Source organism: Protobothrops mucrosquamatus, unplaced genomic scaffold (genome assembly GCF_001527695.2).
Source record: "Protobothrops mucrosquamatus isolate PMUCROS unplaced genomic scaffold, P.Mucros_1.0 scaffold439, whole genome shotgun sequence".
In the NCBI taxonomy this organism is placed as follows: domain Eukaryota; kingdom Metazoa; phylum Chordata; class Lepidosauria; order Squamata; family Viperidae; genus Protobothrops; species Protobothrops mucrosquamatus.
The window spans coordinates 127,225-240,182 of record NW_015386763.1 but is presented as its reverse complement, the minus strand read 5'-3'; the positions used below and the strand labels follow the sequence as shown (position 1 = coordinate 240,182).

The 112,958-nt window shown below is 36.7% G+C and overlaps 3 protein-coding genes across 3 annotated transcripts in view; 2 read left to right on the top strand and 1 right to left on the bottom strand.

The window, feature by feature from the left end:
- Nucleotides 1-1,647: 1,647 nt before the first annotated feature.
- Nucleotides 1,648-5,780, bottom strand: ODF1 (outer dense fiber of sperm tails 1). Its single transcript, XM_015816370.1, has 2 exons — nt 5,485-5,780; nt 1,648-1,966 (listed from the first exon to the last, which is right to left on the bottom strand). The coding sequence occupies exons 1-2, from the start codon at nt 5,778-5,780 to the stop codon at nt 1,648-1,650; spliced, it is 615 nt and encodes a 204-aa protein (XP_015671856.1).
- Nucleotides 5,781-14,876: 9,096 nt separating this feature from the next.
- Nucleotides 14,877-94,877, top strand: UBR5 (ubiquitin protein ligase E3 component n-recognin 5). Its single transcript, XM_015816367.1, has 59 exons — nt 14,877-14,938; nt 26,054-26,098; nt 27,042-27,123; nt 27,275-27,351; nt 28,102-28,221; nt 30,080-30,269; nt 32,374-32,533; nt 40,631-40,780; nt 43,043-43,236; nt 45,118-45,234; nt 45,963-46,073; nt 46,572-46,726; nt 48,401-48,518; nt 48,905-49,089; nt 49,694-49,803; nt 50,836-50,948; nt 52,202-52,345; nt 52,969-53,080; nt 53,395-53,549; nt 54,312-54,509; nt 55,252-55,462; nt 57,636-57,762; nt 58,429-58,580; nt 58,965-59,060; nt 59,399-59,522; nt 59,803-59,900; nt 60,636-60,784; nt 61,969-62,060; nt 63,009-63,155; nt 63,241-63,359; nt 65,056-65,182; nt 65,290-65,419; nt 65,528-65,688; nt 66,784-67,023; nt 69,311-69,434; nt 69,817-69,928; nt 70,484-70,615; nt 71,593-71,850; nt 72,106-72,374; nt 73,879-74,090; nt 74,304-74,534; nt 74,983-75,056; nt 76,339-76,511; nt 77,625-77,738; nt 78,970-79,187; nt 80,111-80,231; nt 80,316-80,414; nt 82,630-82,873; nt 84,021-84,135; nt 84,471-84,615; nt 85,801-85,931; nt 87,705-87,765; nt 89,190-89,365; nt 89,558-89,642; nt 90,262-90,417; nt 90,608-90,721; nt 91,431-91,575; nt 92,106-92,191; nt 92,416-94,877. The coding sequence occupies exons 1-59, from the start codon at nt 14,877-14,879 to the stop codon at nt 92,626-92,628; spliced, it is 8,379 nt and encodes a 2,792-aa protein (XP_015671853.1). The 3' UTR covers nt 92,629-94,877.
- A 7,355-nt stretch (nt 94,878-102,232) lies between these two features.
- RRM2B (ribonucleotide reductase regulatory TP53 inducible subunit M2B) overlaps nt 102,233-112,958 on the top strand; it is an 11,192-nt gene continuing 466 nt past the window's right edge. Inside the window, exons 1-8 of the mRNA XM_029284212.1 lie at nt 102,233-102,373; nt 103,679-103,795; nt 104,146-104,279; nt 105,238-105,332; nt 106,211-106,344; nt 107,172-107,276; nt 108,032-108,145; nt 111,253-112,958. The exon at nt 111,253-112,958 is cut by the window's right edge and continues 466 nt beyond it. Of these exons, the coding sequence (XP_029140045.1) occupies nt 102,332-102,373; nt 103,679-103,795; nt 104,146-104,279; nt 105,238-105,332; nt 106,211-106,344; nt 107,172-107,276; nt 108,032-108,145; nt 111,253-111,405 (894 nt within the window). The 5' untranslated portion in view covers nt 102,233-102,331 and the 3' untranslated portion in view covers nt 111,406-112,958. The remainder of the gene's footprint in view (nt 102,374-103,678; nt 103,796-104,145; nt 104,280-105,237; nt 105,333-106,210; nt 106,345-107,171; nt 107,277-108,031; nt 108,146-111,252) is intronic.

Below are 112,958 nucleotides of genomic sequence, written 5' to 3'. Positions count from 1 at the left end.
GTAATGGTGGATGGGGAATTTTGGAATTAAACTCTAATTTATATGGACCATGACAGCTGCTGGAGTAAGATTCCCTCCAACTTATGCTGTTCATTTCTTTGTTGTCGTTCAACAATGTGCTAATTTTGAATTCAAAAGGTTTTTTTTTCTTTTGCTGTCCTGCCATTTCCCCTGGATATAAGGCAAAACAGCCTGGAATCTGAACTACTTACCTGAAATCTTCCATTGATCTCAATGGGATTGACTTCTGCATGGATATATGTAGAACTGTGCTACATGTGATATTGTACCAGAAGGCCACCTACCCTGGAATGAGGCAAAGGACTCTAGGAAGATTGAGACCAAATCAAATGCAGAAGGGCAAAGTCAGCCCAGGCATTTTGTGACTTGAGGCAAAAGACATGATGCTGGGGGAAGTTATGGGTGGGAAGCCCATAGAGCAGTGGTTCTCAACCTTTTTAATGCCGCGACCCCAACCGATCATAAGTCGAGGACTAAACCGGTCGTAAGTCGAGGACTAAACCGGTCGTAAGTCGAGGACTACCCAACCGGTCGTAAGTCGAAGACTTTCCCTGCCCGGGAGCACCGCACATGCGTGGTTCCGCCCCCTGCGCCGGCCAAGGCGTAGCTGGCAAGCGGCAGAGACAGAGCAGGCCGACCACCAGCTGGCCCAGCCCAAGGGAGGTAAGGCACCCACCGGAAAAGGGGAAAAAAATGGCGGACAAAAAAAATGGCGGACAGCCTTGCTTGGCGACCCCCATGAAATGGTCGATCGACCCGAAATGGGGTCCCGCCCCACAGGTTGAGAACCACTGCCATAGAGGAACTGGGCAGATCATCAGCTAAATTTTACTTTCCCACTTGAGATAGATTATCCCTTCTACCACTTTTAAAACAGCAGGATACCTTGTGGAGGGTACAAAGCAAGTCAGGGGATGTACAGAGCTTCCTCCCTCACCATCATGTCAACCGTCAGTGTGCACTTTCTGAGGTTGTTTCACGCTGTTTGGCCCTGCATGGGATGTAGCCAGAGAACTAGAACCCCAAATTTCTTTTCAAACCTAATAAATGTCGAAAGGCATATCATCATGAAAGGGTGTAGGGTTCTAATACTAGGTTGGAATACCTAGTGTCCATATTTCATTGAAAGCTGCTTTGGCACCAGTTTCTTTGTATTATACTACAAGTTTAAAAATGAAGAAGTTAAGTTGCCTTCAGTCAGACTATTTGCCATTAAGTCCAGTTTCTTCTGTTCTAACTAGCAGCAACTGTCCAGCAGCTTTGGCATACAGTCTTACCTGCCCCGTTATTTAATCCCTTTCTAAATGGAAGTGCCAAAGCATGTGTCCGGTTATTGAGTTGCTTCCCTTCTCTAAAGCTTTCTTAAGAAAAATAAAAATACTATTTTCTATCCCTGTTTCAACTGCCAACTAAGCAGACATTCTTCAAGGAACAAATAACATCCTCTTCCCCCCAAAAAAATGTACAGTCAAACCAATTGATGTGCAACACTGTCATTGTTGGAAGAAGTTTACACATTTCCTAACACATGATCAAAGGGCAATGCTGAAAAAAATGCCGTTTTCATGAGGTCCCAGTGTGTCCCATCCTTGCACTGTACAGCTACCAGAGCTGATTGCCCAGTGTTTAAAGAAGACCAAGGAGACAACAAGGAGGCACACAGCAAGGTGATTCGATCCTCACAAGACTGGTCGGTCCTATGGTGTATGTTACTTCATTCTCACAAATTCCTGGTGGTAAACAGATCTCCTTGGTGACAGTTGAATAGTTGTATTCCTTCCCTCTACAAGTCTTAAATTCTTCTTCATGTTCAGCACAAACTTTAACCTTCCCATCTTGCACTTTCACTGTAATGTCTTCTGGGTCAAAACCTTTAACATCCATTAAAGCTAAAAGCTTTGGGCGACTACATGCTGCCATCATTTTACAAACCCTTCTTCGAATCCTGCAATTATAACAAAGAAGAGGATAAGAGTGCAACATACCACTTTAAATATTAGAATATCCTATACAAATCTGATGATATACAAAGTTCAGTACTTAGCAGTAGAAGTTAATACATCTCAAATGTTGCTGGAAACTAAGCTGTAGAGATTAAAAGAAATGTTTCAGAGTTGAACTCATCTGTATTCTACTGAGGTTAGTAATGACAGATTAATGAAATTCCTATCAGTGTTGGCATTACTGACATGATTATACACAAGAAACATCCACACAAATTTTGTTAGGGGGAAAATTGAGATGCACTAGCTTAGGAAATGCTGAAAGATTGTCAAAGAATGCTAAAAAAAGAATTGGGAAAATGTATGATGCAAATCGTATTTCAGAATACTCTTTTTTGCTAGGCTTTTATTTGCACAATGCTAAGTGTGATGTGAACCTATCTACTGGAGTTTGTTAATTCTAAAGAAATAGCATTATAAGGTAAAAAACAAACAGAAGAGAATATATGTAGCTCAGGTTGATCTCCTTAGTATTCCCTAGCTTGGTTGTTTGTCAGTTAATGAAACATCTGCAAACAAACAATCAAGTTTAGAAAGCACCAAGGACTCCACAGACTTAGTATGATTTGTGGATTGGGTACTTTAAACAGGATAAACTGGCCCTTAGTTCAGGTAAGGTGAGACGTTATTCAGAAGTATCAGGACAATTTAGGCTAAGAGGGAAAAAGTTTTTTTAAAAGCACTCTATCAAAAACTACATACATATCTTGGAAAAGGCACTAATAAACTATTTTGGAATTTTGTCAAGACAATTGCATGGAACTGTCCATGAAGTTTCCAGGAGATGAAGAAAACTTGAAGACTTTTAAAATATTTATTCAGTCCCAAGTTTCTCATTTTTCAAATGAATATTACACATGTCACAATGAAACTTTTATATCTGTATCTATTTTCCATTGGGCTATCCAATTATATAGTCATGTATAACCTCAAACTAACAATTTCCATCTGGCAGGTATGTGGATGTCAAGTGCCTAATCAGAATGGCTTCTTAAATATACAATTGTCCAGGCTCACTGGGCCATATTCACTACAACACTCTTGCCATACCAGTTGGCTTAATGCAATATGTAAATTTGGACAAAATGGTGGTATCAGAATAGAAGGATCTACCTTTAAAATGTACCAGTAAATTCTGCCTTTTTTCATGGACTCAGAATGTAAATCTATTTTGAATCAAACAGCAAGCAAATCTTTGTAATAAATAAAATATAGTCCTAAATATAAGAAAAGAACTTTGGCTATTGAAGACTTAGCTATATTCAGACTGCCCAGCCAAAATGTATTCAGTATGAGTCTGCCTTTAAATAAATCAGATTTCAGCTGCTAGAAGGCAGCCACTGGAATCCTTGTTGTAGACAAATGGTTGCATCGTGTTACACTGTTTATCCAGGAGCCATATTTGCCACGGTTTTCCCAGGCTGAATCAACTTTCTGCAACCTGATGCTCTTCACAATGGTTGGAAAATCACTCTTGACCTCCACATTCAACATGGCCAGGTGAGGTGAACCTTCCATATAAGAGTCTCCTTGTGAGACAAATGTAACTTCTGATGTGTTGCTAATTTGAATGCATTTTAAAAAATAAACTTGCTTTTGCTGATTTTTAATTAAAAGGGCTCAATCTTGTTGCTGTTTGATAGGGAGAAAAATAACACATCCCTTTGTTCTAGACTTCATTATTGCTAGCTTTCGGTTTGAGACTGTGATTACTAAGCAACAACATAATAGTCTTGAAAAAAAGTGAGGGCTTTTCTGCAGAAGACTGATTAGGAAGAAGACAGAGACCAAGCTGTAATTTGATTTTTCATTAGGCATAATATCCCAGATCATATTTAACTTTTCTTTTTCTATCAGGCTTTCACCAGTGTACCACAATAGCTACCTGCTCTCTTCCCCTCCAAAAATGTTTTCATGTGAAGCCAAGGGTAAGGCATGGATAGAATAATGAAGTCTATTATAGATACCATTTATCTTAATAGTGAGAAATATAATCTTCTAGAAAGTCCAGGGAAGATATTCTTATTCTATATTATGTCCAATGTTTTAAACTTTACATTTATTTCTCCCAACTTTGCAAGCAGCTACGGTAGCTACGGTTTTCTCAAGCTTTTTTGTTATGGAAGCTCGCAGACTATTTTCAAAACAGCCTCTTCTTTTCCCAAACTCCCCACTTCTTGCCTCGTCCTTCTCCCGAAGATTTAGTGCAAAAAAAAAAAAAAAAAAAAAGAACTAGCCATGTCTTGTATTTAATGTATAAAGCTGTTTCACTTTCTTCAGTAGATGTTCTTGAGGAATTTTTCTTCATACTAGCTCAAAATCCCATAAAATACATAAAATACTCACCATGAATTCAGAGATTAGGAAAAGTGTGCACTGAACCTCAATTATCCACAATATTATTTAAAGGAGATCATATTAGGACAAGTTATTTTTATTATGATGTTTTGCAGAAGCATTTATAGGATTCTATTAGGCCAGGGGTAGGCAACCTTGGCTCTTTTATGACTCGTGGACTTCAACTCCCTGAATTCCTGAGCCAGCCATGCTGGCTCAGGAATTCTGGGAGTTGAAGTCCACGAGTCATAAAAGAGCCAAGGTTGCCTACCCCTGTATTAGGCCTTAGTATGGATCAGAACTACATAATCTGATACTTCCACACTGTGGTTCTGATCAACATTTCTCTCCCTCTGAAGGCACCATTTCCCTCCCCACTGGTGACAAATTTCCCATTGATAAGCCCTGTAGGGCATCTTTCAAGTAGAATCATCTTATCCTGAACCGTAGCTAACTATATTTTAGTTAGTTGTACAAACCCAGTCATAGGGTTAATTTATAGTTCAGTGTCTCCTGCATAATATGGGTTAAAAGGCACCTAGCAGTGCACTAAAGATAGAAACGTGAATATCAAGGAATACATCAATTGAGAATGCAAAGATCCTGAGAAGGAAAACAAAGAAATATATTCCTCATCGTTAAATCTCTAGTAACATCTCTATTTGTGAAATTGGGAGAGCTAACAGTTATACATGGTTGGGTAGTTTACATTAGCTTGCAACGTGACATACAATATTTCTGTGCTACCTTGGTCAAATAGTTGTGAGAAACTTTGAAAACCCAATGACCAATTACGTCTGCAGATGAAGCCAACTGACCCTTTGGGGCTCAATGTGATGTCATGACACATACAAAGAGAGGGCAGGGCTTGTGTTGTGATGCCACGATGCTATGCCATTCTGACCCTCCTTGCCCCCACCAACAGCCACTGCCACTTTCACTGAACTGGCAGCCTTTTTCTTGAGAACAGGCTATACCTCATCCCACATGAAAATATGAGGCATGTAAGACAAATTATGTCCAGCCTCTGTTTCAATGACCAATGGAACTAGTACCATTAATTCTCATTTCATTCCCCACTGGTTCTTGATCTAGTAAAGAAAGAAAGAGGGAACAAACTTACCTGGCCAGTTCTTGCTCAGCTTCTATTTTAGCTCTAATAGCTTTCCGCTCCAAGGTTGAGAGGCAGAGCGGCCGACAGGGACGGCAACATAGTATGTCACACAGGCAATGGGGGTAAGGATGGAGAAGGCAGCAACACTGGGGATGGAGATTTATATCACAGAGGCAGTGGGTCTGCACATCGCAGATTTTAGGGCAGCAACTCATGTCTATAAGCTTTACACGCCTTTTCATTTCTCTGTCAGTTCGCCTTAAATTTCGCCTCACAGTTTCCAAAGCGTGACAGAATGTTGCCATTAAGAAAGCATTAAACCATATTCACTTACGAGTACAGCCTTTGAAAAAGGGCACCCGTCAGAAAAAAAAATTGGTCTTGCAAGCCCTGGCCAGAAGATTGCATTAAGGAGCTAGCCCCTGATGCTTTAGTTGTACTTCAGCATGCTGTTTATGACATCATTACTGTGTAAGGATGTCACAATCTCACCATTTCCATGGAAACGGCAAACAGTATATCCCAGAGTACCAAATACAAACTCATTAACAGAAAGTGTCAAGTGTGCGGTTTTTATTGAATGCTATGGTTTAGTAGCCTACATTACACACAATTTTTATGCCGAGTCTCTCTTAATAAGGAGTGCACTTTGTGTTTGTGTTAATAGTTGGGATATGATAATTCAAAGCTTTATAAGTCACAACAAGGCATCATCTAGCCTCAGAAAAAAAAATATTTATAGAAAGGAAGCAAGTGTATCCCGAAAACTGAAATGGATTGACAATATATGGTCATAAAGTTATAGTCTGGGGCTAAAAATAATGCATTATTGATAACCTTCAGTTCCAAATTAGCCCTTATACCTTTTGATCAAAATCGCATAACAAACAAAAAGCTTTTTCAAAAGAAGAATCATTTATTTGAAAGCATTTGGGGTTCAATATGATTGCTGTTTAGGAGGAGTCCCTGTGGGTTTTACTCCACTTGTCCTTGCTGACTATAGGTGCTTATCTCTGTTTCAAGGCCATTAAGCCAGTGCTGTCCGAAAGATATTTCTGTGATTGCTATTTAACCCAGTGGTTTTTACTGTCTATAACTTTCTCGCTATGGTCAGATAGACCTTAGTTATCATAAGCCTGGATGAGAAGTAACAAGTAACAACAAGTAACAAGTCAAACGCGCAACGTCACGTGATGTGTTGCAATGTATTGTGACTTTTTTTCCATTGCCGGCAACGGGGTGGGCGCGGTTTCGGCATGACGCATCCGGCCCACAGGCCAGTAGTTTGACACCCCTGGTGTAGAGGGTATAAGGAATGGCCTTGAGGGACAGGACAAAGAGCCACTATCAAAACAAGAGTCAGATAAAGGGGAACAGAGTCCCGGGCAGGGATGTTGCTTGAGTAAACATCTTAGACAAGACCTTCCTGAGCTCTCATGAAAGATAAAAGGAAACATAAAAAATAAAATCTTCCATTTAGACTTGGAAGATTCTTTTACTATAGCTTTACAATAAAAGTAGTATTGGCCTTTATGACATTGGATTCATAGTCTGATTTACCTTGCAGGACTAACAAAAGATTGAGTTTTCACTCTTTCGCAGTGGTCCGGAGGCTAAGAGCTACTGAAGTATCAAATTCTGATGAGGTGAGGGTTTTGGTGACTGAAGCTATGATAGAATTGTAGGCATAATATTGCATGATAAAATAGTTATAAAGTATTAGCCAAGATTGCCCAGTTATCTCTTCATTACCAATATAATACTGAGCTATTATTAGTAAATGGTTAGAACACTAATATCATTAACTGAAGTACATATTCAAAAAACTAGAGTTCCTAATTTGGTGGCTACATACAGCATATCCAACAACTGATAGAATTTTACATGTCACCACAATCTATATAAATAGAAATGTAAATGTTCGTTTGTTCAAAATCTTAAATCTCCGAAACTTCTTCACCGATTCCTTTGAAATTTTGACACAACGTTGCATTCGAATACGCGCGTGTTTTTATATACCTATATTATAAAGATGTCACACCTGTGACAGGTAAAAACATGATTTTTTTGAAAAACAGCGCCATCTGTTGGCTGAGTGAACAAGAGCCACAGCAACGCGTGGCCGGGTACAGCTATTACTAATGAAATGTTAATTTAATTTCTGTTACGGCCAGTTTGGTTTGGTAAAGACATAAAGCTAAAAACAGGGAGGGTATGAGTTCTAGTCCCGTCTTGGACATGAAGCCAAGTGAGTGATCTTATATCAGTCACCCTCTCTCAGCCCCTGGCAAGGAGGCAATGACAATCCACTTCTGAAAAACCTTGCCAAAAACCCTGTCTAGGCCAGTGGTTCTCAACCTTTTTAATGCCGCGACCCCAACCGGTTGTAAGTTGAGGACTAAACTGGTCGTAAGTCAAGGACTAAATCGGTCGTAAGTTGAGGACTAAACCGGTCGTAAGTCAAGAACTACCCAACCGGTCGTAAGTCGAGGACTTTCCCTGCCCGGGAGCGCCGCGCATGCGTGGTTCCGCCCTCTGCGCCGGCCGAGGCGTAGCTGGCAAGCGGCAGAGATGGAGCAGGCCGACCACCAGCTGGCCCAGCCCAAGGGAGGTAAGGCACCCGCCGGAAAAGGGGAAAAAAAATGGCGGACAAAAAAAATGGCGGACAAAAAAAATGGCGGACAGCCTTGCTTGGCGACCCCCATGAAATGGTTGATCGACCCCAAATGGGGTCCCGACCCACAGGTTGAGAACCACTGGTCTAGGCAGTCTCTGAAAACTGGACATGACTGAATGGAATAAACAAAATATTCTGTTAAATGCATGTCTGTAAGCAGCATCTACTTACAGATGGAACTGATTTTATTGGAGAATAAATATAACTAATACTTTTAAATGTGCAAATAGAGTCTACTTTGCATTACGTTAACATCATCCTATTTCCCAAAGGGAAAGCAATCCACTATGGACAGTTCCAAAATGTCTTATAATTTACTCTGCGAAACTCTTAAAATCAGTAATATTAATTATTTACTGACAACTTATAAAATGTGTATTATCAGTGAATAAGTATGTCGATGCAATGGACTGATCTTGTTGATTTGGTTACTTTTGGTAGAAGCAATTTATCAATACCTGTTTAGTGTTTTCCAACGAATACAAGGCTGAGTGTTTTTCAATGAATTTAGAAAAATCTCAAGGAAAAAAAATGGTTGTTGAAATGATTTTCAATAAGCCAGGATTCCTGATTTGCAGGTAATAAATAACAAAGCTTTACAGCAGTGGTTCTCAACCTCTGGGTCGGGACCCCATTTGGGGTCGATCGACCATTTCACGGGGGTCGCCAAGCAAGGCTGTCTGCCATTTTTTTTGTCTGCCATTTTTTTTGTCCGCCATTTTTTTCCCCTTTTCCGGCGGGTGCCTTACCTCCCTTGGGCTGGGCCAGCTGGTGGTCGGCCTGCTCCGTCTCTGCCGCTTGCCAGCTACGCCTCGGCCGACGCAGGGGGCGGAACCACGCATGCGCGGTGCTCCCGGGCAGGGAAAGTCCTTGACTTACGACCGGTTGGGTAGTCCTCGACTTACGACCAGTTTAGTCCTCGACTTACGACCGGTTGGGGTCGCGGCATTAAAAAGGTTGAGAACCACTGCTTTACAGTCTGCATCTGATATGAAACTGGCTCCCGATGACTTTTTACAGTAGTGGCTGATTTCTGTGTGAATCCCGCCATTAACTATATTATTCCCTCTATTTTTCAATTTGAGACACGGCAATAGGTTGTGTTCTTTCGTTGCATCCTGATGCATGATACTCAAATAAACCAAGTTATTTTATAGCAAAACTAATAGCAAGACAATCGTCACCCTAATCACTATTGTCAACAGAATTTTTTTCTACTTAGACATACATAGGGTTGTATTGTTAAATACAGGTAGTCCTCTACTTATGACCACAACTGAGCTCAAAATTTCCACTGCTAAGCAAGCCATTTTGTTAAGTGAGTTGCACTCCATTTTATGATCTTTCGTGCCATAGTTGTTAAGTGAATCTGATTTCACCCATTGACTTTGCTTGTTGGAAGCCGGGTATGATCACATGACCCTGGAACAGACCAACTGTCAGAACAAGCCATTTGCCAAGCCCCTAAATTTTAATTATATGACCATGGGAATGCTGCTTGTGGTTTTAAGTGTGAAAACCAGCCATAAGTCACTTTTTTTTAGTGCCGTTTGAACTTTGAACGGTCACTAAAATAAATGGTTATAAGTCGAGGATTACCTGTGTGGATAAGAACCACACTGAAAAGGAAAGCTAAAAATTAATGCTGGGAATTGTTGCCAAAACCCAAAATATTACCAGTACTGTTGTGCAGGAAGAAATGCATAAAATCTAAAAATTAGTGAAAAGAACTAGTTCTTCCTAATACATGAAATTAAATTAAATGATACATCCTGAATATGCTTGGAGATTTTATAGGACTGTAATAACTGACAAATCTTATATGCATGCTCTTATTCTTTTTTTGGTTGCAGACAAGTATCAATCAACAGCATGCAGTGTCTTTCCAATGTAGGAATGTCGTTTTTCACAAGTGGCTGCTCAGAATCCCTCTTCATGGATTTTTAAAAAAATCCTCTATATTTTCTTGTTCGGAAACTATGATGGTAAACTGAAGAATTATATTTTGCCATTGTTTAATATCTAAGGGAGTAAGCATGTGTCCAGGAAGCAAAAACAATACTGTGGGCCATATTGTTTTTATTGGAAAATTGTATTAATTTGCTCCCTACCATAATGCCAGGCTCAGCTATAAAACATTTAGACACAAGAATGTAGATTAGCACACTAAAAGTTGGCAATAACATTGGGAAGCAAAACTGCTCAATGACAACTAAAGAAAATAGCTTTCAGACAGTATCTCCTCCTCAAAAAAGGAAGTCTTTAATCAGCTACTGTTTTGTAATATATCTATCACTAAACTTACCTCATCTCCGATGTACTGTCTGTCTGTCTGTCTGTCTGTCTGTCTGTCTGTCTATCTATCTATCTATCTATCTATACACACACACATATTGTTATTAGCATAAACTTATTGAATAGGGTTGCAGACTTGGCCTAGGGTAAATCAGACTAGGAAATCCACAGGAAGACCAAGACTACCATTATTGAAATTGGCAGTAAGAATAGAATCTTTCAAGTCTGATTGGTCAAACTGGTAGGAAGACCTGGCAGCCCTCACCCAAGTTTTGGCAACTTGACATTGGAATGTTTACTAATTGACCAAAAGATGGCAGCAGAGACACAATTTGAATTATGCACATTTTGCCTAAGATTCCAAGTTAATAACTGAAGTGTGCATTTTTAAAAATGGAGGGATCTGCCATTATGTTTATTCTAAAAGGTTTAGTTGCCACTTGAAAACAACATGGCACCCAACCTAGTTTATTCATGTTTCTGCTACCTCTTTTATTTAATCATTTCTTGATTTGATCCATGAATAAGTCCATGTTCTTTAAAATCCTTTCTGCCCCATTTTTTTGCTTTAAATACGGTAATATGTTTGTCTGATGAAAATTCCAGTGACTTGGAAAGTGTGCCCCAGGTTTTTTTCCTGTTTCGGCTGATCCTTTATATAGGATCATTATATAGAACTGCAATACTTTTTAACATATGTATTTATAATAAGACTATAGTTTGAGTATTTTTAAAATAGTTTTGAGGATCACTTTGAGTTTCCTGTTAGAAATATAGAGATGGGATATCAACTGAAATGAGGATGCCACCTCAAAGGCCTTTTATAGTACAAGTTTTCCAGGTGGATGAGCTGCTTCGTTTCTCCTTGGAAAGGGATTCTTACTCTTCTACATGCCTGTCTTGCTGATAAGAGCTGTTTCTGTTCCAATGTTAGTTGAGACTATGTTTTTTTAGCTTTACCAAAAAGAGTTTGGTTCAGAGCTAACTGGGGTACTATGTCAATACTACCGTTAGGAACTCTAGCACAGCAGCACAGTTCATAGCACCAAAACCAAGTACTGTAGTTGGATTCTCAAATGCAGAATGACAATCGGGAATTTTAGGCTTTTATAGCACTGCCTTTCCTAGCCTGATGCATTCCAGATACATTGGATTTCAGTTCTCATAATCTGGACCACCATAACTACTTGAGGATTATCGTGGGTGTTATGTTGTATTGTACTACATGTGTTGTATTATATTTAACTTGAAGGAGACTATAGAAATAATTAGGGGAACTATTATAAAGGAACTAATTTAACTGAGGGAATGCCATAATTAGGAACTACATTTAAAAAAAATTACACAATGACTGAAGGAGTCCCAGCTGAATTTTAGGATGATTTGACATCATATGAAGAACCAGACTGGGAACACATCTTCCTGGATTAAATCTATCAATGAGATCATTAAGAGTCAATACCAATTTATGGCATATAGTCAGTCAATTTTAACATATGAAAAGGAATTGAATTGCTGTTTAAGACAAGCATAGATGGCTCATTTAAAAGCTGCTTTACAGGAAGAAAACATTCTTATAGAAGCAGAAAGGATTTGAGGTAAGTTGACCCTCTCAGAACATCAGGCAATAAATTTCATTCTATTCCATTAAGGAACTTCTAAACCTGACAGATGAAGTATACAATATCATTCATCCATTTGTGGTAAAAAATAATTACTGCTTCGTATATGTTCTTTCAAATCACAAAATCTTGTTTTCCAAATATAAACCAGAGCCTGTATTTGGTATTCTTTTCAACAGAAAAATAAATCGGCTATTTTAAATTTTCAAATACTTTTTGCAGAATTCTTAAGACTTTTAAACTTAAGGCTCCTTCTTGTGATCTAACCATAGCATAAAACATGCTACATATTTTTAAAGAGTTTCTATTTAAAGTTAGTATTCCATCTTTTGTCTTGATACAAATTTTGCAGAATGGATTAAGATGCCAAAAATGCCATAGGAGACATCCCTTTAATTCCTGGCAGTTTTCCACGGATATTCTGCTTTGGCAGTGAGGTAGCTTTTTTTTCAAAATGGATCTCCCCCTCCCCCAGCATCTCAATGTATTTAAATTCCATAGGCAGTCTAATTGTTTGCCACATCTCCAATTGTATAAATTTGATCCATGGGATTAGAGACCAAGTGAGAAACTCCCCTCTGCCCAAGCAGATGAAATGATAGCTGACAGGGCTAGGCAAGGTAGTAGGAGAGACAGTGGCGAGCCTCTTTAACTGCAAGGTTTCCAATCTCATGGATCAGCTTTGTACAATTAGATTTAGCAGTTATCTGCTAAATCTGCACCCCTCCCACTTTTCCTCTCACCTCATCCAACCCTGGTAACTGAGCCTTAGGCTGTTAAGGTTGCGAAAGAACTGGGAGCAGGATTTTTAATTCAAGTTCACCCTCAAGCACAGTCCCCAGAATAACATCTGGGGTGGCACATTGCTGAGCCAGACCCCACTTTACCAATATAATCTCCCAGCACTTGCCATTTTTATTGATCCTAATTAACATGCGTTCAATGTAATTTAATGCACATTAATATTTAAGGGATTTTCTTCAGCAAAATACCAGATTTTGCTGCCATGAACTCAATCAACCTCTCAATAAATCTGGTCAGAATTCTGTCCATCAAAAACAAAAATTTCACGTTTTTGTGTTTTTTTCCATCGTTTCAGGTTAGGCCTCTCAGCTTGGGAAGGACTGGACTACAACCAGATCCCTTTACAGCATCCATTACCTTCAAGTAGCACAGCTATTAATACTTGGGAGGACGGGAGCTGCTGTTGAGCTTATCTACATACCACCAATATGAAGAAAGATAACTCAGCAGCAATTTTTTTTTATCCAGCCTTTATTATTTTTTTAAATAACTCGAGGCAGCAAGTATACGTAATGCTCATTCCTATTTTCCCCACAACAGCAACAACCCTGTGAGGTGGGTTGGGCAGAAAAATGGATTGCCCAAAGTCACCCAGCTGGTTTCAATGTCTATGGCAGTGATGGCAAACCTTTTAGAGACCGAGCACCCAAACTGCAACCCCAAACCCACTTATGCATTGTCGGGTGCCAGGTGGGTGTGGCCCATTGGGTGGGCGTGGCTACGGTGTAACGGCACACTGGGTGGAACTAAAAAGTTCAATCAATCAATTCCAACTTTGCAAGATCTTTTTTTTTCCCCGCGAGTTGAAATTGACTCATTGATTGAACCTTTTTTTTTTGCACACGGTGGCGGAGGCCTAAAGCGAAAAGGTTTTATAAAACCCAGCTGAAGGCCTAGGACTGAGGCGACAGCGCGCGTGCCCACAGAGAGGGCTCCGAGTGCCGCCTCTGGCACCCGTGCCATAGGTTCGCCACCACTGGTCTATGGGGAGCCCTGGAACTCAAGTGTCCGGATTTCTAGACCAGCACGTTGGCCACTCACAAACTGGCTCTCTTATATGGTCACATATCTGGATGCTCCCCACTCCTGAAATACACCGCAAACTCCACAGAGAAAGCAACTAAGACAGGGGTAGGCAACCTTGGCTCTTTTATGACTCGTGGACTTCAACTCCCAGAATTCCTGAGCCAGCCATGCTGGCTCAGGAATTCTGGGAATTGAAGTCCACGAGTCATAAAAGAGCCAAGGTTGCCTACCCCTGAACTAAGAGAAGCACTTTTTTCAGACGAAAGTGTTTCCTGCATGCAGTCTTCTCCCCCCCTCCGTCCCATCATGGAACTGCCCAGATAAGCCCTTCCTCTGGATTTCACACAACAGCAGAACAGACTCCAACAACCATCGCCTCGGCGCGAAGATAGCAAGCAAGCAAACTGCCTCTGGTCCCCCCCTCCCCCACGCGGACATCGAGCAATCAAAGCTCCGCCCATCTCCGGAGGCTGCACGTACCCTCCCTAACGCCTCCTCTCTAGAAAGAAAGCAGCGCTCACCCCGCCTAGCCCTTCCTCCCCTTAAAACCCTTACGTCTGACGTAAGCACGCCGATCCCAGTCCCATCAGCCAATCTTCGCTAACGTTACAAGGATACTGCCGGTTCGCTAGTCAATCAGGACTTTCTATTTGCTGTTGCTCAAGTGACGTCCCACCTTCCTCTCTGTTCCCGGCGCAGCGGAGGGAGGGAGGGAAGCGAGGGGCAGCTTGGAAGTTAAGATGGCGGCTCGTGTGAGAGCGGGGTGCTGACCGAACCCTTTCCTGCCGTTCCTGCGCCCCGCGCTGCCCGGCCTTTCTCACTTCCCTCGTGCGGAGCGAAGGCTCCCGAGTTGTGACCGCGACACCCTGAAGGAGACGCCAAGTTCCCCCTCGCCCGTCCTTCCTCCCGCCCCCCCTCCATTTCCTCCTTGTGCGCCTGGCCCCTGCCCGCCTCCCTCCAGGGAGGGGGAGCAAAACATGACATCGATCCACTTCGTGGTGCACCCGCTGCCGGGCACCGAGGACCAGCTCAATGACAGGTGAGGCGGGAGGGGACCCCGGACAGTGCCCCCCGGGGGAGGAGGAGGAGGAGAAGAAGAGGGAGGAGCCCCCCGTGCGTGAGGGGAGGAGCCCCGGTATTTGGGTAGCGAGCGCGACGGGATGGAGATGAAACGCCGGGAGGGGGCCTGGGAGAAGGGAGCCCTTTTCCCCGCGGATTTTAACCCCGTCTCGTTTCGTCTCGCCCTCGGGAAGCGATGAAAGTGAGGGCCGCGTGGATGGAGCTGCCGGAGCCGCCCTGCCCGGGGGAACATCGCTTCTCACGGCGACTGTTGAACTAAAAGTTGCCGTGCCGGGCTTGCTTATTTGGGGGTGAATTCGGCACTTCCAGTGGGTCGCGGTTGGGATCCAGCGGGAAACGGCGGCCGACTAGTTTTGGTTTGGGGGATCTGGAAAAGATGGGCTGGATTTAGGTCCTTCCAGATCCTCTCGGCCGTGCTAAAGGGGGCTCGGGCAACTTCGTATTTTGTATAGGTGTGATTGTGAGTACTCTCCTGTTGCCTTGGTTGTCATGAACATAATGCATTTGCAGTCGGATCCCGTAGGGCTTTAGGACCGTAATGGATCTTTTATTTCTTGCGGTGTTGCAGATAGGATCAAAAATCTGTCGCGTCAGGATTTTCTTGACCTTGTTTAGAATGTTCCGGGATGTTTTTTTTGTCTTTTCGGTTTAATTTTTAATTTTCCATAATACAGTTTGCAAAGGGTTATATTTTGTATCATAATTTATAGTTAATCTCTGAATGTAATTCAAGTCTACGTTGGTATCATACAAATACATTTCTACACCTACTGACTTAGGATAGTATAAAAAAAAAAGGATACCTGCTATGAGTAACCTGAGATTATTTCAGGTTGAATTTGCCTCCCACTCCCAAATGAGTGAAACAAAAAGGAATGCTGAATGCTGAAGGAGAAGCATAGATCAATGGGGGAATTGCATCTCATCCATACAGTATGATTGACCATAAACTAGAAAGAGGGCCTATAGTTTAATATGTCTTGGTTGGGTGTGGTTTCTTTTTGAACGACCTACTGACACATTTTGTACTGCAGTGCCATTTATTGAGAAGAAGGATGCTTCAGGGATTGGCTACAGCTTCTATTATTTTGATTGGCATGTTGTTTCTAATATAGACTTGCTGAGTAGTGGAGATAAGAATTTGATAGTGTGAGAGACCTTTATGAAGCTACTTGATTCTAAAACTCTTCATACTTAAAAAGGACCCTTTTTTGGGTTCTGTGAGAATTTCTGCATAGTTTTTCTTGATTGCCTTTCTAGGATCCTTTTTGTTTTCTAACAGGCTTTTTAATAAAATACAGAAAAATGTAAAGGGTTTTCCTCATTATATTGTACATTATGTCTTTGTAGCACACTCTCCATTTGAGATAAAGCCGGTCTTACAATAACTAGTACAGTAGACAGAGAGGTAGAGAGAACCCATTCAAATACTAGTATTTCAAACATGGTGTCATTATTGGTTTTTTTTTTTTTCCATTTCTCTCTTCACATCTACAAATGTTTAAAAATATTTTAATTCTTAAGCAGATAGTCTTTGCTTTTAAACCAAAGCAATTTTTGTATTTTGTCGGTAGGTAACTAAATTACCTGTGGTTTACATTGATGTAACTGACTAGATTGTATAAATGTAAAGAATATGTAATAAAAGTTACTTGCTATTGTAATATTAAAACTTTGTAAGATTGTTCTGTTTTTTCAGAGGTAATTGATAATGACATACAGCAGATGTAGTAAAATACATTGTCATGATGTCACAAGAAATGACAAGTGATACAACACTTCATGTATGGAGAGTATTCATTAGTATGGGATGCTTTGCAGCAACATCCTTGAGTTTCCTCCGATTTCTAATTCTAGCTATGCTCTTAATAACTATTGACACTGCCTTAGTTTGATGATACATGGAGCCCCAAATTAGTGGACTGCATTTTACCCTAAAATGTCATGTGAACTTGGTCTGGGTGATTTAGTTTATAGATCAGGGAATTGTGAACCCAATAAATTGTAGAAACTATGATATGTGAACAAAACGTTTTGTGCTTGTTTGCAATATTCCATTGATATTTAGACACAATGGATTAAACCCAGATTAATTAAATTTAATTTCCACTGACATTAGTGAAAATAGAAGTCATATTTAGTGTTATATTGACTTTAATGAAATCTAATCTTGATGTGTTACTTTTACACATAAAATGTGTAATATAAAAATGTGAATGTCATGTTAGACTTTGTTTTAAAGATACAACATATTAAATGAAAAAAATATTTCCTGTCAATGGGTTTTAAGAATGGGAATTATAGGATTGTAGAAAGGATTTTTTTAGGTTTATGGAAAATGTATATTCTGAACATTAAAATACGTGTAACAAACAATCTAGAACATCACCAACTTTTTCTCTTTTGGTTTTCTGATTTTTTAAAATTTATTTTTATGGTTGCATACATATACACATACATACATACATACATACACTGCAATCTTTGCAGGGTTGCTGCTGTAATTCCCCTGAAATACATGGAGAATATATTATATTGTTATATGTTGTTTCCACTCTCTTCAAAAAATAGATACATTGGTCCAAATTTAAATATAATTACCCCATTTACCTCAAGAAACTGTGAATTCAATATATAGACATAAATCACACTTTTAATAATAGTCATCTAACAAATATTATAACTTTGAAATTATCCAGTTTGACTGGTGTGGCTCAGTTTATTACATCAGAATCTCCATTGTTTTTAAAATGTAATGAAAGTGCTGAAGATATAGTGAAAATCTTTTGTATAAATTTTCTTCTGTATCTATACTCTTAACTGATATTCATGTTTTTTAAGCAGTGTGGATTGAGAATGTGCATTTAACTTGGCATAATGAGTAGATAAGTAAGTAAAAGGAACCATATTGACCTGGAAAATTTCTAGTCTTGTTTACTATATGATTAATCTTCAATCTTCATGTAGTTATCTTCTGAACTTTTATATTTTGCCAACATTTTTATTTCATTGTGACATCCAAAATTAAAAAGAAACACACAGACACATGGTTGAGTTAACACATAATGCTAAGTGATGATGTGGTTGGTTTATTTTATACCTTAATGTGTTATGTGACCCTGCTTAGTATTTTAAAATAGGTCCTGTAGTAATGTATTATTGTTTTCAAAGCTTTAGATATGACTGATCCATTAATTTTCAATGGCCTTGTAGGCATTAAAATATACAATTTCCTTACCCCAACTCAAAAATCAGGGAATCAGGATTTATTACTGCCCTCTGTATTACAGGCATCATTCTGTAATGCAATTCTCTATTTGGTAGGTAATAAAGGCTATACTTGTTGTTATTTTGATGTATTTTGGAAAAACATGGAATATTTCAGAAATGCAGTGAAAAAAGAATCTTTGAATTTCTATCCATGTGTGGGATAGTTGGGAATTTTCTCCACAGACTAAATGTCATGAATATCCCTTCTGAATGGGAAGGAAATTAGAGCAAAATATTTAATGTAGCATGACAAATTGTACACTTGTAGATAAGATATTTTGGTTAAAGCTGCATATAATAATAATAACAATAATAATAATAGAGTTGGAATGAACCTTGGAGGTCTTCTAGTCCAACCCCCTGCTCAGGCAGGCAACCTTATACCATTTCAGACAAATGGTTGTCCAGTCTCTTCTTAAAAACTTCCAATGTTGGAGCATTCACAACTTCTGAAGGCAGGTTGTTCCACTGATTACTTGTTCTGTCAGGAAATTTCTCCTTAGTTAAAATAAAATAATAAAATAATTAGTTTTTGTAAGGAGTTTAATATGCATTATTGCTTAAAAATAGTGAATTCCTTAAAAAAATTATGAAGTGAGGAATCTTGGTTTCTTCCACTTGTCTTCTTAGGCTCTTAGGTGTGGCTAATGTGAGTAAATGAAATTGTAATATTTTCCCCTAAATAGTGCTAATCCCAGGATAACAGAAGGCAGGATTGCTGTAGTTTCCTGACCCTCACCTTAGCTATAGCCAGGATAACCATTGGTGGGGGTTATGAGGGACATAATTGCTTACATTGCCCTAAAGGTTACTCTAAATAAAAACATAATTCCCATTAAAGTAAAGAAAATGTAGCTGTTAAAGACAAGGATTTTTAAAAAAAGATGTAACTCAAATCTGACTTAGTAGTAAAACTGCTCAAAAACAAACAGCAAAAGTGGGTAATTAAAAGGTGTAAGAGAATAAAACTGGTTCTTGCACAGTGCTGAAAATAATCAGGTAAGCACCAAGTGGACTTTCTTAAAGGTGTTTCCAACTGGAGCTACCATAGAACAGTCTGTCCCTGAATGGGTAACTTGCTGAACTTTGGAACAGATCTTTGGAATTGCTCAAGTTACCAGATTTATCAGGTTATTCATCAGCATGGCCCAAATGCTTCTGGATTTGTGTTTCTTAGCCTAGTCTTCTTCATACAGTTGGTTTCTAGAAGCTAGACAAATTCTGAATCATTTTTGAAGCTCACTACTGTTTCTCTTCTTTTTGCCCCCTACATCCGTTTAAGTAGCTATGTGGTGATATTTGAATATTAAAAATAGGAGTCTGTCTTGGTAATGTATTTATCATGTCAGAGTATACTGGAAGTGAATAATAAAAGGAGCATTTCTTTTTGAATCCTCAATATAGCAATAGACACACACATTTTGTTTCATCAAAGTCATATTCTTGTGAATTGGTTTTATTTAAAAGAAGTTCAAGGAATTAAAATATCTTAAAATAGGCATATTCAAAACATATCCTTTTATGTGACAAGTCTGAGTGGTTAAGTAATACTGGAAAAATTACTTAACAGGAATCCTGAAATATTATTTTGTTCTATGTAAAATAAAATTCTTTTAATTTGGTTAAAAAAAATTGCATTTTTCATGTGGTTATGTTAAATGCTTCTCTGTTGCGTATTACTTACTTGCTTTTGCCCACTTTTATTTTAAATTTAGTTTGTGAGGCTAAAATTTGAGCAGTTAATACTCAATTGTCCCTGCAATTATTTTCAAGCAACAAATATTGATTTGGGCTACGGTGTTAGATTTTCTCATTAATGAAACACCAAATAAATTTGATCTAGTCTACTGCAGCTCAGCAGCTCTCATTTTCCTGTTTTCTAACTTATTTTCATTTACAGTAATATACCAATATATACAGTATATATACCAAGCTATTGTGAGGTAAACAGAAATGTTTGTATTTATTTTGTATTCTCATTTAGCTTATCATCAGCTGAGTCAGAAAATGTAAGTTGGAAGTTGCATACTTTGACTGAGTGACTTTGACAGTGACCTGGAAGAAATTTGAGAAAATCTCAGAAACCTTGGTTAATTTTTGGTATTAATGGCTCTTTTATAGCAGCTTTTTTAAATTTTGTGATACAACTTAGCCCAGGGAAAGCCTAAATGTGGTCTCTATTGTATTAATGCTTTTGTGTTTATTTATTATATATTTGAACTGCTGCAAAATAAAAACATCCCAAATGCAACAATATAAAGTAAAAGAGTGAAATCATAAAGGCATTATTATTAATTTAATTTAAAAAGGTACCGTAATTACATTTCACTGTCCCTGCATTCATTAAAAAAAACCTTCAGAAGAGCTCTACTTTAACCAGCTTCTGGAAGGTCCTCAGGATTGTGGCAATACTCACTTTCTCTGGAAAACTTTTCCATAAAATGGGAGCCCCCCCCCCCAATATTTTGTGGGTGGCTATACGAAACTGTCAGCAGTTCTTCCTATGCAGTTTATTGGTCAATTCTGTTTGCCAAGTTATATAAGGCTTTATAGTTTAAAGCCAGCACTTAAAATTGTGCCTAAAAATTTACTGTCTCAGGAGGCTCTGCGAATCTGGATGGAAGGAACAGATTTAAACTAGTAAGATTGAATAGCTGTTAGTTTTGGGTTTTTTTTTCTCTTTTTGATTAGGGTAGCATTTTCCCAGATGGGATCCTCTACACCAGGGGTGTCAAACTTGCAACGTCATGTGACGTGTCGTGACATACCGCAACTTTTTTTCCCATTGCCGGCAATGGGGTGGGCACGGTTTTGACATGACGCATCCGGCCCGTGGGCCGGCAGTTTGACACCCTGGTCTACACCCTGGGCTCCTGCTCAAAGAGCAGGTAGCAATCTTGGCTAGGAAAACCATTGTGCATATCCATCTTGTGTGCCAATGGCACCCATAGATCAGGAACCGTTAATGTTCTCCACTTATGACCAGTCATTTAACAACCACTCAAAGTTATGATGGTTTCAGAATGGTAGTTTATGCCCATAAAGCACTTCCAGCTGTCATAAAATGTCATCCTCCAGTGGTCACATGACTGAATTTTGGGTGTTTGGCAGCTGGCTTGCATTTATGACTGGTTGTAGCAGATGGCAGTAACTGGACTTTTTGTGACTTTGTGACAGCAAAAAACGGATTCGCTTAGCAACTGCCATAAAAACGTTTAAAAAATTCAGGTCTGGTCACATGGCCTCCTCAACTTATGACCACAATAACTTATGAAATTTCAGATCCAAATTGTTGTGACCTGTACTGTTTTTTTCTTGTCTTCCATCTGAATTATTGCAGTGCAGTATATGGCTGCCCTTGAAGCTACAGCTGATCCAGAATGAAGTGGTATCACAGTAGTGACTGGCATGCCTTGATAGATCTTAATATCTCTATTTTGCAAGATAATAGTGTTTCCTATTGAATTTTTGGGTGCAGTTCAAGATGCTGGTTGTCTCTACAAAGCCCTTTATGGACCAGTGCCAAGTTGCAAGATAACATGTCTCCAGTTATTTCTGCCTGTTTTATGAGATTTGACAGGGTGGGTAGGCCCTGTGTCCCTTCTATCAAAGAACATTACCTGATGAAGCCCAGGAAACAGACTTTCTCTATCACTGCATCTACTCTATGCATTAGAACTAGAGGTGACATGATAGCAGTGTTCCAGTATCTAAGGGACTGGTACAAAGAAGAGGGGCTCAGCCTATTTTCCAAAGCACCTGAAGGCAGGACAAGAAGCAATAGATGAAAACTAATCAAGGAGATATCCAACCTATAAATAAGGAGAAATTTCCTGACAATGAGAACAATCAGTAGAATGGCTTGCCTTCAGAAGTTGTAAATGCTCTATTACTGGAGGCTTTTAAGAAGAGATTGGACAACCACTTGTCTGAAATGGAATAGGGTCTCCTGCTTGAGCTAGGGGTTGGACTAAAATACTTCCAAGGTCTCTTCTGTTATTCTCTTATTCTATAGTAGGAATCGCTAATCCCCATTCGGAACTGAGCTGTGGAAGTGGTGGGCAAGCATGTGTGAAACTGCATTTGTGAAAGTGGCACGCGCATGCACACACAAAACCATCCCCCCCCCGCTGCCTCTGCTGGTCCGCCAAGCCGGAAAGGTCAGGGAACGCTGTACTATGGAACTGCATCTCTTCTGAGAGGCAGATTATGGTGACCTTGCTGGTTTTTTGTAAGGTGCTAAGACCTGGTTCTTCCCCTGGCCTGTGCACTAGGATACATAGGTAAGGCTGTCTTCAACAACTAGCTTGTGTAGCCTGTGAAATACCCAAGCATGGTATGTTGTTTTAATTGTTTTTGATTATTTATGATTGTTTGAAATTCATCGTTAGCTCCACAGGGCAGGTGAACAGTCATATAAGTGACATAAATAGTAAATAACTCTACTATAAATGTAGTTAAATTCCAATATCTTGTAACTTTATTTTTTTCCTCAGTTGAGATTGATTAGATTAATTCAGAGGTCATAAAAATGTGTAAGCTTTTACGAACTCAAAAGCTCTTTATTCAGTAAGATGAGATAAAAGTAAATTGAAGGGGGATGAGGGGAGGGGAGAGAATGACTTGTATTGTGAATTCTGCAATAGTAAATCTTAGGATAGAAAGTTAGTAAAAACAAAAATTAACTTAAAATCTGTGGTTGTAAAAAGAGCTATTGGAAGGAAGAAATAAACTGAAATTGAAAACATCAGATCCAGTTCCTTAGAGGAGACACAGGTGCTTTACTAGGTAGAAAATAGAGGTCTTCAGATAGCATACATAGTACTAGAGTTTCCCATCCTAAGGGAGTCCCCTTTGATAGCACCTCTGTTGCTTCAGAGTAGTAAATCTTGTAGCCCGGGGAGCAGGATGTTGACATCTTTGGGCAGATGTTCAACAACCTACTCCAATAGAGACAGCTAGAAGTTGGTACTACTTTCAGCAGCCTCTCTCCTAATGAGTGCTTACATTTACCTGTAGAACATTCTCACAAAATCTGTTCATTTCAGTTCTGAGTAAATTTGCCCTAATATTTATATTTCTAATTTCTTTAGTCCTTTTTCTTTTAAAAACTATAGATGTTTATACAGATAGCTCTCCGTTTATGACGTCACTTATGACCGGAATTGCTATACATTGGTGATAGTTATATGTTATGCTCCAGAAGATGGCGTTAATTGATATCTTAGAGACAAATTTGGAAAAACGTGGTCAATGCTCAGAATGAATGGAATATAGAGAAAAAGATTCTTGTAGTAAATGACATGATTGGTTGGATGGTAAGAAGATAAGAGTGTCTGGAAAAAGTGATAGATCATTCACAAGGATTGGGAATTGTGGCTTGGAAAGTGTTTAGCAAAAGGTCTGTTTCTACTACATAGTTTTAAGAATAAGTCAATTTACTTGTACTTAAGGCAAAAGAATCAGCATAACATCTAACAGCATGCTCCATATAATGTTAATGGTGAAATAATGAGACACTTGGTGAAGGATGCAAGAGGGATGATAGCTCAGGAATTCTGGGAGTTGAAGTCCACGAGTCATAAAAGAGCCAAGGTTTCCTACCCCTGGAATAGACTAAAGAAATGTTATCGAGTGCCACATAAGCATGTGGAGAAACACAAATGGGCAGTTTGGAAAATGATGCTTGGGGGAAGTGTGGAAGAGGAAAAAAATGCATATAAAAATGATGCAAAAAATCAGAACTACAAAGAAATAATGCATAACTATTGCAGAGAATGTCAGCAAAGAGAACGAATATTTATGAATGAAGGCATATCCCAGGACCGACCCAGATTGGATCCTGCAGAACAAATATTGATATTAAAATAGGCGTAGAAAAATGCAGAGCAGTTTGATGGAAATAAAAATTATTTTGGAAATGAAGAAGGCTAAAGAAAGGCTTCAATTAGATAGAATGGAATTTTAAAAAACAGGAAATGATTTGGGGTGAAAATTAAGGAAATCTTGGAAGCATATGTGAAATTCTGGAAAACAAATACAGATAGTCCTCAAGTTATGACCACTTGTTCATCAATCATTCAAAATTATAACAGAGCTGAAAGAAAGATTTATGACTGGTCCATGAAGTTGCAACTGTTACAGCTTCTCCAGGATTGTTTGATTGCATTGTGGTTGTTCGAATACCAAGAAAAGGCAATAAAGGAGCAGGTATTACAAGTTGTTCCTGTAAGTCACTCCAAGCACTTTTTCTTTTGAACTCCACTGTGGAATACAAGATCATGAGAGCAGCCAGAATTGCCCTCTCTAAGTGATGCAGTCACATAATGTTGTGTTATGTAACTGCATCACTTGGCGATGGCAATCTCTGTCCCAGTTGCCATTGTAACCCGAGGACTATTTATAAATGACAGTGAAGTGACCAAGTGAAAAATCTATGAATAGATTGTATAGTGTAAAACAGCACATGCCTAGAAAATAATTTATTGAAGACCGAGGTAATTGTGTTTGATGATGAAAATGGAATATATAATTCTAGGTTTTTTTTGCAAAAATACGTACTAGAATACAGCATAGGGTTTATATAAAGATAAAAATATATATGGAAAATTTAGGATGTATAAATGCTCTCAGAAGGGTAGTAGATAGTATGTGATCTGTAGTGGGTAATGAATTAATGTCAAAAGAAGAATTCAAGCAGTATATGAAGCAGTGCATGGACATGATAGAAGCAAGGATGTTTGCTAGACTAAACTGGTATAAGAGGTACAGGAAAAGTTATTTGGGTAACCTGATTTTAGCTATTTTTTTTTCTTATGCCTTAATTTATTTGGCTGGTTACCTCTTAATCCTTTTTTGTTGTTTACAGAAAGTTCCTTGCTCTGAAAGGGAATGGTTGATGTGTGTGTATTTATGTACACTATATAAACATATAAACAACTTAGTACACATGATTTGTTCTAATTTTGTTACCAGGATACCTGTTAAGCTACAGTTCTGCCTTATACAAATAGATCTCGACTTTCATTCAGTGAACATTCGATAAACAGACTTAAAAATCATGCTCGAAGTTATGGCTGTTGTAGTGCTCCTGCAGTCATGTGATTACAGTTCAGGTGCTTGGCAGCCCCACTGCAACTCCCCTTGCCCAACTATCTCCCCCTATTTATACCCTTTTGGCTGCCTGCCCCTGCCTTGAGGGTAGCAAGCAGCCCCAGAACCGTGTGGCTCTGGGACTGCTTTCTATGCCCTGGGAAGCTCAGTCTGTCCCAGCAAGCACCAGGATTCGTTTGCTCCTCAGAAAGCACCAGATTGGTTCACTCCCCACTTGCCTTCTCTTCCAGTTCACTGCACCAACCTTCTCCTTCATGCCCAGCCACCGTGGCTGAAGCAGAAGTGCCTGGCTCCCTTTGGTGTCTTCCTTTTCAGACCCAGCTTCACTGGGGAATATTCTACATGTGGTCCCTGAGCCTTTCGTTAAGCAATGCTGTTTTCATAAAGTTGTGCTAACTTCCGCACATCTTCGAAAGGATGCTACAGCTTGCTTTGGACAGCTTTGGAAAACTCTGATGATGACCTGTGATTTTCGGTTAACGACTGCAATAGAGAGTGATGGAATTGTGGCTGCTAAGTAAAGCAGTCACATGACGTCTTGCTGTATAACCACATCGCTTAGAGATTGAAATTCCGATCTCAATTGTGGTCATCAGTTGAGGACTGCTTGTCAGGTTTCAGAAAGCACATAAAATGTGTTTGATTAATATATGCTTATATTTGCTAAAATATGTATTGTTTCCTCTTACAGGTTAAGAGAAGTTTCAGAAAAGCTCAACAAGTACAACTTAAATAGGTGAGAAATCTTCACTGTTGCAATTCTGAATTTGTAAATTTGGTATCTTAAAGATCTTCCAACTTATTTTTCTACTCAGCTACCTAATTGGGTGGGCACTGGGGGATGGAGGAGAAGCAGGTGTGCGTACCCAAGTGGCTGTATGTTTGTGTTAAGCTCTTCATTGATTACAACTTGGAAAGCAAAGGTTTGCTTTGATTGGTTTCAGAAGATCTAAAAATGGACTGTCATAATATGATCTGTAGCCACTGTATCTCGCAACCTTTTTCGTTCTGTATATAGATATATAGATATCTGTGATACATTGAATTCCTCTGTAACAAATGAAGACAGATGTTTGTAAAAAAATAAGTATGACTAAATACAAGATGATATAGTGTTATCCCTTTATTTAAAAATAGGTATTTTATTCATCAAGTTGTTCAGCTAAAAGTATTTATTTGAAGTACTATTTCAAATAAACTATATCTACTTTATAGTTTTCTTTGTTTTTTAAAAATATTTTTATTAACATTTTTACAAAAACTTAAAAAATTACAGAAACAAAAAAGTAGAAAAAGATTCTAAAAGAGTAAAAAAAGTGAATAATAAAAAAGCAAGAAAAAGAAAGATATCTAAAGAAACAATCTTCTTTGTGGCAGTTACAATCATAGCAATTAGCAACTCCTCCATCCTATATTGTCTATCATAGTTCCCTTCTTCCAATAAACAAACCTTCTAATCAATAAATCCCAAAATCAGTAGTTTACTTTTATGCATTTTCAGCAAAAAACAAACAAACTTTACAGAGAGTTTCCAGAAGTGTCTGTTTTTTAAATGTAACAATTGAAAATAAATTTTGAGATAGCCATTCATGTCATATCACAAGCTACTTATCTTCTTTCATTTTTTAAAGCAAGAAAAGTGTCTTACTCATGGGATTTTTCTTTTTTTTCTTTTTCAGTCATCCTCCTTTGAATGTATTGGAACAGGCAACAATTAAACAGTGTGTAGTGGGACCAAATCATGCTGCATTTCTTCTTGAGGTAAATTATACACATTAGGCTGCAATTAAAATATTCTGGTTGTGTAGTTAAATTTAGATGTCCTAGGTTAGACCAACTTAATAATTGCTAAAAAATGTTAATAATGCAATTTAAGTATAATGTTTAATGGACACTTTTTTTTCAATTTTAGGATGGTAGAGTCTGCAGAATTGGCTTTTTAGTTCAGCCAGACAGATTAGAATTGGGTAAACCTGATAATAATGATGGGTAAGAGCTACTTTTGTTCTGATTTGTAACAAGTATCAAATATTTTAATCCACTTTGTTTTTAAATGTTACTAATTTGGATTGTTAACAGAATTGAAAATAAACCTAGGAAATGAGAGAATTTTTTAAAAAATATTTTTAAATGTACTTTTTTGATGATGTTTATAGATGCTAAAATTAGTTCTAACTTATTTGCATATAAATAATAAGAAATGAATCATAAATACTAAAAACAATTTAGATATCCTAACCAACATTGACTGCTGAATTGAATAGTCTTAATAGAACTGAATTGACATTATATTTTCATTTACGATGTTACCACTTGCCAGGATATGTTTTCTGGATCCACATTTTTATCTGACTTAATAAAGTTTTTAAAAGGATATAGGAGTATTATATTAATTCAAGTTTGGGTTTAAAAGCAAGGATTTGAAATTTGATTGTATTAATTAACGCATAGTAATTCATTTGAACATATACACAATAGTTTCACCATGAGAGTTAATATTACTTTTGCAATAAAACATTTTCTAATAAAAGAGCTGTATTGGCATGCTTTGCATGCTTTTCCTTTTTCCCTGTTAGATTGCCATATCCTTTAGCTAAGTTTGGAAGATTCCCCAAGGGTGTTGCTTAAGCTGGTGTGTTACCAGACTGAATCCCTGAGAATTTAAACCTGGGATTCCAGGGCTTGTTTTTAACCCATTTGGGATTGTATTGTGACTGATCTACCATCTTTTACTTTCAGTTCAAAGTTGAGCAGTGGCTCAGGGGCAGGAAGGACATCCAGGCCAGGCAGGACTAGTGATTCCCCATGGTTTCTGTCTGGTTCTGAAACTCTGGGCAGACTGGCAGGCAACACCCTTGGGTAAGTTTTGATAGGATTGAGGCTGCAACCTGTTTGTATACTATACTTGGTTATGTGTGAATACGCATAACATCATCTCTATATGTATGAAGATCATTCCAATGCAGAGGTGGTTTAGAATTATTATTTTTAAATGCTATTAAGCAAGATTTTGAAGAAATTTTAAATTTTGAAGAAATATTTAATCTACAGGTAGTCCTTGACTTACATCCATTCCTTTAACCACCGTTCAAAGTTATAACGGCACTGAAAGCAGTGACTTACAATGGGTCCTTAAACTTATGAATGCTGCAGGATCCCCACGGTCACATGATCAAAATTCCGGTGCTTGGCAACCAGCATGTATTTATGGGGATTGCAGAGTCCCAGGGTCATGTGATCACCGTTTGCACCCTCCCCACCAGCTTCTGACAGGCAAAGACAGTGGGAGAAAATGGATTTGTTTAACATCTGTGTTATTTGCTGCAGTAATTCACTTAACAACCGTGCTTTAAAAGTTTATAAAATTGAGCATGATTTATGTAACAACAGAAATTCTGCTCCCAATTATAGTCATAATTCGAGGACCATCTGTGCTTTAATCTTCAGACTAGATAATGCTATTACAGGTAGTTTAGATTTTCTTCTTCAACAGTAATAAGTATTTTAGGTGAATTTATATCCTGCATATTTTTCCATGCAAAACTACTATTAAAAATACACTTAGAAAGCTTTTTAGGAGAAATATTTGAAGATATGTGTTGTTTTGTGTTCTATTTCATTGTTGCTCTTTCTTGTTGAATAAAGCTTGCATGATTTATAAATGATCCATGATAGCATATCTAGTTAGAATTGTAACTAGAATAATTTGAAACACTTATTTTTAACTTCAGTTGTTGTGTTGCTCTAGAGAAGTTCACTCAGTTTTAAAGATAGTGGTTATGAACAGCTGCTAGAATAGATTTATCGTGCATGTGTTCTGCTAGTAAAAACAATTTAAAATGAGTCCTGGCTAACATCAATGTTTTTTTACATTTTACTCATAAACATTTTAAAACAATCACTGTTTTTCTAGAAGGAAAAGAATATTCCTGAGATAATGTGAGATTTCTTAATATCTATGCCTAGAAAGATACTTAATGTGGTAACAGCATAAGCATATGTTATATATAAAGTAATTGTTTTTAAATTATTTCTAGATTGATATTCGGATTGTAAAAATCAGTGTCACCTCTGCATGCGAAAGCTTAAGCATATTGTCCGATAGATAGATGATGATTGTTGTATAGTGTTGCTTTGAACAAATTATAGAACTGGTTGAAACAGAGGATATTCCCCACTAAAGGGAACCCTTGGTGCTCAGAGAAGATATAGGAGATAGAAAAGGAAAAAGAATCTATTCCAGTATTAGATATAGTTCTGCAATCAGAATCATATGCAAAATCTACCTTTCTATTAACTACATTGGGGTGGTTAATAGTTTTGAAAAGTTAATATTTCTAAGTGCATAGCTTCCAATTTAGTAGGCTAGCTTTTAGAATATTGTCACACTATGCTTGGAATAGAAAATGGAACATTCCCGGAATCCCTTGAAAAATATGTATTTATTTTTTTAGATTTCAAGGTCACCCAGCTCTAAAAAGATCTGAGGGGCTTAAAATTTAAAAGGACTACCGGTATTAATACATTTTGTTTCTGGGATGGTATGTTTTGTATAAGCACAGACTGAAGTTTCAGAAGTGTTTCTAATCTTTTGCAAAACTTGCAGAATTAACACTAATTAACCGACAGTATCTTGTGGAACAGTTCAGTTCAGATATATGATAACTTTAAAAATAATTCAGAAACATTGATCCTTTGTTTTTGATTTTTTTTCCAGAAGTCGATGGAGCTCAGGTGTGGGAGGAAGTGGGGGAGGATCATCAGGTAGATCATCAGCTGGAGCTAGAGATTCACGAAGGCAAACACGAGTCATTCGAACTGGACGTGACAGAGGATCTGGTCTACTGGGTAGTCAACCACAACCGGTGATTCCAGCATCTGTTATCCCAGAAGAACTCATTTCACAGGTAAGAATCTCGCTTAGGGTGAATTTTTTAAAATTTCTATAACAAAGAAATTGGTTGTGTCAGTGAATAGTTTTTAAACTTCTTCCATTATTTCTCTCTGTCTCTCTCTGTCTCTCTCTCTGTGTCTTTCTCTAGCTCTTCTCTCTCTCTCTCTCTCTCACACACATACACAAATACTTCAATCTCTTTTGCCTGCCTGCCATTTTCCTTGATATGCAGCATATGCTTATCAGCTGTTCTCCCTCAGTCTGACATCTAATATTACTGGGGTTGTAAGTTCAAGAACTGATATCTAGTATGGATTGAAATCAGTTTAGTTACTTGATGACAGACAACAAAACAGTACATTACATGGAAGTCATTCTGTCTAAATAACTGTGTGTGTGAGGTAAATTAAAACTGTAATAGATAATAATCTAAACTTAGATATCTGAACTTTAACCGTTTTCAAAAGAACATAAAATGCACACATTTGAAAAAAAGATTTTTTTTTTTCAGAACTGGAAAAGGATTGAAAAATAGGTTAGTTGCTGAATATTTTTCAGGGTATGTCTACTAGTTTTACTTGACAATAACAGAATTTATCACTCAGGGTTTTGAAAATATCTTCTTACTGCAGGATTCCCCAAAATCATTGCTATTGTAATCATACACTATTGTCATAGAGAATATATGGCAAATCTTCTAAGACTAAGAGATTTATCTCCAGGATTCAGAATGGGGCAAGCATTCACGTGTTTCCCAACTACTTTTACCTCTGAGTCGGATGAGTATTTTTTAAATTTATGTTATTAATCATTATATATCCAGTATCTCACTATATAAGTGACCCTGGGCTATTTACAGTAAAAGAGACCATAAAAACCATATATAAATATACCAAGTTTAAAAGATGGAGAGAGCATCCTTAAGGTCACAGCAATCCTATGTGTGCATACCACTTTTGGATCCACATTTCAGTTGGCAGAATCTGGACTTAACCTTCTTCTGGAAAGTCAATAGAGTGGGGGGGGCAGCCTCACTTCTGATGATAAGATGTTTCATAGGGCAGGGACATGGCAGAGAAGGCTCCCCTCCAGTCAGGAAAGGCATGCTGCAGATCCTGCCAGTCGAAATTCTGATCCAATGGGGTCAGTAACATGTCCTTCTTGATGAACCAGATAGGATTAGATGATTACTCAGGTATGAAAAAGAGACATGGTTTATGGTAGGTAACACAACAGTTTTGAGCTAACTTTCAACATTTGATAAAGTTAATTGGTGCAAAAGAATAAATATTTTCTTAAAATGTTGGTGTATTCCTGCTGTTGGAGGTGATGTAGAAGTAATCTAACAATGTTGCCTTATATTTTATTTCTTTTTAATGCTACTTTATGTAGAGTGTGTAGTTCTATATCTGCTCCCATTCTCTGACCACTTTGTCTCTTTGTTTGCTGTATGCTTACAAGTTAATGATTTCTAGTTTTGATATGTAGATTTCATCCTATTGTCTTTTAGTGTCTAAACTATTTTCTCATACTGTTACTCTGATGCCTTTACTAAAATAAAAATTATTTATTTGTTCCTCTAATATTGGGTTTATACTAGCACCATGCATTCCAAACTTGCTTGTTGGTAACTCAAATAAAACTGAAATTTAAGTATGAGATTAAAAAAAAATACTGCAGCATTCCCTAGAACTAGACTAAGGAAGAGTGATTTTTTTGTTCTGATGACTTGTCTAGATTCTATATGAAAAGAAGTAGGGGAATCTTCTCATCTGAATATTCTCCATCTCCATTCTGCTAGCAGCATAACTACATGGCTGGGTAGAACTCATTCATTTGGAGAATAACCACAACCAGACATGTTGGAATTTTAAATAGAGGGGTCGGGGACGGGTGGAACTCTCAGGAAGGGATCTGGCAGATTTAAGTTCCTCTTTGTCACAGTTCACTTGTATTTACTGTTGCACAATTTTAATTGCACTAAGAACTTCTATTTACTTTTTAACCTATTTGTAGTAATCAGTTTAATTTCTCAGGAATGTTTTATTTTTGTAAGTCAGAATTGTCTTGAGAATCATTATTCAGCTTAATGTGTGCATGCCTTCTGTTTTGCATAGGCACAAGTTGTTTTACAAGGAAAATCTAGAAGTGTAATTATCAGAGAACTTCAACGGACAAATCTTGATGTTAATCTTGCGGTGAACAACTTGTTGAGTCGTGATGATGAGGATGGTGATGATGGTGATGATACAGCAAGTGAATCCTATCTTCCTGGAGGTTTGTGTGGGAAATGTTTTCTTATTCCTTTTAAAAAAATCATTTTAAGCTCTTATAAAGTTCAGTAGGTATTCATTCTGCAATATTTATAAATAATTAACATTCTCTTCTAAAAAAGTATTGGTGTTTTGGAAGAAAGAAAAAAAGAATAGGTAAGGCAAAATCAGGTCAGGTTTTTACTATTGGAGTGAATATGTAAAATATGAGGGTTGAAACCTTAGGAATCCTGTAGTCCAACATACTGCCTAGTGCAGGAAGAAGCCACACTGAATCATGAAACGTAAGGGACTCTGGAAGTCATCTGTATTATTGTTCAATTTTCTGATTTGAAGTTCTGTATTATAAGAATGTACATATTTTGGGCATCTTAATTGATCCACTTATAGTATCCGTTGAAAGGTTTCTGTTAAACAATTCATACTTCAAACAAGTTTCTGATTTTTAAAAATAAAAGTCAAGAGAGAGCCTGAGTAACTTGGTTCAAAAACATGTAACTATTGCATAGAATAATGTTTGGGAGTCAGGCAGCATTGAGATGTAGTAATTAAACCCACAATTAGTGTTTTTTTGTGCCACAGATTATGTATGACTTAGAAATGAATACTTTAACAAGGCACACTGCATGCAAAAATAGATCTTTATGTCCTGTTTATTTCTTCACAATTACTTTCTAAAGCAGACCTCTATTAAAATAGAAATTGTTGAAGAAAAAAGATTATACTAAAAGAAGAAGCTAGAAGGCACTTTTATATTATTTTTGATAACCATAGAATTAGCTTAATGTTAATATTTTTAGAATAAATCTATTGCAGTTTAAATATTGTGTTTTTGGAAATGAATGGAATAATAATGGGGAAGAAGTTAATGTGATTATGATTAGACAAAGGCTTATTTTCTGTGGTGAAATATTTAGTCATATGAGACTTGCTTCCAGATTCCCATTGATTAAATAAAATAAAAAATGCACATCTAAATATATGAATTGCCATGTGAGGTTTAGAATGTTACTATTCTACTACTGATTCTATTAAGTAGTGGTTTTCCAGTTGATTAATATATTACCTTTGATCAATCATTATGCAGGTAGTCCTTAACTTACAACTATTTACTTAGTGACCATTCAAAGTTACAACAGTACTGAAAAAAAGTAACTTATGACTGTTTTTCACACTTACAACTCTTGCACCATACCCATGATCACGTGATCAAAATTCAGATGCTTGGCAACTGACTCATATTTATGATGGTTGCTGTGTCCTGGGGTCATGATCATGTTTTGCATCCGTCTGACAAGCAAAGTCAGTGGGGAAGCCAGATTCACTTAACAACCGTGTTACTAATTTAAGAACTGCAGTGATTGACTTAACAACTGTGTCAAGAAATGTTGTAAAATGGAATAAAATTCACTTAACAACTGTCTTGCTTAGCAACAGAAATTTTGGGCTCAATTTGTGGTCATAAGTCAAGGACTACCTGTCATTCATTTCTTATGTTTCCAACTTTATGTTTGTTGAAATTCCTCTTTTCTTAGTTTATTAACATCATAATAAGGAATTTAGCTTCCAGATTTATTTATTTATCACTCCAGGTAGCATATAGGATTAAAAAAATCAACAATATAAGACCCCGAGAACCCTCCTCTTATTGGTGCTGCTAATAATCTGTATTTAAGACTAGTTAATTTGATTTTGTGGTGTCTTGCAGTTCAGCAAGTTGAATGGTAGAACAGATCTTAATAAGTCAATTTATTGTTTCCCATGCTAGAGATACATAATTTAATGCCTTGGTTGCACAATGTTGTATAGTGCTGGTTTTAAAAAGGAAGTATTAAAAAGCACTTCATAGTTTAATATGCTCACATTGGCAGTGGTGTTTTTCTTTTTCAGTCTATTGTTCATTTTAATAAAAAAAAATCAAAATGATTTTTACAATGTCACCTCACATATTCTTCTAAGCTGTGGACTTCAAATCCCATAATTTCTGAGCCACTCATGCTTGCTCGGGAATTGTGGGAGTTGAAGTCCACAGGTAAAAGGGCTGTAGTTGTTCACTCCTGTTCTAAACTATAAGTGTGTAAAATTAGAAGATTGGAATAAAAATCTTTATACAAATAAATATAGCTGCCATAATGATAAACACATCCTTGAGTACATGCAGATAACATCTGGAAAGATGTGGGGAAAGAAATATCTGTGTCTCGTTATTCAGTGATAGCATGACATGTCAACACTGCATTCTGATTTGGGAGAAGCCAGAGAATGAAGCTATTAACAAACTAATGTCAGCCCATATTTTCTTTCTATAATTTCTTCTTTGTAGATGAAAACGTATATATTTACATATCTCACTAAACCTGGCTAAGCAAGTCACAGACAATTTGTTGGAGATGCTCATAGATGTATCTGCGGCTAAGTCAGCCTAAATGACAAGATGCTGTCAGTGAAAATAATGATGATTAAATTTATACCCTACCTTTCTGCTTAATATATGATACCTTATAGTAGTAAAACAAAATATGAAATTTAAAATGGAGCATTACAATCAGTATAATGAGAATGAGAAATTAAAATAACTTTTGTAGTTTAAAAACTTTCCTGCTATAAGAATTGCCAAAGCTGTGTCAATCTCGGAAAATATTTGTGTGAAAAAAAATCTATAAAGCTATATGAAATAAATTGCTCTTGTAAAAGCAAATGTTAAAAGCCCTGCTGGTTGACTGCTAAGGTTTTCCTGGTTCTTAAAGCATTTCCACAATTCTGCTTTATGGTTATGCCAAGTTGTAATTTTGTTTGGCTTATACAAAACGTTTGAATTCTGATTGCAGTATTCAGTAGCAAATGTGTATAGCATTTGTATAGGCAGAGTAGTAATTTAAGAAAAAACTTTGGAGTAGCTATTTTATTATCATTTAAAAATGCTTTTAAATTGTAAAGCAGTAGTTATTTCACTGTTGAATGCTTGTGTTTGACCCCCTCTCATGGGTCAAATTTATAATCTATCATTTGTCTTATATAGTATTATAATTCTGTTCCTGCTGAATTGACCAATTTTCCAGAACATTTTATATTTACAGCCAATATTACAGTATAGCTCTATTTGGTTCCAATATGGCTTTCAAAATCATATCACTTTAACAACAATGGAGAGGTATTAATATGATTTTCATTTGAATAGTATATGTTAAATGATGCATAAGGCAGGGGTAATAGACTTATTTTACAGTACTTTTTTCTTTAGTTTTCACTAAGTAGAATTCAGAAGAGATACCTCTCAGATAGGTCACTAGGAAAGATTCATTTTCAGTTTGTTTTATTAGATTTAGAATAGCTCCTAGTTACAGATCTGGAAGAGAAAATTACTTGTCTCAGTTCCTTTGTCAGTGACTCTCTCCTTCAATCTAAATGTAATAAAAACAACCCTTTCTGAAATTCTAAAAACACAGGGGTAGCTGAGCAGCTATGCTATCATACAGTTCTGTACATTTTAATTTTTTTTGAATGGTAATGCCATATATAAAGGTATAATGAATTCATTTTGGAAGAAGAAAAATGGAGGGCAACAGTTATCCAGAGAATTCCAAGTAAAAGTATGAACTCATTCTAAGTTAGTTTATTGTATATTTCCTTCTTAACAGTGTCTTGAATTTCTGAGCATGGACAGAATTTGTTGTAAAAAGAGAAATCTTGGTCTCATTTTGATGTTGAAAGGAAGACTAATAATGTCTTACATTTTCATAGTGGTTGAGATCAGGGAAAACTAACCTTTTAGAGATTATTGTTGTTTTGTCCAATAGGACAATATTTTCATTTTTTGAGTTGTGAGAAAATGAGAAAATTTAACAAAATTAATTAAGAATTTTTTAAAAATAAATAAAGAAATCAGAACACATCATCTCCTTCAGCAAGAACCTAGATAAGCAGGGATTAACATCAGACGAACAAGCAGAAAGCAATACCCTGGTCAAGGAATTGCCAAAGAGAAAACCATACCTCTACCAACATTGCTAGGAGAAATAACAACAACAATAATAATACAGCTGAAAAGGACCTTGGAGGTCTTCTAGTCCAGAGGTCCCCAACCTTTTGGGCATCAGGGACCGATTATGTGGAGAGAGGTTTTTCCATGGACCAGAGGGGATGTGGTTTTGTGTGCTGCCTGCATCCCGCAGATGGGATTTTGCTTGTTTGTGCAGCCCGGTTGCTAACATGCTGCGGCCTGGTACCGGTTCACGGACCGGGGATTGAGGACCCCTGTTCTAGTCTAATCCCATGCTCAGGCAGAAAACCCTATACCATTTCAGACAAATGGTTGTCTAGTCTCTTCTTAAAAACATTCCAGTGTTGGAGCATTCACAACTTCTGGAGGCAGCTTGTTCCACTGATTAATTGTTCTAACTGTCAAGAAATTTCTCCTTAGTTCTAGGTTGTTTCTCTCCTTGATTGATTTCCATCCATTGCTTCTTGTCCTGCCTTCAGGTGCTTTGGAGAATAGCTTGACTCCCGCTTCTTTGTGGCAACCTCTGAGATATCAGAACACTGCTATCATGTCACCCCTAGTCCTTCTCTTCATTAAATTAGACATACCCAATTCCAGCAACCGTTCCTTATATGTTTTAGCCTCCAGTCCTCTGATCATCTTTGTTGCTCTTCTCTATACTCTTTCTAGAGAGTCTCAACATCTTATATACTGTATATAAATAGTAGGGAGCAATCCCCATACTCACTAGCACTGATGATGTTGCCTAGTCAGGTAATGAAATTTCTACAAATAACCAAGCTCAGAGAACACCAAGGATTCCACAGCTACATATTTCTCTTCTATTGAAATGAGAAAGTGATCCGGCAGCTGAAACTCCATTCTTAACAATCTTATATTTGAATGGTAGATCTATATTTATTATGTGAAAAAGCTTAAACTTTGGATGAATGTAAAGAAAGAATACAGTATATGTCTTATTCAGGTTCTTGGCGAGGATCTAGTTTGCCAGCTGTTCAAGGGAACTGTATAAGAATACATACTTTTTAAAATTGTATAAGACTATAGGATTATAATTAGTTCTCAACATAAATTTGTACAACATTTTTATAGAGTGGAATGTCTTGCCCAGATATGTAAGATTACAAAGGAAAGCAGTAAAAGGTTGAGTTTATTTGTTAAATTTTAATAAACATATTTAGATTACAGCGAATTAATATACATTATATGAATGATATGGTTTTTGATTAAAGTGAATAATATGAATTCCATTTGCTTATTTAAAAAACTTATATGCTACCAATTTCTTAACAGCTCTGGGCACGAACACACAGTAAATACACACATTGCAACAATATTAAAAACATTGATATAGAGAGATGTCTAATTACATTTTAAAAATCGCCCTAAAATGTAATAATGTGACGGAATACCTAACAAATAAAGGAGGCAGCAAGACGGTTAAGGGAGGAAACAAGGCCATTAGAGAAAAGTTTATTGAATTTAGGGGAATGGGGAAGTATGAGAAAGAGACTGTTAGTAACTGTGCCTTAATTACACTATGTATAAATTGTGTGAGAGAATCACTTGGTTTAGTTTTCAAATTTCTTTTATATTAGCCTACTAGCATTACATTTCTTCCAGAAATCCACATGGAACTTGTTTCCCGAACTTATCAGTCTTATGGAGCATGACATGACCAAAGAATGCACACATGGCCCTGGGGAAATAGGGATTCTAAACTATGTACCCCAAAGCAATTAGTAAATAGTAAAGCAGTTTCAGTGTAATGTGGAATCATAAATAGGTAACCTTTAGCATGTTTGGTTCTATATTCCAAGCTAGCTAAAATTTTTGCAGCACCCCAAGAATTCTAGAGTGTACTATTATCTTGCTTTAAGCTTATCATCCCGCAAATAACCAAATCTAGGTTTGCTTCTTCAAGATTTATCAGCTGAAATTAATGAAAAACCTAATTGCCACAATTGTTACATGGCTGTCCAGCATCAGTGCTGGATTTAAAAGCACCCTACAGAATCAATGTTACACTGTCTTGTTTCCCACCTTATTCTGTAGTACTATATCCAGCCTGGAGACCCACGACAGCTCTGAAGATATTTAGTACTGAGTTCATAAGAAAGGAGAATTATACATTATAATTATAACTTATAAATATTATTAACAATATTGAGAGCAGGCAACTTGTTGTCATTTTGTGGGTTGCCTTTCGGTATGCATGTAAAAGTAAAAGCTCCAACTCACATTTGATTCCTGGTGACTGCGTGGAAATGACCATATAAATTGTCTTGGCAACAATGCAGAGTGGTTTGTTATTGCTGCCTGCTAGGATTTTTCTGCCCCAACTTCTTAGTCTAGCTTATACTTCGGATATTTCCTGAATGCTCACTCATTCAGCAAATTAAATGTGATCCTGCTTAGCAGTTAAGATGATAGTTACTGTAATATTTTGCTTTGTAGTTTCAAAATGGATAAATCAGACTCTGAGCATGAATGTATATGAAAACTAATAGCTGTGAAATACAATGCTCTTAAGTTGATTCACTGAGCATTTTAAATAGTTACTTGAAAGCAAGAACCAATGCTTCTTTAGAGGGTCAGTCTGAAGGGGGATTGATTATTATTCAGTACTCAGGTTTTCTCAGACCAGAAGCTTAAATTAGGAAGAAAGGAACTAAGGTGCTGGAAATTATCCCATTTTTTTTTCATTTAGTTTATATGTGGGAAAAAATTTGAATCAAATGCTAATGGTTGGAGCTTCTTTTGTGAAACTTCACACACCTCTAACCTGTTTTTAAAAAGTAATTGATTCTTTCATTAATAAGATGTGGAAAAGTAGCTAAGATGCATTTAAAAGCAAATCTTCCCACTTTTAGTTGTTAATTGTAGTTTGTAATTCAGAAACGTAATACATTTCTTATAGGATACCATAGGTGGAGAAGTGGAAAGTTATTGAGGTACTGCTCCATTGTGGTGTAATTCTTGGATGGACGCTGAAAGGATTGCATAAACCAGGGTTTTCTTAAAATAGAGCAATAGGACATGGATTCTGGGAAGAAATAACAGTAATGATGGACATGGGAAAATAGGGGATATAAATATTTATATTGTATATTGATCTGTAAAAATCAAGGTCAGGTTATTTGAATTGAATTATGATCTCACTGGGATTATTTGTAGCAGGAGTCAGTACTTGATAGCTAAGGATTCAGTTATGTTAGAAAAGAAATGGGAAATAAAAGAATTGTACATGACATCATAGTGAGGTCATGGAATTAAAGCGACAGGTGAGTAAGGATTAAATAGTGTCTGTTGTAGCTGGATTACATGCGGCACGTTGTTGGTTAGGAGTCTATTAAAATGCAAGGTGTTGAATTTATAAAGCTTGAGATTTACTGGATAAACTTAACTGCGTCTGCTGACAGTTTAGGCAGCATTTCTTATTCTGCTGGAAATTAAATTTAATAGAAAGTGATAGAAAAAAAGCCATTACTAGGAGAGCATTTGTTTGTTCTATCAACAGCTGAGATTTTATGCCAAGATTGTGATTCAAAAGTGAGGCACTCTCCTGCCCTATCAACAGTTCAGTTAATTTGATACCATAAATGTAGTCTCATAAAATATTTTCTTCAGGAGATATGTGTATGTTTTTTTTGCATAGTTATCTATAGACCCCATTAAAATGACATTTTTCAGTTTAGGTAACAATTGTTTTAGTTTCAGATAAAATTAGAGGTTCTTTCTTTCTTTTTTCTTTTCTTTTGAAGGAAGCATTTTCACATGCTGTTTTGTGGAACAATTTAGTTTCTTTTTATATTGCTTAACTGTTCATAGCTTTGTCTAACATTTGAGTTCTTAGGATGAGATTAGACTTAATGGCTTGAAGCAGCAAGCAGGCAGTTGATATACAGTAGATAACATTGGATTAGCATTCTAGGATATTTTGCTTGATTGAAATGTGAGCAGTAGGCAAAATATTTATATGTTAGGGAATTGGAAGAAAAGTTCAGTTTTGTTAGTGGATTTGTGTTGTTTGGTGATGGTCTTTCTAGATTATTTTCAAGTAGCTGATAATTTACCTCAGATCCTTGTCTCCTCTTATAGAGGATCTTATGTCTCTTCTGGATGCTGACATACATTCTGCTCACCCAAGTGTCATTATTGATGCTGATGCTATGTTTTCAGAAGATATTAGTTACTTTGGTTATCCATCCTTTCGGCGCTCATCACTTTCCAGGCTAAGCTCGTCCCGAGGTAATTTTGCACCTTTTTTTCTTTGTAAATAAGTAGTATTGCTGTGCAGTACTAGATATAGCACATGCTGCTGATTTCTGTCTTAGATTTGTGTGTGCAATTTCTATTCTAAATATAGACAATTAAAAACTTTCTGCTAAGTTGTAACATTTCAAAAAATATTCTAGTAAGTTACAAAATAATTACTAGTAGTATGTTTGAAATGTCTTGACAGCTGAAATGTGCATGAGGCTTTTAAAATTGTCTGCCCGAAGCCAGTATTTTTTAAAAAAGATTTATGGAAGATTGACCTAAAAACTTATTCTCTTCTGAAAGATCCCAGAAGATAGCTTGTTTACTTTAGAATAAGTTAAAATTGGTTGGTACATAGGGAATTTTCTGCCTTCTCTGAAATGGAGGCATAATTTTATAGCAAGTGTAGAAATCCTACCTGTGTTCAGATAGGTAGCAGTGAAAGTTCCTTCACAGCTCATTATGTATCACTCAGATAGTTAATAATTCCTTTGCAAAATATGTCAGTGACATTTTAAAATATATTTAATCAGCTTTAAGCCTAGTCATTATTTATTTTTTTGCATTTAGATTTAGAAATAGCAGCTAAAGAATATTTTGTATAAAAACAAATTATAAGTAAGATTTGAAAATGTATGAAATGCAACACTGGATCTGGAATTTTCTTCAAAAAACAAACAAAAAACAAACTAGTACTTTGTCCAGAGCATTTTATCAGTTGTTAATCCAACTACTGCTACAAATTCTTCTTGAATTTCACTCTACTGATTTAATATTTCTCTTAGTATTCAGATGCAGAATTCACTATTCTTAGTGCAGTATGTAAGTTAGTTAAAAGATTTTATTATACTTGCTGTACATTGTGAATATAAAGTGATTTTCCAAATTATCAAATATGGCTTCATTGTGCTATTTATGAAGCTTCTAGACATCTTGAAGTCTGTTTACTTTGTTTTGGATTAATTCCCATGAAATCTAGCCGGTAGGGCTAATAGTAAAAAATTATGAAAATCACAATTGAAGGGGAATGGGTTGCTTACTCATGCTAGTGAAGATTAAAACCAAAGGCCTTATCTATCTATATGAAACTATGCATAGGTCTTGAGGACAAGCTTAGAATTATATACATGCCACTACCTCTTTTTAATGTACATACTCCTAACCCTCCTCATTATAGTCTCATTAGAAGTCAACTAAACTATGAGGTCTGAATAAGAGGAAAAATAAAAAGTTGACAAAACATTGGTTTTAGAGGAGTTATCAGAAAGCTAGATGGATATTCATTTTTAAACTAATTGTTGAAGGAAGTGGAGAGTAAGATGACAGTGACAGAAGACTAAGTAAAGAAAGCAAAAGAAAGCATGCTTGTTTTGATTAAGAATGTTATTAAATAAAGAATAATAATAATAATAAATGCATTATTCATCCTCTGATTTTTCTTAAATCCCTTCCCTTTTCCTTTCTAAGGTTATTTCTATGTTAAGATGAAAAATCCTATTTTTCCATATATATATATTGTCTTGGATATTTAGTTTGATTACCTGACTTAACATTTTAATTGTATGAGAGAACTGGCGTACTGGCTTTAGACAATTTGTAGGCCAATTGAAGGGAAAGCATTTTGGTAAGGAACATTTTCCTTAAAAAAATCTTTCTAGAACTTTTCTGACTTAAAATTTTTCTTTTAATCAACTTTACTCTTAAAAATAAATTACATCAAGTGCTAGATACTTTGTTTGAGGGGTTGGAGTAGCAAATTTACAACACTGTAAGATTGTGTGTTAACCTTTTCAAGGGGTGGTGGGGGAACTGCTGAGACTCTCTAATAAACACTCCTTTTTTTGCTAGATAAAAAGTCTCTTCAAATCCTTGTTAATTGAAACTAGGTTTTGTTTTGTTTATACCGTTTGATACATCACCCATAATATACTCTTTGCATATGGTACTACAAATTTTTAAATCTTGTTCTATATATCCAATGATACAATTTTAAAAAATGAATTCATTTTAAGTAGCTTGAAGCTTCCTGGGTCTGAGTATAATTCTTATATTTTAAATGATTTTGGCAATAATAGTACATATGCTTGAAAGGGTTAATATTTTGAGTGCTGCATGCCATTTTGATGTTTATATTTTATAATAGTTTGTAATTGCTGTTAGTTGCATCCTGAAGGGTCTTTACTAGAGAGTGGCTTACTTTTATCCCACTGGTGTGACCCAATTGCATACCAGTTCTCCTTCTTCCCTTAGAGAGAGACTCTGAGCTGTTGCGTGAACGTGAGTCCGTTTTACGTTTGCGTGAACGAAGGTGGCTTGATGGAGCCTCATTTGATAATGAAAGAGGCTCTACAAGCAAAGAAGGAGAGCCAAACATTGACAAGAAGAATACACCTGTCCAAAGCCCTGTCTCATTAGGAGAAGATTTGCAGTGGTGGCCAGATAAGGTACTGATTTAAAAAAAAAAAATGTATAAGATGTGTTAACTATATATTTACATTTCTTCTCTTTCCAACAGTCTGAAAATACACTGTGTTATATGTATGTGGTTGGTATTGCTTAATCTTAAATTTATGGTCTAGACATACAGTACATACAGTACATACATACATAGTTTAAATAATCCTTGACCTTAATAATAGGACAATTTACATACAGGTAGTCCTCAACTTATGATTAATTGTTTAACAGCTGTTTAAAGTTCCAGCTGCCATGCACAGGTGCTTTATAGCCTATAAAGTACTTCCAACCATCGTAAAACATCCCCCTAGTAAGGTGATCCAGATCTACTGCTTTGCAACCTGTTTGTGCTCATAGCCAGTTGCCAAGCACCCATGATCACGTATGTAAACACATTTACAATCTTCTCTGTCACTTTCCCTAAAAAATCAGTGGAGAAACTGGCAGGCAATGGGGAAAAAGTCCCGATATGTCACACAACGTCACTTGATGTTGCGAGTTTGACATGCCTGCTTTAGATTATAAAGCTGTGGTGGTGCAGTGGTTAGAATGCAGTATTGCAGGCTAATTCTGCTGACTGCCAATTGCCAGCATTGTGGCAGTTCAAATCACACTGACTCAAGGTTGACTCAACCTTCCATCCTTCCCAGTTAAAATGAGGACCCAGATTGTTGGGGGTAATATGCTGACTCTGTAAATTGCTTAGGGCTTTAAGGCACTGTGAAGTGGTATATAAGTCTAAGTGCTACTGCTATAAGTGCTACTACATTTTTTTTGATGGTGCAGATGTTAGTGTAATTAATGTTCATGATAAGAAATGCTGGCTTCTTTAGCCATTAAAATGAAAATAAGATAGGTTGATCTGAAGTATCAAAGGAAGGTAGTGATTCAGTTGTAGGTATTTTGAATTAATAAGTTAAAATACAAATAAGCCAGGGCTTCTGCATCAGTCCCTTTTTTCCTTTTCAATTTGCTAAAAGTTACATTAATTTTTTTTAATTAAACACATTTGTTCAAAACCCAGAACCTATAGTTTGGAAGAAGCCAGGACCAGAAATCACAACTTGAAATGTCTATAATATCTGGGTTGCTTTGAATCCAGAAATAATAGATTCCTGGTTTGAATGAAATGTAAAGCTGGAATTAATTAAAAACTTCCTGGGTTAATTATAAAAACTAAAAGATGGAAGTATTTTGTCATAGCAAATTGCCTATCTACTTTGTCATAAAGTTTCAACTGATGATTTTGTTTTAAATGTATTAATTTTGAATGGAAATTCAGTTATGTTAAGAAGTAAAAATGTGAATGTAGTTCAGCTGCAGAGCATAGTGACTCAACAACTGTCTGAAGTCAGGTGATGTAAAATGTATAGCAATAAGTAATTGATTTTGCATAAATTTAGTGCATATAAGCGGGATCATTGAAATGAGAACAGTTTTTTCTTGTTAAAGCCAGGAGTCTTCTTGTCTATCGATTAAGTCATTTTGAAGAATCACAAACAATTTTGGAGAATCAATTTCGTTTTAAAATGAACAGATTAGGGAAATCAAGTGAGAGCACAGTTAAAAGCCCATGTTTTATTTTGCCCAGGCCATAGATAATCCTTGTAGTACCCCAAAGTATGAGAATCTCTATGATAATGATTAAAACATAATAATTAAAAATAAATAGTGTATTTCTTTCTGCACAAATAATCCCAGTGAAATTATTAGTTGTATTTATTGTGGCAAGGGTATGGCACAATTTCAGTTATCATTTTAGATGGTTGCAGTTGTGCAGTTTGAGAACCCATACTGTAAAAAAATAATAGTACATTAAATATATAATTATCACAATGTTGAACATTTAAACTTTACTGATTTTGTAGGATGGAATGAAATTTATTTCTATTGGTGCTCTGTATTCTGAATTGGTGGCAGTGAGCAGTAAAGGGGAGCTCTATCAATGGAAGTGGAGTGAATCTGAACCATACAGAAATACACAGGTACATACAATTATATTTATTTGTTTGATTGATTATTTGCCATCAAGTTAATATCGACTTTTAGCGATCACATAGATTTTCTCTATGAAGATCTGTGTCAGCTTGGTATTTCAGATGCTTCAGTGGTGTACCCATTGCCACTGTAATTCATTCCATCCATCTTGCTGTTGGTTGATCTCTTTTTTTCTTTCCTTCCTCTTACCTTTTCCAGCTTTATAGTCTCCAGAAAGTTAGATCCTTGTATAATGTATCCCTAGCATAATAATATTAGTCTGGCCATTTGTGCCTTGAGTAATTTGTTCAGTGATCCATTTGTCTATTTTCTTGGCTAACAATTCTATTTAATGCTATCAAATATATATTTAATAAAAACTAATGTGCTATAATTACATCAGAGTGTGACCAAAATCTGGCTAGTGCTGTGCAATAAGTGGAGTGATTTGGCATCCAGCATAGATAGAAGGAGCAGTAATAGCAATGAGTTTTTAACAAGAGTTATGCTGCTTGGCTTTTTCTGGCTTGTAATTCTCTGTCTTACTTGAATAAAAGAAAATCACTTTCATGGCAAAAAATGTGCTGCTATTCTTGAATATAAAATTGGGATGGGACAAAATCTGCTTTTTAGTTGATCCTTGACAGGAAAGTACTGGCAGGAAACACCCACCATTATGGTGGATGTTTCATTGATGATTTTATAACATACTATCTGATGGGTTTTGTTTCCAAAGAATCCATCAATACATCATCCACGTGCAGGATCATTGGGATTGACAAATGAGAAGATAATTCTTCTTTCTGCAAATAGCATTAGAGCAACTGTTGCTACTGAAAACAATAAGGTATGAAACATTTGAGAAAACATTTTCTTTTTCTAGTTTGTATTAGTATTTTATCATTCTAATAGTATTTTTTATAAAATTTTAAAAAAATCAATTATATTAATTGTATCACTTTATTGCAAGATAAGTTTAATTGTTTTAATTGTTGTCAGCTACCCAAAGCTGTATAATTGGTATAGAAATAATTAAGTAAAAGAGAAATTTTCTTAACAACAACAACAACAACAACAAAAAAGATGGAGGAAAAGCAGCTATAGAAAGTTAATAAAAAACACATTGGGCTTTTTCTGACTTGAATATGGCCCCCAAAACTCTGTTTTGATCTTGGTTCTTAAAATTATTCAGAAAAACTCTTTAAAAATGAATTTGTTAAAATTTCATCTCAAACTTGATGATAACTGGTTGTTCATGTTGTGTATAAATAGTTGTCAGTAATGATTGACTAAAATAAGATTCTGAAATGAAAATATCTGATCACTAAATATTTTTTCCTTTTAGGTGGCTACCTGGGTAGATGAAACTTTGAGTTCTGTAGCTTCTAAATTAGAACATACTGCACAGACCTACTCAGAACTTCAAGGAGAACGGATAGTTTCACTGCATTGTTGTGCCCTTTATACCTGTGCTCAGTTGGAGAATAATTTATATTGGTGGTAAGTATATATTTCTGTTCAAAGCTTTAAATATATATTTGCAAAGAACAAAAACCTCTGCTGACCAGCTTATGTATTTACGTTTGAAGAGGTTTTTTGTTCGAAAATCAGCAGGTGAAAACATGATAAAAAAAAGATGCCAAAATCTTGTTCAGGTTTAATTTAATTTATAACATTTGAAAAACTGCCCAGTTCAAAATAACCTACTTCCCATTTATTTTAACCGAATAGAAGAAAATTATCTTCTATTCATATGGGCCATACAGCTTGAGAGTAAGGCTGTCTTGAGAAAGAGAGAGAAAGGGTGCTTTTGTGATTAATATACATTAATTTGAATACCTGATTGTTTTTCAAGTATTTCTGCCTGAATGTTTAAAACGGTATATGATACTACAACCTGTGTTTGCTTGATTGAGTTTATATTATTCTGCCTTTTAGTCCTTGAATCTAAAAATGAAAAGTTTGTATTTATTAATGAAATAAAAATGTTTGTAACAAAGATAAAGAAAAGATCAGTGCTGCCTTCAGTTTAGGAGCCAAAATCTTTCCCCTACAGCAAATTTCCAATTCTTATTGGTCAGGAAGATGGAATGTTAGGAGTTATAGTCTCAACGTATCTAAAAGACAGTAGATTGTGAGAGAGAAAGAGAGAGAGAATTGCTTGATTAATTTTGTTAAAGATTACAACAGATAATAAGATCAAATACCAAAGATATTTTAAAATTATTGGGATTTTTATGCAAAAGTTGGAAATGGACATGTATTGAAAATTGTTGAAAATTCAAGACTAGAAACCCTCAGTATACTCAACAATGGCATTCTGTATCCAAAATGTTCAAATAGACAGCATCATAATCAAACATAATTGCATCTTAACATAGCCACAGATGGAACAATTGTCTGCTGAATTGCAAAATGCTGTCAGGTGCTCACTGAGGATCAGACCATCTTCTGCTAATCATAGAAATTTCACATCAATCTAAAAAAAAACACAAAAACACTAGAAAGGATCCAGTGCCAATGAGATAAAACCTCAAAAACATTCCTAAAGACTATGAGGTCATAAACAGATTCAAAGACATTAACTTTGTGGAGAGAGAGCCGGAGAAAGGTAGAAATAAATAAAAATGATTACAAAAGAGAAAGGCAGAAAGAAACGAAGGGCAGACTGGCTATTAAACCAAGCCATAGAAATAGTTAAGGAAATGAAAGCCAGAGAGGATCTTGGGAAAACTAAAGACCTTAATGGAAGCTTTCAGTGGTTAGGCAAGAAGATATATATATGAACTTGGCGTATAGTCAGATAGAAGAAGACTGGAGGAAATAGAAATCTATTTAAGCAACACAATTATGAGTACACACTATGGAGTGGTGGATAAAACTTGCTGGAAAAACATTCTGTCTGCCTTCTTTTTATATATGAAATGTCTAATTTTCTATTCTTGGCCTCCACTGGCATATTTTCCATAGATTTCAAAATACATATTCTTAACTCAGTGTGAACAGTTAACTATTAAAACCACAATTTTAGAAATTGCCTAATATAATCTTACCTTCTCAAATCTTAAAATTCTTTCATTGGCTAGATGCATTGTCATTTATTGTCTCTTGTTTTAAATTTCTTACTAGTTTATTACATCGATTTCATATTAACATTAGTATTTTTCTTCCTAGGGGTGTCGTTCCTTTTAGTCAAAGGAAGAAAATGCTGGAAAAGGCTAGAGCCAAAAATAAAAAGCCCAAGTCTAGTGCTGGTATATCTTCAATGCCAAATATCACTGTTGGTACTCAGGTATCTACAAGCTTGTTTTTTTTTTAAATGTTGAACAAATTGAACTACAAATGAGTTGTAGAATGGCACAGTATCTGTATATGGAATTCTTAGGTTGAAGAACCTTGTTTTCTGAACTGACAGAATTTCAGATATGCTAAATATGTGCTATGCCTGGTAAATATTATATTTGTCTCCCTACCTTTGTTTTCTACTTTATCACTGATTGAGCTGTAGTTTTAAGTATGCTGATGGTCTTACTGTTAGGAAACTGTGTCATGAGTATTTTGCATTTAAACATTTACGTGTATTTCAGTATCACATTTTTATCTATATAATATTGTTTTTCCTTCTGATTTTTTGATGTTTAATTTACTATAATTAATTCATTTATCTCTTTATTTCAGGTGTGTTTGAGGAATAATCCTCTGTATCATGCTGGTGCAGTGGCCTTTTCAATTAGTGCTGGAATTCCTAAAGTTGGTGTTTTAATGGAATCAGTTTGGAATATGAATGATAGCTGTAGATTTCAGCTTCGGTCACCAGAAAGTTTAAAGAACATGGAGAAAGCTAATAAAACTACAGAGGCAAAGTAAGTGCTCTAAAATATTGTGAGGAACTTCTTTAATATACTTAGCCATGAGTGAAAATCTTTGAGAAGCATGGAATTATGGATCTCAGTCTTCTAACATTTTTGACTTAAATGGAATTCTATTTGATTATAATATAGAACTGTAATTTTAAACTTAAATATTTCTCCGAGGGCTGCAGCAAATAATGGAGAGAAGCAATTAGGTAGGCAGCCTTGAGTAATGCATAATTTTCAGGGTTTTTGAGTTTTTATTTTAATTCCAATTTTCACTAAGAACAATGCTTTAATTTGTACATTTTAAACAGTTTTTTAAATGTTATATTAACAATGCTTGTTTACCTAAAGATACCAGAAAAATGAATAGGTATATCTGAAGCATTCACCAATCTTGAATTTGTGAGAAAGCAGACTTACTTATAACTTTTGTGTGCTGTCCCAAAAGAGAGAGATTTCTTACAATAAATTAACTTGAAAGCAATTTAGATATAAATTAACAAAATTAGAAATGGGATAAATGGGATGAGAAACATTCCAGAATAAAAATATGAATTCTAAGCTTGACTGACTCAAAGTGTATGAATTACTTCTTTCTTTGAAATCTTAGGCCTGAAAGTAAGCAGGAGCCAGTGAAAACTGAAATGGGCCCACCACCTTCTCCAGCCTCTACCTGTAGTGATGCGTCTTCAATAGCAAGCAGTGCATCAATGCCATACAGTAAGTTATATGAAAAGAAATAGTTCATAATTGCATTGTCACTAATTTTGCAGTTGTAGTAATTTATCCATAATTAACCTCTAAATATCTAATACGGTTATTTGGAAAATACCAATTTTTTTATCAATTTATATATTTTTATTCCATTTAATCAGTGATGTTTTCATATTTTCTTCATTATATTTACTATATTTGAATATAGTATCAAGATGCAATTGCTCTGAATTCTGCCTGTTGCTTAGGTAGCACATGGCCCAATTGCTCCTGTTGCATTCTCCAGCCGGTGGTAGTCACCAGTTAATTCATCCCAGCAGTGTGAATTCTACATCAGACATGTAGAATACATTATTAGGATAGTGTCAGATTGATTTAGTTCTACAGGAACTTCCTTCTTCAGCTGTTTCTGATTACTTTAATTGTTGCCACTGGTGGGAAAATTTGAATAGCGGCAGTTGAGTAACACATATACAAATGCCCTAGTTACTTGTTCTTCCATTACTAATGGCTTTGCAGATCTGTGGTTGGTTAAATATAGACAGGACTTCTTTATCTGCAATAAATGGTGTTGCCACACTGTTTGATTTAGAAGACATTATGTAGGGGGAAGTATTTCACACATTGCAGAATGGTATGTGGAGTTTTACACATGTATAAAACATTTTTTTCATCTGTGGTTTCTTTATCTGTGATTGTTAACCTGAAGTGGAACTCCTGTAAATATTAAGATCCAGTTTATGCCACGTGTAAAAAATAAGCTAGAATTCTCAGCAGTTCCGCTTTATTATTATGTTCAAATGCAGCCAACCTTTTAAGATTAGATTCAAAGATCAATAAAATACTAATTTAATAGATAAAAGTGTTTTAATGAGAAAGTTTATTTATATTTCATATTTCTTAATCACCCATCTCATTTGGTTATAATATAATTATATTGTATATAAATAACATATACTATAAGTTATATTGCAGCCATATGCAGATTTTCTATAATCAAAAACTTATTTTTTTTTTCATTCTTTGTGCTTATCTTAGAACGCCGAAGATCTACCCCAGCTCCTAAAGAAGAAGAGAAGGTGAATGAGGAACAGTGGTCTCTTAGAGAAGTGGTATTTGTGGAAGATGTTAAAAACGTTCCTGTTGGGAAGGTTTGTATAAAACAAATCCCATTTTTGTTTACCTTTGGGTACTGATTTTCTGCTTTTTTTAATTACCTCACAGTAATTATTTTACTCTGAAATAGAGATTTGTACAGATGATTTTGAACTTGATGCTGCTTATTTTGTGTTAGCTTAATCAAAACAAGATACATTACAAGCTGCTTCTCTGCGGCAGGATATTATCTTAAATAAATGATTTCCCCCTCTCTAGTTACTCTGCTAAACTAGAATTGTTTGTTAGTTTTGAATAGATATAACCTCAGTCTGCATATAATGATTTAGCTATCATAAGCCACTTAATTAGAATATATCACTTCAAAATTGTTAACGCATTTCGAGCGTATAATATTTTCAACATGACAGTTTTAGTTAGGTAACTGCAGTTTTAATGTGCTGGGATTGGGGAATGCCTTTCGGTTTTTACTTCTTTAAAGGCAGCATAAAAATAAAATACATTTAAAATAAAGCTTCTAGGCAATTATTTGTCAACTTTCAAAGCTCTTTAGTATTCTCTAAGTGACATATTGGATAACATGCTATGTTATAAATTAAGAAAGCTGCTTTGTGTGAAGTCAGATATCAGATTTTTCATTCTGTTCTGATAAAACACTAAAATGGGGGCCCAGAGCAACCCTGGGAGCATAGAAGCTTTTAGTGAGGCTGGAAGATTTATTTAAATTGAACATAGCCCGCTTCAGGAAAAATACCGTATTTTCCCATGTATAAGATGCTATTTTTTTCCCCCTGCAAACACCTTGTTCAAAAATCAGGTGCATCTTATACAAGTGCAGCGTCTTATACATGGAAAAATAATGGTAACCTCCGCAGCCCAGGGCATGCCTGTGTGCCATGCTGCCTAGTGCAGGTGTCAAGCCCCTGTGGGCTTACCATTAATGGGAGGGGGGGAGGGGGCAAGATCGTTGGCCGGCTGCACTTCCAGATTTGCTGACTCAGCTGTTCGGCGCTCTACCAAACAGCTGATGGGCGCGGAGAAACTTGCCTGCTAGAGCGTCTTATACAAGGGTGCATCTTATAGATGGAAAAATACAGTAGATTATGATACCACTGTGCTGTGTTGCTGTCTTGAGTGGATGCTCTTTAGTAAAGAAAATTGTTGAAGATATTGAATCAGGTTTTATTTATATTTCTTAAAATGTTAATATCTTTAGTATATTTTAAAACTTAGGTCTTCAACTTCATTATGTCTTTCATTTAATTCTATATACGTATTTTTGTTTTAGGTATTAAAAGTGGACGGTGCTTATGTTGCTGTAAAATTTCCAGGAACATCTACTACTGCAAATTGTGCAAACAGCACTGGGTTAGACCCTGATCCCTCTTCTCTTCTTCAAGATTGCCGATTGCTCCGAATAGATGAACTACAAGTATGTGTAGTAAAGAGAAAATATGACAGTTTAAATGGTTAGGAGTTTGCTACAAGTTACCATTTATATATGAATCTGTTAATCATCTTTAAAAAGATGTCAGCTATAGAAGATACAGAAATGAACAGATAATAGAACTGTGAAACCTTATATTTCATGAACCCTGATTATTTTGTTAAAAATCAGCTGAATATGATGTAAATGAGATTTTAAAATTACTCAAAATCTGGTAAATGAAAACCTGGGCCCATTTATAAAATTGCTGTAAATTCAGAATAAGTAAAAACGTGTAACTTATTTTTAGTTACTATATATAGGATACAATTATGGACATTTTGTAAGATTAGATTATTAAAAGGAATATAACTAATGATGAATGATAAAAATTATTATTTTTAGCCACAACAACTTTGTTGAGTAAATGTCAGGGACAATGAATAGAGGGAAGAAATTGATTTTCAGCATCATGATGCCTTACTTGTCACCATGCAAGAAAAATTAACTTGGCTGGGACTGCAGAAGAATCTCTAGTTCTTTCTAGTAAATTTTATGCTCTTAATGAGAGGAGTGATTAGATACAGCAAGTTAATTGTATTGAAGTTACAAAATTTTATTTGTTACAGGTGGTAAAAACTGGTGGGACACCAAAAGTTCCAGATTGTTTTCAGAGAACCCCTAAAAAACTATGTATTCCAGAAAAAACAGAAATTCTGGCGGTTAATGTAGATTCAAAAGGTAGGTGTGAACTTTTTTCTTCTTCACTGTATAGCACAGTCAAACATCAACACAGGAAATGGTTTATGATATTTTATATTATGTCATAAACTGTTTTATGATAGTTTTATAAAACTATTAATTTTATAAAATTTGCCAAGTTTCAATTCCATAGGAGTTATAGGTCCTGGATTTTGAATGCATTCTGTAAATTAGGCCATTTGAAGTACCTTGGTTAAAAAATTGTTGCCTATGATGGATTGTTTTGCCCAGGAACAAGACTTTCAGAAGTATATAGATATGTTAAACTAGCAATGGTCTTTTTCACTTTCTAGGAGTCCATGCTGTCCTCAAGACTGGAAATTGGGTTAGATATTGCATTTTTGATCTAGCAACTGGAAAAGCAGAACAGGAAAATAATTTTCCCACTAGCAGCCTTGCTTTCCTTGGACAGAATGAGAGAAGTGTTGCTATTTTCACTGCTGGACAGGTTTGTTGTTATTCTAAATATTTAGAAAGGGGCTTTAATGCAAACTTGAATGATTTTGAACCTTGTCTTTATAGGAAAGCTGTCAGTATTCTTGGTCCATATACAGGGCACATAATTTTTCTCTATATTTAGGGTGCAAGGAATGTGAAAAGAAAGAAAGTTACAAATATTTAATACTATAGAGAGGGTTTATCTAAGCCTATGACACAGTTCAGTGGTTGAGGAGGGAAAATGTTGGGAAGGTCTTCTCCCTTTCTGTGACATTTTAAATTATTTCATTAGTGAATATACAATCCCTACACAAAATAGGAATGATCAGTTCCCATCATCCCTGACATAAAATTTGTGATATTGGAATAGATGTTGTGATATCTATGTTAAATGGTAAAATGTGCGTATAATCTTTTATGCAGATTATTCACATAAGTTGGAATGACATATTTCAAACTCAGTATTGCAAGCTCAAAACATTTTTAATTTGAAACATGTTGCATATTTATAACAATTGCCCTTAGTTTGTGATTGCTTTGAAGACAAAGAGGTTATGTCTAAGATGAGTTGAGCTGAGTTTACTTCAGGAGATGCTGCTGCTGGAAGCCACATTTGTCCTGTTGTTAAAATAGGCAAGATGGCAGAAAGAATGTTGAACCAAGAAGAACAATAGCTGGTAGATGAGGAAGGTAAACTTCGTAAAGTATTAACTGAAACAGTGAAAACAATAACTAGAATTTTGTATTGCATGACATTTTGCTTCCTACATAGGAATCACCAATCATTCTTAGAGATGGAAATGGTACCATATATCCAATGGCAAAAGATTGTATGGGTGGAATAAGAGATCCTGACTGGCTTGATCTTCCTCCTATTAGCAGTCTGGGAATGGGAGTACATTCCTTAACAAATATTCCTGCTAATTCAACCATTAAAAAGAAAGCTGCTATCATCATAATGGCTGTTGAGGTAATTAAATATATTGAACATGCCAAATGCTAAATCAATCAATCAATCAATCAATCAATCAATCAAACAAACAAACAAACAAACAAACAAACAAACAAACAAACAAACAAAAGTTAGAGGCATTGTATCTTTTACTCTCTTGGTCTGTATTCAGTCTTTTGTAGATATTCCTAAATAGTGATTTTAATCTGAGAGTTCTAGGCTTTATATAGATTTCTGATGTACTACAAATATTTCGATAAAACGAAAGCTCTTTTTCAAAGTTATATAGTTGATTTCTGAAGAGTTGTGCAGTTTAAGTGACCATTACGGTATAAAGTTAGAGCTAGAATCTTCAAAAATGTAATCCTATAATTGCAGATTGTTCTGCTATGGTGTTAAATGTACTGAAAATTAAAACAGACATTTTATCTCCTTGTCAGCAAGCATTTGGATACAGTCAGAGATTTTAAATGTACATTATATTGCTTACCATTTAAGGCAGGTAGATTTTAAAGGGCCAAAATTTTCTAGTTTTCACATTACTTTATAGATCATGCACTTTTGACTGAAATCATTACTGGTAAAATTAGTTAATTTATAAAATGCAACATTAATTCTTTATTATCATCACAATTTTATTGATTGTATTTCTGGCTCACCCCTTTTCACGGAGTTCAGAGCAATAAAATAGTTTTAAAAAATGAACTGTATACTGTAGCATACACTGGGTAATGGTGCCTGTTTTATTTTCTGGGTGCAGAAGCAGACTTTAATGCAACATATTCTGCGATGCGACTATGAGTCCTGCAGACAGTATCTTATGAACCTCGAACAAGCTGTTGTCTTGGATCAGAATCCACAAATGCTACAGACATTCCTTGGCCATCGATGTGACGGAAATAGAAATATTCTGCATGCTTGTGTGTCTGTGTGCTTTCCAACCAGTAATAAAGAAACTAAAGAGGAAGAGGGTAAGCTTAACAATCTGATGCAAATTCTTGTGCACCTTGTTGAAAGAAGGGTCCACTGTTATTCAGAAATCAATTTTGAAGTAGCTTTGTACATATATAGACAAATTAATCACTGAGAGTCTTTGAGATTTAAATGTTATACCCATGGCTAGCACGGCTACCTTGGGAAGTAATAGATATAACAGTGATATGCAGCACTTTAATTTTAAAGCCAAAAATATGTTTCAGAGCAGCATGGGCATACATGCCACAGTTGTTGATGTCTGCTTAAGCTGCATTTTTTTCTGGACCAACAGAGTCCTTTACAGCAGGCATGGGAATTCTGTCAGCACCTCCTTAATATAAGCATGTAATTTTCTGCAAATACAGAGGATTGCTTAGAAAAAGACAGCTTTTTAAAGAGAGATACCAGGTACCTTCTCTAAAAATCTTTAATAGTCTCAGAACACAGAATATGCCTATTTACAGAGATTTTAGATTCTCTTTGAAATAAAACTGGGCTTAGAAGAAGGCTGTTTCTTAATATTTGGATTAAGTTGTACAGAAAATCCTTGTTGAATGGTGCTAATTGGGATTAGAAACTTCATTATTAAGCAATGCAGTTGTAAATAGAAAAACCTCATGACCATGCTGCTTAGCGATGGCAGTTCAGGCAGCATGAGTGCTGTCATTAAGTGAGGACTGAGAGGGTTGTTAAATGAGCACCTCATGTGACTATGACTTCCGGTGTCCTGCCGGCTTCTTCATTGATTTTGCTTATGGGAAGCTGGAAATGAAGGTCACAAATTGCAATCACACGATTGCAGGATGGTGCAAAGACTATATATATGAACTCTGGTTGTAACTACCACTTGTTCAGTACCATTGTAAGTTTGAACAGTCATTGAATGAGAGGTCATTAAATGAGGGACCCCTTCTACACTAAACCAAAACCAAAACAATGTAAAAACTGGGTCACTGAGAAAGAGCTGTTGTAGAAGATGACCAGGTTGAGCCCGAGGAAGGGGCAAACACATCATCAGTCATGAATCCCTTCGCGCTCACCTTGAATTCATTCTACTCTTGTCTTCCGCTAATTAGTAGTTCAGATTCTTGTAGAGAGTTCAAGCTTACAATAAATCTTTATACCCATATGAATTGTCTCAATCTGATTTTTCTAGTGCTTGACAACTGTAGAATAAAAGGGAAAGAGCTAATTTTGGTCCTTATTATCATCTGTGAGGGGTTTTTTGTTTAAATAACTAAATGGCTGCCTTAGGCTACTGGAAGATTATTTGCACTTTCATTTCTTAAACTTTCATGCAAAAATAGATTCAAATATATTTGTTTCCATCCATTCTGGTAACATTACTTGGAGGCAAAATAATAAATTAAAAAGTCAGTTACTTGCTGTGAAAGTAACCTAGCGCTACTTTAAATGCCCTGTAAGCTATTTTTGAGCCTCTGAACATTGTGTCCTCCAAATGCATTATTACATTGCTAAGAGATTGACATCCACATTTACTAAATGTTATAGTAAAGAGCTTAAATTTCCTGTCAATTATATAGAGTAGGGTAGGGTAGGATAGGGTAGAATAGGAATAGGAATAGGAATAATAGGAATAGGAATAGAATAGAATAGAATAGAATAGAATCTTTATTGTTACTTTAAATGTAAACAAATCATCATATATTAAAATGAAATTTTTTTGCATTCAGCTCTCAAAAAAAAAATACCCACATACCTATGCATATACCCACATACACACACATATATGACACAGAGAAACATCACAGTCTAGTTCGAATGTATATATATACATAGTGGGGGGAAAAAGAATCCTGGGAATTTACAATACGGAAGGCATAAGGAACAAAGCTGTTACAGAATCTAGTAGTTCTGCTATAAATACGTCAAAACCTCCTCCCAGAGCAACAAAAACAAACCGTGAAGTGGGTGTGTGGGGTCATGCAGATACCTTCTGTGATTTAAATTAGCCTAACCTTCTGATCCCTTGAAACTTTTATTAAATAAATTTTTATTCCTGTCATTGTTTTGCATTTGAGTAAATATTTGATATATGCTATTGATTTCATATTAGGACATTTATATAAAAATGACAAAGGCATGTGAAAGAGAAATGTTTTAGCCATGATAGCAACAGTTTTGTCAAGGTTCTTATTTATGTTTCAGAAGCAGAGCGCTCAGAAAGGAATACGTTTGCTGAAAGGTTATCTGCCGTTGAAGCTATTGCAAATGCTATTTCAGTGGTATCAAGTAATGGACCAGGAAATCGTGCAGGTTCCTCCAGCAGTAGAAGGTAGGTTAGCGATGATGATGATGATGATGATGATGATGATGATGATGATGATGATGATGTTTGTTAAGTCTGATTTTTGGCGATTCTATGGGTCAGGTCTCTCCACATCTTCTAGTACTTATTTGAATTTTGCTGATGTCCAGCCACCGTGTTCTTTGATGGCATAGTTTCCTTTTACCGCTACTTCTTCCAAACATAATTGCTTTCTCCACTGAAGAAGCTTGTTGGATGAGAAGCGAAATGTTTTTAAAGAAGACACCAAGAAAGTCTAGTTGCCGTTTGGAAAAAACACATTTGGGACCTTTGAATTGTGATGCTGGCGAAAACTTGTTGTTTTTAATAATTAACATTATTATCAAGTAATATAATATGGATCACAAGAAAACCACATCATTTCAGATTAGGTGAAATCTGGTTTGATTGCTTACCAGAAGCCATAATGTAAATAACACTTATATATTTTGGACACGTAATATAAAGGGAGGTTTAACTGGGAAGAGCCTGATATTTGGCAAAATCAAAAGCAATTGAAGGAGAGGCTAATGGAAGGCAAGATGGCTAGATACCTTTACTTGATGATAAAAGTGTCAGTTTACCAGCTTAGCAGACCATTTTGGTAAAATTATTTTTTTTCTAAAGCATAATTATTTATGACTTTATTGTTAGTTTGCGACTGAGAGAAATGATGAGACGATCTTTGAGAGCAGCAGGTTTGGGCAGACATGAAGCTGGAGCTTCATCAAGTGATCATCAGGATCCTGTTTCTCCTCCCATAGCTCCTCCAAGCTGGGTTCCTGATCCTCCAGCGATGGATCCTGGTAAGATCCTGAGATGTTCCTCTGCATAATTGCAGATTCCAAACAAATGTTAATGATATGTCAGATGAACCCTATAGCAAGAGTCATGTAAATATGAAAGACATGTATACCTACCTTAAATACCTGTAATAGGTACATAATATAACCTATTTGATTGCATGCAGTATTTAATGAAGTGTGAAATTACCACATGGATGTTGTTTTAGCAATTGTTGCTCATTTTTAGGTTTTTTGCCTGCTGTTTGCTAGTTACTCTTAGACTTATTGAATAACTTTTGGCTAGAAGAAAACTTAAGCAATGTTTTTTTTTAGTTACTATGGGGGGTTCCATGTTGGGATGTATTTTATTTATTGATGTACATCCTGCTATTCTGTTTGCTAAAGATGGTGACATTGATTTTATCCTGGCTCCTGCTGTGGGATCTCTTACTACAGCAACAACTGGCACTGGCCAAGGACCAAGCACTTCCACCATACCAGGTGAGAGAACATTATTTGATATGCTTAAATTTATATCTTTGCAAACAGATTGTGTAGATGTATTTACCTAAAGAACTCCACCGTTGTACCAGCTACTTTTATTTGCCAGTATTTCTGTAAGTCCTACAAGTATATTCCATAATAATTTGCATGCATTAAAATATGTTGTCAGTTAAAATGTTGCTTCAGGATATAAAAGGCCCAGTCCTTCTATTTCCACTATTATTGATAATTTTGTCATATCACATTTCAAATATAGTTGCAATATCAGTCGTAATTGTCACAGCAACAAAGCAGCTTTTAAATTTTGTTTTTCATCCATGTTTTCTGATTTGTAGGTCCTTCTACAGAACCTTCTGTAGTGGAATCAAAAGACAGGAAGGCCAATGCGCATTTCATACTGAAATTGTTGTGTGACAGTGTTGTTTTACAGCCATATCTCCGGGAACTGCTTTCAGCCAAGTAAGAATCCTCTTGTTAAATTTCACGCATTGGCTTCATACTCCTGAGAAGCAGGTAGAATAACTTGCCTCTTCCAGAGAGTCAGTATTTGGTTTTATTCCTGCTTTTTCAATCAAGCCGTTACCTGTCCTCATATTCTTATGCATTTTTGAAAATCAGGACTCAAGTAAAATATATGCTGTTTTTTAATGTCTTTACTTTTGATTTTTTTTTAAAAAAAAAAAATCTTTCCTGAAGGTATTTCAATTGGAAAATGATATGGATATATTTTTGCTTGTAGGGATGCAAGGGGCATGACACCATTTATGTCTGCGGTCAGTGGCAGAGCATATCCTGCTGCAATTACTATTTTAGAAACTGCACAGAAAGTTGCCAAAGGTATGGACATTTTTTTTTAAAAAAAATTGCTAATGATTTAGGATTTTTTTTCTTTGAGAGTTTGACACGTTTTATAATGTAGAATGAATGGAAAATTGCAGTTTCCTTGCTACTTGTCTATATTACTTGGATTATTCCCTTCTCTGGAGTTGGATTAATTCAGTTGAAGAAATTTTCTTAGAAAATTTATTCCTTTACCATCTCTCTCTATGTAGTGAATTATATTTTCATTGAGACACAGGTTGTGGAGTAGTTAAGGCATCAGGCTAGAAACTGGTAGACTGTGAGTTCTAGCCCTGCCTTGGGCATGAAGTTAGGTAGGTGACCTTGGGCCAATCACTTTCTCTCAGCCTTAAGAAGAAAGTAATGGCACACCATTTCCAAAAAAACTTGCCAAGAAAACTTCAAAGATTTGTCCGGACAGCCTCTGAGAATCGGACATGATTGAATGAAGAAAAAAAAAACTATTTTCATTACTTATTGACATTTTATTTTGTTGACTTTTAAAAGGGTTTGAGATAGTTAATAAAGGAAGGTGTATAGCAGTTACTCTCAATAAAGACAAAATAGTCACAGGACAACCTGTGTTGTCCTGTATAAGTATAGCATAATATATAACTGAAGTAAAGCAGTATTTCCTTTTCGCTTTTGCAGAGCTTCTGAGTGTTTTTAAACTCCTAGTTTTGATGTTTAATTTGGAACCTTCTCTCCTCTTTCTGCTCTTTCTTTTTAAAGCAGAGGCAATGTCAAGTGAAAAAGAGGAAGATGTCTTTATGGGAATGGTTTGTCCAACTGGCACAAATCCAGATGACTCTCCTTTGTATGTTTTGTGTTGCAACGATACTTGTAGTTTCACATGGACTGGTGCAGAACATATAAATCAGGTAAATTTAGGGAGTCTTGGTTGGCATTTTTGTCATTTGTTTATTTTCCCAAGTTTACAATTTATTTAAAAAAAAATCCACATTTGTTTCACTATTGCTATTTTTCTTTCAGCCTTTTCAATTTTCCATGCAGACTAAAACAGTTGAACTTGGTTTAAACCCAGATGTAATTATTCTTGCAATAAACTCGTTAACTTATTTTTAATTTATTTTTGTTAAGTTAAAACTAGGACTAATTCAGTATTCAGCCATTGATAAGCAACAGTTGTGTACTTAGATGTTACCCTGCCTTAATGCTTGTATGCTAAATTAAAAATCTAATCTTTGGTAACACTGGGAAAGGAAACCAGTGCTCAGTTGATGTTTAATAATGAAAAGAGACATACAAATAATAAACCAGAAGAATGACTCGGGTAACATTCCTATATGGATTTACAAAAGAGAAACTATTAAAAGTTTTGAAAAGATTTGAGAAGAGACAAAAAAGAAAAAACCCTAGTTCTAGGATATATTTAAACAGATTAAAGATCAAGGTTGTTAAAAGTAAAGAGGAGTAATCTAAAGTTGATTACTTCAAGGTTAAAATAGATAGGTTGCTATCTCTGGTAACTTTTAATGGAATTTTTGCTGACCAGAATGACAAGGCTTTAAAGTTTTATTTATAAATAATAAATGAGACACGGGAAGAAGAATTCTTTTCTTCTATTTTATGTGAAATTTAAGTGACAAGTTACTAAAATTATTTTATACTTGCTGTGATGAAGGGGGAAGTTAACTTCTTTATGTTTTTCTTTTTCTTTACTATATTCTTATTTTTTTCCTTATTTTCTATTTTTCTGTTTTTTCTATTCTTTTCTATAGTTTTTTTTATTTTTTAAGATTGTATTAACTTTTACCCTTTTAATTGTAATGCTTAATAAAATTATTGAAAAGAAAAAGAAAGTGAACAGGGTTGAAAATTAGCACAATTTTAGAAAATGTGTCTGGAAGTCTTAATATCCTTAAGATAGTCACTGCTGCAAATGCACTTTTTCCAGTGGTTGGCTATTCCACAGAATGAGAAAAGGAAGTCATAGTTTTGTGCCAAACATCCAGTATACTTTCAATATCTATGTGTAGAGGGAGGGGAGGGAGAAGGGTGTTAATTTGACTTTTTCTAAAATGTGGTTTTCCTCCCATTTCAGGATATATTTGAATGCCGAACATGTGGTTTACTGGAATCTCTGTGCTGTTGCACAGAATGTGCACGAGTGTGCCATAAAGGCCACGATTGCAAGTATGTTTATGTTTACTGCAATAAATAATCACAGATTCTGTTAACTATACCCATTTTAGTGGGCTCTAAACACAAAAGAGCCAACAGAACACAGGTATTCATAAGCTATTACCTACCATTATTCCACTATTCCCCATTGCCATTCTTACTCCTACTCCTGTTATTTCAACTGCTACTTTTAGTGAGTTTTGCTAGAGAAAATTACCTCTTTCTAGGTGCTTTAGGCTACTTCAAACTGCTTTACTTCCATACAGGAACACAGATCCTTCACAACCAGCTGTGTCTCAACAAGCTTTTTTAGCCAGTGATGTTGTGCTGGCTGGGGAGGGGGTTGAAAGAGACAGGACAATAGTACTACAAGCAATGGCCATTTTCAGGGCAGACTGCTCTCTCACAATGAGGTTTAGTGATTTGTTGTTCAAAATTGTTCTTATGTATTTTTATTGTTAATGTATGGAAACATACGACACAAAAGTTGAAATTGAAGATGTGGATCCCATTTCTGTTGGGGTGAGAAGGTGAAGATTCACTCAAGTCAAGTTTAACGCTAAATGACTACATGGCCGTTGCCATTTTCTTTCCTTGGCAACAGCTTGTAGCTTGCCACGGCCACTTTCTGAAATGTTTTTCCTATTTCCCAGTCAAACATACAGCATGGTACGACTTGACAGTCTTCTGTCCAAATGTCAACCGATCCTGCTTTGTCTGTCTCTCTGTCTTGTCTGTCTCCTTTCTGTTTAGACACAGGGGTTTGAGCGTTCCTTCTCGGCAACATTTGCTATGTATTCACAAGTACATAGGCAAGGGACAATTTTACTCTTTTTCATAATTGTTATTCTTAAATTAGTGCATTCCTTTATACATGACCATAAAGCTCACATTTTTAGATCTATAGTTCATGTTGATGTGAAAAGTGATCACATGTAATTAAAATTTCCTCTCTTTCAGGCTTAAACGCACATCACCTACAGCATACTGCGATTGTTGGGAGAAATGCAAGTGCAAAACATTAATTGCAGGACAGAAATCTGCCCGTCTTGATTTGCTTTTCCGGCTGCTTACTACTACAAATCTTGTCACCATGCCAAATAGTAGGCAAGTGTCTGTTTATTCCAAATGGGAGAAAGTGATCTGAGACATTCAGAGCAGTCTTTTTTTTACACTTCTCTCTATGTTCTAGGGGGGAACATCTTCTACTGTTCTTAGTACAGACAGTTGCGCGACAAACAGTAGAGCACTGCCAATACCGGCCTCCAAGAATTAGAGAAGATCGTAATCGTAAAACTGCAAACCCTGAAGGTAGGCCATTCAGCGATTTACAAAATTTTCTGTTATAGTCTTCCCTTCAAAAATTTCCCAGGACACATAAAGAGGAGGACTAATATATAATATAAATACTATTATATTAGCTATTCCAGGCTTCTCTTTCCATTCTTTTCCTGCCTTACTTAGGATGAACCTAGCTATTTATATGTTGTATTTCCACATCTTCCCTTTCCTATCTTAATATTTCCTTCTCCCATCATCTTTCTAGTTTAGGAATATACCACTTCTGTAAACTGAATCAATTTTTTTGAAGGTCCACTCCAAATTGATAAGATTACCCTCTGATTTGGAGAGATTGAAAGAATTTTAAGATGTGAAATGGGAAGCCTAAGCATCTGCAATACTTAAGGCATCCATTTTGTTCTTTAATTCACCAACTCTCAAAATGCAAAAGCAATTCTATATGAATGAGAAAATACATATCCCATCTATAGATGTCTCTAAGCCCCAAACATAACAGAATGCTGGTCACTTATTGGGAAAGCTCTTTCTGGTTTGGGACAGGGAAGGCATCAAAGTAATACTATTTTCACTAATTCGGTGTTTTTGCCCTCCTCATAGAAAAGAGTGGAGTATTTTATTTAATTGTTTCGAAAATTATTTTATAGTGGTTTCTCCAGACTCTCTTTCAACCTAATAGTAGGTAAAAGTAGTAGGCGAGACCTGGCTCAAAAACAGCAACTGTGAGAGGGACCTTGGACGATCACTTGACTATGAGCCAGTAGTGTGCAGCAGTAGCCAAAAAAGCTAATACAATCCTGGGTTGTATAAACAGAGGCATAGAATCAAGATCACACAAAGTAGTAGTACCTCTTTACAAAGCTGTAGTAAGACCACATCTCGAATACAATCAATTTTGGTCACCATACGACAAAAAAGATGTTGAGACTTTGGAAAAAGTTCAGAGAAAAGCAACTAAGATGATCAAAGGCCTGAAGACTAAAACATATGAAGAATGGCTGCAGGACTTGGGTTTGATTATTCTAAAGAAAATAAGAAATAGGAGGGACATGATAGCAGAATAATTTGAGGGGTGTCAAATTATTTTCCAAAGCACCAGAGGGCAGGACAAGAAATAATGGTTGGAAACTAATCAAAGAGAGAAGCAACCTGGAATTAAGGAGAAACTTCCTAACAGTGAGGACAATTCACCAGTGGAACAGCTTGCCTTCAGAAATCGTGGGCGCTCCATCACTGGAGGTTTTTAAGAAGAGACTAGAACGTCACTTGTCTGAAATGGTGTAGGTTCTCCTGCTTGAGCAGGGGGCTGGACTAGAAGACCTCCAAGATCCCTTCCAGCTTTATTCTATTCTAAAAATGGAAGGGAAGTTTGTGAGAGAATGTAGCAGCAGATTTAACCATGTAACTTTCCTGATTTCCTGAGCAGTTCAATTCATACTTGCAAGCTTACCAAACTGGAAGGACTTTTATTTCTCACATTTATTTAACTGACTATCTCACAAAGTGACTCTGGGTGGCTTAACAATAAAAAGTAAGCCGTTTAAAAAAAAGATATAATAAAAGTAGCAATATTTAACAATGTAGCCATCTGAACAAGTTTTCATTTCCCTAAGATCCCCAAACTTGTTGACATAAGCCATATCTGATAATGGCAAAGAATATTCCATTCTGGAAAAACTATTGAAATCTTCCTTTATTTGTATTTTAGATTCAGATATGCCTGATCATGATTTAGAACCGCCGCGATTTGCACAGCTTGCCTTGGAACGGGTTTTACAAGACTGGAATGCATTGAAATCTATGATCATGTTTGGCTCACAGGAGAACAAAGACCCGTGTGTATTGATAGCATGTTTCAGTTTATTTGAAAATTTGCTTTGTATCAAAGACATGCAACTACATTTTATTCTCTTTTTCCTCTTTTTTTCCCCTTTTTTCCAAGTCTTAGTGCAAGCAGTAGAATTGGTCACCTTTTGCCTGAAGAACAAGTTTATCTTAATCAGCAAAGTGGTACTATTCGGCTGGATTGTTTTACGCATTGTCTCATTGTGAAATGTACAGCAGATATTTTGGTAAGGCGGGTGTTTTTTGATAGACATAGTGCCAGTTTTCTTTTTCAATTAGAAGTTCATATAATAATTTGCAAATCTAAACTGTGATGTGACAGTTGTTTTCTTTAGCTTTTAGATACTTTGCTGGGGACACTTGTCAAAGAATTGCAAAACAAGTACACCCCAGGTCGCAGAGAAGAAGCAATTTCTGTTACAATGCGGTTTCTGCGTTCTGTAGCTAGAGTTTTTGTAATTCTTAGTGTGGAAATGGCTTCCTCAAAAAAGAAAAAGTGAGTTCTATTTTTTTAAAAAATCTTTACTTAGATTAACATTAGGGTGAATACTGTTACTGTATTTTTATATTATATATCGATTCATGTAGTTTTTTAATATGAACCTCAAGCTTCAGTTCAGTATAAAAGAACAGAGAATGGCCATCTGTGTTTTGTGAATAAATGTCCCTTTCACATGGAAAACCTGTGACTCACTAGCTGTTCTCAAAATGGGAGCAATTAAGAAAATATAATCATAATTTCCATTAGCTTTAAGCTGTCTGCCTGACAGCTGGTTTGGTTGTATAAATTAGATGGAAATGTAGCATGTTATGCCTCTGATCCTTACCTGATCCTTACTATTTTAAAGACAGTGTATTAAAGTGTTTATTGATGGAAATAATTTGGCATCATATCTAGTGACATATGTTGCCATGGTTTGTACTTCCATCCATCCATCCATCCATCCATCCATCCATCCATCCATCCATCCATCCATCCATCTTTAAAACAATACAGTAGTACTTTTAATACTTGTCAGATCTATAAGTACGGGTATTGGAGAAATTATCCATCTTCTTAACAAGAGCTGAACAAACTGCTCCATGGGGTGAATTAAGACAGAAAGGCATATTCTATTTAAATATTTTGCTATTCTTACTGTTTTTCATTTTGCATGGTGTTTACATAGAAGGATAGAAGAGGAGATGGAGCAAAGTCATAGAGGGATTTAAATAAGGATGAGTATCACACTGGAGTAAGCAGGAAGCCAGAATTTAAGGAGGGAGACATTTATTTAATTAGAGAAGTGACTAATTTGGGAAACAGAATGCTAGATACTAATTAATTCTGGATAATATGAGAACAATTCAGTACTCATTGTGAGACCTGATCAGGGCTTTGACACATTTTTTTTTCAAAAGGATTTTTTTTGCAGCATTGTGGGAGGAGATACAGCTTGACCATGGACTATACATGTAAGGAGAAATTTCTGTAATTACATGTGCAGCAAAAGCATTAAATAAGAATAGTCTTGATTTATATGTTTTGTATATTTTGGTCCCTTGTGAATTAATAGATGATTTCCTTTTCCCTTTCCCAACTCTTTTCCAGCAACTTTATTCCGCAGCCAATTGGAAAATGTAAGCGTGTATTCCAAGCTTTATTACCTTATGCTGTAGAGGAATTATGCAATGTAGCAGAGTCCCTCATTATCCCAGTTAGGATGGGTATTGCACGTCCTACAGCACCTTTTACATTGGCAAGCACAAGTATAGATGCCATGCAAGGCAGTGAAGAGCTGTTCTCAGTAGAACCTCTTCCTCCACGGCCATCTTCTGACCAGTCCAGCAGGTAATGTCCAACATGTAGCTTATTATGATTACATTCTTCTAAATGCAATGCCATATGCTCTTTGTCAGGTTGTCTTTGGTGCAGGTGAGTTTACTTTAAAGTAACAAATCACACCCCACCCTCCAAAAAAAAAAAACCCTGTATGAACGCGTACAAGCAAACAGTAAAAGGCTTGGTTCACCAGTGTGATATAAATGAAGAGTCCAAAACAATAGTTTCTATATATTTTAAAAGGACAGCATAGCTGAGGATCCCACAGGTAATTCCTCGACTTTTGACTAGTACTTAGTGACTGCTTGAAATTACGATGGGCTTCCCTGGGGTGCTTAAGACTCAGTTCCAATGTTCCCCCCGGTCACATGAATAATAATAATAATAATAATAATAAAGTTGGAAGGGACCTTGGAGGTAATCTAGTCCAACCCCCTGCTCAGGCAGGAAACCCTATAACATTTCAGACAAATGGCTGTCCAGTCTCTTCTTAAAAACTTCCAGTGTTGGAGCATTTACCGCTTCTGGAGGCAGGTTGTTCCACTGGTTAATTGTTCTAACTGTCAGGAAGTTTCTCTTTAGTTCTAGGTTGCATATCTCCTTGATTAGTTTTCCTCTGTTGCTTCTTGTCCTGCCTTCAGGCACTTTGGAAAATAGCTTCACTCCCTCTTCTTTGTGGCAGCCCCTGAGGCATTGGAACACTGCTATCATGTCCCCCCTCATCCTTCTCTTCATTAAACTAGACATGTGTAGCATCCCCCAATCTGGGGCTAAGCTAGCTTGGCTGGGAATTGTAGTCCCAGTGACTAGCTAGGAATTATGGGAAAAAAGGTCCAACCAAACTGGAGGATGTCAAATTCACAAAGGCTGCCTCTTAATTGATAATTTAGGCAGTGGTCTTCAGCTTGTGGTCTGCGGACCTCTGGGGGGCCGTGATGTCATCACAGCCCCCCCCCTTACAAATCTTAAGTCTTGGCCACAAAAGGCATTTAAAAGAAGGGCTGTGGTGTAGAAAAGCCACTGATCTAGGTATTGTTAATTGCAGATAGCACGGCTTCTTCGTGGGACTTTGACAATTTACAGGGGGAACAGCAAAAAATTCAGCAGCATTTGCAAACGTTTAATCTTTGAGAAAGCTATGATGTTGGACACTTAGCAACTGGCCCACATTTATGGCTGCAGTCACGTACCTGCATTTTACAATAGTTTTGCTGAAAGCTGCCTTTTTAATACAGTTTTTGGCAAAACTGGCTTATAGTGAACCATTGGTTTGCTTATTTGACTGCTGCAAAAAAGGAACCCCAGCCGTGGTTGTTGCTGCCCACTTGTGCTGCTTCCTTAGCTCCAAAACTGGATCCTAAAAAGGCTTTTCAGAACTTGCCTGGTAGAACAACCTGCCAACCTAATTGGACCTCTTCCAAGCTACCTTGGCATTCATTTCACCAAGATAAGGCGTATACCTTATCCAAAGACCCAATGCTTGGAAAAGCGCCACAGGTTTTCTTCTCTATTTGTTCTTTTTTATTGTCTTTTGAGAAAGAAAAACATGGCTTTGTTTTCCTACAGTCCAAGTGTGCAAAGGAGAGAAAACCAAAGAGCAGTATTCTTTGTTCTGCTTCCTGGTTCTTGTTTGTGAAAGAGGGCCAAATGGAAACACGCAGTTTGAGTGACATGTTTAACATATGCTGGGATGCTCAACTTCCATCCCAGGACTGGGACAGTGCTTCAGCCCTAGCTCTCTTATTGTGGCTTCACAATGAGAGCACTGGAGGGAAGACTCAGCAGACACTGGTTGTTGGAAATAGGGTGGCATAATCAGATTGAACATAACTGGAACTCTGTCCAATTATCAAAAATAATTTGCAACTCTGTCACCATCAAAGTTGCTCACAGTCCCCAGCCCAGTTTGAGAACCAGTGAATTTTTGCAATCTAAACAGAAGAAGCAGATTCTTTGGAGATTAAATGATTATACCCCTCTTTGATTTGGATGACTCCGACTTTCTGGGCTTCCCCTGGACATTGAGTGAAGTTGTGGGGTGAACCCATCTTGTTTTTGATTAGAAATTTGCTAAGTGTCTCCAACAGTGCTTTATTGGTTTTAATTTTCTAAAAAATGTTTTCCAGTTTGTTAACTCACCAGAGTTTGGGCAGGCATATAAAGTCGGTTAGGTAATAAAAATAGTTATAGAAAATTTACTTTTCATTGATCTGTTTCATTTTTGATATTAAAATTATTTTTACCATTGCTTTGTGTTTGTATTTTTAAAAGGCGTTCTTCTCCCTTCTCTTTTCAGTTCCAGTCAGTCACAGTCCTCCTATATCATTAGGAATCCACAGCAGAGACGGATCAGTCAGTCTCAGCCAGTTCGTGGCAGAGACGAAGAACAAGATGATATTGTGTCAGCAGATGTGGAAGAGGTTATTATTGTAATTGTTTTCAATACACAGTGTATTATGTATTTCAAAATAAATACTGGTTTAGAAGAATGTGAATTTTGTAAGCATGCACACTTTTGCCTGTAAAGTTAGAACTGTCCTGCATAAACACATCTAAATTTGTAGAGAACAATATGGAATACTAGAAACATTGTCCTGTTGACTTCTAAGTATTCTGGGCTCTAAAAAGAACAGTCTGACCTATTGTCTGCATTTCATTTCTCTTTGCTTTGGGGAATTCTGTTTGGCAGTTCTTGAACATAATAAAAAATACGTATAAATTATCCATAAAGGTCAGTTTTATATATACAGTAAGTTGTAGGTCATAATATGTGTGACTTAATATAATACTCTTTCATGCCAGGTTGAAGTAGTTGAAGGAGTTGCAGGAGAAGAAGATCACCATGATGAACAAGAAGAACATGGTGAGGAAAATGCGGAAGCCGAAGGCCAGCATGATGAACATGATGAAGATGGTATGCTTTATCTCTGCCTTTGGTTGAGGCTAGGCACAGATATGGCCTTGTTCGCGGTTACCCAAAGAATGCCCTAACATTTTCATTGAGGTTTACTTTCTAGCAAGTGTGTTAAAGTGCAGCATAAATTATCCTTGTATTAGTCCTATTATAAGTTAATAAGAACTGACCTTTCATATTTATTTCATTTCTTCAATAAAAGATTGCAAAATGTTCCTATCTTTTATTTTAACGCAGTAGAGTCCACAATTCATCTTACTTCATCACAAAAGTGGTACAAATAATAATGCAACGTGCATATCTATCAAAAGCATTGAAAAGGTCATATTTTACCATACAGCACCTCTCCAGCCTGTTCAGCTAGGGTTAAGAGAACTCCTCTTATTACAAGCAAAACACGGTGAAACACAGTGGAAGAAATACACAAATTTCCAGTGTGATGGTAAATAGTGGGTGTGGTTTTAAACTAGGTTTGTTTTGAAGAATCTGAATTATTTTGTAATCTGAAATACAGTGTTAAAATAGTTACATACATTTCATTATACTTACCTTTAGGAAGCGATATGGAATTGGACTTACTAGCAGCAGCAGAAACTGAGAGTGACAGTGAGAGTAATCACAGCAACCAGGATAATGCTAGTGGGCGCAGAAGTGTTGTCACCGCAGCTACGGCAGGATCAGAAGCAGGTAATGTGTTTTGTGTTGGCTTCATTTTCTTGGGATATGCCAATACAGTACATTGAAAAAAAATCAGGGTAACTGTTGCTTTACGTTTGACAGATTGTTTAAAAAGTGGAGAGATATTTTGTCTGCATATTATCTAGGGTAAAAAGATGCCCCACAGATTCCAAATAAGAGTTGCTTTAAATTAGATTGTTTGAAAAGTGGAAAGATATTTTGTCTGCATATTATCTAGTATAAAAAGATGCCCTGAAGACTCTGAATAAAGAATTGCTTTAAGTTAGATCGTTTGAAAAGTGGAGAGAGATTTTGTCTGAATATTATCTAGGGTATAAGGATGCCCTGAAGACACTGAATAAGAATTGCTTTAAATTAGATTGTTTGAAAAGTGGAGAGATATTTTGTCTGCATATTATCTATATATGCCCTGTGGCCTCTAGTATATTCCTTATACTAGAAAATTGAATATAAATGCAAAAATAAATTGTACGTTGTAAGGTATGCAAAAACAGAGTGTTTTCTTTTGTTATATTTTTTAAAATAAAGACTTCATCATACATGCTGGAAATAGGAATTTCCGGTTTTCCAAACAAGGTCAATCTAATTCAGGGGTAGTCAACCTTGGCTCTTTTATGACTCGTGGACTCCAACTCCCAGAATTCCTGAGCCAGCTTAGCTGGCTCAGGAATTCTGGGAGTTGAAGTCCACGAGTCATAAAAGAGCCAAGGTTGACTACCCCTGATCTAATTGGAGCAAATGAGGCTTGGTCAGTTGAAATTGGGCAGCATGTATTCTCCTGATGTTGGACTTCAGTGATTTGATATCACTAAAAATACTCACTGAAGCTAGTGGGACTGAAGTTCAATTGTTCAATTGAGTGGCTTGTCTTTGCTTTAGAAACCCATTAAATTGCCCTTAGAAGATTTGCTCCTTCCTAAAAATGTGAAGCAATCAACTTTTGGGTATATGTTTTTTTTTCATAGGAGCTAGTAGCGTACCAGCTTTTTTTTCTGAGGATGACTCTCAGTCAAATGATACCAGTGATTCAGACAGCAGCAGCAGCCAGAGTGATGACATAGAGCAAGAAACCTTTATGCTGGATGAGCCCCTAGAGCGGACAACAAGCAGCTCTCATGCTAATGGGGCAGCCCAGGCCCCCCGCTCCATGCAGTGGGCTGTACGCAACACCCAGAATCAGAGGACCACTAGCACTGCGCCATCTAGTACCTCTGCTCCAGCAGGTATCTCAAAACTCTTTTTTTTTAAATTCCTATTCTGACATTTTCTGATTCACTAGGTTGTTTTTTTTGATGTTTGTTAATGTGGGTGCAAATTTTTACGTGGCGTCATCCTGCAGAATTATCTTTTACCTGTCATGTGGTACTTTCTATTGTTTAAGAGCCGCTTACAAGCAGGTTGTGCTTTGGTATAAATACTTGGGTTTGCTTTTGTCTATTTCTTCCTCCCAGAATGCTCTTTATTTTCCCTCCCTTTAGCTAGTTCAGCAGGCTTAATTTATATTGATCCATCCAACCTGCGTCGGAGCGGAACCATCAGTACCAGTGCAGCAGCCGCAGCCGCAGCTCTTGAAGCGAGCAATGCTAGCAGCTACCTAACATCCGCAAGCAGTTTGGCAAGGGCGTACAGTATTGTGATACGACAAATATCAGATCTTATGGGACTAATTCCCAAATACAATCATTTGGTATACTCCCAAATCCCAGCTGCAGTGAAGCTGACATACCAGGATGCTGTGAATTTACAGGTACAATGCAGTATGCTGATTTCTAGCTATATATATATATATATTTTAAAAAATAAAAATCTGCCCTTTTCTCATTCCAACTCATAACTCCTTTTCTCAGTAAATAGTTACCCATTTGGTCAATATCTATTTACTTGCCTCTTATTACTATTTTTCTTATTTGCTCTATATGCATCTTGCCTTGTTTTGAAATAATGGGAGGAATTTCCTCCCTGCATTATAGCTGAGAAATTCCTAAAGCTCTGCCAAAATAGGTTGGATCCATATACCAGCAATGGACATGCCCAAATACAAGCATGCACACAATACATGATCCTAAACCTTCCCACATACATTTGGCTCATTCAAATAACTAGACCAGTGGTGGCGAACCTATGGCACGGGTGCCAGAAGCGGCACTCGGAGCCCTCTCTGTGGGCACACATGCTGTTGCCCCAGCCTTGCCTCCGCCCACGACCCCCTCACCAGCAGCCTCCCTGGAGGAGAGTTGCCCCTGAGCGTGGCCCACGCGGAGCAGCGCAGCCAAGGACATGGCAGCCAGGCAGCGTAGACAAGACTCTGCCCTCACGCCCCAACGTGCACAGTTGATGCTGCGGGGCGTGGGCAGAGGGCGTGGCTGCCGTGGCGCTGCTGGGCTGCCTGGGTGATCTGCGGCGGGCCCTGGAGGTGGTGAGTGGCCCTGCGGGCAGGCAGGGTGAGGTGGGGCGGGGCAGGGGGGTGGGGCCAGTTTTTGGGCACTCGGTCTCTAAAAGGTTCGCCATCACTGAACTAAAAGGTATCGCTGTCTTCTACTTTTCAGCTCTGCAAAATGGCAAAGGATGACAGAAATCAAAGGCAGACTGATGTAGATAATTGTAGGACTCCATGGTCTGTAACTGTGCAGAGGAAAATACATGTGCTGATAGGGAGACAATCAGGCAGCTTGCTAAAGATGCTACTCATTATTAACAAGGGACATTCCTTGCACCAGGCTGTGCTCTCTAGCACCTGCAATTTACTTAGTTTGTTTCAGTCACCCCCATTCTGCCAACAGTTTTGCATACCTATTTTGAAAACTTTTTGGAAGCATAAGCCCTAAGGTCTTTCAGTCAGAATGATTGAATGACAAAGAATGCTTGACAAACATTTCCAGTCATTGTTCTTCTTTTGCTACTTTGCACTCACTGTTGCATTTCAAAGGGTAAAATCTTAGCAGGAGGCTTACATTTGTGTGTGTGTCTGGGGTGGAAGAGGGGAACTGAAAACCTGGCATGGGATTTCAGACTGGATCTGTGGTTCAGATTTAAACTGCAGTTAGAGATTCCTTATACTTCTTTCCAATCTCTGGTTTCTTGGTTGGCCAAAAATATGATAAATGGCTGCTTGTAAATCGGGAAGTTAATCAAAGGAAAATTTGAGAAGTGATCCAGTGCTTCCAGAAATGTAAAAAAGAAATATTATTAGGAAAATTATTATTTATCTGTATTATTTGTGTGTAACAAATGGGTAATAATATTGTTTTTAGAATTACGTTGAAGACAAACTGATTCCCACTTGGAATTGGATGGTGAGCATTATGGACTCCACCGAAGCTCAGCTGCGGTATGGATCTGCACTTGCCTCTGCTGGAGATCCTGGCCATCCAAACCATCCTCTTCATGCATCCCAGAACTCAACCCGGAGAGAGAGGATGACAGCACGTGAAGAAGCCAGCCTAAGGACTTTGGAGGGTAGACGGTATGTTAACAATAGTATGTTAAAAAAACATCAACTCTATAAGTAATATGCTTGTGCCAAAAAACTCAGAGCAGCAATTTATATGCAGACGTATAACTTTTATTATAGTATGGTCATATTATGCTAACTAAGTGATACTATTTTGGACTTAACCGTGATTTTTCTACATAAATTCAGCAATTGTAGAATGTGTGATACTTCTTATAATTGCAGGCGTGCTACACTGCTCAGTGCTCGACAGGGGATGATGTCTGCAAGGGGAGATTTCTTGAATTATGCCCTCTCCTTGATGCGTTCCCATAATGATGAGCATTCTGATGTTCTTCCAGTTTTGGATGTCTGCTCACTGAAACATGTAGCATATGTCTTTCAAGCTCTCATTTATTGGATTAAAGCAATGAACCAACAAACAACTTTGGATACGCCTCAGCTGGAACGGAAGAGGTAGAAACCAGATCAATAATAGACAACTAGCTAGTTGAGCAGCAAGTTGTATTTCTTCCTTTATCTTTCCTTAAGGTTAAATACATATTTTAGGATATATCATGCATTTGTGGCAGACATACATAATTATATAATTATATTTTTATAAGATTAACAGATGCACTTAATTCACAAATAAGGCAAGCGTCTTTCCCTTTATATTGAAAGATTTTTGAGAAACTGTCATAACTGTATCATCTTAAATTGTTTATACATAGGTTTTCATTTGAAAGTAGAATACTTCCTGGGATTCTTGGGTTACAGTTGTAGTCCACTTTCTAATAACAATGGCTAATCACAGCTTGGAAATACTGATTTCTGGATTTATTGTTCTGACAGAGATCTGACAGAGCTTGCTGAATTTTACTCTTGGCTAGCTAAAATGGAACCTTTTGTTGTTGTTGTTTAGGACTCGAGAGCTTTTGGAACTTGGCCTGGACAATGAGGATTCAGAACATGAAAATGATGATGATACAAATCAAAGTTAGTATTAATATGGCTTGGGGAGCAAAGAAAATGAATGGAGACTTACTTATACCTTGCACGCCTTAAGGACTTGTTTTGAGGATTAAGAATCTTATTGTTAAGATTAATAAATTATTTTTAGAAATAAATTAAATTAAATAAATTAAAAATAAACTGTTTTTAGAAATAATTTAATTATTCCATTTAGCATAGTAGAATTACAGTTCAAAAATAAAAACAGTCATCTCATAATGTATTGTCATTTTTGTATAAGTATTGAGACATATTATTGTAGTGAATGAAATTATGTTGTTTCACTAAAGGAAAAAACATTTTTAGTGATGTTTTGCGCAAATACAGACTGACACACGATCATTTAGCAACCATAGGTAATTTCCAAGCATCTAACTTTACAGAAGTAATGGAAGTTTGTTGTCTCCTATATCCACATTTACTGGTTTGGATTTTTTCCCCTTTTGGAAAGAATAATATTAATATGCATGGATGAGCATCTTACTATGCTCCTTCACTCTCTTACTTTCAGAAAAATTAATTTTGCAGAGCATGATGGGAATAACTACAGACTTAAGTCCTGGTTGTTCATGCAGAGTGTTTCTTCACTTAAAATATGGGGAAATGGAATCTCTGATGGATTAAGCCAGAACTTTGGAAATTCATTTTCCTAGACTCCAATGTTCACTTTTATCTGTATTCCAAGGTCTTCCTATGTGATCAGCCTACATATTCTTAATCGAACCTCTCACCTTTTAGGGGCATAGAATTTGAAAAACTCAGTTGACTATGAGTTAGAAGTAATAATATGCTATTAATATTAATATTAATAACAGCAGCAACAACAACAATTTGTCGCCTGGGAGATACGTGTTCATTATGAAAAGAAATAAGATCTTGATAACTGTGCCTACTGGTGTTCAAACCATCCTTGAGCTGAAGAAGCTTCTTGGATGAGAAGTGAAATGTCCAGTTGCCTTGTGAAAAAGCACCTTTGGGATAACTATGACTTGGATGACTGAGAATCTCCATAGACATTTAACCAACCTTGGTGTATGAAAAAGGGAAGGAAATTATCTAGAAGAAATTTATCGCTAATAGAACATATTTTTGGGGGGAAATAGTAAAGAAATGCAAGAAGAAAGAGAACTGTGTATCAAAATAGTAATGCACATTGATAGATGATTACAAAATATCAATAATTAGTTATAATTAGCTATTTCCAAGTATTCCAAAATTCAATTCCAAAATTGAATGGTTTTCCCTCCTTCACATTTCTGCTTTCCAGGTACTACACTTAATGACAAGGATGAGGACTCCCTTCCAGCTGAAACAGGCCAGAATCACCCATTCTTCCGTCGATCAGATTCTATGACATTCTTGGGCTGTATTCCACCTAATCCTTTTGAAGTTCCTCTAGCGGAGGCCATCCCTCTGGCAGACCAGCCTCATCTGTTACAGGTAACCTTGGCTAAGAACATTTACTTGATGTGTTATGTTACTGTTGTGGCCTTTACAGGTTGAGAGATCAGAAGCATATTGGGTGACATAAAATGTCTTTTCCCTCCCCAAGATCTATCATTTCAATAGTACTTTTGTTGAAACGTGGAAGACCATTCTGGCATTCTTAATAGCAAGAGGAATCAAGCATGCACAGATAACCTCAACAGCAGGCCAGACAAACCAACATATATTAGTGTTTTTTAATATTTACATCACTTTTGTATGAACTTTAATTATGTGTGTACACAATCACATTTTTGATGCTATCTCCAACATTCTATCTGCTTTCATACATATTAACCCATCTGCATAAAGGCAAACTTCTTTACAAAATTCTTTAAAAGAAACATTAGCAGCTTATCTTCCAGGCAGTTAGACAATGACACAAATGGAAAAGATTGATCATTTTTCCTTGTATCTGGGCTTTGTGATCTGTATCTCGCCTGAGGATAAATTCAACACAAAATGTTCATGTGCAGTGTGTGCCTGCAGTTTCAGAGCTAACACAACCTGTTTAATTCAGATCGGTTAAGGCCTGGAGAACCCAGCAACCTCATAACTGGGTATATTTGAAGATAATTAGGCTGTAGTGGTATGATTGAGGGAGAGTGGTGGTGGGGAATGTCAGAGAATCCTATTTCTACTCAGATGATACCGGATTGGGCAAACCCATGTGGAATATCTTCCAGAATGAGTTTTATTGAGTGGTTGTTCCATCTTCCATCTAATTTATTCCTCTACTTTCTGGGAAGCATGCAGATGTAGGGAATCCAGACTACAATTGTATGCTTCACCTCACTTATGGCTAATTAATGACAACCAGAATATATTATTAAATAGGACTGTGAAGCTGGCTTCAAACTAATTTGAAATCCAGCTTGAATTTATCCTTAATATTGATTCTGATTTATGGTTCAACCATGGAATGAAGCAGAATAGCACAGGAGAAATTTGTAACAGAAGTAAGATATGTCAGTACCACCACCCCACCCTTTGGTTAAATGATCAAGATGTTACATTTATTTCACTGTTAGCACTAATATTGTTATTCATGGATAAATTGTTTTTCAGCCAAATGCTAGAAAAGAAGATTTGTTTGGTCGGCCAAGTCAAGGTCTCTATTCATCATCTGCCAATAGCGGGAAGTGTTTATTAGAAGTGACCATGGATAGAAACTGTCTCGAGGTATGAATTTGTTATGTGTATTATATAATTCATATAGCCTTTTCCCCTTCCCTTTCTTATTTTTTCTCTTGCCATTGCTATTGTGCCAGAAAGATCAGTGCAACACTGTGTGTGCGTTCCTCTATTCTGCACTCTCTGTTAACTTCCTGACCTCGTGAGAACCTTGCCTTGACGTAGAAGATTAGAAGACAATTTCTTTTTGTTCTTTATAATTGTTACTCTGATGGGAGGTACTGCCGTGTTGTTTTTACCTTGTTGATTTTGATTTCTTTTTAAAAATAATTTTATTGAAGAGTATAATTGCAATAGTAAAAACTAACACAAAATAAAAGAAAGAAGAGTTTAAAAACGGAAGAACGGAAAGGAAAAATTTACAGACTAGAAAGAGAGAAAAAGAAAAGTAAGAATATAGTAAAGAAAAAGAATATATAAAGCAGTGACTTCCAACCTTCATCACAAGTTAAACAGTTTTACTATATTTTCACCTCTTAATTTACAACCTATGATTGCTTCATACCATGTCCCATCACTTTATAAACATATCCATAATTTGAGCCCTGGTGTCATAAAAAGTCCATTAAGATTTACCAGAAATAATAACACATATTTTTAATCTAAAATTTAATCTTATTTTCTTAAACTATTTATTCTTTCCTTGTTGATCCAAAGGATTCTAATAATTGTAAATTACTTAATAAGCAATTTCTGAATATGATTAGAAAAGAAAGTATGCAAACTTAGTGTCCTTTTAAACCACTGATGGCGGTTCGTGCAGCATAGCTATTTTGTCATCTCCCATTTTCAAAATCTGCCAAAGACGACTCTGTCTTGCAATCTCCTTGTGAGGAGCAACTTCTGGAACACTTGTGAGTAGAAAAAAAGTACTTTCTATCACACATAGGTTTTGATAGGTTTCAAAATGCTATTTTGAAATATGCCATTGTGCTTATGTGTATTCAAGTTGCTGTCGACTCTTAGCAACCACATTGATTTCTCCATGACGATTGGCTCCCAACCTGGTCTTGCAGGTTTTACTATTGCAATTGTAACTAAGTACACCCATCTTTTGGTCACCTGGTCATCCTCTTTTCTTTTCATTCCTTCCACATTTCCCAGAGCTAGGTATCCGCATAACTCTGGCTAAATTGGACTTTTCAGAACCACATTGAAGAATATGTCCCGAAAGTGTATGGCATTATTTCAAAAGCACTTTAATGTCCTTTTCATTTAGATTCTTCCAACCAAGATGTCCTATGCAGCCAACTTAAAAAACGTGATGAGCATGCAGTATCGGCAGAAGAAAGAAGAAGAACAAAATGTGCCATCAGAAGAATCAGAAGGCTCAAAGCCGGGGCCGTCCGCACACGATCTTGCAGCACAACTGAAAAGCAGTTTACTGGCAGAGATTGGACTAACTGAAAGTGAAGGACCTCCTCTAACATCCTTCAGGTAGCATTGTTTAAAGAAGATGTAAAGATGTCACTCACAGTGAAGTTACGGAAGTTCTCTGGCTGAGGAATACTGGGAGTTGAAGGCTGAGTTAGATAACAAAAAAGAGAGAGGAAGAACACGTGGCATCTACTGTTCCTGGGCATCCCTATGCAGTCCAGTGTGTAGTTTCAGAATGATAACAGAGACTTCTCTCTGTGCCTGTTGGAAAGTTGTAGATCCTACTGTCTTTCCAGTGTAGAAAGAAGGTCTGCAACTTCCTGCAGCAGCACAGAGACTGGGCTTGGGAGGAATTGAAAAAGGTAAGCTGAAGTGAGACATTTCTAAAGAAAAGTAGACTTATCCCAGCATCAGAGAATTCAAGACTTAACGGCAGAGAAAAACAAGTATGAGGATAGAGAAATATTGAGATTATGAGAAGCACGGGATGCATAGTCATATTGTATATCTGTGAGAATATGAAAAGGAAGGGAGAGATTGTTTTTGAGAAAGAGAGGCAAATGCTTTATTATTAGCTGCCAGCAGATGATCATTAATATAAAACAAGCTCCCTGCTTAGTTTGTTCTTTTTCCTGTCTACGTGATTAATTGGTTCTCTTCCTTCTTCAGTGATAGTGCTAAGTACGCAATTATTAGAATGGGCTTTGGAAGCAAAGGTTAAAAGAACTGGTTGAATTTTCAACAAGAGATTCTCCACTGTTTGGGTTTGATTTGGCAAGCAATTTTGAACTGCAGCTTTGTTTGCCATTGAACCGGGTGGCAGGAATAGTAATTTCTTAAATATTATTCATTGTCTCGCTTGGGCTAAAACACTCCTTGATCTGGCTTGTAGGAAAATGTTTCATCAATCTTGTCAAAAAAGATTTGGGGGGTATATAAAAGGGATTGCCTTCTTGATTTGTTGTTTGTATATTTGTTTACAGGCCACAATGTAGCTTCATGGGAATGGTAATTTCTCATGATATGCTGCTTGGACGTTGGCGTCTTTCTCTAGAGTTATTTGGGAGAGTATTCATGGAAGATGTAGGAGCAGAACCTGGATCGGTATGTTTTTGTTTTGTTAATTGAAGGGCTGCTTGGTTGTATTGTGGGATTTTTCTTCTATTAATGCATACATTATCTTTGTAGATCTTGACTGAATTAGGTGGTTTTGAAGTGAAGGAATCAAAATTCCGCAGAGAAATGGAAAAGCTGAGAAATCAGCAGTCTAGGGATTTAACATTAGAGGTAATGAAATTGATCTTTCTTATTTTAGTTTGATTTAAAAGATGGCATGTAGTGGAATATCCTGTTTTTCATTTCAGCATCCAAAATCGTTTCAGAGACAGAATAGGTAGACTTTAGGGAGGTAAAAGAAATTTACCAGATTTCTGTGTGGGTTAATTAGCAAAATCCACCATAATGGATTCCACCACATTATGGAAAGTAATATTGAATGGAGTCCACAAACATCTGGGTTGTTTTTTTTTTGAAGTAAGTAATCTGCATATGCACACCCACATAATCAGCATTAAAACAAGTTAGCCAAAGAAAAAATGTGTTAGAAAAAGAATTTGGGGGGATTTGTATCACAGACTACACATGTATACAAAAGTTCTCTATGTCAGAAAAAAATTTACCAATAAAAGTTGTAAAATTGTTTATCTTTTAAATAAAAACGCGATAGAATAAAATATTGTTCTATAGTAAAGGACAGTACAACGGTTATCTAGCCATCAGAAACAAAGCTGAAAGCCAATTTAAATCAGTGAGATGATAGACTGCTGATGATAATGCCACTGAGACTAGCTGAATTCTGGTTTTATAGGGTGTGTGTGTATGTGTATTTTTCACAGTATTAACAATTGGTTAGGATGTTAATTAAATTAGAAACTCTGAGGAAGCTGGACAGTGAATAAAACAAATCAGCATAAACGTATCAAGCCATATTCTGCATTTCATCAAGAAATACCAGTCAACAATATCAAAACACCATTAAGCTACCTTCAGGAAACCTAGACATTGGCTAAGTTGCCAAGGGGTATAACAATCAGTATTAGGATTATTGAAAACTATACAACTCTAAATAGTCTTGAATTTTCTAGAACAAGGATGCTGTAGTCAAGAAGTCCATTTCTCCCATTTCCATATAATGCATATAACTCTCAGTAGTAACAAGCAAAGGAAAACTTACTTGGCCAGCCACTGAGTCAGGTATATATAGAGAGAATTGCTCTCTTGAATATAAAAATTTATTTAGACGGTTAAATTTCATTGCTAACACCTTGGAATGGACCAGTATTCTATTGGAAACCAGAACAGTTTAGATAAAAACGGTGTAATGTGGTTCCTGTATGATATTCTCTATAGTAACTGGGCCACTTTATTCTAAGTGCTACTTCCAGATTTCAGATGTGCTGAGAATAGAGAACCAATTTGGTTTAGCAGTTAAGGCACCAGGCTAGAAAGTGGGAGACTATGAGTTTTAGTCCTTCCTTAGCCATGAAAGCCTGCTGGATGACTTTGGACTAGTCCAGGGGTAGGCAACCTTGGCTCACGAATTCTGGGAGTTGAAGTCCACGAGTCATAAAAGAGCCAAGATTGCCTACCCCTGGACTAGTCACTCTCTCAGCCCAACATTTGTCTGAAATGGTATAGGGTTTCCTGCCTGAGCAGGGGGTTGGACTAGATGACCTCCAAGGTCCCTTCCAACTTTATCATCATCATCATCATCATCATCATCATTCACCTCACAGGGTTGTTGTGGGTAAAATAGGAGGAGGAAGGTGTGTTGGATATATTCGCTGCCTTGAGTTATTTGTAAAAATAATAAAGGCAGAATAGAAATAAATAAATAAAATTATAATTGATCTTCAGCTATAAATTCTGGAAGGACCAAGCAAACCCAAAAGTTAAAACTACGTGTACGTAGTTTACTCAGAGTAATTTAATCAATAGGTGACGGTCTCAATTTGAGAATAAGTTAGATGGATTTGGGGTATTTTCAAAATGGAGTTTTTATTATATTTCCTTTATTGATTTTGCTAAATGGTATCTCGGGAGATACTAAGCTGTGGAAATTTGTTGTTCAGCCTTAATAGCACTGATTTTTAATCTTTTCAGAATACAATTTCTTGACATGATGGTGTTTATTATTACACTGCGTGACTTTTTATGTTAAGGAAAAATATTGAAACGGTACTAATGATACAGTTTTAATATCTTGAATCTGATATCACCTTAGTGCTCTTCTAACCCATATTCCTCTGATTCTTTTACTGAAACAGCTCGCGGACAGCTGGTCATTCTTACCACAGTCATATTAACTTTCTGAATAATTGGTTAAATGCTGCTAAGAGATATTACTGGACAGACTTGGAGAGGAAGTGTAGCCGTATAACACTAGTGTTTGTCTTGCCTTTTTCTTCAGAGGTTTATGTTCTTATTCTGATATGTCTGCTAGGTTGATCGGGACAGAGACCTTCTAATTCAGCAAACAATGAGACAACTCAACAATCACTTTGGTCGAAGATGTGCTACCACTCCAATGGCTGTCCACAGGGTAAAGGTTACATTTAAGGATGAACCAGGAGAAGGCAGTGGTGTGGCACGAAGCTTTTATACTGCTATTGCACAAGCCTTTTTGTCAAATGAGAAACTGCCAAATCTAGATTGTATTCAAAATGCCAACAAGGGGACACATACAAGTAGGTATCCCAAAGAATATGTTTTGTACACCATTTAAGATTTATGCATTTGGCAAAGAGAAGGACAAAAGCTTATGCTGTAGTCTAAAAAGATGTTTTAATGGTCAAATTAGGGGTCTAAATTATGTAGCAATATTGTTTTGCACACTTGATAACAGTTGTCCTATGTGTGCACACAAAAACAAAACCTTGCTAACCTGGAATGCAGATTTCTGCACAATCAGTTATAGAAGACTACTAAATAGGGAGAATAGGAAGAAATTGTCAGAATTTTTCCCATATTTCATGTGTATTGTTTTGAAATAAAAGGGGCAGACACCTCTGCTGCTAAGAGATTTATTAGTAACATTCAATGTAGAAAAAGAATCAAAGGAAGAATAAGAAAAAAGAAATAACGTATGTAGGGAAATATACCTATTCTATTTCAGTTACATGTAGTTGGGCCTACCATTCCTTTAGAAATTGTTTGAAGTTAGAATGGCATTGGAAAAAGTGACATATGGCCAGTCCTCACATTTCAACTGTCACAGCATTGCCACAGTCACCTAATAAAAATTTGGGTGCTTGGCAACTGGCATGTAGTTGTGACAGTTGCAGCATCCCAGGGTTGTGTGTGATTGCTCTTTGTGACCTTCCCAGCTGGCTTCCGACAAGCAAAGTTAATGGGGAAAGCCAGATTTGTATAATAATCACATGATTTACTTAACAACTGCAGTGTTTGGTTAACAACTATGGTGAAAAGGTTATAAAATTGGGTATAATTAACTTAATAACTATCTTGCTTAGCAACAGTAATTCTGGTCCCAGTTGTGGTCATAAGTTGAGGACTAACTATATTGTAAAGGCCTTGAGAATAAATAAAGCAAGGAATAAAGCAAGGAAGGATTCACAAATAGGATTGGCATACCTTCACATTTTCTCCTTCAGGAATTATATTTTTTGAACTAGGGTAAAAGTCTTCTAAAATGTTTTTTAGAATTAGATGAAAAAGTGTTATTGCATCAGTTCTTAAATATTATGTAAAAAGATTCCAAACTTAAAATTTTGTATTCTGCTTCGTTCGGGATAGATCTCGCAGCTCATGATTCTTTGTATTAGTTATGATTCTTATAGGAAAAATTCTGTACAAATTTGACTGTCTCTTCAGGTCTAATGCAGAGATTACGGAACAGAGGGGAGAGAGATCGAGAAAGGGAACGGGAGAGAGAAATGAGGAGAAACAGTAGTGGGTTGCGAACTGGTTCTCGAAGAGACAGAGACAGGTAAGTTGTCCCTCTAACATATAAATTTTGCTCATGAATTTTCTGGTGCAAATTTCTAATAATAGGGAGCAGAGTAGCACTTCAGAACAGAGTATACCTCTTTAAAACATCTTACAGAATCAAGGATTCAAAATGATTTAAAGAAAAACATAAACAAGAGATTCTTCCTTGTATTGAAGCACAGACAAAAGGTGGAGCAGAGACTGATGTCCTATCCTTTTAACAGAACAGAAACTCCATTTTTATTCTCTAACACAGACCCACAATGCAATGTCTTGGTCGTGTGTAGAACAATAATAATTTCTGATAAAGAATGTTTGTGTGTGTTTTTAAAGGGATTTTAGGAGGCAGCTGTCCATTGACACCAGACCTTTTCGACCTGCATCTGAAGGAAATCCTAGTGATGACCCTGATCCTCTTCCAGCACATCGACAAGCCCTGGGCGAAAGACTTTATCCCCGTGTACAAGCAATGCAACCTGTGAGCCTGGGCTTCTCTACTTGGGGAGGGGGTGGGGAGGGCATTGTTTTTTTACAAAATATTCTAACCTGTTTTATTTGGGAGTTTTACAGTCTCTGCCTTAATATCTCCTTGGACATTTCATAATCTATTTACTGACGTTGGTGTCGAACATGCTATGATAACAAAACTTACCTTAATATGCCACAATCTGTAGCATATGTAGACTATGTTACCTTATGAGTCACATGAGGGGGTTACATGCCTCCTCTGGGCAAGACCCAAGATAGCAATAGCAATAGTACTTAGACTTATATACCGCTTCACAGAGTTTTACAGCCCTCTCTTAAGTGGTTTACAGAGTCAGCATATTGCCCCAACAATCTGGGTCCTCGTTTTACCGACCTTGTAAGGATGGAAGGCTGAATCAACCTTGAGACAGTGAGAATCGAACTGCCAAACTGTTGGCAGCTAGCAGTCAGCAGAAGTAACCTGCAGTACTGCATTCTAAGCATTGCACCACCATGGCTCTTGATCACTCCTGTACCTGCCGTCCTTTCTTCTGAATGTCAGGTTAATGGCTTTTAAGTTTGAAAAAGCTTCCCATTAAAATAAATTTCTGGGTTAGCATGGATCTTGTGAATATTGCTATATCTAAGAACAGAATAGATTGCCATTGGTAGATATTTAACTAGCATTGTCACTATTTGTGGCATGTATCCTTGGAAAAGGCTTCGGTTGGAAATCTGAAAGGAATTGTTTAATTATTGCTGCACAAAAAATCAGAAGGGCTGAGAAGGATGGCTGTAAGCTGAAATTGGAAACAAGCAAGCCTAAATACAGAAGCATTGATAGATAACTAAAAAAATCCAAGGTTAGAACAGAATTTGTTCTGAGTTTGAATCTATTAGTTTAATTTGCTTATTGGATTGTTCTTGTGATTGGGATAAACCCCAGAAAAAGAATCTTTCCACATTTTTAATATTATTTGAATTCAGAATAAATTATATTTTACTATTTGGATTTGCCCTTTCTATGTCTGGAATAGAAGCCAGATCCCATCCCATTTATCCTGTGGTTCTCTACCCATAATTTTAACATATCAGGAAACAGACAGCAGATTTTTTTCTGCCTATCTAGTATAATAATCAGGTAGAGGGAAGCGTGTAAACATAGGAAAATAAATATAAATCTATATCTTTTCAGGCTTTTGCAAGCAAAATTACAGGTATGCTATTGGAATTGTCACCTGCACAGCTGCTTTTACTATTAGCAAGTGAAGATTCTCTTCGAGCAAGAGTGGATGAAGCTATGGAGCTCATTATTGCACATGGAAGGTAATTTAATATTAATGAGAATTAAAGTGTGTATATGAGTTTCAACTATGGGAATGATTGACTTTTGAGTTCCTATAGAAGTCAAGGTATCTAGCTTACCTCCTTCATATTTATAAACAAATGGCTGAAAAATCATCCCAAATTTTGGACATAACATCTGCTATTATAATGTCTATGGAGATTCTCAGTCATCCAGGTCAGGTTGTCTCAAAGGTGCTTTTTCAGGAGGCAACTGGACTTTCTTGTTTTTCTTTGAAGACATTTCACTTCTCATCCAAGAAGCTTCTTCAGCTCTGACTGGATGGTGGGGAATGGAAAGATTTATACTCCTTGCAGACAGCTGGTCATTTTCATTCTTCTAGAGAGTTGTTGAAACCATTTGAAGGTTTACCCGTGTCCTCAGAGTCATCTGGGTAGTGCAAATGTGTGTGGAGCCAAGGCAGAAAACATCCTGTGCCAAGAAGGCTCCACACACATTTACACTATTCAAGTGATCCAGAGGTAAACCTCCAAATGGTTCCAACAACTCGTTAAAAGAATGCAAATGACCAGCTGTCTGCAAGGAATATAAATCCTTCCATTCCCTACCATCCAGTCAGAGCTGAAGAAGATTCTTGGATGAGAATCAAAGGTTCTGATTTTAAGGGTGAGTATCCTGAGCTATGGAGGCCTTTGATCTTCTTCTTAAATTCATAATAATAAAATAATGAGAACTAAAGGCTCAAAGGGAAGGCAGATTAGAAAGAACAAGACCTTTGGGGGTCTTCAATTCCCTTCCTCTTAAGAGTTCCTTAATAAGATTTGCTCTTCCTTCCTAACATCAATAAAGGTAGTTTTTCCAAAAGACATGCGAAGAGCTGTAATTAGTGATTTAACTATGTTTTCTTTTGGGCTGTGTTTTAATTTATATATAATGTATGTTTAATTGAAGAGGGCTTGGAGAGGTAGAAGTGGCCAATATAGAGGCTGTACCTTGCCCTCCACATCTCTGTCTCCTCTGCAGATCTCTGGAGAAGCAGAGGGGGGGCAAGGGAGCTGTGTAAGGAAAGTCTGCCCCAACAAGCCAGCATCCTTACCACGCACAATTGGAAATGGAAATTCCCTTTCCTCAACGGGCCAGCCTCCCTTGTGCAGGACCCGGGAGCTCTGCTCCCCTGCCACCGCCTCTTGCTCTCCAGAGATCTGTCAAGATAGAAGTTGGACTCGGAAGAAACTGCTTCCTGCAAACATCCTCCACCTCCTGCTTTGCCGGGAGGGGGCACCGGACAGGGAAACACCAACGATGTCTGAGATTGGGAAAAGAACATCTCTTTAGTGTGCTTTACACATATACACACAAACAACATTCCAACCTTGGAGACTTGTATCCACATCTGAGCCAGAAAATTGCCAATCATGCCTGGGCTTGGGGAGAAGGCTCCCTCTTTCCTTTGTGGATAAAAGTCCCTAAACCTGGAATGCGGTGTGTGTGCATGTGTTTGTGCGTGCGCATACGCTTAGCTCTAGCAGTTTGGGGAGGCGAGTTTGTGGGGCACCGAGTTGTCCCCACATCAAGTTAGCCAGTGTGACTTGTTCCGTTGTGACCCAGCTGTCTCGAGTCAGCTGTGTCCAGTGAGTGGTGTCGAGCAGGCCACGGCCACCTGCTAGGGGACTGGTGGTACTCAAATATTGCCATATCCTAAAAGTGGTACAATCTATGAAAAGGTTGAAAAGCCCTGCTCTATCTTAAACATTATATTGGCTCAATATAATTGGTTTTTATTCTTTTCAAAGGGAAAATGGAGCTGACAGCATTCTAGACCTTGGCTTGTTGGATTCTTCTGATAAAGTGCAAGTAAGAAACATCTGTAGACCATGCCTTTATTAATTTACTGTTTAAAGATGTCTGAAATATCTAAAATAGAGAAATTCATTTACGAAGAAGATTCTGTCAACACTACTAACATCGGATGTTCTTGCTTTGACAACAGATGGAAATGCAGCCATTTTCTCTATTGCTTTTAGAATGAGTTGCTGCTGAGAGGGGGAATAGGGATGAGAGTCCAGCTAGTCATAACAATAATAACTTAATCGTGGGAACCCAAGGACATTGGGCCCAGAGCTGATAGTGTTTTGGCGGGCTGGAGAGCTGGGGAGAAAGCCCATGCTTCAAGAATTGCACTTTGTTACTTTGTATCCAGGGGAGGGGAATTTAGTTTCTGCTTTCAACTATGTAGTGCCGATACTTTGTTTCTCGAATAAAAGATTCTTTAAGGTAAACAATGCCTCGAAGTTCTTTTGAAGAGTTTCATCTGTCGGAACCATGACAGATTCTTTTAATCACATACATAAGACCAGAAATCATATGTATTCCCAGAGTCATCAAATTAAATAACAACTATAAAAGAATCTCTCAAATTCCATGAAGTCATGGCAGTTGGAGTTCTGAACAAGAGACTGTACATTGCAGCATATTATTGCAACTTGCTCTTGTAACTTACAGTCTCAATTTTGTCTTGGAAATTGATCATACAGCTAGTCCTCGTTTAGTGATTGCCTCATTTGGGAACCATTCACATTTTGGACAGTGATGAAAGAGTAACTTTTATGATCAGTCCTCAATTTACAACCTTTGTAGATCTATAAAACAAAGGAAAACTGAAATAAAATTATAAGCACAGTTGAAATTTCACTTAGTCATTACTTAATGTTCAAGTTACTTGTCCCATTCTTGATCACTAAATGAAGAGTATCTGTAACAAGTTTCAATGCCTAGAAATGGTCTCATTTACTCATCTTAGTCTTATACCTAGGAAAGCAGGTGGCATAAGATTAGCTGTATTCTGTGTTAAGATGAAGAATTGTCTCTGGGTTGATATGTAGTAAAGTCATTAAGACAATATTTTTCTTCTTAGTTTCATTTCAGAGTATTTTGCATGCTACTTCTTTACAAATTACTGTTAGTTCCTTTGTTCTTTCTTTCTATTGAGTTGATAAGAGCGTACAAGCCTAAATCTTTTTTTTTTCATATCTGGAAATTAGTTATTAGAAATTAGACTATTCTAGTATTTATTTGCTTGAAGAGATGACACAGAAAACTAAAGCAGAGTCCATATTTTAGAAACTGTTAGATAAGTACATAGACGTATATTATTAAATTAGTAGCATTTGTTGAAATCATCTTTTTGAATGGTATATTTTGAATACACAGTTCAGTACTAAAGTCAGTTAACAGAAACAAACACTTTTTATTTCTATTGTGTGTTTCTTTTAAAAAAGGAAAACAGAAAACGACATGGTTCTAGTCGTAGCGTTGTGGACATGGAATTAGATGATACAGATGATGGTGATGATAACGCACCACTGTTTTATCAACCTGGAAAACGTGGTTTTTATACACCAAGGCCAGGCAAAAATACAGAAGCCAGATTGAATTGCTTCAGAAATATTGGCAGGTAAAATACCCTCTAGATGAGTGAATTGCTTTCTGAGAGAAAAATAATACGAAATGTATATATAATATTAAATGTAATAAGATTGGGATTTTCAACCAAAATTTGAAAAGAATGACTCTTGTTTAATACTTCTATTTTGATATTGTTAGCAATTTTCTGTTAAAATATTAACTGCTTTCTAATGATTTTCAGAATTCTAGGGTTATGCTTGCTGCAAAATGAACTATGTCCAATTACATTAAATCGACATGTAATAAAAGTTCTTCTTGGCAGAAAGGTAAGCATCTCTTAGTGATTTAGCATAGGGCTGCTGCATTAATTGATGAAATTTGTGTTCAGCTAAAAATGTAGGGCATTGCTCCCATAACCTCCATCCTTATGTTTAAAATGTTTGTTCCTTTCCTTACTGTCAGATACTTTATCCAGAAAAGGTAAGAATATTTCAAAAAGCTCCATTCTGGGTATAATGGTGATCTACAAATACGATATCAAGTGATTTTTTTGTGTGAGATCATTATAACCTGTCTCCTAAGCCCTTCATTCATAATCCTCTAAGCAGAAATTTCATCAAACTACTAAAATAAGCCATTATTTTCAAAACAAACTAGAATTTCAATTATAGTCTGCTGGAGGTCACAAACCCAAATAATCATAAGCCCAAATCAGATGTAACGATCAGTCTGAGAACTAACCCATGCTCTTCAACTTTTGTGCTTATATTGTGATTTATTTAACTTCTTGATCAAATGGTGGAGATGTCTATGCACTATTGTTCTTAAAATAGATATGAGAATATTAGTTGTAAAATCTTATAAATTTCCCAACAATAAGCTTAATTGCACTACTTGTACAATGAAACACAAGTAAATGTTTAATGATTACTTTTTTATTTTCAGGTTAACTGGCATGATTTTGCCTTTTTTGATCCGGTTATGTATGAGAGTTTACGGCAACTCATCCTCGCTTCCCAAAGTACAGATGCTGATGCAGTTTTTGCAGCAATGGACTTAGCTTTTGCGATAGACCTGTGCAAAGAGGAAGGTGGAGGACAGGTAGGCACAAATTACTGTGTTTAATGTTACTGCCTCAGAATCTCTTTTAATGTTAACATCCATAGATACTTCGGTAATTTTAGTGACAAATGTAATAAGAAGCAAGACTAAGAGGAGTTGTGAATAACTGATGGTTGTGAAGCCTTTAATAAGATTTAAAAAAAACAACTGTGTTGCATTGTTTTTCTAGGTTGAACTTATTTCCAACGGTGTAAATATACCAGTCACTCCTCAAAATGTGTATGAATATGTTCGTAAATATGCAGAACATAGAATGTTAGTAGTTGCAGAACAACCTCTACATGTAAGTGATGTGAAATCTTCTTGGAATTTGATTCAACTTTTTCTTAGTACTGTTCTGTAATCTTTAAAGAAATATGTTGAATGTATAAGATAAAAAACTTTTAAGCCGTCCATGAAATATTACATTTCATAAAACATTCAGAAAAATCTGTCACAAAAATACTTCTCTCAGTATCAGCAATATATCTGTATGAAATTTAGAATTAGCATAGAAAACACTGTTCTTCCTCCTGATCCAGTTATGAATAAGGGTGAACAAATCTGCCAATTTCCCATTTGATTCTTAATTTTTCTGCTATTCTGTTTCTGCAAAAAAAAATATTATACTCAATTCTCAGTTAAATTTGTATTGGCCTTCATAGCTGAACCAAAACTTGTGATAGCTAAGAAGCTAATATTCTGCTTCTCTATGAGCCCAATTTACCAAAGTAGTTTTCTTGAGGCTTAGAACAATTCCAGCTGGTCACTTGATTCCAGAATATAAAATAGTAACCATGTAAATACACAGAGGATATCAACCCTCCCCCCTCCTCTATTTTATCTCTGGGTGTGGATGATGTGAAGCAAAGGATTATTCCAGAAAGGTGTTGCTTCAGCTCATGATGAGAACATGGCAAGACTTGTGTATCACAGCAAGGAATCTTGAGTTGCATTGTAACACAGCAGGGTGCATTTGAGTGCCAAAATTCTATTTCTGGTGGCTTTTTCAGGCAATGAGGAAGGGTCTGTTGGATGTACTCCCAAAGAATTCATTAGAAGACTTGACAGCAGAAGATTTCAGGCTTCTAGTCAATGGATGTGGTGAAGTTAATGTGCAGATGCTAATCAGCTTTACTTCTTTCAATGATGAGTCAGGTATAATATATTTTGATTCTAAATTGCACCATAATAAAATTATGATCAGCTTCTTTGCATACTGATTAAAAAATAAATGTTTTATAAGTTATATAAGGTTATCCAATATTGTATAAGCTGGCCTATTTCATTCCTCTAGAGAAGATGTGAAAGGGACCTAGTGGGAATATGATCTCTCACTAGTGTCCAAGTTCTTCTGGGGGATAGAAACAGTTGGGTGTAATCCTTACATACTAGTGCTTCTTGGTTGTGTTTATCCTGTGCCTACTGGGGAGATTCTTCACAAATTAAAAATGATAGTTCAGTTTATTTCTTTCAGATACGATTTTTGGATTTTTTGAAAAATTGAAACCTGATCACTTAATGCAAAATGTAATTTACAATGAACATTGTATTACTGACCAGCTAAAGAGTAGCCCTGTAGCATTTAGTACATGGTTAGCATATTTCAAGTATTTCCATGAATTCACTTTTGAAAGTAATACCATGGGGTTTCTGCTTTTAATATTCTTTGACTTCATTTTTAATAGGAGAAAATGCTGAGAAACTTCTGCAGTTTAAACGATGGTTTTGGTCCATAGTAGAGAAGATGAGTATGACTGAAAGGCAAGATTTAGTAAGTATTATTTCTTTTCCTTGGAGCTAATTCACACCTTTTGAGTATCTAATTGTTAAATTCCTTTAATGCTTTGACAAGTTAAAAAAACATTATTCTCACTTATGTTTCATTATCCAGGTTTTTTCTCATGGTGGCTTAATTAATATGGAATAATTAACATCAAAATTGGGTATGAATTTGTTTAGTGAAGAATTAACAGGTTTTTTTTTAATGGTCCTTAGGTTTACTTTTGGACATCTAGCCCATCATTACCTGCTAGTGAAGAAGGATTTCAGCCTATGCCATCCATCACAATAAGACCACCAGATGATCAACACCTTCCTACAGCAAACACGTGTATATCACGCCTTTATGTTCCACTTTATTCTTCTAAACAGATTCTTAAACAGAAGTTACTACTCGCCATTAAGACCAAAAATTTTGGTTTTGTGTAGACTATTAAAAAAAGTGTGTATTGCTGTATAATTATTACTAGCTAGATTTTTTTTGTAGAGTTTCCATTTGTCCATAAAAGTTTATGAAAAGTTAATGCTGTCATGCCCCCTCCTATTGCTGGTACTGCAATGATAAAATGCAACATTCCCAAGCAAAGTTTGCAACCTAAGGGCTGAAGAAGCACTGGCGATGTTAGATTGTGATCATTTGCTAGTCATTAATTTCTTGGCCAAATCCAGCCAAAGAAGACAGCAGAACAATATAAATTACACTGTGATTTAACTTTTTCAAAAGCGGTGGAAATATGTCAAATGTTCTTCAAAAAAAAATAATTCACTGCTGCCTTTCTGGAAAGTGTTTCAGCAAAGGTGCTTGTATAGAGGGAATAGGAAATTTCAAAATAAAAGATGAAGTATGTCCTGTGGTTTATTTTAATTTTTTTTTTAAATGGTGTTTAAGTTTGTGGTTGGCTGCAGTTGTGCATCATGTATATTGAACTTGTAAAAAGTTCTTGCCAGTTAGAGCTAAGAGTTGAAATCATTCACGTTTGCTTACAAAAACCACTGCCATTGCAATTTTGTCTGCTTGCACTGGACTCTGGCACAATAAATACCACCATTAATGTTTTGCATGTAGTCTGTATAACCTTAGTGAGATTCTTTTTGTACGTAAGAAGGAAGCCAATGCACAGTATTTAATCATTTACAATCAACATTTTGTATCCCTCTTTCTTTGAGCAGTCGGTTAGGAGGCTTACACCTCCAGCTCAAATCCAGACACTTGTTCTGCTGTGTCTCAAGCTGGTTAAATTTTCAGCCTGGGCACTACCTGGTAACTGTAAAATGTTTATAAGATCATGATTATTTGAAGGTACATTTTGAAAAAAAATTTAATGTTCGTGAGCAGCTTAACTACTTTTGTATCTAGCCTTTTTTAAGTATCTTGTTACAGTTTTTAATAAATTACAAAGTCATACTGAAAAAATAGTTTTTATTTATGTGACCTGTATATTTTAGTTGCTACTGCACATCACATCTATTAAGTTGTTTATAGGTGAATAAAACTACTCTTCCTCTTCATTTAAAATAGAAGCAGTTCAATCTGCATTTTACAGTTAGCAGAAAAGTTTAAGATGGCCTGATCCAACAAAGTATAATCTTTTCATCAGATATAGCTTACTCAACACACAAATGTTTGCCAACTGCATTGTGGTGCACATACAAAATGCTATTTTTATTAAAGCATTTTAGTGCATAATATTTCAGTATATTAAGATCCTATTTAGTTGAGCACTAACATATTGTAGGAAAGGGGAAGATTCTTTATTATTTTACGCTTACTATCTCATGGTATAATTTGTTAGGTCTATTTTCTGTGGGGTTTTGGCAGGGGGAAATTGCACATCATTAAGAACTTGCCTGAATTTCTGCCAAAAGGACCACCTCTTCTCTTCCTCTATGCCAACAACTTTCACGCCTCTTTCTGCCTTAGCTTGAAAACAGCATCCTGCTTCTGTAGAGTATCTATTGTTTTGGCAGGCATTCTAGCAGTGTAAACCCTAACTGTAGCCTCTTTTAAATAAAGACTGAAGACTGTTCTCTTAAAAGCTGTGCCAGGCTTACTCAGTTTTTTAAAAATTAAATAGGTGCTTTATTTTTTCCCCTTGCACATTTTGATGAAATCATTCTTTCTGAATGTCAGCCCTTTTAAGGATAAGGATGGAGTTTTTCATGTTTGGCATAGTATTCAGGTTCTGTTTTTGAATTTGCTACTTGGCTTATAGCAAGTTTCATAATGTCTGAGCCTCTTGCATTCTGTAATTTAAAAAAATGCTACCTACCTCACAGAAGAGTTGAGGCATAATAAAGTTAATATTCTCTGAAGTCCTTTTAGGAAAGGCTGTGTATATTGTAAAATATTGTTATATATAACCTGTGTATATCTAGCCTATCCCTATGTTATATGTATAGCTCTGTATATAATACAATTGTCTTACAACAGTCACAGCAGAATACATTACAAAAATTCATAAGGCCTATACAGTAGTGTGTGCGTGTGTGTATATACACAAACACATGCACACAAACAATACTTTGTTGTTACTCTAATGGCAAGGGGAAAGCTAGAATGATTAATGTTGTAGTCATTGACTCAAAATGTGTATGTAGCTATATAAATAGCTTTTCTCTGTATATTTGAACATTATCAAGCTTTTAATAAGAAATGCTTATTAAAATTGTACACCGCATTACTGTGTGGCTTAAATTAGTTTCTTTTAACTATATGGCAAGAAAAGTCATAGGAAAGTTTTCCAATAGTGTCTTGAATTTTACCTGACTTTTGATAATCATATTCTTTTAAAAGCTGGATTTTGATTACTTTTTTCCCTCAAGCCACTGAGCTGAATGGGCTTGAAATCATGACAATTGAGTTGCTATGGTAACCCTCTGAAGTCCTTTGGGACTTTCTTGATCCATGGAACCTCAGTTTTATAACAAGATGTATTTTGGTAACTGATTATCACCAATTGTGAAATCAATCCAAATAAGCACAAGAAACGATAAGAGCACTACGGCTTATGTGTCCCAACAAACTATGGTACCTTCAGAATTTCTTTATGTTGCCCACATTTTAGCCTTTTGGACTAATATTGAGACAAAGCAAGGTTATTCTGTACATCTGTTAATTAGCACCACTGTCTATTGATCAGGCCAGCTTTTTGTTTTTGCAAGAAACAGATAAAATATGAAATGGTGAAATATGCAGATTTATGAACAATTAAAAAGCCTCATTTACTCTGATTGCTAGCACTATATCTTAAGTTTAACACAACATGTGTGTCAATATTACTACCTGCCAGAGATAGCATGAATGCTGCCACTTGATTCCTGTTAACATTTCAGAAGATGGAGGCAGCTGAAGATCAGCCATCAAGCTAGTTTGTAGGTAAACCTTTAGACACTATATACTAAGTTTTGTTATGCTTTATAAATAAACCAGCACTTGAATTGTTCAAACAGCAGGCTAGGCACTAATAAAATGTATTATTACTGATGAAATTTGTGTTAGGGTTTCCAATTCCTAGTTAGTTTAGTGGTGGTATCCTAATTAAACTATTTATTAAATAGTCTTAAAAAGTGGCCCCACTTACTTCATGTCATCATTAGCCCATCTAATTTACTTAGTTCAAATAGTTTTTAGTCTGTTGTATTTCTCTTATCATTTTCCCTAAGTGATATTAATACGAATAGAAAGTTGATAAATTGATTGATAAATTGATGCATTGATAAAAACAAATGCTTTACTCCCAGTTTTCTAAATCCAGATAGAAATAGACTGACCAGATAAACAAAATAAGGTATTGAAGCCTCTGAAAGCACTTAATTGTAGCAATAGATTCATATATTTTACCATTAAGAGTTTTTTTGCATTGTTTCATTACAGTAAGGGTTTTGTCTGTAAAGGTACAAGTGTTTTGCTGAGCTGCCTTCTGGATAATAGGCAAAGCTCTTTTTTTCTCTTCTAAGTATGCTTGTTTCAAGATGTCTGGGCTTTCATTCAGTGTGATGTAGAGATTGAAGCTCTTTGGACTATGATAGGAGACATCTAGGTTTAAATCCTTCATGGAAATTTACTGGATAACTGGGAGAGGCACTCTTGCTCAACCCAACCACCCTTACAGGATGGTTTCGATTGGGATAAAATGGAGATAATCATGCAAGCTGCCTTGAGTCCTGGAAAGGCGAAGATACACATTTATTAATAAAAATGAATTGTTAAAAATCATGTAGAATGTCTATTTAGAGGCAGAGGGGATAAAGATGGATTTGGGGGATGCAAGTTGTACATTGAAGGCTTAACGTTTAACCTTTTTTGTACCTAACTCAACAGCTGATAAGTATTTTAATATTGTAACACTTTCATGGCATATCCTAAAATGTAGCTATCTTCAATTAAAAATTTCTTACAATTCTTAATTTCTAACAAAATCTATTTAATCTGTTCAGATATTCTTTTGCAAAACCAGTGAAACTCAATAGTGTGCATTTAAAGTGGTTGAGTTTTTATACCTTTGTAAAAAAAAAAAAGCTAAGAAAAACCATTAGGGGTCAGTCAGTATTGTATCCTTGGAGGTGTTCTTCATACAAGTCACACAAAGGTTGAATTAAGTTTCTTTCAAGTCAAATTTGACTTCTGGTGAACTTTATGGACAAATGCAACAAAATTGTTGTTTTCTTAACAATTCAGAAATATCTTCTTTCCATTTTTTTTAACCTCCCAATCTAACCTACAGTGGGTCTCCAATTCACAGGGTGTCTTTCAGGCAAGTTATCACTTGCTGAGTGCTAGTGCACTAACAACTCTATTTAGCACTGTAAAAGCTTTTGCAAACCATTATCTTCAAATATTTAGTATAAGCCTATGTGAGCCCCTGTGGTGCAATGTGGAAGATACTGGACTTGGGCAGAGATTGAGGTTCTACTCCACCCTCAATCATGGAGGCCCCGGTTGACTTTGAGCCAGGGATCAATACATTTTATAGATTAGCATTATCTTACTATTAAATTCAATCTTCAATTACTCAATACTAATTTTTAATCTAGTCTTGACCTATTTTTTGGGAGGAAGAAAAATCTCCAAGTTGAGTCACAAAATTATGGAAGCCACAGGACAATTGCACAGGATTTTTAAAAATTTAATTTAAAATCCAGTCACCTTTTCTTTTAGGTAAATTAGGATAAATACTCTGATTTGTATTAGAAGAATCCCTCAACTTTAAAAAAGCCTTATCATTTCAGCCTTGCACCATGATGTGATAACTGAGCACAATATGTTCAACGCCAATACACATTTCTTAAAAAATTAGGATACCCTTCCCATAGGGAAAAGTGGGGGAGACCAATACTGAGGTAGACTTACATAAAGGAGATTGCAATAGTCAAATCCATAAGTTAACCATTGGATTGTGTATCAAAGTGTGCAGAACGATCCTCAGGAATGGGCACCAGTGGAGAAAAATACGGCTGAGATAGCTTGATGCTTCTGGTAGTTTTTCCAGACTTGGGGGGGGGGGGCATAGTTTCACACTGCCTGGATCCTGCATGTGACTGGATGGGGCTTTGCTCACTTGCACAGCCAGATTCCTGGCAGGCCATGGACCAGGGGTTGGGGACCCATTGTATCCAATAGTCAATAAATGTATTCAGGAAACTCAGAAGCAAAGATGATCTGTTTTTCTTATTACTGCTCCCTGATAGCTGTATTTAAAGGCCTTTTGAGATCAGGCAATTAAACAGTCATCAAAATTAATAGCAGATGATAGCCTAGTTGTCCCTTAACTTTTCCAATTCCCCTTTAACACCATCTAAATGGTCAAGCATCACTCTCACATAGGAGCAAATTCAAGATATACTTCTGGGAAGCAAAACTTGACAAGCACAGCAGAAATTGACCAGAGTAAATACACATATTGCACTATAACCTCTGTTTGAGAAGTAACATCTAAACCTCAATTTTTTTTGGTGCCAACTCAGTGTTGACTCCTGATGACTGCCTGGACTAGTCCCTGCAGTTTCTTTGGCAAAATTTTAGAAGTGGCTTGTCATTGTCTGTTTCCTAGGACTAAGAATGTGTGAATGGTCCAAGGCTATCCAGCTGCTTTAGGCTTAATGTGGAATAAGAACTAGTGTCCAGGTTTCTAGCCTGGTGCCTTTCCCCATATCAAATGACTCATCTCAACCTCTAATAATACCATATCAAATAGAAGAAAGGTCTGCACACCTTGGTAAACTTCCTTTGAAAATTCTTTCCTTTCCAAGACCCTCAATTCAAATAAATTCAGATGCTATTCTTTGCTTATTCAAACCAAGATATCAATCAGAGCATGAAACCTGCCCAAGACATTTTCACATTCCTTTGTTTAGTCTTAAGCCTTTCTACTTCTCACTTCTTTGGTAAGGAACCTTCCCTCTCTTTACAGTCTACATTTTTAAGAAATAACATGCCTTTATAAAACTGTGATTTTATTTGTTGCTATTTATTTTAATTGCTGTTTTAAGGGTATATTTAAATCTTATATCATTTGCATGTATTTTATGATGAGCTGATGATTTCATGATGAGCTACTTATTAGATCAGACTAAGAAACCAATACCATACAGACCTAGTTATCTTTATTGTAAACCTTATAACAATTACCATACTCTTTCAAGTCTGAATATGCTTCCCTCATCCCTCTTTATTAAATGTCCCATTTGAGACATTTGCTCAAATACATTTATAATTTTATTTATTTATTGGAATGGGATTATGCCACATTTGTTTTATTTTAGCCTTGGTAGTGGCTCTTCCTTCTATCCTTCAAGGTCCCGCTCTAAGACCTTCACAGCTTTATCTACTTTCTGTAAAAAATAAGACAATAGGTAAATGATAGGGAAGGAAATTAATAGTGGCAGGCCATATTTTCCATGCATAGAAACATAAAGTTGTGCTGGATTACTCCCAGCTGTACATGTTGAACTCCAGAGAAGGCACAGAACACAACAGACAAGAATTGTCACTACAACAGTATACCATCAGATGTGTCAAGACATAGAGTGCATAGTAAAGATAATCTGGTTTAAATAAATAATTTGAATTTTAGTGAAACTTTTGGCTGATTCTTAAATGTTTGCAAATATCACTTCTCACCTGGCATAATGACTTTATGATTCATGACCCAAGAATTCAGAGCATTCCAGATCCAATGGGAAATTTCGTAACAGACTCCTCATCTGCCTTTTCCAGTAATGGAAAAGCTAAATAAACCACTATAAAGCCTATGACAGGCGTCTTCAAACTTGGCCCTTGGCACGCTGGCTGAGGAATTCTGGGAGTTAAAGTCCACAAGTCATAAAAGGGCCAAGTTTGAAGACCCTGGCCTATGAGATGTAGCAAATAAGTCCCATGTTCCCTAGAAAATAGTATTCAGAGGCACATTGTATCTTGCTTCTTGTATAATTGAAGTGGTAAATCCCAGATACTTTTCTGGCAAGAAAAATACAACAGTATAGAACCATTTTATATCATTTTTCAAAACCCTAAACCAGCTGAGCCTCATGGTTAAGCCAAGACTTTCTGCTGTTTGCCCATGAAGATTAAGACTTTTGCAATGGGACTGGTGACTCAATGTGTCTTTTGTTGCTGTTAGTGAAAGCCCTCCTCCGGTGCAATGCTTCTAGACACCAACACGAGTATTGCTGTCTCCCTCTAAGTTCCTGTCCCACCTTTTTACATTTTAAAAAAGTTTCAAAGAAATGCAACCGTGGGCAAGTGCAAGCAAAGATTCCAGCATCATCTTGATTTGCAAGAACAGGTCTGGACCACCAGTGGGCCCGATACCCCTTCTTTAAAAAAAGTAGAATTGTTTTTTGGAATGGTATCTTGCAGGGCTCAGGGAGGATCAAGCAGGATGCTGAAAAAGCATTATTTTGTATCTGCTTATGGGGCTCTGGCAGCCATTTTATGAATAGGCAGCCCCCCACCTCCAGCCATTTTGCAAGGACTCCTCCACTACTACATTAACAACAATCCCAAGCACCGCAGACATCCTCGTGCCTGCCTGCCAGCGACCACAGGACATTAGCCCGAGGCGCTGCGCGTCAAGAGAGCGCCCACGCGGAGATGCAAGAGGCCGATTTCCGCAGACCGCAGGGAGGAAGTTGACTGGCGACTAAGTCTCGTTCGGCTGCATTTCGGAATCGTATCTTCGGCGCTGTTCCCGCCTTGCCCTTCGCAGCCGCCCGCAGTCCCGCCCCGGGAGGAGGCGGAGAAGCAAACCAAGGTCAGGCGAGCCTTCCGCGTGCGCCCGTCTCCCTCGCTGGCTTCTAAGGGCGCCGGGAGCAGCGGGGCTGGGCGCCATGAGCGAGCGTCGCGGCTCTCGCCCTGGATCGTACGGGCCAACCAGGCCGGAAAGCAGCGAGGTAAGCGGGTAGAGCGCCGCCGTCAGGCCTAACAGCCGGCGGCGAAGGTCTTTTGGAGGACGCCCCTTTCGGCAGAGCGGCGTGACGCGCATCGCGTCAGGCGGGGCTAACGCTGCGGTGGGATTGGCCCATTTCTTGGGAGATAAATCTCTACGAGCATTCTGACACTTCTGAATGCAGTACGTGGGATTCGGCTACTAACTTCGCAGTGTTTCTCAACCTTGACAATTTTAAGGCATGTGGACTTCAACTCCCAGAATTCCACAGCCAGCATTGCTGGCTGTGGAATTCTGGGAGTTGAAGTCCACATGCCTTAAAATTGTCAAGGTTGAGAAACACTGGGCTAATGATACGTGCAAGAAACTGGCTGGCACTCATGGGGTTTCCGCTCCCTCCTTGAGATCCTCTGTTCGCGCTCCAATAGGCTTCCATCCGCTCGGTTTTAGAAAAGTCAATATTTTCATTTTATAGTTTTTAAAGCAGTCGCTGTTGATCTTGGTTTTTACGGGCATCATAATTGTATACGTACTTAGTTACAGAGGTGGTATAAAAATTATGACAATGTTAACCAGTTCCAGGTAACTGAACTCTGCCCAAATTGGGGGTTTTGTCCCATGACTTAGTATTCTGTCTGGTACTATTGGTCAGAGATTGATGATGCATTTGTCCCATATTTTATTTACAATGGGCATCAGAGATATTTATTTAGATGCTGCCTGACTCACTTCGTGAAAGCAAAACAACACACAATAAAAAATAGAATATCTAACAATAAGAAAGATTGCAAATCCATCCAGCAACAAACATCTTACACCCCAAAAGGACTCCAACCAGCCTTCAAAGCTAGGCATCTGGGTCTTAGATTCCGATTCTTTGGTAGCTGGGTAATTTGTAAGCCTGCAAGTAAAAGCACAGTTAAATATACAGTACAAACTGTCTAAGCTCAATACACAGTAGCAGCTTACCATGTCTTCAGGGCATCACCCAATCTTCACTAAAGTAACAAAAAGCTCCATGGTACTGTTATTTTGGCCTAACAATGGTTGGGTGAATGTAGAAGACCTTAGTAAGGAAATGATCTATAGGGGTTTCCCCAGACATAAGGCTTATTTAGGCTTTAAATTGTTAACACGGTTCTAAGTATGATGCCTGAGCTGCTATCTGCTGTGTATCTATAGTACAAACTACCAGCTTTTAGATGGGACAGTAGACATCGAAAATGCCTGGGTTTGACTTGGTTTCCCCAAATGCTTTAAGATCGGAGTTGTGATCGCAAAGCTTGGCTTATTACAGCATAAAGTGAGTTCCTCAAGTGTGCTACAAGAAAGCTCGTGCTAAAAGTGTACATCAGAGTTGTGTTGTTGGTATTGTTATCCTTCACCACATTGCACACATTCCCTGAACTGAAAGCTGTGTTCTTGTACTCGGTGTGTAAGTTGTCCCCATCAAGATAGTCTTTCAGTAAATCAATATCTGACCAACTCAGAACCTCTATGCAGGGATAGTTTCTGGATTTAGAAAGAAAAGATTAAGATAATTGGTGTTTGGATTAATAATAGATGAAAGCTAAGGAAAGCCAGTGATATTGTTGAAAATAGCATATGTATGATTTCTTCTTTTTCTTTAGGAGTTGCCCACAGATGGACTTGAAAATGGCTTAAAATCAAATGAGGAACCTCTCTTAAGGAAGAATCCCCATCGATTTGTCATCTTCCCAATCCAATACCCTGATATATGGAAAATGTACAAGCAGGCTCAGGCTTCTTTCTGGACAGTAGAAGAGGTGAGTTGCACAAGACAAGTTGCAGCAAGTGACCAGCATTAACCCAAGGGTGGCTGCAATGTCAGTCTGGGGACTACATTTCCTTTTTCTGTCCTATCTCGGGGCCATCAGAGTGTGACCAATGACACAATGATGCCTGCAGGACTTAAATATTCATTCTGCCCCTTACGTTTTAATGTCAAAAGTAAAGGCTTGAAGTGTTCAACTGTAATTTTTCAGATGGGATTTGGGAAGATACATGTGGATTATTCACCCTTAGCCTAACACTAGCAACAGTGTTAGGAACACGAAAATGGCTTGAATACCAGACGGTTTTGTCAGAAAGAGTATAATCAGCTTGTAGTAGCAATCACAGATTTCTACCCAGAGCATAGGTAATCCTTTTATTTCCATCTTGGCAGAAAACTGACTTTGCACCTTGGTCCATATGGTGAAACTCAAACCCTGTAGTAGATCCCTCAAGACCTAACAACTGAAAAGTCCTTGATATATTTAGACCATAAGGCAGCCAAGAGACAGAAGCAAAGGTGCAGAAAAAATTCTGTTCACTGACCTGGTATTCTAGTTTACATACTTTCCTTACATTTAGGGTAACACGCTTTTAAGGAAGAGTCAGTTTCTATTATAAAAAGGCAGCTACCATTGCAAACAAACAAACAAATGCACTGCCTACTTGCATGAGCAATGAAATATTTGAGGAATTTGTTTACTTGTTTTTGTTTTCTGGTATTGTTCAAGGATAGAAGGGATTTCTGGAATAAATCATACAATGAGTTGTATGTGTGCTCACTGTCTTTCCCTCTCCTTTAAAGGCAAATTATGTGTCAATTTAGGCAGAGAATTTCTAGTAAACTAGTGTATACTCACCAGGTAACCACCAGATGATTAAGATATAACTCCCAATTATCTACAGACCCATCCTTGCAGAGGACGGTGAGGGTAATAATAACCCATTACATTTAAGAGTAATCCATTACATTACAAGACACCACATGGGAGAAGAGGGTTAGAAGCCAGGAGAATCTGCAAAAGCAATTAAAAGAAATTCAGAATGGCAAGAAGAGCTGTATGATAGAAGCTCCACCCTTTTTAATGTGTATTACAAGACATGTAAAAAGAGTGGGACTTTGATGGTGAAGTTGCAGCCACCAACTTTATCAAATGCCCCCCCCCCCATGAATGCCCCTTTTAAAATTATAGGGTATATTCTCTTAGACATTTATTTTGCTTTTCAGAATTATCAGTAAACAATGACAATTTCAAGTGTGTAATCTACCGTATATTTCTTTTCTTTTTTTTGTAAAGGTTGACTTGTCAAAGGATCTTGTTCATTGGAACAACCTAAAACCAGAAGAGAAACACTTCATTTCGCATATCCTAGCTTTTTTTGCTGCCAGTGATGGAATTGTTAATGAAAACTTGGTGAGATGCTTCCTGTGATGTAGCCTATAATATTTTGATGTTATGTTTCTTTTTCACTGCATGCAGTCAAACATCTATTTGTAATTGTACTTTGCATGTATTTGATGTCCGTCATGAGGAACATTGTGGCTATTTTTCTATAAATACTTAACTTTTAATGAAGTTTGTACTAATCACACTGACTTTCAACTGCTTTTTCTTGGGAATCCTATATGTATATATCATATTCGCTTTACCCAGAGATGCTCTTTTGGGAGAAAACAGTCATTTTTATAAGAATCATGGCCTCATGCAGGGTGTGAACCTGGTCTTACATGAACATTTAGATATCTGACTTCTTTCGTTGGCAGGTAGAACGTTTTAGCCAAGAAGTGCAGATCCCAGAAGCTCGCTGTTTCTATGGCTTTCAGATATCAATAGAAAATGTTCATTCTGAGATGTACAGTTTGTTAATAGACACCTACATCAAAGATCCCGAGAAAAGGTAATTAGCGTAAGTATTACCATTATGTAGAGGACTTATATATTTCTTTTTTTTTAATAGTTTTCATGTATAGTCTGGTTTAGGTGTAATGGGAGACTGTGGTTTAACATTGCAAGGACATATCAGTGGAAGTTTGTATTTTTTTAATATGCTTATAAGGGAGAGAGGAAGAGTTTTTGCTTGATCTTAAGAAAATCAGTATTTGCTGATTTTTAGTTTTTTTATTTTAACTTTTTTATTTTGTTTTTACCCTATCTTTATTATGTTTATACATAACTGAAGGTGTCAGACATTTACTATTCCTTCCTCCTCCTATTTTCTATATAACAACAACCCAGTGAGGTTGGTTGGGCTGAGAGAGAATGATTGCCAGCTTTCATGCCTAAAGTAGGAGTAGAACTCGTAATCTTTTAATTTCTAGCCTGGTGTCTTAACCACTAGACTACATTGGCTTCAAGGAATGAAAAATAAATTAAGAATACTAAATTATAGTCTTAGGCCCTGGCTTATTTTCACTAATTATGATGAACCCAAACTGGTATCATTAGAAACGGAAGCATATGATTTTCACTTTTCACTCCTTCTGGAGAAATGGAGAAGAAGAAAGTGGAAAAATTGTTTGTATTTAACATTCAGAACTCATATAGTTGTGTCACTTTTTTCCATGGTGAAGTATATGAAGATCCTTTTTGTGTTAAAGTAGCAATTCCTGGAAAATGTTTGATTTTAAATTTTTGTTCAAACTGCAGAAGAGATTTCTAGCATATGTTTCTGTAGTTTCAGAAGATCCTGTATCAGTGAGAAATGAAGGTGCTATGTTAAAAGCATCCTTGCTATTCTTGGATGTAAGCTAATTTGTCACAGCAAGTGACCTATGCTTTGGTGTCAGTCTCACTACCCAGATTTACAGTCTTTTGGTTTTCCTCCATTCCTCCTCCCTCCTTCCCCACCCTCTCAGGGACTTTTTATTTAATGCTATTGAGACAATGCCATGTGTCAGGAAGAAAGCAGATTGGGCAATGAAGTGGATAACAGACAGAGAAGCCAGTTTTGGTAGGTGCCTCCATTGTATATATATATGTATGTATGTATATAAAAACTGTAGATGGTTCCTCTAAGCCAGATATGTCAAACTCGCGACGTCATGTGACGTCGCGCAACGTATCGGAGCTTTTTTGCCGTTGCTGGCAATGGGGTGGGCGTGGCTCCGGTATGATGAAACCGCCCCGCGGGCTGGCAGTTTGACACCCCTGCTCTAAGCATATGAGTATGTCCTACTCCAGGAACAAGTATAATCAATAATATACATTTAGAGATAGACAGTAAGCTTTTTGCTTCCATCCTAAATTGATGAAACCTGCTAACGTTCATTCGTATATATATATATTTTTAAAAAACTTTTTACTCTGAAATATGCAACCTATTTTCTTTAAGTCAAAGTGCTGTTTGTACTTATCGGATGCTTCCCACAGGGTATGACAGTGAACTAAACTTTTGCCATTTCAGTAGATTCCATATTTACATATATTTATTCAATCTTCTCTAGATCCTAGAAGTTGACATTAACCTCTTAAGAATATGCAGATTCCAGAAGTCTCTGTGTTAAAGCTATTCCTCTGGGGAATTAAACAATTAACAGGTTTTCTGAAAAGATCTCTTTGGAATTAACAGGACAAGCCAAATGAGACAATGAGTCCAGAGTCTTTAGACAAGATATAGTAGATGCTCTTTCCTTGTTAGCGAGATTGCACTTTAATTAAGATTTGGAAGGATTGTGGGTTTCGTCAGTGTTTCCCAGCTTTTGCACTCCAAATGCATTTACTTCACACCCTGGCTGAGTAAAATAGGAGAACACTGTTTTATTCTTTTCTGCAATTTGAAGGTTGATTAATTGTCTGAGAACTTAACAGATTCTGATTTCATTGAAACAGGTGAAAGAGTGGTTGCGTTCGCTGCTGTCGAAGGAATCTTCTTCTCTGGTGCTTTTGCAGCCATATTTTGGCTCAAGAAGAGAGGGTTAATGCCAGGCCTTACTTTCTCCAATGAACTTATTAGCAGAGATGAAGTAAGGTGTGGGGCAAAAATATTCAAGGTTAAATATGATGCTTTCAGAGAAGCAGTATTACTTGTAGACTCTCTTATTTGTTGAGAGTTGCACAGTCTGCAAATGTTATTTATTGTGGCTGGTTGCATAGTCAGCCAGCTGTTTAGACTGGCTTTGGCACTTTTATCCAGCTATTGAGTCTTTTCCAAGGACCTGGGATAAGCAGATGTTTTTAATGATGTTAGAGAATGGTTGCAGGATGTAAGCTATTCCAAGTAAAGCTACCTTTTGCAATTGATTGATGGGGATTATTACAATTTTGGTAATGAAGTTCATGATGATGTTTCATACACCATTAAAATCTGAAAAACCCCCCACAATGCTGGTTAACAAGAATATTTTGAATGCTATCATTTTTTGTAGTACAACAATATGTTGTGGTTTGAGAAAACACAATTCCCAATTCTACCAACATTTTTAGGATTGTATGTTTTCCCAGTCTCCAACATACTACTCTTAAATTTAAGATATTGAGTGGGGAATAAATATGACTTCTGAATTAGAAATGGTATAAACTGTACTTACAAGGAATAGGGGTATGCAAAGCAAATTCGTGAATTAGGCAAGAGATGTCTGGAGACATCTATATAGACAAAATTAATTAATGCATATCTTATTTTATTTTAAGTTTAAAAACACAATTGTTGCTGTTAACATGCATTGTTAGTGGATTATTTTAACTTTTAAAAATAAGCTGCAAAGCCTTAAAAGTAGTTCTTACATTAAAAAAAAGTCTTCTGCTTTTTCAAAAAAAGTTCTTATGTTTCTGTCTTGTTTATTTTTTTAAGGGGCTCCACTGTGACTTTGCTTGCCTGATTTTTCAGCATTTAGTGAATAAACCTTTGGAGGAAAGGGTGAAAGAGATCATTGCCAATGCGGTTGAAATTGAAAAGGTAAGGAGATCGGACACCTTTGCCTGGACATAGTTGTGATCAACCTCAAAATAATTTATAAGACCACTTGGCCTATGATGAACTTTAATATGAGGTACTCAGTTGTATTTTTCAGAATTTGCATAATACACACCCTAATGTGGCATTTGTATTGGGTTAACTAATCCTGTAGGTTAAAATGTGGTGAACTAGTTGTGATTTAGTGTGTTATGCAAACAACTGCTCTATCCACGTTTTATATCCTTGTGATTTGCTGCTGTGATTGTTCAAAAAAGTATGGTATGAAGGTCAGGTCAGTTATTTGCTGAATGAAGCATAATTGGCTGAGCTCACACAATATTCTAAACCATAGGCATGGTTTACAAACCACAATCAAATTGATTAATGGTTAAGGTAAATACTTACTATATATAGTTGCTCTTAAGGCTTTGGTGGAGAAGAACTCTCTCTCCCTTTCTTCTCTCCCCTTCCCCCAATATCCCACCAAAGCCTTAGGAGCAGCTCCAGAACTCTCTAAAAGCTGCCACAAATCATTTTTTTAAAAATATATATAGGTTTCATGGGGTAGCCCTTGCTGGAAAAACTATTCAAAATGGCCCCCCCAAATATGGGGCTTTGTGGAATTGGAACTCAGATCTCACTGGTTCTTATTCAACATGAACAACTACATCACAGTGACTCAGTCTTCCAGAATTATTATGGTGAACTGGGAAAATATTCCTGGAAAATAATTTCTTTTTTTTTTTACTATGCAGGAGTTCTTGACAGAGGCCTTACCTGTGGGGTTGATTGGAATGAATTGTTCTCTGATGAAACAGTATATTGAATTTGTGGCTGATAGGCTGCTCCTGGAACTGGGTTTCCCTAAGGTAAAGTAATTTAGGAAAATATTTGCATGGAGCTTTGGCCTGTGAAGAGAACTTTGCCTAAATCTATGTCAAGGTAGTGTCTGACCTCTTGCTTTGTAAGGAAAATGGTGTTTGTTCTGTATTTGTGTACGGGTAGCATGTTATCTGTAGGTAAAGCCAGTGGCTTTTCTTTTATCGATCATATTTTCTTGCAATTCACTTACAAGCTTAACGCCAATTTTAGAATATTTACACTCCAATTTTCCACACATGGAAAAAACAGACTTCGCAGTAGCCTATATCAAGCTTGGAATCTTAAGGTATCTGAGATACCAGCTTGGAATCCCAGCCACCATGGGAATTCTGAGAATTGAAGGGCAAACTGCAAGGTATCTTTTATTGAAAAAGCTGGCCTAAGTAATTAAAAATAGTTTTAACGAGGTAGGGAAATAGTGCAAAGCACGGCTTTTGGAGTTCAGTCTAGTGTCTCTCCATTTATGGCCATAACAGGCATCTGGTTTATCCTTTGTACTGTAACGAAGGAACATATTGCATCTCCCTATGTAGTGGCTCCCAGCGAATTTGGATCTATTCTGTTCGGTGTTGGGAGAAATAGCCTGCTGATCGGCAGGTAAACAAGCTGTAGCCCCCAGTGCTTAGAGATAAATGTGCACAAAAATATACACATATTTGTGCATTTGAAGAGATTGTGAATTTTCTTGTGTTGTTTAAAAATGCAAACTGATATGGAATGTGATAGAACAGGTGATGTTTAAAAAAAGATGTGAATATATAGAGGGCAAAGTAAAAAGATCTGTCAATTATTACAAAATTGAAGGCTTTTAGAAAACTTGCAATATCTTGGTTTTCTCCTGGTCATCCTTGTCAGTGCTCCAACACTGGAAGTTTTTAAGAAGAGACTGGACAGCCATTTGTCTGAAATGGTATAGGGTTTCCTGCCTGAGCAGGGGATTGGACTAGATGACCTCCAAAGTCCATTATTATTATTATTATTATTATTATTATTATTATTATTATTATTATTATTATTATTATTATTATTATTCATTATCATCATCATCATCATCATCATCAGCCAAATGTTCAGACTGGATTTTTGTCTACCTATCGAGTCCTTACCAAGGACCTCGGATAGGCAGATGTGGATGTTTGATGGTATTACAGATATCGTTGCAGGATGGAAGCAGTTTCTAGTAAGGCCACCTTTTGCGATTGACTAATGGCGAATTTGTCAGTGTCAATGGTGTTCAAGTGGTGCTCCAGTTGTTTTGGGATTGCACCCAAGGCGCCTATTACTATTGGTACTACCCTTGCTTGCCTTTGCCCAGACTTTCTGTTTCTATTTGTAGGTCTTTCTATTTTGTTATCTTCTCCAGTTCGTTCTCATCTATTCTGCTGTCTCTAGGCACTGCCACGTCCACTATCCAGACTTTTTTGTCTTTTTTATTGACAATTGTTAAGTCCGGGGTGTTATGTGGCAGGTGCTTGTCTGTTTGAATTCTGAAGTCCCAGAGCAGTTTAATTTTACCATTTTCTATGACTTTCTCTATTTTATGACCTCACTAGTTCTTGCTTACAGGCAAATGATATTTCTTGGAGATCTTCCAATGCACCATTGTTGCTACTTTGTCATGCCGCTGCTTGTAGTCAGTCTGTGCGATCTTCTTGCAGCAGCTTACCAGGTGGTCCACTGTTTCTTCAGCTTCTTTGCATAGGCGGCACTTACTGTCTGTTGCTCTCTTCTCAATTTTGACTTTGTATGCATTTGTCCTTAAGGCTTGGTCTTGTGTAGCCAGAACTAGTCCCTCGGTCTCTTTCAATTTTCCTGCTCTTAGCCATTGCCAGGTCTTGTTATCTGCTTTCCCAGCTATTTTTTTAATGTACTGGCCATGTAGTGCTTTGTCTTCCCATGCCTCTATTCTGTTCTTCATTTGGTCTTACTTGTAGGCCAGTTTGGTCTCTCCAGTAGTCAGTAAGCCTTCCTGATATACTAATTTCAGTGCATCTTCATCATTGTCCTTCAGATATTCTTCCAAAGCCATTTTTTCTTCTTCAACCATCTGATGTACTTGCAGCATTCCACACCAACCTATTTGCCTTGGTAGGTAGAGTCTGTCAATGTCACTGCGTGGATGAAGGGCATGATTCATTGTCATTATTTTTCTGGTCTTTCTATCCATTGCTTTTAGTTCTGCTTGAGTCCAGTTCACTATTCCAGCTGTGTATCTAATGACTGGAATTGCCCGGGTGTTGATTGCCTTCATGGTATTTCCTCCATTGAGTTTGGACTTTAAGATCTTCTTCACTCTCTTGATGTATTCACCTCTAATCTTTTTCTTGACTTCAGTGTGCTTGATGTTGTCAGCTTGAAGGATACCCAAGTATTTGTAGTAATCTTCCTCATCCAGACTCTTAATGTTATTTTCGTGGGGTATCTTGATTCCTTCAGTTTTCACTATTTTTCCTTGTTTGATAGTAAGTGTGGCACATTTGTCCAAGCCAAACTCCAGTGCAATATCTTGGCTATATATAGGGACAGTGTTGAGCAGCGATTCTATTTCAGATGATGTTTTTCCATACAGCTTCAGATCATCCATGTAAAGGAGATGGGATAGTCTGGCAGATGTTTTTGATGTTCTATAGCCATGTCCTGAGTTATTCAGTATTGTTGACAGAGGAAACAGTGCAATAACAAATAGTAGTGGTGATAATGAATCTCCTTGAAATATTCCTCTCTTGATATTAACCTCTCCCAGTCTTTCACCATTGACCTACACCTGTGTCTTCCATTGTGCCATCGATCTTTGCACAAAGTTTCTGATGTTTCTACTGACTCCTGTTATTTCTAGGCACTTGATTATCATGTGGCAGAGAGTCAAATGCCTTTTTGTAGTCAATCCATGCCGTTGTTGTTGTTGTTGTTGTTGTTGTTGTTGTTGTTGTTGTTGTTATTATTATTATTATTATTATTATTATTCAGAGAGGAAGAAACCAAACTGGGGTAGGGAGGTAAATGGAAATGCTCCCTAGCAATCACCAAAGATTAATTTGTCCTTGCAGTGCCTCATTCAGTTCTTATGTTTTAATAACAATTTTGGTTTTCTCAGATCTTTCAAGCAGAAAACCCTTTTGACTTCATGGAAAACATTTCCCTGGAAGGAAAAACCAATTTCTTTGAGAGGAGAGTTTCAGAATATCAACATTTTGCAGTTATGTCCCAAGCAAATAATAAGGTATTTACTTTAGATGCTGACTTTTGACGCTGCCTACTTGGAAGACTGACAAAGCCAAACTTCACCATCAATGACTACGTTTTATTCACTATTGATAGTTGATAGAAAAGTTTCTACAAATAGGTTACAGGTTGTGTGCATTTATACACTCTTAACAATTTATTCTGTAACATCATGCAACTTTTCTAAAACTATATTGTGACATTTAGCTGATCATTTTGATAAAATCCAATCCCATCATTAGAGTGGAAAGCTTTTATGATGATGAGAATGACTACACTATAACATTCCTTCCTACCTCAGTTCTTGAACTGATCTGAGATGAAAGACATACTCCTTTGTCTTAAAGGAATATTCCAGCATAAAGTCTTGGTTAATGCTGGGATGGGAGACCATCAGAGAAACTTAAGACTACAAGCTAGACTCGAAAAACATTCTAGGCAATGGAAAACCACTTCTGCATTGTTTCAAGGATAGCAACATGGACATGACCACGTAATCAGCAGGTATCGAAATTGACTCAGTGGAGATTTTGTTTTTATGCAAGAGAAAATTGTACTTGGGAAAATGAAGAAGATGACAAGAGCACTTTATAATCCTTTAAAAGCATCATTCATTTTGGTTAGTCAAATCAGCACAATGTCTGAACTAATGTGTTTTGGAGGGATTTTTTTCATTTGGCCTCAAAACTTCATTTTGACTTTAAACTTGATTGCAGCAACCCACATGACATAGAACTGATCACCTAACACAAATGTTTGGCTTATTCAGCACAATGAACCAAGATAGCTTGTTCTTGTTATGCAAACATAGCTATTTTCGTAACAAATTAGTGCTTAAAGTAATGTGTGAACAGTATCTGTGTTTATATGACATACTGATCCAAAAACTATCCAGGGCATTTTAAGTTAGTGTTTTGCCTGAACCCAGACTTTATAATTAGTTTTTGGTGTGTCATGCAGACTTAGAAAATTGGGGTAATTGAATAATTTATGCATAATGATATCATATGAACTTAGCTTCATTGTATGTAGTGGGATAAGATTTAAGCTTTTCCTTACTTAGCATGTGAGCAATGAAAAACAGATGACTACAAAAGTATACTTTAAAAAGAGAAAATATAGAAGTAATTGACAAAACCGAAGCTTCCTTTGTGAAACATCATAGCTAATGTTTAAGTGGGAAAACCAGTTTTGTCAAACTTTCTGTATGTATGAGCATCCAATAAAGGGAGTGGGTAGGGCAGAGGGAGAGATAATTTAATAATGCTCAAGATATCATTGTTTTTTTCTTCTGGAAGTTGCACCTAGTACCTTCCAGATATCTTGGACCTTCAGCTCCCATAATCTTTGAGTTATGAGACAGTTTTATTCATCACTGTTCCAGTCCAAATAGAATCACAATTTAAGGATGAAATATATCATAGGGATGAAATAAATCATACCCTAATATTGTCAGGAATTGATGAAGGTTTGACACATTGTGCTAAGCCGTTGTAAGGTTTGTGATGTGTGATCAGTTAATTGTGGGTTACAGATTAGAAGTTGAGTGTATTGTTTGAACCCATCATAGCTTTAAAG

Excerpts from the sequence above, each read along its gene's own strand:
- ODF1 (XM_015816370.1), bottom strand. The coding sequence starts at position 5,780 with ATGGCAACATTCTGTCACGCTTTGGAAACTGTGAGGCGAAATTTAAGG. Across the intron at positions 1,967-5,484 it reads GCTGAGCAAGAACTGGCCAG|GATTCGAAGAAGGGTTTGTA; the intron begins GTAAGTTTGTTC and ends TTATAATTGCAG.
- UBR5 (XM_015816367.1), top strand. The coding sequence starts at position 14,877 with ATGACATCGATCCACTTCGTGGTGCACCCGCTGCCGGGCACCGAGGAC. Across the intron at positions 14,939-26,053 it reads GAGGACCAGCTCAATGACAG|GTTAAGAGAAGTTTCAGAAA; the intron begins GTGAGGCGGGAG and ends TTCCTCTTACAG. Across the intron at positions 77,739-78,969 it reads TGGATAGAAACTGTCTCGAG|ATTCTTCCAACCAAGATGTC; the intron begins GTATGAATTTGT and ends CTTTTCATTTAG.